The sequence below is a fragment of the Saimiri boliviensis genome, chromosome 14 (genome assembly GCF_048565385.1).
Source record: "Saimiri boliviensis isolate mSaiBol1 chromosome 14, mSaiBol1.pri, whole genome shotgun sequence".
NCBI classification, from domain to species: Eukaryota; Metazoa; Chordata; class Mammalia; order Primates; family Cebidae; genus Saimiri; species Saimiri boliviensis.
Genome location: NC_133462.1, coordinates 44863575 through 45000833, shown reverse-complemented (window position 1 = coordinate 45000833; position 137259 = coordinate 44863575). Strand labels below are relative to the sequence as shown.

The 137259-nt window shown below is 58.2% G+C and overlaps 5 protein-coding genes across 33 annotated transcripts; 1 reads left to right on the top strand and 4 right to left on the bottom strand.

The window, feature by feature from the left end:
• Positions 1 to 744: 744 nt before the first annotated feature.
• On the top strand, positions 745 to 12827 carry PLK5 (polo like kinase 5 (inactive)). 11 transcript variants are annotated; one of them, XM_074384860.1, is made up of 14 exons: positions 745 to 936; positions 2594 to 2707; positions 2866 to 2982; positions 3687 to 3816; positions 3905 to 3992; positions 4099 to 4194; positions 5089 to 5287; positions 5424 to 5550; positions 5946 to 6022; positions 6441 to 6525; positions 6736 to 6813; positions 9634 to 9751; positions 9813 to 9939; positions 11131 to 12827. In XM_074384860.1, the coding sequence occupies exons 1-14, from the start codon at positions 823 to 825 to the stop codon at positions 11314 to 11316; spliced, it is 1656 nt and encodes a 551-aa protein (XP_074240961.1). In that variant the 5' UTR covers positions 745 to 822; the 3' UTR covers positions 11317 to 12827. The 11 variants fall into 11 exon arrangements, with proteins under 11 accessions (XP_074240961.1, XP_039323042.2, XP_039323043.2 ...); XM_039467108.2 differs by having other exon boundaries at positions 6402 to 6525; XM_039467109.2 differs by having other exon boundaries at positions 6402 to 6525; positions 6720 to 6813; positions 9829 to 9939.
• An 18072-nt stretch (positions 12828 to 30899) lies between these two features.
• Positions 30900 to 43933, bottom strand: MEX3D (mex-3 RNA binding family member D). Its single transcript, XM_010332474.3, has 2 exons — positions 43512 to 43933; positions 30900 to 33104 (listed from the first exon to the last, which is right to left on the bottom strand). The coding sequence occupies exons 1-2, from the start codon at positions 43864 to 43866 to the stop codon at positions 31738 to 31740; spliced, it is 1722 nt and encodes a 573-aa protein (XP_010330776.2). The 5' UTR covers positions 43867 to 43933; the 3' UTR covers positions 30900 to 31737.
• A 13539-nt stretch (positions 43934 to 57472) lies between these two features.
• On the bottom strand, positions 57473 to 74151 carry MBD3 (methyl-CpG binding domain protein 3). 3 transcript variants are annotated; one of them, XM_039466354.2, is made up of 6 exons: positions 73802 to 74151; positions 65989 to 66148; positions 65450 to 65587; positions 63203 to 63293; positions 61914 to 62091; positions 57473 to 59112 (listed from the first exon to the last, which is right to left on the bottom strand). In XM_039466354.2, exons 1-6 carry the CDS (start codon positions 73909 to 73911, stop codon positions 58914 to 58916), a joined length of 876 nt encoding a protein of 291 aa, XP_039322288.1. In that variant the 5' UTR covers positions 73912 to 74151; the 3' UTR covers positions 57473 to 58913. The 3 variants fall into 3 exon arrangements, with proteins under 3 accessions (XP_039322288.1, XP_039322289.1, XP_010330757.1); XM_039466355.2 differs by having other exon boundaries at positions 73898 to 74148; XM_010332455.3 differs by lacking the exon at positions 73802 to 74151 and adding an exon at positions 66479 to 69567.
• A 3618-nt stretch (positions 74152 to 77769) lies between these two features.
• UQCR11 (ubiquinol-cytochrome c reductase, complex III subunit XI) lies at positions 77770 to 81950 on the bottom strand. Its single transcript, XM_003944487.4, has 3 exons — positions 81818 to 81950; positions 79289 to 79437; positions 77770 to 77931 (listed from the first exon to the last, which is right to left on the bottom strand). Exons 1-2 carry the CDS (start codon positions 81865 to 81867, stop codon positions 79317 to 79319), a joined length of 171 nt encoding a protein of 56 aa, XP_003944536.1. The 5' UTR covers positions 81868 to 81950; the 3' UTR covers positions 77770 to 77931; positions 79289 to 79316.
• Positions 81951 to 85917: 3967 nt separating this feature from the next.
• Positions 85918 to 130508, bottom strand: TCF3 (transcription factor 3). Of its 17 annotated transcripts, none has more exons than XM_074384849.1 (19): positions 130389 to 130508; positions 127913 to 128023; positions 123435 to 123507; positions 104238 to 104311; positions 103958 to 104036; positions 100218 to 100285; positions 98909 to 99050; positions 97806 to 97855; positions 96515 to 96617; positions 96265 to 96431; positions 96052 to 96184; positions 95524 to 95582; positions 95359 to 95437; positions 94244 to 94317; positions 93800 to 93958; positions 93596 to 93719; positions 90038 to 90176; positions 89637 to 89872; positions 85918 to 86404 (listed from the first exon to the last, which is right to left on the bottom strand). In XM_074384849.1, exons 2-19 carry the CDS (start codon positions 127982 to 127984, stop codon positions 86262 to 86264), a joined length of 1974 nt encoding a protein of 657 aa, XP_074240950.1. In that variant the 5' UTR covers positions 127985 to 128023; positions 130389 to 130508; the 3' UTR covers positions 85918 to 86261. The 17 variants fall into 17 exon arrangements, with proteins under 17 accessions (XP_074240950.1, XP_039322379.1, XP_039322381.1 ...); XM_039466445.2 differs by lacking the exon at positions 130389 to 130508 and adding an exon at positions 129957 to 130274; XM_039466447.2 differs by lacking the exons at positions 89637 to 89872; positions 130389 to 130508 and adding exons at positions 86759 to 86985; positions 129957 to 130274.
• Between the last annotated feature and the right edge of the window lie 6751 nt (positions 130509 to 137259).

Below are 137259 nucleotides of genomic sequence, written 5' to 3'. Positions count from 1 at the left end.
GGGGCAAGGCGGTCGGGGCGGTTCCAAGCCCCCGCTGTCTTCCCACCCAGCTGCCTCGGTCGCCATTTCAAGGACGTCCCCACCTGGCTGTCGGTGCAGGAGTCACAAACCCCACAACCCCACGGCCCACCTGTCGCTCCACGCAGCCCATCCCTTCTCCCGGCTGAAGCTCCTCATATAGACACCCACTACCCCTGTCGGACCCCAACCCGTGGGTCCCCAAGCCCCGGTCCTGCTTCCTGGGTCCCTGCCCCAGTCCTCACCGCCCTCCCCACCAGCGCCAGCACCACAGACGCTGGGCTTCTCTACCGCTCCGAATTCTGCTGTGGCTCCCCAGTGCCCAAGGCGATCAAGCCCCACGTTTTCACGTGGGCCCCAGGGACCCGCCAGCAGGGAGGCCCCGAAATGGCACACGTTCAGAACGACGAGGCTCGTATCTCCAGCGCGCTTTGGGAGAGAGGACCCCCGAAGCCCCCAACCTCCCACCCGCGACCGAGCCTCAGTTTCCCGCTCAGTAATGCGAGCGCATCAGCGGCTCCCGGCCAGGCCCGGAGGTGCAGGTTGGAGGAGCTCACGCGCTCGGCGCGGGCCCCGGCGCGCTCTGGGCCCTGGAACTTCCCCAGCCCGAGCGTCCCCGCAGCCCACGCGCCCCCCGCGCACCCGCCGGGCACCTGCCCCTCCCGCGGGCCGGCCCCGCGCCCGGGCTCCGCACCCTCCGCACCCCGTGGCCAATAAGACGCGCCCCGGCGACGCGCGCCCCCAGAGCGCCCCGGAGCGGCCCGGGAGCGGTGGGCCTGGCCCGGCTGCGCCAGAGCCCGCGCGATGGAGCCGGGGCCGCGGCGGCGGCGGCGGCGGAGGAGCCGGCCCCTGGTCGCCGCCTTCCTGCGAGACCCGGGCTCGGGCCGCGTGTACAGGCGCGGGAAGCTGATCGGCACGGTGGGGGCCCCGCGCCCCGAGTCCGCGGGAGGGCGGGGCCTGGCTGGGCTGGGCGGGGGTCCCGGGGGGCGGGAGTCCGGCATGGGCGCGCGTCCGGGGCCGCGGGGTTTCGCGTGGCGGGAACCGCGTTTGGCGCGTTGTGCGGCGCGCCCGTGGGCTGCGTGTCCGGGGTGCGGGTGTGAGTGCGGCGCGTCTGTGTCCCCCGCGTCCCAGCCTCTGGGTGCCGCGGGGCGTCTGTCTGTGTGGCCGGGTGTCTGGGTGTCTGGGTGCTGTGCTGCTGTTCACCTGTTGTGTTTGTGCGTCGTGTCTTTGTGTGTCCAGTCGTGGCCTTGCGTGTCTGGGTGTTGTGTGACCATCCATGGTGACTGTGTGTCTGGGTGTTGTGTTGCTCGTTCGCCTGTTGTGTTTCTGGGCCGTGCCTCTGTGTGTCCACTCGTTGTGTTGTGTGTCTGGGTGTTGTGCGTTCATGGGTTTGTATATTGGGTGTCCTGTGACCATCCATGGTGACTGTGTGTCTGGGTGTTGTGTTGTGTCCATGCATGGTGACAGTGGGTTTGGGTTTTATGTGTTTGTGTGTCACCTTCAGACATGACGTTACAGGTCCGACGCTGTCTTGTGGTCTGTGGCTTGTATGCACCAGGCGTGGATGTGTCTGTGTCTCTGTGTCTTCTTGTGTCATGTCTTGTGTGTCCAGGCGGGAGGGGGGAAGCTGTGTGTTTTGTCCAGTGTCTGTGTGTGTGTGTGGGTGTATATGTGTCTGTATGTCTGTGTGTGTGTCTGTGTCTGTATGTGTTGTCTGTGTATATGTCTGTGTGTGTCTGTGTGTGTATGTGTGTCTGTGTCTGTGTATGTCTGTGTGTCTGTGTGTGTATGTCTGTGTGTGTGTCTGTGTGTGTATGTCTGTGTGTGTGTGTGTATGTCTGTGTTTCTGTGTGTGTCTGTGTATGTGTGTCTGTGTGTGTATATCTGTGTCTGTGTATGTCTGTGTATGTATGTCTGTGTATGTCTGTGTGTCTGTGTCTATGTCTGTGTGTACGTCTGTGTCTGTATGTCTGTGTGTCTGTGTATGTCTGTATGTCTGTGTCTGTGTCTGTGTGTCTGTGTGTGTGTGTATGTCTGTGTGTCTGTGTGTGTCTGTGTATGTCTGTGTGTCTGTGTGTCTATGTCTGTTTGTGTGTCTGTGTGTGTCTGTGTGTGTCTGTGTGTCTGTGTATGTCTGTTTGTGTGTCTGTGTGTGTCTGTGTATGTCTGTGTGTCTGTGTGTGTGTGTGTCTATGTCTGTGTGTCTGTGTGTGTCTGTGTGTGTGTCTGTGTGTCTGTGTATGTCTGTGTATGTCTGTGTCTGTGTATGTGTGTCTGTGTTTGTGTCCGTGTATGTCTGTGTGTGTGTCTGTATGTCTGTGTCTGTGTGTATGTGTGTGTCTGTGTGTCTGTATGTCTGTGTGTATGTCTGTGTGTCTATGTCTGTGTGTCTGTGTGTCTGTGTATGTCTGTGTGTGTGTCTGTGTGTGTGTGTCTGTGTGTCTGTGTGCCTGTGCGTGTGTGAGAAAAGACCTGGCTACAGCTGCGTCCCCGGCTGCCTGTGCCTCCATACGCGCTGCCAGCTTGCACAGACGTGTGCACCCCTGCCCGCTGATCTGGCTGACCCTCCCCACAGGGCGCCTTCAGCCGCTGCTACAAGCTGACCGACATGTCCACCAGCGCCGTGTTCGCCCTCAAGGTGGTCCCGCGTGGCGGGGCTGGGGCTGGGTGGCTTCGTCCACGGGGAAAGGTGCGTGTCCCCATCGGAGCCAGGCCCACACCCCGCAGCGTGTCCCAACAAAGGCCCTGCCCTTTTGTCCCAGACCTGGGTGCGGGTACACGCGGCAAGGGAGCCTCCTGCAGCCGGTGACCCCCTGCAGCGGGTCCATGTCGGGGCCATGCCTGCAGGTGGAGCGTGAGATTGCCCTGCACAGCCGTCTGCGACACCGCAACATCGTGGCTTTCCACGGACACTTCGCTGACCACGACCACGTGTACATGGTGCTGGAGTACTGCAGCCGCCAGGTGCCCAGGGGCGGGGAGAGGGTGGCATTCATGTCAGCTGCGCCTGTCTGTGTCCACCCCGTGTCCATCTGCACCTCACTGCTACCCTCTGTACCATCCCATGTGCCCTCTGCTGGTGCCCAGTCACCAGCGCTTCCCATGCCCATGTAGGGCTATTTGTGCCCATCCTTTACTCACCTGTGACTGCCTGGGCCCATCAGAATGTATTTGCTTCTTCTTGCCCCCCTTGGACTCACCCATGCCCACTTGTATGCCCCAGCATGCCCCTGTGCCTACCTGTGGTCACCTGTGCCCCTCCTGCACTCAGCCGTACCCCCCTTGGCCTGGCTGAAACAAGTCATGCCTTCATACACCGCCTTGAACTCACTGTGCCCACTTCATTATACCTGAGCGCACCTGGGCCCACCTGGGCCAGAATGTGCCCCCTGTTTTCCCTGCTGATCGTGTGGCCCTTCCCAAACTCACCGGCACGTCGACCAGTGCCATGTTCACCCTCAAGGTGGTGCCACACGCGGGACCAGAGCCAGGCGGCTGTGCCCATGGGGAAAGGTGTGTGCCTCCCTCAGTGGCCACCTGGGCTCCTACTGGGGTTCATCTGAACTCACCTGTGCTCATGCCATAATCAGCCATGCCACCTCGGCCAGGTTGAGCTTACCTTTGCCTTCTAACCCGGGGCCACTGGGCACCGGGACTGCCACCTGCAGTCTTTGGCTCACGTGCTGAGGGCGCGGCAGACGCTGACGGAGCCGGAAGTGCGTTACTACCTGCGGGGGCTGGTCAGCGGCCTGCGCTACCTGCACCAGCGACGCATCGTGCACCGAGACCTGAAGCTCAGTGAGTGCCCGGAAGGGGGCCTGTGGGCAGGGGCGTCAGGAGGTGGGCACAGATCCGCCCCCATGCACGCTGCCCCTCCCCCTGGCAGGTAACTTCTTCCTTAACAAGAACATGGAGGTGAAGATCGGAGACCTGGGGCTGGCTGCCAAGGTGGGGCCAGAGGGCCGCTGCCACAGGTGAGAGCAGGGGTCTCTGAGCAGTCCGTCCGGGTGTGCACGGCTGGCCCTGAAGTCTGGCACGGGATCCCGGCCTTCCTGAGCACCCCCATGATGTCCCTCCTAGAGTGCTCTGTGGGACCCCTAATTTCCTGGCCCCAGAGGTTGTCTCCAGAAACGGGCACTCCTGCCAGTCGGACATCTGGGCTCTGGGCTGCGTCATGTGAGTGGGGTCCTGGCAAAGGCGGGCAGGGCCTCCAGGTGGGCAGGTTCGGCAGGTGGGAGCCCGCACGGAACAGATGGGGACAGGTGCACGGAGTGGGGTGGGCGGAACAGGCACGCGTCTCCACCAAGTGTGCAGAATGAACAGGACGTGTGGGGATGCGTGTGTGAGGGAGGACGGGGACAGGTGTGGACAGGTGGCCGTGCACAGGCAGGTCAGGGCGTGTGGACACAGGGATGGGGCGTGTGTGGGAGCAGAGCAGGTGGGAGCAGGCACGTGATGGCATCGGAAGGTGGAGGCTGGGCGCGGTGACTCACACCTGTAATCCTAGAGCTTTGGGAGGCTGAGGCAGGAGGATAGCTTGAGCCCAGGAGTTCAAGACCAGCTGGGCCAAGTTGACGAGACCCTGTCTCTACAAAAATTAGCCAGGAGTGGTGGTTGTGCACCTGTAGTCCCAGCTACTCAGGAGGATCACTCGAGCTCAGGAGGCAGAGGCTGCAGCAAGCTGTGATCACACTACTGCACTCCAGCCTGGGTGACAGACCACCACCCTGTCTTTAAAGAAAAAAATGAGAAGAACTGGAAAGGTGTATGCAGCTGAGTACAGAGCGAGCCAGGTGGAGGCAGGGGACAGACAGACGCAGGTGTCCACCAAGCAGGGTCCACCACATGCACAGGGTGCCAGGTGCAGGTGGATGTTGGGAGACGGGGAAGCAGATATGGTGTGAACAGGTAGGCTGGGGGATGGGAAAGCAGATGAGTGTGAACAGCCAGGCTGGGGGTGGGGAAGCGGATTCGGTGTGAACAGGCGGCCTGTGTGTCCTGTCTGGCCTGTGGAGCAGGGGTAGCTGTGAGCGATGCTGGACGCCAGGTTCTTGTCCCCGCCTGGCCCAGGTACACGGTGCTGACTGGCACCCCGCCCTTCACGGCCTCACCCCTGTCGGAGATGTACCAAAACATCCGCGAGGGCCGCTACCCCGAACCTGCTCACCTGTCCCCCAGTGCACGCCGCCTCATCGCCCGCCTCCTGGCACCCAACCCGGCCGAGCGGCCCAGCCTGGAGCACCTGCTACGGGACGACTTCTTCACGCAGGTGGGCGGCGGTTCCCGGCGTGGGGTGTGCCAGAGCCTGCCCTGCTGAGGCGAGGCCAGGCTTCCCCGCAGGCAACCCAGCTCCTCAGGGGCTGGGCGACCTAAGCTGGGGGTGACCCCAAATCCCCCATCCAAAGGGTTTCACTCCAGACCGGCTGCCAGCCCACTCCTGCCACAGTCCCCCCATCTTCACTGCACCCCCGCCTCTGGGCAGGATCTTCCGGAAGGTGGGCCAGCTGCTGCTCACCCAGTGCCGGCCACCCTGTAAGTGCCACCCTGCTCATGCCTGCCTACGCCAGCCCACCTGCATACACCTGCTACCTGTACACACCTGCCACCTGCACACACCTGCTACCTGTACACACCTGCCACCTGTACACACCTACCTGCACACACCTGCCACCTGCACACACCCGCACACACCTGCCACCTGCACACACCTGCCACCTGCACACACCCGCACACACCTGCCACCTGCACACACCTGCCACCTGCACATACCCACACACACCTGTACACACCTGCCACCTGCACACACCTACTTGCCCACACCTGCTACCTGTTCTGCTGTCTCTACATCAGGGGTGGGTGTGGGTAGCAGGCGCCTCCCTCCTGCTCGGGGCCCAGGCTCCCCCCGCCAAGGCCTGTGCCTCCCTCAGGCCCCTTCACGCCTAAAGAGGCCTCGGGTCCAGGAGAAGATGGGCCCAACCCTGACTCCATGGAGTGGGGCGGCAAGGTGAGACACGGGAGGGACGGGGAGGGAGGCTTAGCCCCTGCTGAACCCCCTTTTCCAGGCCCTCTTCTCTGACCGCTGGGCAGAGCTTCAACCCCTTCTGGGGACTACAAGCCCCCTCCCCTGTCCCATCCTGACCCATTGAACCTGGGATCCCTGTGTCCAACTGTGCCCACTGACCTGGCGTTTCCCAAGGGCCAGGTGCCAGGCCACGGGAAGGGTCCCATCCATGGCTTCAGTCCATGGCATTTATTGAGCGCCTCCTGTATGCCTCCAAGACACACCGAGGCTGCATCCCAGGGGGAAAGCAGTGCCTCTATGTGCAGACCACAGCAGGTGCAGGCAGGGGCTGAGCCCCCCACCCACCTCATGCCTCTCCCAGGGGCTGGGGCCACCCTTCACCCCCGCCACTTCGCCTCAGAGCTCCCTGACTGCGAAAGGGGTTCCCTGCCTGGAGGCCCCCGTCCACCTGATTGCACAAGGGACCCTGCAGAGTGACCTGGCCGGTGAGCAGATCCCGTTCCAGCCCGGGGCCGCAGGTGGGGAGTGAGGAATCACAAGCCTGAAGCTTGCCAGGGTCCCCCCGTCCCGTGGGAATGCGCCTCAGGGTTGAGGACGAGCTGGTCCTGCGGGCAGCCGCGGCAGTGGGGCTGGTTGGAGGAGCCCTGGTGGTGAGAACCCAGCCCTGTCTGCGCCACAGACACCTGTCCTCCCAGGGCCCGAGGGGAGCCGGCACCCGGAGGTGGAGGCGGCCCTCAGACACCTGCAGCTGTGTGTGGACACAGGCCCTCTGGGTAGGAGCCCGGCCCAGCCCCCAGGGCCATCCTTTCTCTTAGGAGCCAAGGAAACTTGCCTTCATTCCCATCCACGGCCCTCCTGGGTATTTGTGGGGGTGAGGGAGGCCCCAGGGTGTGGTAACATCAGGCAAGGGGTTAGCCCTCCTGTGTGCAGAGCCTGGCACAGAGGGTTCTAGGGGCAGCCTTATCCTTTCAGGGCCCGGGGTCTTTTAAATTCATGACGCGGTCTTGTTAGAAACCCAAAGAGAAAGCCCAGAGAGACCCAGTGAGTGAGACGCGACCTGGGACATCGCACGGAGCCCTGTGCTCACGGCCACCCTCCAAGGCGGGATCCCCCTTATCCCCACTGTCCCAGAACCCAAGCCCTCTTCCTCGCCCCTCCTCTCCCTGAGCCTCCACTGACCCACATGCGCTGCCACCCTGGGAGAGGGAGCCCCAAACCCCACGCCAGGTCTCCAGCTCAGGAGCCTTTTTGTTTTTTTCTTTGCTTGTTTTTGAGATGGAGTCTCCTCCTGTCGCCCAAGCTGGACTGCTGTGGCGGGATCTCGGCTCACTGCACCCTCCTCCTCCTGGGTTCAAGGGATTCCCCTGCCTCAGCCTCCTGAGTAGCTGGGACTACAGGTGCACCCCACCACCCCAGCTAATTTTTTGTATTTTTAGTAGAAACGGGGTTTCACTGTGTTAGCCAGGATGGTCTCCATCAGGACATGTGGCAAACCCTGTCTTTACTAAAAATACAAAAATTAGCCAGGCGTGGTGGTGGGAGCTTGTAGTCCCAGCCACTTGGGAGGCTGAGGCAGGAGAATCGCTTGAACCCGGGAGGTGGAGGTTGCAGTGAGCCGAGATCATACCACTGCACTCCAGCCTGGGCGACAGAGTGAGATTCTGTCTCAAAAACAAAAAAACCCAGAAACGTGTAGTAATTTCAGAGCATTGCAAGCATTTGAGAATTGCTCATTCCCAGGGGTGCGCTGGGATCCCAGAGTCTCCCTCTGCAAGCCAGAAATTAGTTACTATTCCTCGGCTTCTGTTGATGTCTCATCTGCTAGAATCCACCACTGAAGGCCCCCAAGCCCCCGCCCGGTCCTGCCACGGGAAGGGCCTCATCCATGGCTTCAGTCCATCGCATTTATTGATCGAGATCAGCCTGGACAACATAGCAAGACCCCATCTCTACAAAGAAATTTTTTTGTAGAGAAGCCTCCGCCTCCTGTGTTCAGTCAACTCCCCTGCCTCAGCCTCCTGAGTAGCTGGGACTAGAGGCGCCCAGATAATTTTTGGTATTTTTAGTAGAGACGGTTTCACCACGTTGGCCAGGCTGGTATCAATCTCCTGACCTCATGATCTGACCGCCTCAGCTTTCCAAAGTTCTGGGATTACAGGTGTGAGCCACCACGCCCGGCCTAAAAATTTTAAAGATTATCTGGGCATGGTGGTCCACGCCTGTAATCTTGGCAGTGTGAGAGACTGGGGTTCGAGGATCACTTGAGCCAGGAGTTTGACATCAGCTGGCCCGGCAGAGCACGGCGGCTCACACCTGTAATCCCAGCATTTTGAGAGGCCAAGGTGGGTGGATCATCTCAGATCAGGAGTTCAAGACCAGCCTGGCCATCATGGTGAAACCCCATCTTTAAAAAAAGAAAAGAAAAGAATAAAAAGGAGATCAGCTGGCCCACAGAGCAAGACCCCATCTCTACAAAAACATTTTTTTAAGTTAGGCAGCTGCAAGGGCATGCATCAGTAGTCTCAGCTACTTGGGTAGCTGAGGTGGGAGAATCGTCTGAGCCCAGGAAGTTGAGGCTGCAGTGAGCTATGATTGCACCACTGCACTCCAGCCTGCGTGGCAGAACGAGACCCTGTCTCTCTCTCTCTTTCTCTCTCCTCTCTCTCTCTCTCTCTCCCCCCCTTTTTTTTTTGAGATGGAGTTTCACTCTTGTTGCCCAGGCTGGAGTGCAATGGTGTGATCTTGGCTCACTGCAACCTCCACCTCCTGGATTCAAGTGATTGTTCTGCCTCAGCCTCTTGAGTAGCTGGGATTACAGGCATGCGCCACCACCCCCAAATAACTTTGTATGTTTAGTAGAGATGGAGTTTCTTCATGTTGGTCAGGCTGGTCTTGAACTCCAGACCTCAGGTGATCTGCCCACCCTGGCTCCTGAGAGTGCCAGGCGACCCTGTCTCTGTTGTTTTTGAGACAGTTTCGCTCTTGTCGCCCAGGCTAGAGTGCAGCCGATCTCTGCTCACTGCAGCCCCTGCATCCCGGGTTCAAGTAATTCTCCTGCCTCAGCCTCCCAAGCAGCTGGGATTACAGGCGCGCACCTCCACACCTGGCTAATTTTTGTATTTTTAGTAGAGATAGGGTTTCACCATGTTGGTCAGGCTGGAAATTTTTGTATTTTTAGTACAGAAGGGATTTCGCCATGTTGGCCAGGCTGGTCTTGAACTCCTGACCTCAGGTGATCTGTTCACCCTGGCCTTCCAAAGGGCTGGGATTACAGGTGTGAGCCACCTCACCCAGCCTTCACAGTCTTTGTAGTGGGAGTGACAGGGGGGCCAGCGGGGAGGGGCTGTGGCGGAGGCCTGGGCCGCGCAGGGCCAGATGTGGATGGAGTTCAGGGCGGAAGGATGGACCAGCTGACAGCCACAGTGGGGACGACAGAGGGCACATGGTGCCTTATTGGCACGCACCGAGCGTACAGATAAGGTGTGGCCAGGGCAGAGCTGGACCTTCAAGCTGCCGTTCCAGGGGGTGTATTGAGATAGACGGTGTCCAATGGCCTGGGATGCCCAGGGTGACGCCCTGCGTCCTGGCCCCAGCCAAGTGTGCTACATGCCGGCCCGAGGGAGGCTGGAAACCTTCACCCTGGGGGACGTGCCGGGGCTGCTGGGCATTCCGCAGCTCTTCACCAGGTGCCTGCAGCGGCGGCTGCGGGAGGTGAAAGCCTGGGGGGCCAGGGGGCTGGGGGTGGGGACACCCCTGCTGCCTGTGACCTCAGCCGAGTCCGTCCACAGGAGGGGCCCCTCCCCAGCCCCATACCGCCTGCTGGCCCCGGCCTCTGCCTCCTGCACTTCCTGGCCTCTGAGCAGGCATTGCTGTTGCTGCTTAGCAATGGGACGGTGCAGGTGAGCCCGGGTCTCCAACTCAGGGACCACCAGGGTGGGCGCCTGGCGCACTTGGGCTCTGATGGAGCAAGTTTTAGGGGAGCCCTAGGAGGAATCTGCCTCCTGGGGAGAAAAAAAAAGATTGGTTCCTAAGTACAAAAACCACAGGATGGAAAACACATGACATTTTTGGGCCAGGGGCCCTGGTGCACACCTGGCCTCCCAGCGCTTTGGGAGGCTGAGGGAGGAGGATCCTTTGAGCCTGGAAGTTCAAGGCTACAGTGAGCTATGACTGCACTTTGGCACTCCGGCCTGGGCCACAGAATCAGACCCTGTCTCTCTCTCTCTTTTTGTTTTTTAAGACCCCGTCTCTTAAACAAAAAACAAAAAACAAAAAGCCAGCGCAGGGGCTCACGCCTGTAATCCCAACACTTTGGGAGGCTGAGGTGGGCAGAGCATGAGGTCAGAAAGTCTAGACCATCCTGGCCAACATGCTGAAACCCTGGCTTATTTAAAAAAAAAAGACTGTCTCCAAGTGACCATTCTTGGAGGGGGTTATATTCCCAAGGTCATGGGATTAAGAGTCAGGGGTCTGGACAGACATGGTGACCCACACTTGTAATCCCAGCATTTTGGGAGGCTGAGGCAGGTGAATCACCTGAAGTCAGGAGTTTGAGACCAGCCTGGCCAGCGTGGGGAAACCCCATCTCTACTAAAAATACAAAAATTAGGCCAGGTGCCTGGCTCATGCCTGTAATCCCAGCACTTTGAGACGCAGAGGCAGGTGGATCATGAGGTCAGGAGTTTGAGACCAGCCTGATCAATATGGTGAAATTCCATCTCTACTAAAAATACGAAACATTAGCCAGGTGTGGTGGTGGGTGTCCGTAATCCCAGCTACTGTGGAGGCTGAGGCAAGAGAATTGCTTGAACCTGGGAGGCAGAGATTGCAGCAAGTCAGGACCGTACCATTGCACTCCAGCCTGGGTGACAGAGCGAGACTCTGTCTCAAAAAAGAAAAAAAAAAAAAAGAGGGGTCTTGCTGGAAAACTGTGGGCAGGGGAGCCTCAGTTTCCCCAGCTGTACAGTGGTGCACTCAGGCCCAGGTTGGGGGCTCCAGGTCTAGTGTCCACCTGTCCTCCTGGAGCGCCAGGGCTGGGGGCAGGTGCAGGGGGACCCTTCTCTCCTTGACTGGCATCCTGCCCTTTGCAGATGAGCTTCAATGGAGTCCCAGCCCAACTGTTGCTGAGTGGCGAGGGTGAGGGTTTGCAGCTCACCCTCTGGGAGCGGGGCCCCCCCGGCACCTCCTCCTCCCTGGACGTCCTTCGGAACCACGGCTGCGTCCCCGCCACCCGACAGCGCCTTCACCACGCCCTCCGCATGCTGCAGAGTATCTAGTACCCTGAGGCTCAGAGTGTGACCCCTGCATGGTGGTGCCAGGGACCCAGGCTCCAGTTCCATTTCTGTGGCTTCCCTCAGAGGGGCTGTCCTGGGGGGGAGCTGGGGTGCACACGGGAGGGGGGTCCTTGCCTTGTGGCATGACTGTTCAACCCAGACTTTGCTGGGTTCTCTCTTTTGCATTAAAGATGACTTGAAACGCTGCAGGCCATGGTCTGCCTCTGGGAGAAAGCATCTGAGGCGCTTTGGCAAAGGAACATTGAAACCCCAGGGGACCAAAATCCTCCCTGTTGCTCTTTTTTTTTTTTTTTTTTTTTTCTGAGACGCAGTTTCACTCTTGTTGCCCAGTCTGGAGTGCAATGGCACGATCTGATCTCGGCTCACTGCAACCTCCGCCTCCCAGGTTCAAGCGATTCTCCTGTCTCAGCCTCCTGAGTAGCTGGGATTACAGGCACGCGCCACCACACCAGGCTAATTTTGTATTTTTAGTAGATACAGGGTTTCTCCATGTTGGTCAGGCTGGTCTCGAACTCCCGACCTCAGGTGATCCACCCACCTCAGCCTCCCAAAGTGCTGGGACTACAGGCGTGAGCCACCACGCCCAGCCCCCTGTAGTTTTAGCGGCAGAGAGGGACTACATTTTCAGCAGTGCAGACGTTAGTACCAGAGGGCCGGGTGTCGTGGCTCATGCCTGGAATCCCAGCACGTTGGGAGGCTGAGGCAGGAGGATCGCTTGGGCCTGGGAGTTTGAGCCCAGCAACATGTGAGATCCCCATCTCTACAAGAAATTGGCTGGGTGTGGTGGTGGGTGCCTGTTGTCCCAGCTACCTGGGAGACGTAGGTGGGAGGATGGCTGGAGCATGGGAGGTTGAGGCTACCGTGAGCTGTGACTGCATCACTGAGCTCCAGCCTGGGAGACGAACAGAGCCCCTATTCTCAACAACAGCAAAATTAGTGCCCCAAGTGGGGTTCTGCCATAACTCCAAATCTAACGTGCAGGACACTTGCTTAACGGGTGGACGGGAAAGAAGTTGACACAGGCTGGAAAGGTGGCTGGCCACGCTGTGGGGCACATATGGCACAGGTGTCACCTGTGCTGCTCCGGGTAGATGGTGTACCCACCGCCCTGACCTCTGTGGGCGGATCCAGCATCGGATGTTAGGCAAAAACGCCATGCAAGGCCGGGCGCGGTGGCTCACGTCTGTAATCCCAGCACTTTGGGAAACCGAGGTGGGTGGATCACAAAGTCAGGAGATCAAGACCATCCTGGCCAACATGATGAAACTCCGTCTCTACTAAAAATACCGAAAAAAAAGACAAAAAAAGAGCTGGGTGTGGTGGTGGGCACCTATAGTCCCAGCTACTCCGGAGGCTGATGCAGGAGAATTGCTTGGACCCGGGAGGCAGAGGTCGCAGACAGCCGAGATTGTGCCACTGCACTCTAGCCTGGGTGACAGAGCGAGACTCTGTCTCAAAAAAAAAAAAAAAAAAAAAAAAAGGGGGCGGGGAGGCATCACTGACATTAAAGAATTACTGTAAATTTTTAAAAGCATGAAGCATTGTAATTTTGTTTCAAAATGCCCTTCGTTTTTATTTTTTATTTATTTTTGACACGGACTCTCACTGTTGCCCAGGCTGGAGTACAGTGGAACGGTCTCGGCTCACTGCAACCTCTGCCTCCCGGGTTCAAGCAATTCTCCTGCCTCAGCGCCCCCCCCCAGCCCCTGAGTAGTTGGGATTACAGGTACCTGACACCAAACCCGACTAATTTTTTGTATTTTTACAAAATATAAGAGACGGGGTTTCACTATGTTGGTCGGGCTAGTCTCAAACTCCTGACCTCAAGGAATCCACCGGCCTTGGCCTCCCAACGTGCTGAGATTACAGGTATGAGCCACCGCTCCTGGATCCCTTAGCCTCTAGAATAGTGGTGGTTCCCAATGGTGGGGGGGTGGGGGAGAGTGATTCTGTTCCCACGGGACACTGGGCGATGTCTGGGGACATCTGGGGTCCTCATGACTGGGAGAGCCCCTGGCATGGAGTGGGTGGAGGCCAGGGACACTGCTCAGCACCCTTGCAATGCCCGGGATGGCCCCAGCCAAGAGAATGGCTTGGCCCCAATGTCCATAGTGCCCCCAAGGAGAGACCCTTGTTTTGAAATAGGAACTGAGATATTTACAGGCCTCGTGTTTAATTCCTAAGCAGATTTCCTCTGCAATCAGGGAAAAAAAAAAAAAAAAAAAAAAAAAAGGCAATGAAATGAAGAAACGGTACTCCCGGCGCCTTCCCAAGCCCACGCCGCTCCTCCCACGCAGCAGGGAGCAGCGTCCCTGGGCTGGCCCTTCGCTGAGGTCACTGCTGCAGGGAGTGAGAGAGGGGTCGAGATGGGGACAGTCTCCTGCCAAGCTCAGTGCGTCCTGGGGCCACCCACCTGCAGGCCGGGCGTGGCGCCACTCAAAGGGGAACATCATGAGGCTGGGGCCACCCAGCAGGTCTGAGGCTCCCCCGGGGGCCCTCTCACAGCCCTTTTTGGAAATACATTCTATCAATTCTGAAAGTCAAATGCAGATGCTACTTCTTTTTTCTTTTTTTCTTTCTTTTTTTTTTTTTTTTGAGACGGAGTTTCGCTCGTTACCCAGGCTGGAGTGCAATGGCGCGATCTCGGCTCACCGCAACCTCCGCCTCCTGGGTTCAAGCAATTCTCCTGCCTCAGCCTCCCGAGTAGCCGAGACTACAGGTGCGTGCCACCACGTCTGGCTAATGTTTGCATTTTTTTTTTTTCAGACAGTCTCACTCTGTCACCAGGCTGGAGTACAGTGGCACAATCTCGGCTCACTGCAACCTCCTGGGTTCAAGCAATTCTCCTGCCTCAGCCTCCCGAGTAGCTGGGACTACAGATGCATGCACCACCCACGCCCGGCTAATTTTTTTATTTTTTAGTAGAGACGGGGTTTCACCATGTTGGCCAGGCTGGTCTCAAACTCCTGACCTCAGGTGATCCGCCCACCTCAGCTTCCCAAAGTGCCAGGATTACAGGCGTGAGCCACCGCGCCCAGTCTGGATGTCATTTCTTTTTTTTTTTTTTTTTTTTTGAGACGGAGTTTTGCTCTTGTTACCCAGGCTGGAGTGCAATGGCGCGATCTCGGCTCACCGCAACCTCCGCCTCCTGGGTTCAGGCAATTCTGCCTCAGCCTCCTGAGTAGCTGGGATTACAGGCACGCGCCACCATGACCAGCTAATTTTTTGTCTTTTTAGTAGAGACGGGGTTTCACCTTGTTGACCAGGATGGTCTCGATCTCTTAACCTCGTGATCCACCCGCCTCGGCCTCCCAAAGTGCTGGGATTACAGGCTTGAGCCACCGCGCCCGGCCTTCTGGATGTCATTTCTTTGTGACAAAATTGCAACCTTAACAAATCAAAGTCAGGTCCCAGGGGCCGCCACCTCCCGTCCCTGGGCCCCATCTGTTTCTGGGAAGTGATGGGGCTGCCTAGTTTTTCCCCATCCGTTTCCTAAACTCACTTTCCTGGAGACAATAACTGACACAGGGCGGCGTCCCCGAGTCCCCTCCCGGACGTGTGCCTGTGTGCGTGGCTTTGTCTGTGTAGACAGAGCCAGCTCCTGCTGTTTCTGGAACGAGGGATGAAGCAAAGCCGGCATTTGTGGATGGGAGGGGACACAACGGAAACAGACACCAGGGCCCGTGGCAGGCGTGGAGGCGGCTGCAGGCATGCTGAGGCAGGTGGAGGGCCATGGGATGGGCCTGGGCATGGCCGGTCCTGGGAGGAGAGATCAGTGGGGGGAATCTGGAGAGGCCCCAGGGATCCCAGAGGAAGGCAGTGTGGGAGACAGGACTGAAAACAGCAGAGAAAGGCCGGGCGCGGTGGCTCACACCTGTAATCCTAGCACTTTGGGAGGCTGAGATGGGCGGATCCCCTGAGGTCAGGAGTTCAAGACCAGCCTGGCCATCATGGTGAAACCCCATCTTAAAAAAAAAAAAAGAAGAAAAGAAAACAGCAGAGAAAACAGGGCAGGTGCATCACCCACATTTAAAAGCAAAATGAGCCGGCCGGGTGCGGTGACTCACACCTGTAATCCTAGCACTTTGGGAGGCTGAGATGGGCGGATCACCTGAGATGAGGGGTTCGAGACCAGCCTGGCCAGTGTGGAGAAACCTTGTCTCTACTAAAAATACAAAAATTAGCCGGGCATGATGGAGCATGCCTATAATCCCAGCTACTTGGGAGGCTGAAGCAGGAGAATCGCTTGAACCCGGGGGTAGAGGTTGCAGTGAGCCGAGATCAAGCCACTGCATTCCAGCCTGGGCAACAGAGCAAGACTCTGTCTCAAAAAAAAAAAAAAAAAAAAATTACATTAAAAAAAATTTTTAAGCCCTAAGCAAGCAGGGCATGGTGGCTCATGCCCGTAATCCCAGCACTTTGGGAGGGAGGCCAAGGCAGGCAGACCACTCGAGGTCAGAAGTTTGAGACCAGGCTGACCGAAATGGCGAAACCCCTGCCTCTACCAGGGTACGGAGGTTGCAGTGAGCCAAGATCGAGTCACTGCACTCCAGCCTAGGCAACAAGATTGAAACTCTGTCAAAAAAAAAAAAAAAAGAAAAAAGAAAAGAAAACAAAAAGCCCTAAAGAAGAAAAACCTTTGCTACAAGTGGAGACAGTTACTTCCTTTTCCATGTCAGCAGTCATGAGTTAGTAAGTCATGATTTAGGTGGGTATCTCTGTCTCCCATTCCATATCAGCAGTCATGGGTTATTACGTCACGGTTCAAGTGGGTACCTTTTTTTTTTTTTGAGACAGAGTCACAAGCTGTCCCCAGGCTGGAGTGCAGTGGCGCGATCTCAGCTCACCGCAACCTCCGCCTCCCGAGTTCAAGCAACTCTCCTGCCTCAGCCTCCCGAGTAGCTGGAACTGCAGGTGCACGCCACCACACCCAGCTAATTTTTCTATTTTAGTGGAGACGGGGTGTCACCATGTTGGCCAGGATGGTCTCGATCTCTTGACCTCATGATCCGCCCGCCTCAGCCTCCCAAGGTGCTGGGATTACAGGCGTGAGCCCCCGTGCCCAGCCTGAGTGGTCATCTTTCTGTCTTCCATTCCATATCAGCAGTCACTGGTTAGTAAGTCATGGTTTAAGTGGGTATCTTTATCACTACAGTGCTGTGGCGTCCTATGGAGAACTTCAATTCTTTGTTTTAAGTTCTGTCCCCGAGGCTGGAGTGCAGCCCACTGCAGTCTCAGCTTCCCGGGCTCAAGTGATCCTTCCACCTCAGCCTCCTCCATAACTGTGACTACAGGTGGAGCCACTGCCATGCCCAGCTAACTTTATTATTATTGTTATTACTGTTATTATTTTGTAGAGACAGTGTTTTGCAACGTTGCCCAGGCTGGTCTCAAACTCCTGGGCTCGAGTGATCCTCCTGCCTAGGCCTGCCAACATGCTGGGATTACAGGCATGAGCCAACACTCCCAGGTTCAATCTTTGCTCTTGGTGTTGAGGTCTTCTTGGTGTTCCAGCCCCTCCAGCACTCTTTGAAGTGACCCCTGGCTGACTTTTTTATTTATTTTTTTTTTTTGAGACAGGGTCATGCTCTGTCACCAGGCTGGAGTGCAGTGGTGTGATCTCATTCACCACAACCTACACCCTCCCCGGGTTCGAGTAATTCACCCACCTCAGCCGCCCTAGTAGTGCTGGACTAGAGGTGCGCCCCATCACACCTAATTTTGTTGCTGTTGTTACAGACAGGCTTTCCCCATGTTGGCCAGGCTTGTCTCGAACTCCTGACCTCAAGTGATCCGCCCGCCTCGGCTTCCCAAACTGCTGGGACTACAGGCATGAGCCATCCTGACAGGCCCCTGGCTGACATTTTGATGGCAAACTCATGAGCACTCTCGAGCCAGACCCACTCAGCCAAATCACTTCTGACTCCCTGATCCTCAGAAACTATGAGAAATAAGTGTTCATTGTTATTTTAAGACACCAGGTTTTTTTTTGTTGTTGTTGTTGTTTGTTTGTTTGTTTGTTTGTTTTTTCCCGAGACAGAGTTTCCCTCTGTCGCCCAAGCTGGAGAACAGTGGTACTATCTCGGCTCACTGCAACTTCTGCCTCCGGGTACAAGCGATTCTTCTGCCTCAGCCTCCCAAGTATCTGGGACTGCAGGCACGCACAACCGTACCCAGCCAATTTTTGCCGTTTTAGTAGAGACGGGGTTTCACCATGTTGGCCAGGCTGACCTCAAACTCCTCATGGCAGGTGATCTACCCGCTCTGTCACCTAGGCTGGACTCGAACTCCTGGCATCAAGCAGTTCCCCCATCTCAGCCTCCCAAAGCACTGAGATTACTGTGAGCCACCAAACCTGGCCCCAGACACCAAGTTTGAAGGTAACTTGTGACCCAGCAATAGCTAACTAATGCAGAACCCAAAACATTGAAGAAACAGCTTCATTTCTGCCCAGAACATTTGTTTCTAGGGAGAAAAAGACAAAACATCTTCAGAGTGTTTAACTGTGTGTCTTACAAAATGACCTACCTAGAGTATTTATTTCCATCTGCTTGTGGGCGTCAAGAACAGCAACAATCTGTACGATCTCCCACGCCCCGAGCCCACAGTGGTGGTTTATTAAAAATAAACCAACCGCGGAATATATTAATTTTCTAACCTCCCGGGCCAATTCTTATTTCTAGGTATAAGAACCTCCAGAGATGACAAAGCACCCACACCGCCCTCGCACTAAAGTTTCTGAAATCTTCTTTAGACAGGTGAACTGTGTGCTGCCAGAAATAAAATTAATAGCCTCCGTTTTTTTTGTGTGTGCTCACAAGGGTTGGAACTTCAAGAAACGGTCATGAATTCACTCCAGCCCTGGTTCCGACATTTTTTTCTTTTTTTCTTCTTCTTCCCTCTCCCCCAACTCCTTCTCCTCCTCTTTACCCTCCTCCTTCCTTCTCCTTCTTTTTCTTTTTGAAAATCACTGATTTAACCCTGAGAATGAGGGAAAACTTGTCCTGGCAAGAATTTCCAAAGCTCAATTCTGTTTTTTTTTTTTTTTTTAAAGAGAGATGGGGTTTCACCATGTTGACCAGGATGGTCTCGATCTCTTGACCTAGTGATCCGCCTCGGCCTCCCAAAGTGCTAGGATTATAGGCGTGACTCAATTCTATTTTTTAACACAGGCTCGCTTTTGTCACTCAGGCTGGAGTGCATTGGCCTGATCTCGGCTCACTGCAGCCTCCGTCTCCAGGGTTCAAGCGATTTTCTCCTACCTCAGGATCCCAAGTCGCTGGGACTACAGGCCTCACCACGCCTGGCTAATTTTTCTATTTTAGTAGAGACAGGGTTTCACTATTTTGGCCAGGCTGGTCTTGAACCCCTGACTTGAGGCGATCCGCTCTCCTCGGCCTCCCAAAGGGCTGGGATTACGGGCATGAGCCACCACGCCCCCAAAGCTCTATTTTACCGTTTTTCCCACGCTGAGGCTGCAGCTGAACCCGGCCTCCGGACCCCCTCGTCATTGGTCTGTGAGAGCACGTGACATCATGCCTCCTCCAATCACCAGCAAGAAAGGCCTCCTCCAATCACCAGGGCCGCTGCCTCTCGGGCCAGCATGATTGGCTGCTGCCCGTGGCAACTGCATGTGACCTCACAAAGCTTCCCTGCACCTTGGCAACGCCCCTGGGAGTGGGGACGTTTTCTGTCCCACTTTTCAGATAGGGATACTGAGGCACTGGTTCTCCTCAATCGAAGAATTGCTAGAAAAAAATCGAGTGCCGGTAGGTAGGTCAACTTGGGTCGCACGGGGAGTTTTCAAAATCCTGATGACTCCAGAGATTTCTGATGAGTGAAAAAAGCCAGTCCCAAAAAGTCCCATGCTATGACATAACGTTTGTATGGCTGGGCGCGGTGGCTCACGCCTGTGATCTTGACATTTGGGGAGGCTGAGTCAGGAGGATCACTTGAGACCAGGAGTTCAGACGAGCCTGGGGAACATAGCAAGAGCCCATCTCTACAAAATAAATAAGTATACACATGTACATATTTTTGTTTGTTTGTGTTTTGAGAGAGAGAATCTCGCTCCGTTCCCCAGGCTGGAGTGCAGTGGCATGATTTCGGCTCACTGCAACCTCCATCTCCAGGGTTCAAGCGATTCTACTGCCTTAGCCTTCTGAGTAGCTGGGATTACAGGCTCACACCACCAGCTCACCCCAGCTAGGGTATTTTAGTAGAGATGGGGTTTTGCCATGTTGTCCATGCTGGACTTGAACTCCTGAACTTAGGTGATCCTCCTGCCTTGGCCTCCCAAAGTATTGAGATTACTGGTGTGAGCCACCACACTCAGTTCAAAAATAAATTTAAAAATTAGCGGGGCATGGTGGGGTGTGCCTGTGGCCCCAGCTACTCAGCAGGCTGAGGTGGGAGGATCACTTGAGCCCAGGAGTTTCAGACCAGCCTGGGCAACATAGTAAGACCCCATCTCTACAAAAAAACAAAAAACTTAGCCAAGGATGATGGTGTGCACCTATAGTTCTAGCTACTTGGGAGGCTAAGGCAGGAGGATGCCTTGAGCCTGGGACATCACGTTGCAATGAGCTGTTATTGCACCACTGGACTCTAGCCTAGGCAAAAGAGCAAGACTCTGTCTAAAAAAAAGTTAACATAACACTTTAGAAACAGTAGTTGCCTATTATAGGTGGGAGCCACCACACCGGCCCAAAACATATTTTTTAATTGAAAATTTTATTGAAATAATTGTAAATTCACCTGCAGTTGCAAGAAGTAATACACCTGGGAGGCCGAGGTGGGAGGATCCCTTGAGCACAGGAGCACGGGAGTTCTAGGTTGCATTGAGCTGTGATCTTGCTACTGCACTCTAGCCTGGGCGACAGAGGGGCGGTGCCCTTTCAGTGTGCGGCTGCTCCCGGATGGCCAGGGATGCAGAGAACTCACTGTCTTTGGCTCTTTTAAAGATTGGCCAAAAGTTATGATGTGTGACCTGGAATGAGCTGACTCAGCCTCGTGACTGCGAGAGTCAGAAAAATGTGGCTGGGTGCGGTGCCTCATGTCTGGAATCTCAGCATTTGGGGAGGCAGGAGCAGGCAGATAGCTGAGGACAGGCGTTCAAAACCAGCCTAGCCAAAATGGAGAACCCGTCTCTACTTAAAATTAAAATATTAGTGCGGTGGCTCATGCCTGTAATCATAGCACTCAGAGAGACCAAGACAGATGGATCACCTGAGGTCAGGAGTTCGAGACCAGCCTGGCCAACATGGTGAAACCCCATCTCTACCAAAACATACAAAAATTAGCTGGGTGTGGTGGCGGGTGCCTGTAGTCCCAGCTACTCGGGAGGCTGAAGCAGGAGAATTGCTTGAACCCGGGAGGCAGAGGTTGCAGTGAGCTGACATCACGCCACTGCACTCCAGCCTGGGTGACAGAGCAAGCCTCCATCTCAAAAAAAAAAAGAGGACCGGGCACGATAGCTCAAGCCTGTAATCGCAGCACTTTGGGAGGCCAAGGTAGGTGGATCACAAGGTCAAGAGATGGAGACCATCCTGGCCAACATGGTGAAACCCCATCTCTACTAAAAATATAAAAATTAGCTGTAGTTCCAGCTGCTTGGGAAGCTGAGGCAGGAGAATTGCTTGAATCCAGGAGGCAGAGGTTGCAGCGAGCCGAGATGACGCCACTGCACCCCAGCCTGCTGACAGAGGGAGACTGTCTCAAAAATAAATAAATAAAAGAAGAAAAACTAGAGTCTTTTCTGCCCTAGAAAGAATAGTGGTAGAACTGTCTCGGGGTGACATGGAGTGTTCAAGTCACTCTGTCACCCTCTAACCTGGGCGAATGGATGGGATTTGGGTAGAGGAACAACACACTTCTTTGTTTCCTGCCATTCATTCATTCAATCAGCAATTTTTGTTATTGTTTTTGCTTTCTTTTCTTTTTGTGAGACGGAGCTTCCCTCTTGTCGCCCAGGCTGGAGCGCAGTGGTGCGACCTCAGCTCACTGCAACCTCCGACTCCCTGATTCAAGCTATTCTCCTGCCTCAGCCTCCCCAGTAGCTGGGATTACAGGAGCCCACCACCACTCCCAGCTTTTTTTAATTTTATTTTTTATTTTTAGTAGAGATTTTTAAAAATTACTTATTTATTGAGACGGAGTCTTGCTCTGTCAGCCAGCCTGGAGTGCAGTGGCGTGATCTGAGCTCACCGCAACCTCTGCCTCCCGGGCTCAAGCTATTCTCCTGCCTCAGCCTCCCGAGTAGCTGGGATTACAGGCATGTACCACCACGCCTGGCTTATTTAGTATTTTTAGTAGAGACGGGGTTTCTGCATGTTGCTCAGGATGGTCTCGAACTCCTGACCTCAGGTGATCCACCGGCCTGGGCCTCCCAAAGTGCTGGGATTACAGGTGTGAGCCAGGCCGTGCGGCCAATCAGCAAACATTTAACGAGCCCCCACTGCGTGCTGGCGCTAACTGCTTGTCGAGGGTCGGCCAGCCGCGGGGAAAACGGGGAGCAGGTGCGCCCGTTTGTTCGCGGGGGACCTCAGTCTCCGCTTTAGGCAAATCTCCCAAGGCAGGGTGTCATGTGCGAGGCTGGCCACACGGTGGCGACAGAGGACGTGCCGTTCTGGTCCAGGCGCGCTGGGGTGGGGTCGGGGTGGGGTCGGGATGGGGAAGGGGATGGGGTCGCGATGGAGCCGGGGAGGGATGGGGAGGAGAGAGCGCTCTTCTTTCTTTTTTCTTTTTCTTCCTTTTCCTCCCTTCCTTCCTTCCTTCCCTTTTTTTCTTTTTTTTTTTAATGAATGAGAGGTTCTTAGGTTGCCCGGGTTGGGTGGCCTCGAACGCATAGCCTCGGCTCCTCAAGTTCCAGGACAACTGGCATGAGCCACCGCGACCCCTCTTTTTTTCTTTCTTTCTTTCTTTCTTTCTTTCTTTCTTTCTTTCCTTTCCTTTTTTTTTTTTTTTTTTTTTTTTTTTGAGACGGAGTGTCGCTCTTGTCACCCAGGCTGGAGTGCAATGGCGTGATCTCGGCTCACCACAACCTCCGCCTCCTGGGTTCAGGCAATTCTCCTGCCTCAGCCTCCTGAGTAGCTGGGATTACAGGCACGCGCCACCACGCCCAGCTAATGTTTTGTATCTTTAGTAGAGACGGGGTTTCTCCATGTTGACCAGGATGGTCTCGATCTCTCGACCTCGTGATCCACCCGCCTCGGCCTCCCAAAGTGCTGGGATTACAGGCTTGAGCCACCGCGCCCGGCCCTCCTTTTTTTTTTTTTTTTTGAGACGAAGTCTCTCTCTGCGGTCCAGGCCTGAGTGCAGTGTCATGATCTCGGCTCACCTCAACCTCCACCTCCTGGGTTCAAGCCATTTTCCTGCCTCAGACTCCTGAGTAGCTGGGATCACAGGCAGGCCCCACCACACATGGCTTTTGTTTTGTCTTGTTTTTGTATTTTTAGTAGAGACAGGTTTTCACCATGTTGGTCAGGCTGGTCTCAAACTCCTGACCGCCTTACCCTCCCAAAGTCCTGGGATTACAGGCGTGAGCCACTGTGCCCAGCTTTTTTTTTTTTTTTTTTTTTTAAGACAAAGTTTCTCTCTTGCTGCCCAGGCTGGAGTGCAATGGCACAATCTCGGCTCACTGCAACCTCCACCTCCCGGGTTCAGGCGATTCTCTTGCCTCAGGCCTCCCGAGTAGCTGGCACTACAGGAATGCACCACCACGCGCAGTTAACATTTGTATTTTTAGTAGAGACCAGGGTTCGCCATGTTAGTCAGGCTGGTCTCAAACTCCTGACCTCAGGTGTTTGACCCACCTCAGCCTCCCAAAGTGCCAGGATTACAGGGGTGAGCCACCGTGCCCAGCCCAGAGAGTGCCTTTGCTGCAGTCTACCCACTTCGGGCTTTGGTAATAATTAAGGTGCTCAATCCATTCCAATAAACGCCTATGAAATTAATTCCCGTCTGTGTTCCCTAAATCCCCTGCTAATTCAGGACCGCAAGGATGTAAGTCTCACTGCAAAGCCGGCAGGAGCTCACACCTGTAATCCCGACACCTTAGTAGGCCAAGGCAGGAGGATACTAGCAAGCCTGGGTAATTTATTTACTTCTTTCTTTTTTTGAGACAGTCTTGCTCTGTCACCCGAGACTGGAGTGCAATGGCACGATCTCGGCTCACTGCAACCTCCGTCTCCCGGATTCAAGTGATTCTCCTGCCTCAGCCTCCCGAGTACCTGGGATTACAGGCACCCACCACCACGCCAGGCTAGTTTTTGTATTTTTAGTAGAAACCCTGTTTCTACTAAACCATGTTGCCCAGGCTGGTCTCGAACTCCCAACCTCAGGTGATCCGCCCACTTTGGCCTCCCAAAGTGCTGGGATTACAGGCGGGAGCCACCCTGCTTGGCCAAGCTTGGGTAATTTATAAACAAAGGAGGTTTCGTGGACTCACAGTTCCGCAGGGCTGGGGAGGCCTCAGGACACTTATAATCACCGTGAGGACAGAAGCAGACACACCTTTCTCGGTGTAGGCTGGATGGCGTGAACTGCCTTATAAAACCCTCAGATCTCGTGAGATCTCACTCACTATCAGGAGAACAGCATCGGGGGACCGCCCCCACGATTCCATCGCCTCCCACCTGGTCCCTCTCCCCACAGGTGGGAATTATGGGGATTCCTGTCGAAATGAGATTTGGATGGGGACATACAGCCAACCGGAATCAGGACCTCCATCCCCTCCTACTCTCTGGGCACACTGGCACCCCGCCACGTCTTTCCTGCCCGGTCCTTGGTGAGATGTGTGCCCAGTGGCCCCAGAATCTGGCTTTTAAAGAGAAGCTAAAAATGGCCAGGCACAGTGGCTCCCACCTGTGTGATGCCAGCGCTTCGGGAGGCCGAGGCATCCAGATCGCTTGAGGTCAGGAGTTTGAGACCGGCCTGTGCAACACAGTGAGACCCCTGTCTTTACAAAAATAAATAAATAGAAATATTAGCTGGGTGTGGTGGCAGGTGCCCGTGGTCCCAGCTACCCGGGAGGCTGAGGCAGGAGAATCCCTTGAGTCTGGAAGGTTGAGGCTGCAGTGAGCTGTGATGGAGCTATTTCCCTCCAGCCTGGGCGAGAGAGCAAGGCCCTGCTTCAAACATAAATAAAAATAAATAAAGCCAGGTGCAGTGGCTTACGTCTGTCATCCCAGCACTTTGGGAGGCCGAGGTGGGAGGATTAACTGAGGTCGGGAGTTCAAGACCAGCCTGACCGACATGGTGAAACCCCGTCTTTACTAAAAATACAGAATTAGCCGGGCATGGTGGCGCATGCCTGTAATCCCAGCTACTTGGCAGGCTGAGGCAGGAGAATTGCTTGAACTCGGCAGGCAGAGGGTGCAGTGAGCCCAGATCGCACCATTGCACTCCAGCCTGCTCAAGAAGAGTGAAACTCCATCTCAAAAAAAAAAACAAAACATAAATAAAAGTAAAGCTCAATATGATTGCAAGACTGCACTCCAGCGTGGACGACAACCAGAGCCCCTATCTCTTAAAAAATAAGGCCAGGCCAGGTGTCTGTCATCACAGCATTTTGGGAGGCCGAGGCAGGTGGATCTTTTGAGCTCAAGGGCTGGAGACTAGCCTGGGCAATGTGGTGAGACCCCGTCTCTACGGAAGGACAAAAAATAAACCGGCATGGTGACACACGCCTGTAGTCCCAGCTATTCGGGAGGCTGAGGCAGGAGAATCGTTTGAACCCAGGAGGCGGAGGTTGCGGTGAGCCGAGATCACGCCGCTGAACTCCAGCCTGGGTCACAGAGCGAGACCCTGTCTCAAATAAATAAATAAATAAAGTTCAAGCTCAGTGGAATAGAACGTTCAGCTTCCCAGCTGTCCTCGCCCCATTTCAGGTGACCAATGCCGAGTATGGCTGGTGGCTCTGGTGTCATGCTGTGCAGATTGAGACCATGCCCATCATCGTTGTCATGGTAAAAAAGTTCTATTGGACAAGGCTGGTTTGGAACATTCTAGAAGATTCTAGAAAGATCCAATACAGGCGCCACCGGCCACCTGTGGGTAATTACTTTTAAATTTAGACTTAAATTCTGTTGGCGGGTGAAGTCCAGCACAAGCTGGTGTGGTTTTCTTTAGGGTTGAGGTAGGTAGACCTCAGCAGAAACAGGGACTCCCATCAAAGTGCTGTGCAGCGGGTGAGACTGAAGAAGCCAAAGGCCACACCCAATTCACCTTCCTACATGGCCTCCTGCTATTTTCCCCTGCTCTCTGCTTACTCTCTGCTCCCCAAGTGTGCCCTGTGATCACCGCCACACGTTTGCCATACTGCCTCCCTCTGGCCCGAGACCCAGCCAGGCCCTGTGTAGCCTTCTGCAGCATCCCCGGGCAGAATTCACCTTTCCCTCCTCTGAGCTTCTGACTCACCCATCCATCCAACCATCCACTCACTCACCCATCGATCCACCCATCCACTCACTCACCCATCCATCCACCCACCCATCCATCCATCCATCCACCCACCCATCTACCCATCCATTCATACATTCACCCATCCATTTACCCACCCTCCCATCCATCCACCCACGCATCCACCTGTCCACCGATTCACCCATCCATCCACCCATCCATTCATTCACCCACCAACCCACCCATCCATCCACGCATCTATTCGCCCTCCCACCCATCCACCCTCTATTCATCCATCCATCCATCAACCCATCCACCCACCCATTCGTCAACCCATCCATCCACCCACCCATCCATTCACTCATCCACCCACCCACCCATTTATTAATCTACAGACCCTCTCATCCGCCATCCATCCTCCCAACCATCCATCCATTCACGTACTCACGCATCCATCCACCCACCCATCTACCCACCCACCTGATCATACGCCCATCCATCCACCCACTCATCCATTCATCCGGCCACCCACTCACCCATCCATCCATTCTCATCCCTAATTCATCCACCCACCCACCCATCCATCCATCCTCCCATCCATCCATCAATTCATCCACCCATCCCCTCATCCCCCACCTCCTTCATCCCCATCCCCCATCCATCCACCCACCCACCCACCCATCCATCAATCCACCCAACCATCCACGCACCCATCCACCCACCCGTCCAATCCCTCCCTCCATCCATCTACTTACCCATCATCCACCCATCACCCCTGCAGAATGTAAGGGTCTGAGGTCAGTGATTGTGAGGGCACTTGCCCTGTGCCAGGCTCTGTGCTCATCAGGTGGTGACAGCCCAGTCAAGCCCCCAATTTCCCATCCTGTGGATGCAGAAACCGAGGTTGAGAAGGGGAAGTGACGCACATGGGGTCAGCCCAGGAAGGTGGGGAGGCAGGTGGACTCAGGCATCGGACTCTAGAGCCCGCCATTATCCTCCTGCCTGGGGGACACGGGGCACGATCTCTGCCCTGGGAACATCTCAAGGGACACACAACATGTGAGTGGTATATCCTCCCCACGTGGGCCTACAGATGGGAGACCCGCAGCCCTGCCCCTCAGCGTCCCCGGTGTGTGATGATTAGACTGGGGTCACCCCACCGTGCCAAGTCCATGAGTCAAAGGAGGTGTCTTTGTGCCCCGGACCCAGGTCAGGCCTGAGCTGTGCCGAGACATGGAGAGGACAGTGCACAGGATCCTTGCTTTACCACTGCTGCCCCAGGCCTTCTAGAAAATTCTTCCAGATCCTTGGTCAGGAACGTGGTCCCTGCAGGTGGTTAGAGTTATTCGAACTCTTACTAGCTCTGAGGATGGAAAGGTTGGCGTGGAAAAGTTGGCCTTCAGGCACAGCTGGATCCTGGGCCTCAGGCAGCAACTTTAAGAATCCAGACTCGGCCAGACGCAGTGGCTCATGTCTGTAACCCCAGCACTGTGGGAGGCCGAGGCGGGGGGATCGCTTGAAGCCAGGAGTTTGAGACTAGCCTGGGCGACATGGAGAATCCCTGTCTCTGCAAAACATACAAAAAATTAACTGGGCATGATGGTATGTGCCTGTGGGCCCAGCTACTAGGGAGGCTGAGGTGGGAGGTTCATTTGAGCCCAGGAGGTCAAGGCTGCAGTGAGTTATGACTGTGCCACTGCACTCCAGACAGGGCAACAGAGCAAGACTCTGTCTCTTAAAAAAAACAAAAAGGCGGGCCGGGCACGGTGGCTCAAGCCTGTAATCCCAGCACTTTGGGAGGCCGAGGTGGGTGGATCACAAGGTCGAGAGATCGAGACCATCCTGGTCAACATGGTGAAACCCCGTCTCTACTAAAGATACAAAAAATTAGCTGGGCATGATGGCACGTGCCTGTAATTCCAGCTACTCAGGAGGCTGAGGCAGGAGAATTGCTTGAACCCAGGAGGCGGAGGTTGCGGTGAGCCGAGATCGCGTCATTGCACTCCAGCCTGGGTAACAAGAGCGAAACTCCGTCTCAAAAAAAAAAAAAAAAAAAAAAAAAAAAAAAAAAAAAAGGCCGGGCGCGGTGGCTCAAGCCTGTAATCCCAGCACTTTGGGAGGCCGAGGCGGATGGATCACGAGGTCGAGAGATCGAGACCATCCTGGTCAACATGGTGAAACCCCGTCTCTACTAAAAATACAAAAGATTAGCTGGGCATGGTGGCACGTGCCTATAATCCCAGCTACTCAGGAGGCTGAGGCAGGAGAATTGCCTGAACCCAGGAGGCGGAGGTTGCGGTGAGCCGAGATCGCGCCATTGCACTCCAGCCTGGGTAACAAGAGCAAAACTCCGTCTCAAAAAAAAAAAAAAAAAAAAAGACAAGAGTAGAATCCATCTCTGGCCATCTCTTGGGCTGGCCCGGAAGGCCGCAGACGCTTCAGACTCACGTCTCAGCTGAGCAAACCTGTGGTGGGAGTGAGCTCATCCCCCAGATGTCCCTGAAAGTCCTGGGACCAGCACGGTGGCATCCCCGTCCGCTGGCTGGGAGGCCTCACTCCTGTATCACTGCATCTCCTGAAGACACTAGAACAGCCCTGGCCACTCTAGACGCGGGCACCCAGCAGCCCCCTCACACCCTGTCATTCCCTTCCCCGGGGAATGCCCCACCCCACCTCCCGGGGAACTGACACCTAGCCCTGTCATCTCCTCTCTTCTCCCATTTTTTTCTTTTTCGAGACGGAGTCTGGCTCTGTGGCCCAGGCTGGAGTGCAGTGGCGCAATCTCAGCTCACTGCAATGGGCTTTCACCATGTTGGTCAGGCTGGTTTCGAACTCCCGACCTCAGTTGATCTGCCTGCCTCGGTCTCCCAAAGTGCTGGGATTACAGCCGCGAGTCACCGTGGCCAGGCTTTTTCTATTTTTGACGGAGTCTCTCTCTGTCACCCAGGCTGGAGTGCAGTGGCACCATCAATCTGGGCTCACTGCAGCCTCAAACTCCTGGGCTCAAGCGATTCTCCCCCATTCAGCCCCCGAGCAGCTGTGACGACACGTGTGTGCCACCACGTCCGGCTTCCTCCCAGTTGGGAGGTGCCTCTCCTCTCTCCAGCCAGCAGCTAGCTGACAAGCTGATCCCACTCGGGGCTCCCCAGAGGTAGTGCTCCCCAGAAGCAGTGCTCCCCAGAGGTAGTGCTCCCCAGAGGAGCACTCCTCAGGGCCTACTCCTTGCAGCACCAGACAAAATCTCCTTCCACCTAATCTGTCAGAACCCCTGGAGCTGCAGGAACCCCCATATCCTTCCAAAAGACTCTTCTCCACCCCCCTTGACATCTGTCCCATCTTTGACCCCTTCACCCCTTGGGGCTGTTCTCACTGTCTTCCTGGCCCAACTGCAGGGAGGGGAGGGGGCGTCCGTGCACCAGCACCTCCCCGTGGCCGTCTGCAGTCTGGCTGAGGCCCAGAGTCAGCCCAGGTCATAGGATATGCGGCCGGCAGGCGAGTCCAGCAGCTCTGTACAGCCGTGGCCAGATCCAGGTTAAGAGTCCCTCCCCTCCCGCAGTTCCCTGGGGCTGCCATGCCCAAGTGCCCGTAAGCTGGGGCCTAAACGTTGCAAAGGAATTCTCCCTGTCCTGGAGCCCGGCGGTCTGAGGTCAAGGCGTGGGAAGGACCACGCTCCCTCCGGAGGCGCCATGGGAAGATCTTTCTCCCCTCCTCCAGCTTCAGGGGTTCCAGGCGTCCTTGGCTTGTGGCCACGTGGCTGCAGCCTCTGCCTCTGTCTTCCCAGGACGTTCCGCCCCACATGTGCGTCTGAGTCTCACATCCTTCCCTCTCCCCGTCTCTTATAAAAACACTCACAATTGGATTTAAGGCCTGATGTAAATCAGGATGATTTCACCTTGAGATCCTTAATTATGTCTACAAAGACCCTTTTTCCAAATCAAATCACATTCTCACATTCTGGGGGACCTCTTATTTTGGTGGGGGGACACCATTCAGCCAGTGACATGCCCCTCAGTCTCCCCGAGCAGGAGTTTGGGCCTAGAAACACCCACGTTTCACAGAGGAGGGAGTTCCAGGCCAGGGACCTGGGCAGGGCTGGGCTTGAACTCAGGCGTCTGTGTCTGGTGGGTCCTCTCCAGCTCAGCCTCCTTACCTCCTCCTGGAAGCCCTCCAGGCTTCTCTTCCACACATGCTTTTTTTTTTTTTTCACTCTGTCGCCCAGGCTGGAGTGCAAAGACGCTATTTCGGCTCACTGCAACCTCCGCCTCCCAGGTTCAAGCAATTCTCTTACCTCAGCCTCCTGAGTAGCTGGGATTATAGGCATGCACCACCACATTCAGCTATTTTTTTCTGTAATTTTAGTAGAGACGGGGGTTTGCCATTTGTCCAGGCTGGTCTCGAACTCCTGACCTGCGACACACCCGCCTCAGCCTCCCAAAGTGATGGGATTATAGGCGTGAGCCATCGCGCCCAGCCTGAAATGTGTTTCTTTCCTAGTGGGTTCTAAGCCCCAGGCCCCTCCCCAAGCCCGCAGCCTGCGTGCCCGGCCTTGCCCCGTCCCCAGAGCGGCCCATCCTGCCACCCAGGGGCTTCCTCGCCGCTCTGGGACGGCGCTGGCTCCGCTCACCGCAAGTCCGGCCTCTGGTCTCGCGCACTTTCCTCCCGGACTCGACCCCAGCCCTGACGAGAGCCATCTGGTGGCCCCACGTGTCAAGGTTTCCAGAGTGGTTGTGGGGATGATCACAGCTCAATCGTCCTTCACAGACCAGGAGCTATGAGTCAAACCTGGGATGGGCATTTCCAGGCCTCAGTGTCCCCATCTGCACAGCTGCCGAACGGTCTGCTGGGATGGGTCCCACACACCCACAGAGCTGGGCAGAGATCCCCGAGGAGGGACAGTCCGAGTCCCCTTTCTCCGTGGAACCCATGGTTGGACACCCACTGGGACGTGGGGGGCCTGAGGTCTGCTCAGGGGGAGCCCGGCTAGACCCGCCCCCACAGACCCGATCCCTTTTTCTGGAACGAGACAGTGCCTGGCTGGGGGAGGGGGAAGAGCCTGGACCACGGAACCGGGGGTGGGCGGTGGGGGGCTGGATCCCAGTGTCCCTGCCCCGGGGCTGCCCCCCTGGCGCCCACCCCCCACACCACGCTGAGGCCGTGAGCTCACATGTAGAAAAGAGGCTTTATTAAGAAGGCTTTGAAGTCAAAAAATAAAACTCTTGATACAATTTTTTTAACCCTTAAATCAGCTCAGCAAATATATAATCAGTAATTTAGCTGTGTAAGATTAAAGGTCCATTACTTTATTTAAAATAAAATATATTTTAGTTCTTAAAATTTATTCCATAAAGTACATATTTCCCTATAAATTCCCTACATATACACAAGAGGTAAAAAGTAAAAAAAAAAAAAAAAAAAAAAAAAAAAAAAAAAATTAAAAATTTAAAAAATGACAACAGAAACGGCAGTAGAAAGGGGATTAATAATTAACAGAAAGTTAGAAATTTCTGATTGGAACGCCCCTCGCCCCCCACCCCCCTGCGCCCCTCCGGCTGCGCATGGTTCATGTACAAAAGCATAAATGGTTAGCCCCAAAACGGGAGTAAAAACGTCACCCTCCTCCTCTGGAAACCTCTGTGCAGGCTGAGACCAGCCGCCGAGAAAACAGTCAAATCAGAAAACGGTTTCGGACAGAAGGAAAACACCGAGCACTGTAAAAAAACTGTGTGTGTGTGTTTTTTTTTTAAAGACCACCCTGGAGGGGAGGGGTGCCTAAAAAATAAAAAAAAAAAAGGAAAAAAAAGTGCAAGCGGACCTTTTCTCTCTGGTTTATTGTAACCTGACCACTGAATACTGTCACGGAAAGGCGGGGGCGCCGCCGGGCTGCGGGGTCTCGGTCTCCACGCCTGGGACGGGAGTTAAAGCGCATCTGTGAACACGGCCCCGCCCCCGCCGCCCCCGCCCCTCCCCGCCGGCCCCGCAGGTGGCCACGTGCAGGCGCGCGCTCTAGGAAAAGATATGAATGGCCTGCGTGGCCGGCGTGCGGCAGGCGGGACACTCGGGCTCGCTCTTGCCGCAGATGCGGACGGCGCAGTCCATGCAGAAGAGGTTGTGGCCGCAGGGCACCAGCGCGGCCATCACCTCGCCCTCCGCGCACACCACGCACTCCCGTGCCAGGGCCGGCGCCGGCGCGGAGGACGCCGACTGGGGCTTGCGGCTGTTCTCGGAAGCGGTACCGGAGTCCAGCGGGGCGCAGGAGGTGGCGGCGGGGCTGCCGGGCAGCGAGGTGGCCGTGGAGAAGGCGGCGCCGCCAGGGAAGGTCAGGGGCCCCTGTGGGGGCCGCCAGGATAGCGCGCCCACCGGGTCCGGGGCGCTGCGGCGGGACAGCGGGAGCTCCAGGCGGAGGCCGCCGCCGGGCTCAGGCAGCGTGGGCGAGTGGCGGGGAGTCCCCGCCCCACTGCTGCGCCGGGCGCTGGCGGCGGGCGGTCCCGGGGCCCCGTTGACGGTGGAGCAGCCGCTGAAGGCGGGCAGGGGGGCCGCGCGCTCGAAGGGCGCCCAGATGGTGGCCGCGGCGGGCACGGTCAGGTCCAGCGCCAGGAAGTCGAAGCCGAAGTCGCAGTCCTCAGGGGCGGCGGTCCCCACCGCGGCGCCCGCATCCTCTGCGCCGAAGGCGAAGCCCGGGTTGCCAGAGCCGCTGTAGGGGCTGGCGGGACCCGGGTCCGGGACAGGGGGACCCCCGCGGCTGCCCGTGTAGAAGGCCTCGGGGGCACTGGGGGCGCCCAGGGCCGTGTCCCCGCGGAGGCCAGCCGTGGCCGTGGGGGGCCGTCGTCCGGGGTTGGGTGTCTTGGCCCAGAGGCTGGCGGCCGCCCCGAGCAGGTCCAGGCAGACGTCGGTGCCGTTGGCGTGGAAGTCGCTGTCGGGGCCCGCATCGGTGAAGGCGCCGGTGCGCAGCGTGATGTGAGCCTCGATCTCCTCGCGCGCGCGGTCCACGTTCTCAGGCATCCCGGTGACCGCGAACACCGGCTCCTTGTCGCGGCCGGGCGTCACGATGTAGGTGTGCGTCCGCTGCTGGATGCGCTTGATGGTGGCGCCCTTGGGCCCCACCACCAGCCCCACCACCCGGTAGGGCACGCGCACCTGGATGGTAGTCTGTCCCGGGAGGTTGGGCGGGCCCTGGGCAGTGCCGGGCAGACCCCCAGCCTTGCTGCGCGTGGCACGGATGATGGAGAAGTGTTCCGCCGCCGACAGGATCTCACGCTTGGCCATCTCCACGTCCTCCTTTCGGCCTGTCACGATGAAGACTGGCTCCTCACCCCGCACCGGGGTCTTGATGTAGGTGTTTGTCTTGGCCCGCAGGGCCTTGATCTTGCAACCTGCGGGGGAGGGGAGAGAGAGACAGGGTGACCCCAGCCCCCTGTGCAGCTGTGCCCCTCTGGGGATGCGGGGCCAGTGAGGGAGCCCCTACCTCCCAGCCTGTGCCCAACACCACGTCATCCTCAGACACCAGGTCCCTTCCTTCCCGAGCCTCAGTTTCCTCTCTGGGCTTCTGGGGTTTGGCATAAAAGCAGGCGGCAAGCGGACGGTTTTAGGCTGAAAGGTGTGCCCGGTCAGTTATGTACACCTGGAACTGCAGGGTGTCATGGATGGGGTGTGAATGTTCAAGTTCATAAGCTGGACCCTAATACCCAGTGTTGATGTATTAATAGGTGGCTCAGCTGGGCACGGTCCCAGCACTTTGAAGAGGAAGAGGCAGATCACCTGAGGTCAAAAGTTTGAGACAAGCCTGGCCAACGTGATGAAACCCCATCTCTACTAAAAATATTAAAAATTAGCCCAGCATGGGTAATCAGCGGGCACCAGTAGTCCCAGGTACTTGGGAGGCTGAGACAGGAGAATCTCTTGAACCCAGAAGACAAAAGTTGCAACGAACAGAGATCCCACCAAAGCAAGATTCCATCTCAAAAAAAAAAAAAAAAAAAGCGGGCGGGGGGGGGACTCTGCGGAGTGGTCAGGCCACCACCCTCATAATGAGATTCGTGCTCTTACCGCAGAGGCTCTAGCTAGCTTCCCTGCCCCTTCTGCCAGGCCAGGACACACAATCTCCGTGCCAGACACAGAATCTGGGGCGCCTGATCTTGGACTTCCCAGCCTCCAGAACCATGAGCGGCAAATGTCTGTGGTCTGTAAATTATGGCAGCAGGGACAGACTAAGTGACCCCATTTGTAAACAGGGTCTCTGCAGTGTAAGTAGCTGAGATGAGGTCACACTGGATTAGGGTGGGCTACAAATCCTTGTCAGAAGAGCCACAGGCCCATGTGGGGGCTCACGCCCGTAATCCCAGCACTTTGGGACTTCAGGAGGCCGAGGCGGGCAGATCACCTGAGGTCAGGAGTTTGAGATCAGCCTGGCCAACATGGTGAAACCCTGTCTCTAGCAAAAATACAAAAATTAGCCAGGCTTGGTGGTGGGTGCCTGTAGTCCCAGCTAGTCAGGAGGCAGAGGCAGGAGAATCATTTGAACCCGGGAGGTGGGGTTGCAGTGAGCTAAGACTGCACCACTGCACTCCTGCCTGGGCGACAGAGCAAGACTTCGTCTCAAAAAAAAAAAAAAAAAAAAAAAAAAAAAAAAAAAGCCTCAATTAGCCGGGCATAGTGGCACACACCTGTAATCACAGCCACTGGGGAGGCCGAGGCAGGGCAATGGCTTGAGCCTAAGAGGCAGAGGTTGCAGTGAGCCAACATCACGCCACTGCACTTCAGCCTGGGCAACACAGCGGGACCCTGTCTCTACTAAAAACAGCAACAAAAAATTAGCCAGTGTGGTGGTGCACACCTGTCGTCTTTACTTGGGAGGCTGAAGTGGGAGGATCATCGGAGCCTGGGGGTGGAGGCCGCAGTGAGCTACGATCTCACCACTGCGCTCCAGGCTGAGTGAGAGGGCAAGACCTTATCTCAGAAAAAAGAGAAGGGGACACAGACACACACAGAGGAGCTGGCCTTGTGGGGACAGACAGAAACAGACTGCAGTGGTATCTCTTCAAGTCAAGGGGCGCCAAGGACTGGCCACAGCCCCCAGAAACTGAAGGCACCCCACCGCCCACCATGAGGCCCTCCCTGCCCACACCTTGACTTAGAAGTTTCATCTTTCAGAAATGAGAGGAGAGTTTCCACTGTTTCAGGCCCCCGGTGTGTCAGCCCAGGGGACAAACACAGACCCACCTCCCGGTCTAGCAGCAGGGGAAGCCGGGACTCAGATGGCATAAAGTGCCCACAGTTTCCTTCCAGCCAAAAGACCCTCCCGAGACTACAAAGACCCCGGCCCGAGAGGAGGTCTCAGCTGGACTGCCGGCACTGCACCCAGACTCCAGACACCTCGGCAGGCCGCGGGTGGGTCCCTGAGGGGTCTGCTGTGGCTTCCTCCTTGGTGGGGGGCCTGATAGTCAGTGTGGGGGGCAGGGCTCTCCACCCATTCTCTAGGCAGCCACTGACCAGGTGTGGCCTTCCTGGGGTCCTAGACATCCCTACCCTCTCCTCTGGGGCCTCAAAGAGTTTTTTTCTTTTTCTTTTTTTGAGATAGTCTCACTCACTCTGTCACCAGGCTAGAGTGCAGTGGTGTGATCACAGGTCACTGCAGCCTTGAACTCCTGGGCTCAAGTGATCCTCCTGAGGTGGGCACCACCATGCCCAGCTTATTTATTAATTCTATCTTGAGACGGAGTTTCACTGCTGCCCAGGCTGGAGTGCAACGGTGCAACCTCGGCTCACTGCAACCTCTGCCTCCCCGTTCAAAAAATTCTCCTGCCTCAGCCTCCTGAGTAGCTGGGATTACAGGCGTCCACCACCACACCCAGCTAATATTTTGTATTTTTAGTAGAGACGGGGTTTCGCCACATTGGCCAGTCTCATCTCAAATTCCTGACCTCAGGTGATGCACCCGCCTTGGCCTCCCAGAGTGCCGGGATTCCAGGCGTGAGCCCCTGCGCCCGCCTATTTTTATTTTTTTGTAGAGATGGGTTCTATGTTGCCCAGGATGGTTTCAAACTCCTGGGCTCAAGCAATACTCCTGCCTTGGCCTCCCAAAGCGCTGGGATTCCAGGCGTGAGCCACCAAGAGATGCCACCCCCTATGCCCCCAGGGTCTGGGGAAACAGAGGGCCTTGGATATTGTTTGAAAACAGTCAGCAAGTGGGTCTTCGAGGAGAACAGTGTGGCTACATGTCCCAGAGTGAACGAGAAAAGGAGCAGCACCAGCACTCCTGACAAGGAAGGGTCAGAAAGTGCCTGCGCCAGGAGGGTGGAAGGTGCGGGGTCTGCAGGCTGGTGGTTCCAGGGGCTCAGTGGGGAGGACCCTGGGAGGAAGCAGCGGGGGCACACCCGCTCAGAGGGGGCCAGCAGTTCTCCCACCCCAGCTGCACCACCTCCACACCTGCCCTTCCCATCCAAAGCATTCTGTTCGCCTCCATCACACCCAGTCCCCTCCATTTCTCTATGCAGTCCAGTGTCACCCTCCTCCAGGAAGCCAACCCTGACTGCACTGGGTTGGGCCTGCACTTCTGAGTCTCTCCTCACATGCCTTTTTTTGGGGGTGGATGGAGTCTCCTCTGTCACCCAGGCTGGAGTGCAGTGGCACGATCTTGGCTCACTGCAACCTTCACCGCCCGGGTTCAAGCGATTCCCCTGCCTCAGCCTCCCAAGTAGTTGGGATTACAGGTGTGTGCCACCAAGCTTGGTTAATTTTTGTATTTTTGGTAGACACAGGATTTCGCCATGTTGGCCAGGGTGGTCTCGAACTCCTGACCTCAGGTGATCTGCCCGCCTCCGCCTCCCAGTGTTGGGATTACAGGTATGAGCCACCGCGCTCGGCCACATGCCTAACTTTCTGAGCTGCCTCCCTGAGGCCGGGGGTCCAGGCTGGGAAGCCCCTGGGCCCTAGGAGGACCCTGCTATGCCTGTTTCTTCACTGTGAAAGGGAAAAGGTCACTGGCCTGGCTTCACTGGCTGGGGGCGAGCCTCAGTCGGTCATGGCCATGCAGGTGGCCCCGGCAGCCACCCTGGCAGGTCTCACTACAGCCCAGTGTTTGCTTTAGGCAGATCCTCATTGAGGAGGGGAAACTGAGGCACAGAGCGAGGGGACCCAGCAAGGCTGGGGCAGGAGGTGCCACCCACAGATGGGGGCTCTGCTGGCCCTGCCCACAGGCAGGAAGTGAGCCTCTTCCTATTACACAGACCCGGCAGAGAGCAGAGCCCGCCAGTGAGGGCATGGTGCAGCACAGGGTGCTCCCTTGCTGATCTGTGACCCGGGTCCCCAGAGGAGGTCACACATGGGAGAGGCTGCCCCTGAGCTCACAGGCTGTGGTCACAATAAGTCTGGTCTGGATGAGATGACAAATTTGGGAGATGGGGCTGGCGGGAAGGAGGCTGGAAAGGGACCATGGGGAAGGGGGCATGTGACTGTGTGGGCAGAAACCAGGATGGTGCTGGGAGCCATGGGTGTGTCGGGGCAGGGGGTGGGGCAGCCTCCAGCTCCCCTTGCCCAGCCCTGTCCTATCCCCAGTGGTGGCTCAGGGTGGAGCCTCACAGCTACAAGGCCTCTAGGGTCCCAGAGACAGAACTGGAGCCCAGTTCACAGATGCTGCCTCTGCTTCAACACGTGCTGGCCCCCAGGCCCCACCCACATCAAGACCCAAAGAGGCCAAGGAATCAGGGCTCCAGGAGTGACCTCCGCCCCACCCTCGCCCCCGTGGAAATGACACAGCGAGGCCAGAGTGACAGGAAGCCCAAGGTGGGGGGCCTGGGGGACACCAAAGGTTGGCAGGCACGGAAATGCAGATTCCTGCACCATGCCCCCCAGGAATCCATCTCTGAGGGCTTGGGATGCCTGGGAATTGGGGTGACAGCCCCAGAGGCTGGCCCTGACCTGTCCCATACCCCCAACCCAGAGCAGCCAAGTCTTCCCATGCCCAGGCAGGGCCTCGGGGCCCCACGCAGAGCACACACCAGGGTGTGTCACTGATCTGACCTGGCCGGGGTCCCAGCTGCAGATGACCGTGCACTACGGGCTCACCCATGAAACCGCAAGTCCTGGCATGGGAGCAGAGGCCACCACCCCAGGCTGGACGGGTTTGCCACGGCACGAAGGGGGATGTGAATCCCAGGGAGTCGCTGAGGGAACAGCAAGAGAATAATTCTGGAAGCAGGACGGGGCGAGGACAAAGCTCCACAGCCAATACTCCGTTCAGCATGCGGCCGCCCCTACACAGGCATCGGGCCGCGCGGGCTGCCATGGGAGTGGAGCGGTCCCGGGGAAGGAAGGAAGCTGGCTCTGCTGTCAAACAGGGACAGCAAAACCCCACTTCCAGGCCGGGCACAGTGGCTCCCACGTGTACTTCCAGCACTTTGGGAGGCCAAGGCAGGAGGATCACTTGAGCCAAGGAGTTCAAGACCAGCCAGGCCTACGTAGCAAGACCCTGTCTCTATGAAGGTATCTCCCTCTGTAGCCCAGGCTGGAGTGCAGTGACGCTCTCACAGCTCACTGCAGCCTTGACCTCCCGGCTCAAGCGATCCTCCCACCTCAGTGTCCTATAGCTGGGACTACAGTTACGCACCACCATACCCGGCTTATTGTTTAAAGTGTTTCTGCTGAGACAGGGTCATATGATGCCCAGGCTGGTACTGAACTCTTGAGCTCAGGTGATCCTCCCATCTCAGCCTCCCAAAGTGCTAGAATTCCAGGTATGAGCCGCCACCTCCAGCCTCTACAAAACTTTTTTTAAAATTAGCTGGGCAGCCAAGCGCGGTGGCTCACGCCTGTAATCCAAGCACTTTGGAAGCCAAGGCGGGCGGATCACCTGAGGATGGGAGTTCAGGACCAGCCTGACCAACATGGTGAAACCCCGTCTTTACAAAATAAATAAATAAATACATAAATAAAATATGTATATAAGTAAATAATTCTTTTAAAAAATTAGCCAGGCATGGTCACACAACTGTGGTCCCTGCTAGTCGGGAGGTGGAGGTGGGAGGATGAGCTGAGCCACGGAGGTAGAGGCTGCAGTGAGCTGACCGCATACCACACTCCAGACAGAGCAGCAACAGAACCCGATCTGGACTCAAACACAAAACAAAACAGAACAAAACAAATCCCAGGCACGGTGGCTCACGCCTATGATCCCAGCATTTTGGGAGGCCGAGGCAGGCAGATCACTGAGGTCAGGAGTTTGAGACCAGATTGGCCAACATGGAGAAAACCTCTCTCTACTAAAAATACAAAAATGACCCGGGCGTGGTGGCGCGAGCCTGCAGTCCCAGCTACTTGGGAGGCTGAGGTGGGAAAATCGCTTGAACCCAGGAGGCAGAGGCTGCAGTGAGCCGAGCCTGAGCCACTGCCCTCCAGCCTGGGTGACAAGAGCAAGACCATGTCTCAAAAAGAAATGAACAAACCTCTCAGGGAACGAAGGGAACATCTACTCTTGCTAAGGTAAGGACTGTCTGGTCTGCGTGTGGAGGTGACCAGCCGACCCGATCTTTCTAGCCCGCTGCAGTGTAGGCACAGGAAAAGCCGGGCATGGTCCCACCAGCACCGGCACAGTCCCTGGCCGCCAGAGAAACGCCCGAGGCCTGCAGGGATGGAAGAAGGGGAGGAGCCTCTGGGGCCTGGGCCAGGAGAGGAGACAGTGATCGGGGGTGTCCCCCAGCTGCGGGGGACAGTCTAAAGCCACAATCCTTGGCCTGTGCCAACAGCAGGGAGAGGGAGCCCTGCGCAGCTTCCAGTCCAAGCCCTGCCTTCCATATCATTCATTCATTTGTTCATTACTGAACACCTACTGTGTGCAGGCCCCTGCAAACTACTGAAGATTCAACCATGACCAGTCACCTGCCTGGTTCCGGTCCCTGGGAACGTGTAGGGGGAACATCCACAGAGCACAGACCCACCCAGAGTCCCGGCAAGTGGGGAGTGGGGGGACGTCCACAGAGCACATACCCACTCAGGGTCCCGGCAAGTGGGGGGGGACGTCCACAGAGCACAGACCCACTCAGGGTCCCGGCAAGTGGGGGGGGACGTCCACAGAGCACAGACCCACCCAGGGTCCTGGCAAGTGGCGGGGGATGTCCACGAAGCACAGACCCACCCAGGGTCCCGGCAAGTTGGGGGGGACGTCCACAGAGCACAGACCCACCCAGGGTCCCGGCAAGTGTGGGGGGGGGGCGTCCACAGAGCACAGACCCACCCAGGGTCCCAGCAAGTGGGGAGGGGGGGGCGTCCACAGAGCACAGACCCACCCAGGGTCCCGGCAAGTGGGGGGACATCCATGGAACACAGACCCACCCAGGGTCCCGGCAAGTGGGGCGAGAAAGGAGGGTACATGTTGGGGTCTCAGCAGGAGCAGGGCCCGAGGTCCCCTAGAGGGCCTTTGCTGGCCGGCTGGAGGGAGACGCCTGTCCTCCGTCCTTGGGATCTCCACGCTGCCTGTCTCCAAAGCCGGGCTGCCCCGCCCCACCCCCAGCCCTTGAGCTTTGGAATCTGAAATGTTCTCCACTGACCCACCAGAGAAACGAGGGTTGGAATCCCAGCCTATGAGTTTGTTTGGTTGTGGAGACAGGGTCCTGCTCTGTGGCCCACGCTGGATGCAGTGATGTCATCATAGCTCACTGCGGCCTCAACCTCCCAGGCTCAAGTAATCCTCCTGCCTCAGCCTCCTCAGTAGCTGGGGCCACAGGAGCCTGCCACCAAGCCTGGTAAGTGTCATATATTTTTTTTATAGAGACGGGGTTTTGCCATGTTGGCCAGGCTGGTTTCAATGGCTGGGCTCAAGGAGACAGATGTCCAAGCTCCTGCCTCAGCCCCTCAGGTCTGACCTACCCGTCACCTCCCACAGCCTCTGCCCCCCCATCTGTGGCCTGGGAGCTGCAGGACCTCCCCGAAGGCACATGACGGGCCTCAGTGAGATGGGGCAGGTCCAGTCTGGTGCGGGCTCAGCACACAGCAGGCATCAACACAGATCCACCAAATGAGTGAACTGGAGCCTCCAGCAGGTGGATGGGTGTGAATGACCACGGTCTGCCCAGAAAGCACTTGGACCCACTCAAGGATCCAGAGAACTGAGGCTCAGAGAGCAGCACATGGCTACCGGGGACAGGGCTGGTGCCAGGCCTGTGACTCCGGTCTAGGTGGGGAGGCCGGGCAGATGCACCTTCCTGCCCTCCAGGGAAGGAGCAGCCTGTGAGCTTGGGTTTGACAGAGAATAATGAGAAGTTCAGAGACTCCCAGGGTGGAGAAGAAGGGCAATGAAGGGGCAGGCTTGGGACACAAAGGGCACTGAAAGGTATGCTTGAGAACGGGGTAGCTGAGAGAAGCTGGGAGTCACAGACGGTTCTAGAGTATGGGAGATGCAAGGACCACTGAAGCTGCCACCCTGCCCCGGCATTCACGGTCACATCCCTGGCACCCTGCACTCCACTTACGGGGTGGCTGCTGTGTGGGACCCAGAGCTGGGATTAAAACCAGCAACTTAAGTCCAGGCGCGGTGGCTCAAGCCTGTAATCCTAGCACTGTGGGAGGCCGAGGCGGGTGGATCACAAGGTCAAGAGATCGAGACCATCCTGGTCAACAAGGTGAAACCCCGTCTCTATTAAAAATACAAAAAATTAGCTGGGCATGGTGGCGCGTGCCTGTAATCCCAGCTACTCAGGAGGCTGAGGCAGGAGAATTGCCTGAGCCCAGGAGGCGGAGGTTGTGGTGAGCCGGGATCGCGCCATTGCACTCCAGCCTGGGTAATAAGAGCGAAACTCTGTCTCAAAAAAAAAAAAAAAAACAGCAACTTGGGTCCAAGCATGGTGGCCCACACCTGTAACCCCAGCACACAGGGAGGCTGAAGTGGAAGAATCGTTTGAGGCCGGGAGTTCAAGACCAGCCTGGGCAACAGAGTGAGATGTGTCTCTACAAGAAGTTTTAAAAATAAAAACGAATACAGAAATAAAACCAGCGTCTTGCCCCAGAATCCTCAACCCCAACAGAGGTGATGAACGCACACCAGAGAGGAGGTGTCACCTGGGCACGGCCAGCAGTCAGGGCCCATCTAAACCCACCCCCACATTGTTCAGTGCCCGCTGTGCTGACCACCACCAGCAAGAGCCCAGCAAGCAGGTGTGGAACTCTCATGCGGAGGTGGGGGCTCATCTCCCAGGGACCTGCCCCTAGAGAATTCCCACCCTGAGGCCACAGGTCCCACACGCCCTCAGCCTGAGTCCGGCCTCTCTCTGAGGTGCCAGGACAGGTGCGTTCACACAACACAGCCACACCCTCCACCACCTGGCGGCTCAGCCTGCTGCCTAGGGCACTCGGGCCCCAGGCCTGGGCTTGGACATCTGTCTCCACAGGCCCCTGGGCACTCCGTCCTGTTCCAGGGCTTGGAGCGGTTACGGGACATGGAGGCCGGGTGGAGGGCCTCAATGGGGAGGCAGAATCACAGTGGTAGGGAAGCCCTCCAGCCTGAGGTCCCACTGAGGGCAGCGGCAAGGCTGAGAGCGTCCCTCCCCATCCACCACTCCAGAGTGTGCTTCCCGGGTCTAGGACCATGCCCCGCCCTGTGTGCATCCCCACCTGAGCCGGACCCCCCGAGACGGACAAATGACCGACCAAAAGACAGGAGGCCGTGCTGCCCCACCCACCTGGGACAAGGGAAGGTGTGGAGAGGAGGGCACCCTGGTGGTCCTCGCCTGCATCCAGGGCTATAGGTGACCTTGCAATCCCAGCCCCCACACCTTTCTCTAGCCCGGGTTCCTGAGGGCCATGGTCGGGGGGAGGCGGGGACCACCAGCCCAAGTGTCCTGTGGCCCCACCTCCGGCCACGCCAAGGCCCCACCCCAAGTTCTAGAACCTGGCTGATTGCTGGCGGTCAGCAGGGATCCAGAAGCAGGGAGGGGTGGCGGCAAGGCAGGAGAAAGTTGAGGGGGGCAGGTGGGCGGCCAAAGGGGTGGTGGGTGTGTGCTGGGCCAGGCACTGCCCACCACCCACCCGCCTGCCCGCCCCGCAGCTCGGGGGCCAATGAGCAGCGGCCGGCCTGATGTCACCCTGCAAATCTCAGCCTAGCTCTCTAACAAAGAGAACAATGGGGCGGCCAGAGGGAAGCTCCGACGATGCCACCGCCGGACCCCACGCCCGGGGCCTGCCGCCCACCCGCCTGCCCAGGAGGGCCGCGGGGCTGCACCCCAGAAGTGGCTTTGACAGCTGGTCCTTCCACAGGCCCGCCCCCAGATCCCCGACTCGGGGATGGAGAGTGGGCAGGGACCCTCTCCCGCCCGGCCCGTCCCCACCCCGGTCAGGGCCCCAGGCTGGGGGCTGAGACCCGCGCGCTGTGTACCGTCAGCCTTCCCTCCCGGCCCCGCCGGCGGCCCCCCTTGGCCACCCCTAGACCTGCGAGTGCCCCGCCCCGCCCCGCGCCTGTGCTGGGTGTGGGGCGCCCACCGGCCCCTCTCTGGGGTGCCCCTGAGGGCGGCCGAAGGCCTGGGGTGCGGCGCGGCTCCCGGGAGCCTTTCCGGGCCGGAGGCGGCCCAAACAAAGGCGGCGGCGGGACTGGAGCGGGCAGGGGAGGAGCGCGGGCTGCGCCCAACTTTCTCCCGCGGCCGCTGCAGGACAAAGGCGCACAGCCAGCCGCCGAGGCCGGAGCCCACGCGGGGTGTGTCCGGTGCGGGGCGTCCGGCGCGGGCTGCGCTGGGCTCGGGCGACCCCCTCCCCGGCCGGGGACATCCCCCCGGACACGGCCCCGGGCCCGGGCCACTCACCCTGGCGACCCACGATCTCGGCGACGTGCTCGGAGCTGGGCACCGGGACGCACTCCGTCATGTTGACGCTCTTCTTGCGGCTGCCGATCACGCTCATCTGCTCGGCCAGCAGCGTCGGGGGGCCCAGGGCCGCGGGGTGGGGCGCGAAGCCCGCGAACACGTCGGGGGCCGACGGCCGGGGCGGCGGCGGCGGCGGCGGCGGCGGCGGGGGGGGACTCGAGCCCGGGTCCAGCAGCTGCAGCGGCGCGGGGGCCACCGACACGGCCGCAGCGGGGGCCGGGGGCGCGGGCGCGCCGGCCTCGGGCCCGTCGGGGGGCGCGGGCTCCGGGGCTGTCCCGCCGTCCGCGCCCCCCATGGCGGCCGCGCCGTCCCCGGCCGCCCCCTCTTCGTCCGTGTCGCCCGCGCCCCCCAGCCCGAGCGCCGACAGCTGGTCCAGGGACAGGCGCAGAGCGGCGGCCGCGTCGTCGGGCTCGGGCGGCGGCCGGGGCGCGGGCGCGGCCTCCTGGGCGCCCTCGGGCGGGGGCGCGGGCGCGGGGCCGGGGCCGGGGTCCTCCCCCGCCGCCCCCGCGCCCCCGCCGCCCGCGCCGCCGCCCCCGCCCCCGCCGCCGTCGGGCGAGCCGGGCATGGCGGGCGCTAGCGCTGGGGCCCGCGCTCCTGCCGCCCGCGCCGCCGCCGCCGCCCGCGCCGCCCTCCGCCTCTGAGAGCTGGGCCGCCGGCCGCCTGCATCCAGCGGCGGGGGCGGGCGCGGGAGGCCGGGCGGGCCGGGCGGCGGCGGCGCGGGGCTGCTCGGGGCCTGGCCGGGGCCGGGCCGGGCGGCGGCGACTCTGACTGAGGCTCGGCGGCGGCGGCGGCGGCGGTGGCGGCTCCTCGGCGGCCGAGGCGGCGGCGGCGGCGGCGGCGCGGGACGCTCCTTCCCTCCCGCCGCCTCCCGCGGCCCCGCCCCGACCCCGCCCCCGCGACGTCACGCCGCGGCCCAACAATGGGCGGCCCGCAGGGCGCAGGCGCGTGGGGCGGGGCCAGGGGCGGGCACGAGGGCCAGGCCCCGCCCCCTCTGGCGCTCGGGCGGGAACCCGGGCGCATCCGCACGTGCGGGCGCGGCGGCAGGTGTGTGCTTCCCGCCCCGAGCCTGAGAGTCCCTGCCTCGCGCACCCCCGGGCCCGAGGTTCTGCTCCCCAGTTCCCCTTCGCGATCGAGGTCACCCCGAAGCCAGGTGCGCTGCCCCACGCCCGCTTCCGTATGCCGGCGAACTCCACCTCCCTGCACCAAGGCGTGGGGTCCGTCTCGCCAAGTCCCCCTCGCGATCCCACTGGACTTCGAAGTCAGGCTCGCGCCCCACCCACCACCTTTGTGCGAGGGACCACCCCCCCCTCCGCCCCACGGTGCACGCCTCAGGCCTGGGGTTCCAGTACCCAAGTACCCCTTGCTATTAGGATGGGCTTTAGGATCAGGCCCCTGCCCCGGCTTCAGCCTCTGTGCCAGGACAACTCCGAAACCGTGCACACCTCAGGGCGTGGGGTCCCTCTCCCCTAGTCTTCCCTAGCTCCCCTCTGTCCGGTTCCTGGCTTTGGGGTCAGGCCACCTCCTCCGCCCTGCCCAAGGCCACATCCAGTCTCTGTATCCCCAGCCAGAGACCTCTGTACCTCAGTGGTGGTTCCCTGGCATGGGCAGTTTCACACCAGCCGGAACCCTCCATGTGCACCCCCACCCTCTCCTGGGGTGCCTGGCCCCGAAACCCGGCGCTGTCCACTTCTAAAGCCTCCCTTTCCCAGCGGCTCTTCCTCCAGCCGCCCTTCAGTGCCTTCCTTGCTCCTGTGGAATTTTTCTGTGATCAATCATCTACCTGCCCCAGTCTTCCAGACCTGTCCGTGGCTGGCTGTGCAAACTAGTCCCAAGGCGGGACTGTCTGGGCCCGAGGAGGACCGCCTGCCCCTTTGCCTAGCACGGCTTCTTCTCTGTCCCCTCCCCCAGCCTCACCCACCCTGGGTCCACCTCAGCTGTTCATCTAGTCCCCCAGCCACAGCCACCCACTATTGGGCCCTTCACTTCTGGTGGCTTCTCTGCCCACATCTTCCAGGCAGGCACATCAGGATCCCCCTGCCTGGAGCAAAATCTCTCCGGACCCCAGTCTGCGCCCAGCCCCACCTCCCCTCCTGGGGTCCTGGACTTCTCTTTTGTGCACCCATGCTGGGAATTTTTTCCATTTTTCTTTTTCATTATTTTCTCTTTCTGCCTCCCTCCCTCCTTCCCTCCCTTTCTTCTCTTTCCCTTTCCTTCCCTTCCCCTCCCTCCTCTTCCCCTCCCCTTTTCTTTTTCATTCTTTTTCTTTTTTTGAGACAAGAGTTTAGCTCTTGTCACCCAGGCTGGAATGCAATGGCGTGATCTCAGCTCACCGCAACCTCTGGCTCCTGGGTCGTAGCAATTCTTCTGCCTCAGCCTCCTGAGTAGCTGGGACTACAAGCATGCACCACCACGCTCGGCTAATTTTGTATTTTTAAAAGAGACAGGAGTTCTCCATGTTGGTCAGGCCAGTCTTGAACTCCCAATGTCAGGTAATCTGCCCTCCTTGGCCTCCCAAAGTGCTGGCATGGGCTGCCCCGCCCGACTGTCTTTTCTTCTTTCCTTTCTTCTTCTCTCTCTCTTTCTCTATCTCTTTTTAATTAATTTTTTTTTTTGAGACAGAGTCTTGCTGTATTGCCCAGGCTGGAGTGAGGTGGTGCAATCTCAGCTTACTGCAACCACCACCTCCTGGGTTCAAGCGATTCTCCTGCCTCAACCTCCCTAGTAGCTGGGATCAGAGATGTGTGCCACCACACCTGGCTAATTTTTTTTCTTTTTCTTTCTTTCTTTCTTTCTTTCTTTATTTTTTGAGACGGAGTTTCGCTCTTGTTACCCAGGCTGGAGTGCAATGGCATGATCTTGGCTCACCCCAGCTTCCGCCTCCTGGGTTCAGGCAATTCTCCTGCCTCAGCCTCCCGAGTAGCTGGGATTACAGGCACGCGCCACCATGCCCAACTAATTTTTTGTATTTTTAGTAGAGATGGGGTTTCACCTTGTTGACCAGGATGGTCTGGATCTCTTGACCTCATGATCCACCTGCCTCGGCCTCCCAAAGAGCTGGGATTACAGGCTTGAGCCACCGCGCCTGGCCTCGGCTAATTTTTGTATTTTTAGTAGAGATGGGGTTTCACCATGTTGGCCAGGCTGGTCTTGAACTCCTGACTCTGGTGATCCTCTTGCCTCGGCCTCCCAAAGTACTGGAATTACAGGCATGAGCTACTTCGCCCTGCCTCAATCTTTTTCTTTTAGCCACAGGGTCTCCCTGTGTTGCCCAGCTGGGTGCAGTGGCTATTCACAGGTGTGATCCCAGATGAGATCAGCTTAGGAGTTTTGCCCTGCTTTGTTTCTGATGTGGATGGGTTCATCCCTCCTTAGGCAACCTGCTGGTCCTGCCAGTCCAGGGAGGTCACTACATTGATGTGAACCCTGGATCAGCAAAGCTTACTACAGCCCAGAACTCACAGGCTCAAGCGGTCCTCCCGCCTCAGCCTCGAGAGTAGCTGAGACCACAGGTGAGCGCCACCACACCCAGCTAATTTTTATATCTGTAGAGATGGGATCTGGTTTTGTTGCCTCGGCTGGCCTTGAACTCCTGGCCTCAAGCAATCCTCCTGCCTCAGCCTCCAAAAGTGTTGGGTCTACAGGTGTGCAACACGGTGCCCAGCTGGCTGCAATTATTAGTGGCACCGTAGGCCGGACGCCGTGGCTCATGCCCGTAATCCCAACACTTTGGGAGGCTGAGGTGGGCAGATCGCCTGAGGTCAGGAGTTCGTGACCAGCCTGGCCACTATCGTGAAACCCTCATCTCTATTCAAAATACAAAATTAGCCAGGCGTGGTGGCGCATGCCTATAATCCCGGCTACTCAAGAGGCTGAGGCAGGAGAATCACTTGAACCTGGGAGGCGGAGGTTGCGGTGAGCCGAGATCACACCCCTGCACTCCAGCCTGAGCGACAGAGTGACAGAGCGAGACGCTGTCTCAAAACAAACAAACAAACAAAAACAAACACCTTATGTCTGACCCCCTGCCGGTGGAACGGAGCTTCAGGAGGAAGCACTCACTGTTGGACTGGCTGGCCCTCCCCGCCCTGGCTTCCAGTCACAGGCTCTGTCCCTGAGTCCCTGCAGTACAGACTCCTCCCCTGTGGCTGGTATTTGAGGCCTGAGGCCCGGCATGACCTGGTTGGCCTCTCATTCCGATATCGCCCTCTAGCAACGTACCTAGGAGCCCTGGGCTTTGCCGGAGAACCTCCCTGCCCTCTCTGAGTGCCAGGCCTTTCTGCTGCCTGGCACAGTGTTGCCATGCTGGGAGTTGGAGACAGACAGATGGGGTGGGGGCTGGACAGGGTGGCTCACTCCTGTGATCCCAGAACTTCAGGAGGCCGTGGCAGGAGGAGTGCGTGAGCCCAGCAGTTTTTTTTTTTGGAGACGGAATTACCCAGGCTGGAGTGCAATGGGGCGATCTTGGCTCACCGCAACCTCTGCCTCCCGGGTTCAGGCAATTCTCCTGCCTCAGCCTCCTGAGTAGGTGGGATTACAGGCACGCGCCACCATGCCCAGCTAATTTTTTGTATTTTTAGTAGAGACGGGGTTTCACCATGTTGACCAGGATGGTCTCGATCTCATGACCATGTGATCCGCCCGCCTCGGCCTCCCGACGTGCTGGGATTACAAGCGTGAGCCACCGCACCCGGCCCAAGCCCAGCAGTTTTGAGAAAAGCCTAAGCAACAAAGCAAGACCCTGTCTCAACAAACTTTTTTTTTTTTTTTTTTTTTTTGAGATGGAGTTTCATGCTTCTTGCCCTGGCTGGAGTGCAATGGAGTGATCTCTGCTCACTGCAACCTCCACCTCCCAGGTTCAAGCCATTCTCCTACCTCAGCCTCTGGAGCAGCTGGCATTATAGGTATGTGCCACCATACCCGGTTCATTTTTTGTATTTTTAGTAGAGACAGGGTTTCACCACGTTGGCCAGGCTGGTCTCAAACTTCTGACCTCAGGTGATCCACCTGCCTCAGCCTCTCAAAGTGCTGGGATTGCAGGCGTGAGCGAAACTGCACCCAGCTAAATAATTTTTTTAATTAGCTGGGCATGGTGGCACACACCTGTACTCCCAGCTACTCAGGAGGATCGCATGAGCCTGGGAGGTGGAGGCTGCAGTGAGCTTTGACTGCACCACTGCCCTCCAGCCTGGGTGACAGAGCAAGACCCTGTCTTTCGCCAGGCACGGTGGCTCACCCCTGTAATCCCAGCACTTTGGGAGGTCGAGGCCGGCGGATCACAAGATCAGGAGATCGAGAGCATCTGGCTAACACAGTGAAACCCCGTCTCCACTGAAAATGCAAAAAATTAGCTGGGCACGGCCAGCAGGGCAGCTGGGTTTGCTTTACTGTCTGTTTGCTTTTATTATATTTAATACAAGGAGCCCAGCGTGGCGCCTGTAATGCCAACACTTTGGGAGGCCGAGGTAGGAGGATCACCTGAGGCCAGGAGTTCAAGACAAGCCTGGCCAACACAGTTAGACCCCTGTCTCTACAAGAAATCTATTTATTTTGAATTTTATGATTATTTTTTTCTTTATTCTTTCTTTCTTTCTTTTTAAAAAAAAGATGGGGTTTCACCATCATGGCCAGGCTGGTCTGGAACTCCTGACCACAGGCTTGAGCCACCGTGCCCAGCCTCTATTATCATTTTTTTGAAGACAGAATCCCCTCGCTCTGGTGCCCAGGCTGGAGTGCAGTAGCACGATCTCGGCTCACTGCAACCTCTGCCTCCCTGTCCCAAGGGATTCTCCTGCCTCAGCCTCCTAAGTAGCTGGGATTATAGGCACTTACCAACTGCCCAAGTAATTTTTCTACTTTCTTTATTTTATTTTATTTTATTTTTTGTCTTTTTTTTTTTTTTTTTGAGATGGAGTTTCGCTCGTTACCCAGGCTGGAGTGCAATGGCGCGATCTCGGCTCACCGCAACCTCCGCCTCCTGGGTTCAAGCAATTCTCCTGCCTCAGCCTCCTGAGTAGCTGGGATTACAGGCACACGCCACCATGCCCAGCGAATTTTTTGTATTTTTAGTAGAGACGGGGTTTCACCATGTTGACCAGGATGGTCTCGATCTCTCGACCTCGTGATCCACCCGCCTCGGCCTCCCAAAGTGCTGGGATTACAGGCTTGAGCCACCGCGCCCGGCCGTCTTTTTGTTTTTTTTCCTTTTTGTGGAGAACGGGGTCTTGCTATATTGCCGAGGCAGGTCTCGAACTCCTGGGCTCAAGTTATCCTCCTGCCTCTGCCTCCCTAAGAACTGGGATTACAGGCGTGAGCCACAGCGCCCGGCTTTTTTTCTTTTTTTTTTCTTTTTTTTTTTTTTTTTTGAGATGGAGTTTCGCTCTTGTTACCCAGGCTGGAGTGCAATGGCGCGATCTCGGCTCACCGCAACCTCCGCCTCCTGGGTTCAGGCAATTCTCCTGCCTCAGCCTCCTGAGTAGCTGGGATTACAGGCACGTGCCACCATGCCCAGCTCATTTTTTGTATTTTTAGTAGAGACGGGGTTTCACCATGTTGACCAGGATGGTCTCGATCTCTTGACCTCGTGATCCACCCGCCTCGGCCTCCCAAAGTGCTGGGATTACAGGCTTGAGCCACCGCGCCCGGCCAATTTTTCTACTTTCTAGTACCTGTTGGCCATGCTGGTCTCAAACTCCTGGCCTCAAGTGATCTGCCTGCCTAGGCCCGCCAAAGTGCTAGGATTACAGGGGTGACCCACTTTGCCCAGCCTGTACAAAACATTTAAAAATTATCTGGGTCTGGTGGTACATGCCCATGGTCCCAGCTATGTGGGAGGCTAAGGTAGGAGGATTGCTTGAGCCCAGGAAGTTGCAGTGAGCTGAGATTACACCACTGTACTCCAGCCTGGACGACAGAGTGAGATCCTGCCTCAGGGGAAAAAAAAAAAAAAAAAAAAAGGCAGCTTGTAGGAAAAAGTGGGGTCCCCAAGCAGCTAGTAGGGGAAAGTGGCCCACAGATAATGCCCACAGAGTCCTGTGGGGGAGCCTGTGAGTGGGTGTGGGTGCACCACTGCCCAGCTGAGAATATTTTAAAAAGGCCAGTGTGGCCTGTGATCCCGGCACTTTGGGAAAGCTGAGTGGGAAGGATCGCTGGAGCCCAGGAGGTTAAGGCTGCAGTGAGCTGTGATTGAATCACTGCACTCCGTGTGCTGCAGCCTGGGGGACAGAGCAAGACCATGTCACCAACGAACAATAAAGAGCAAAAACAATTTTGGGCTGAGTGCAAAAAATTTGCCACAAGAGAGCAGAGATTGGCCAGGCGTGGTGGCTCCTGCCTGTAATCCCAGCCCTGTGGGCGGCCAAGGTGGGTGGATCACTTGAGGTCAGGAGTTCGAGACCGACATGGTGAACCCACCCCCCCCACGCCTCTACTAAAAATAAAAATACAAAAATTAGCCGTGTGTGGTCGGCACGCGCCTGTAATCCCAGCTACTCTGGAGGCTGAGGCAGGAGAATTGCTTGAACCCAGGAGGTGGAGGCTGTGGTGACCCGAGGTCACACCACTCCAGCCTGGGCGACAGAGGGAGACCCTGTCTTAAAAAAAAAAAGCATGGAGTGATTACGCTTGGGGCTGATTCTCTTGAGTCTTCCCTTGGCTGTGTCTGCCTGGCCGGGCACGGCCCAACAGAACAGGCAAAAGAATTTTGTTGAGGGCAAGTAACAGACCACAAAAGTGCCTTCCACGTGCGGTTTTCCTCTCCAGCCTTTTCTGGCTACCAAAACATTGCACGCTGCGTGTGGCCAGTCCTCTGAAGATGTTTCTGGTTAACTCGCGTGAATCGGGTTTGTTGAGACGTAACTTGCAAGCCTTTTTTTGTTTTGTTTTGTTTTTTTGAGACGGAGTTTCGCTCTTGTTACCCAGGCTGGAGTGCAATGGCGCGATCTCGGCTCACCGCAACCTCCGCCTCCTGGGTTCAGGCAATTCTCCTGCCTCAGCCTCCCTAGTAGCTGGTATTACAGGCACGCGCTACCACACCCAGCTAATATTTTGTATTTTTAGTAGAGACGGGGTTTCACCATGTTCACGAGGATGGTCTCGATCTCTCGACCTCGTGATCCGCCCGCCTCGGCCTCCCAAAGTGCTGGGATTACAGGCTTGAGCCACCGCGCCCGGCACTTGCAAGCCTTTCATAGGCTCCTGCTTTTACTGTCCTGCCTTCCTTTCTTCTCTATCGAAGTGGATCTCCCAGGACAATTCCCTCTTCCTTTCTGTTTTTTCTTCCGGTTTTTTTATCATTTTTTTGAGATGGAGTTTTGCTGCTTCTTGCCCAGGCTGGAGTGCAGTGGTGCAATCTCAACCCACTGCAACCTCCACCTCCCAGGTTCAAGCGATTCTCCTGCCTCAGCCTCCCGAGTAGCTGGGATTACAGGCATGCACCACCACACCCAGCTAATTTTTGTATTTTTTTTTTTTTTTTTTGAGATGGAGTTTTGCTCTTGTTACCCAGGCTGGAGTGCAGGGGTGTGATCTTGGCTCACTGCAAACTCCACTTCCCAGGTTCAAGTGGGACCTGCCTCAGCCTCTCGAGTAGCTGGGATTACGGGTGCACACCACCACACCTGGCTAATTTTTTGTATTTTTATTTAATTGGTTAATTAATTATTTTTTTTTGAGATGGAGTTTTGCTCTTGTTGCCCAGGCTGGAGTGTAGTGGCATGATCTCGGCTCACTGCAACCTCCACCTTCTGGGTTCAACCAGTTCTCCTGCCTCAGCCTCCCGAGTAGCTGGGATTACAGGCATGTGCCACTGTGCCTGAAATTTTGTATTTTTAGTAGAGACAGGGTTTTCTCCATGTTGGTCAAGTTGGTCCCAACCTCAGGTGATCCACCGCCTCGGCCTCCCAAAGTGCTGGGATTACAGGCATGAGCCAGCTCACCTGGCCTAATTTTTGTATTTTTAGTAGAGTTAGCCAGGATGGTCTCAATCTCCTGACCTCATGATCTACCTGCCTTAGCCTCCCAAAGGGCTGGGATTACAGGTGTGAGCCACCTCGCCTGGCCTAATTTTTTTATTTTTAATAGAGACGGAGTTTCGGCCGGGCGCGGTGGCTCAAGCCTGTAATCCCAGCACTTTGGGAGGCCGAGGCGGGTGGATCACGAGGTCGAGAGATCGAGACCATCCTGGTCAACATAGTGAAACCCCGTCTCTACTAAAAATACAAAAAAAAAAAACTAGCTGGGCGTGGTGGCGCGTGCCTGTAATCCCAGCTACTTAGGAGGCTGAGGCAGGAGAATTGCCTGAACCCAGGAGGCGGAGGTTGCGGTGAGCCAAGATCGTGCCATTGCACTCCAGCCTGGGCAACAAGAGCGAAACTCCGTCTCAAAAAAAAAAAAAAAAAATAGAGACGGAGTTTCGCCATGTTGGCCAGGCTGATCTCAAAGTCCTGACCTCAGGTGATCCGCTGATCCATCTGCCTTGGTCCCCCACCGCGCCCGGCTAACCAAATCTGTTTTTTAAAAAATTCAAATACAGGCCGGGCGCGGTGGCTCAAGCCTGTAATCCCAGCACTTTGGGAGGCCGAGGCGGGTGGATCACAAGGTCCAGAGATCGAGACCAACCTGGTCAACATGGTGAAACCCCGTCTCTACTAAAAATACAAAAAATCAGCTGGGCATGGTGGCGCGTGCCTGTAATCCCAGCTACTCAGGAGGCTGAGGCAGGAGAATTGCCTGAACCCAGGAGGCGGAGGTTGCGGTGGAGCCGAGATCGCGCCATTGCACTCCAGCCTGGGTAACAAGAGCGAAACTCCGTCTCAAAAAAAAAAAAAAAAAAAAATTCAAATACGAATCATCCAGGGTGGTGGCAAAGCCTATAGACCCAGCTACTTCAGAGGCTGAGGTGGGAGGATCACTTGAGCCCAGTAGTTTGAGGTTGCAGTGAGCAATGAGGAAGCCATTACGTTCTAGCCTGGATGATAAAGTGAGACTCTATTTGAAAAAATATATGTATATGTATATACATAGTTGACATACATCAAAGCTTACCCTTTAGAAGTCCTCAATTTTGGTGGGGCACAGTGGGGTCATGTCTGTAATCCCAGCACTTTGGGAGGCTGAGGCAGGTGGATCACCTGAAGTCAGGAGTTCGAGACCAGCCTGGCCAACAAGGCAAAACCCCGTCTTTACTGAAAATACAAAAAAAAAAAAAAAAAAAAGTTCCGCACTGGCTCAGATGAAAACAGAAAAATTAGCTGGGCATGATGGCAGCCACCTATAATCTTAGCTACTCGGGAGGCTGAGGTTGGAGAACCGCTTGAACCTGGGAGGCGGAGGCTGCGGTGAGCCGAGATTGCACCATTGACACCCAGGAATTTCAAACCAGTCTAGGCAACATAGAGAGACTCCATCACTACAAAAAATACGAAATCATAATAATAACGAAATTAGCCAGGCATGCTGGTGTGCACCTGTGGTCCCAGCTACTTGGAAGGCTGAGTCAAGAGGATCACCTGAGCCTGGGAGTTTGAGGCTGCAGTGAGCTATGATTTCAACATTGCGCTCCAGCCTGGGTGATCGAGTGAAACCCTACCTAAAAACAAAACAAAACAAAACAAAACAAAAAGCTGTGGCTGGTAAGGTGGTTCCCACCTGCAATCCCACCACTTTGCGAGGCTGAGGCAGGTGGATCACTTGGGGTCAGGAGTTCGAGACCAGCCTGGCCAACATGGTGACACCTCGTCTCTACTAAACGTACAGAAATCACAGGGGCCTGAGGCCTCTTCTCCTGTGCCCTCTGTGGGGCCTCGCTGGTGAGCTTGGTCTGAGGGGAGGCGGTGGACATGTGAGGCTGTGGGCATGGTGGTTGGTGAGCGTAATCCCAGCTACTCAGGAGGTTGAGGCAGGAGAATTACTTGAACCCTGGAGATGGAGGCAGCAGGGAGCCGAGATCATGCCACTGCACTCCAGCCTGGGTGACAGAGACCATGTGCAAACAAACAAACAAACAAACAAAAAACCCAAAAAACAAAACGAAAAGAAAAAACTGTGGCCAGGTGTGGTGGCTGACACCTCTAATCCCACCACTTTGGGAGGTTGAAGTGGGTGGATCACCTGAGGTCAGGAGTTCAAGACCAGCCTGGCTAACAAGGTGAGAAACCCTGTCTCTACTAAAAATACAAAAAAATTAACTCGGGTGGTGGCGGGCACCTGTAATTCCAGCTACTTGGGAGGCAGTGGTGGGCAAATCGCTGGAACCTGGGAGGAGGAGGTTGCAGTGAGCCAAGATGGAGCCACTGCACTGCAGCCTGGGCCACAGAGACCAGTGTGGAACGTTATTGTTAACTTTTGTGGGTACCTTTTATCCATTCCCCCCACGCCCTATAACACCCCTCCCTGGCACCCACGAACCCCTTCCTGTCCCTGTGCGTCCGCCTGTCCTAAACATTCACAGCACTGGGATCACACGCTGCGCTGGCATCCTCCCGGGGCATCCGCACCATGGCGGGAATCAGAGCCTGGTTCCTGTTCCTGGCGGAGTCCTCCTCCCTGGCATGGCCGGGGCCGGGCGCTTCCTTCATCCGTGGACAGGCACTGGACTTGCTTCCACGTTTTGGGCCCCTTGAATCTGGAACAAGTGTGACTGAGCTCACAGGCTGCATCCCGCTCTGGAATGGCCTGTCCAAAAGATCGTCCTGAAGCTGGGGACATTTTCCATGGGCACCTCCAGGCGCCTGGACAGCTGCTGTGGCAGCCACAGGGGGCGCACACAGGCGACCGGTATCCCTGGGGGTCTGTGTGGTGGTGAGGTGTGGGGTCCGAAGGGCCGTCAGGGGATGTGGGGAGGTGAGAAGGGCCGTAGGGGAGGTGTGGGGTGGTGGGAAGGGCCGTAAGGGGCGTCAGGCGGTGGGAAGGGCCATGGGGGAGGGGTGGGGGAGTGGGAAGGGCCTACAGGGATGCGGGAAGGGCTGTCGGGGTGGGGGCGGTGTGGGGGGTGGGAAGGGGCATAGGGGAGGTGTGGGGGGTGGGAAGGGCCGTCAGGGGTGCGGGAACGGGCGTCAGGGGTGGGGGTGGTATGGGGGGGTGGGAAGGGCCTACAGGGGTGCGGGAAGGGCCGTCAGGGGTGTGGGAAGAGCTTTCAGGGGTGGGGGAGGGGTGGCGGGTGGGAAGGGCCTACAGCAGCATAGGAAGGGCCGTCAGGGGTGTGGAAGGGTGGGAAGGGCCTTTGGAGGTGAGGGAGGGGTGGGGAGGTGGAAAAGGCTGTCCCTGCCTGCCTGGGTCTGGGGGTTGGGGGCTGCAGGGACAGCAAGGTGAAGGCCCTGGGCCTGGCAGAGGGGCATGATGCCCCCGAGTTGAAGTTGCTGAAGGAGACTCCGGAGCCCGGTGGGTCCATGTGGCTGAGCCCAGGGCTGGGAGGTGCAGCGTCTTCCCAGGGGCCTGAGGCCTCTCCTCCTGTGCCCTCTGTGGGGCCTCACTGGGGAAACTTGGTCTGAGGGGAGGCGCTGTACATGTGAGGCTCTTGCTGCTGCTGGAAAGTGCCACGAGGCCCGGACGCGGTGGCTCACGCCTGTGATCCCAGTACGGGGAAGCCGAGGTTGGCAAGATCACCTGAGGTCAGGAGTTTGAGACCAGCCTGACCAGCCTGGTGAATCCCCATCTCTACTAAAAATACAAAAATTAGCTGGGCGTGGTGGCTACTTGGAAGGCTGAGGCAGGAGACTCGTTGAACCCAGGAGGTGGAGGTTGCAGCGAACCAGGATCATGCCATTGCACTCCAGCCCAGGCAACAGAGAGAAACTGTCTCAAAAAACAAAAAAGTCCCAGAAAGTCTTGGGGCAGACGTGGGCGGCGAGGTGACCTCTGGATGGGACCTACACCGTATGGGGCTGGTCACGAGATCCCCACGAACGACCCCAGCGCTGAGGGCTCAGGTTACCCCACCCAGGACCAGGTCTGGGCTTCGGGGCTGGAGTGCAGGGCCTCAGTGCAGCAGGCAGGTCCAGCCGGAGACTCTGTGCTTCTCCAAGGCAGGAATTTGAAGGGGGCCCGAGCACTGGGGACCCACACCAACTCATTTCTTGGTGGGCATGGCCTCCAGCACTGGCTAGCATCGCCTAGGCCTATGGGGGACCCCAACGTTTCAGGGAGGGGAAAGGTCCCTCACGCTTCAGCAACAGCATCAGGGCCTGGACAGGCTTCTGGTGGGGAGAGCCCTGCAGCAGGGGTGGGGGCTCTCACATCTCCGACCGAGGCCAGCAGTCGCCAGAACCCCAGGCCCAGAGGGACCAATCAGGGCCTGCCAGTGACAGGAGGCTGGGCTGAGACGGAGGGAGAGAGAGCGAGAGAGCAGGAGAGACAGAGATGGAGACGGAGAGCAAGAGACGGAGGGGAGCAGACAGGGAAAAAGGGAGGAGAGCCGGAGGGTCCTGGTGTCCCGGGGCAGGCAGACCCTCAGGTGGCCAGGCAGTGAGGGGAGGGCGGCCTCCCAGCCTTCAGGTCCAGAAAGCAGCTTCCACTGGCCTTGGCTGCCAAGTGGAACCCCGGGCGCCCTGGGGCCAAGCCCCCTACACAGCTGCGGAACTGAGGAGCCTCTGTCCGGGCAGCCCCTCCTGCTTCACTGGAAGGAGCCATGCTGGGTCTGAGCCCTACCCACTGTCCTGACCCAGGCAGCAAGGCCAACACCCACAGTGCCCAGGCCAAGCCAGTGGCAGCTCGGGAGGAACAGCCCTCACCTACAGATGCCCAGGCCAGCCAGGCTTCTCTGAACACCTCAAGCCTGCTCTGCATAAGCATCTGGGGTCAGGAACATCAGTGAGGCTGCGGAACGGCCGGGCCGTCACCTCCCATCACTCAGCCAGCAACAGACGCTCCAATGTGGGCACCAAGGTTGAGGATGAACCACTCTAGGCTCCAAGCACATCCCACGGTGGCTTTATTCAGTCACGTGCCCATGCCCACAGCTCCCTCCACCAGGCACAGAGGGGAGGCCACCCCACCACAGCGCCTGGGGACCTCGGGCCGGCAAAGGGTCCTGGCCAGAGGGCACCGACCCCAGGAAGATGTGGCTCCCACCCAGAGGGTCCCTTGGGGCCCAGCCCTTGAGCCAACCCTGAAAATTTGTGCTTTGACTGTGACAGGGAGCAGCAAGAAGCCGCCAGCCCACTGCCCTGTGGCTGTCCTTGCAGGGCACCTGGCAGAGTGGCGAGCCTGGCTCCCGAGTGGCACTTCCTCGGCCCCCAGTCTGGCACCATCAGGGGTCACGGCCCAGCCACAGGGGTGACTCTGCCCATCAGTCTGCCCGAGGCAGCGACCAGATCCCAGATCCCGGATGGGGCAGAGCCAGGACAGGCCCTCTCGATGGGCCTAAGGTCAATGCAGGTGAGGAAGCCACCCGCAGGAGCCCAGGGTTCACTTGCGGCAGGCCCCTGCGGCCTAGAACCTGCCCTCACTGAGGCACTGGGGGTTCAGGAGCACATGGGATCCTTCAGACGGCCTCAGACCAGAAGCTCCCCAGAGACCCGAGCACCTCAAGAAGCATCTGGGAGACTTGTCCTGTCCAAGTGGCTCCTGACACCTCTGGGAGCGTCAGCACCACCCCAAAGCTCGGTGCCTATGTCCCCACTACACAGAAGGGAAACTGAGGCGGGGGGTTGGCTGACATCATTCTGGCAGCGGCTGCAGTACGGTTTTTGGAAGCAAAGGCTGGCATCCCTGCAGCAGCAGAGGCTGCCTGGTGATGTGCACGTCCAGCCTTGACGGTCACAGATTTACTGAAGGAGCGTGGCATCCCCGGCGTGCCATTTGGGCTGTGAGGGTCTGTGGTGCTGCCAGCCTCGTGGCAGGGCAGAGGGTGGCGCCATCCTGGATGTCCCTTACGGAGGACCAGAGTCCCGTCCTCCTGCCGCACAGTGGGCGATGTGCGTTTCAAAAACACGCCTTCAGACTGAGAGACCCTCCCAGGTGCCGCGCTCCTTGGTGCCAAGCTGCCGGGCACCTGCTGGCCGCTCTCCAGTCTCAAGGAGCTGGGGACAGCAGCCGTGGGAGGAGCTGGCCTCAAGCCCTGAGGTCATGGGGAGCCAGGCAGGACCCGGGCCCTTTAGAGGATGAGCAGGGAGGGTCTTTCTGGTGAGGCAGCCCCAGCTGTGCCCCAAGCCTGGTCCACGTGGGGCCGAGGGCCACAGCTGCAGGCGGCTCCAGTGGGCGGCACTCACAGCACGGGCTCTCGGCAGGGCTGCTGACAGGACAGGGAAGGCTGGCTTTAGCGACCACGGGACAGGGACGCCTGGGCTCCTCCGGGGAGACGGGCACTCCGTGCGTGGCAGGCAGCCCCCGCGGTCTGCAGCACCTGCCCTAGACGTGCTCCATCTCCGGGTCCGGGTCGGGCTCCTCCTCCTCCTCCTCCTCGTCCTCGTCGTCGTCATCCTCGGTGCAGGCCTTGTCCAGCGGTGCCTCGCCGTCACGCGCCAGCTCCTCCACGTGCGCCAGCATGTCGGCCATCAGTGCCTCCTCCAGCCGCTTCCGCACCTGCTGCACCAGCTCCTCCTGCTTCCTGGGGACACAGGGACATCACGTCACACCCAGGCCAGCAGCCAGGAGGTTGCAGACAGGGGATGGGCGCGGAAAGGGGCCCTCGGCTGGGAAGAGAAGCCGAGGAATCCACAGGTGCCCCTCCCTTCACAATCAACAGAATAACTGGCTGCCACTGGCCAGTGCTAGCCCCTGCCATCCTCCTGTACGGCCCGCCTGCTACCTCTCTCGGGGCCACCCCTCAGTCTCCAGACCAGGCCCTGAGCCTCTCCCGGGCTCAGCTGCGTAAACACTTGCTCCTGATTTCTTTTTTTTTTTTTGAGACAGAGTTTCGCTCTTGTTACCCAGGCTGGAGTGCAATGGCGCGATCTCGGCTCACCGCAACCTCCGCCTCCTGGGTTCAGGCAATTCTCCTGCCTCAGCCTCCTGAGTAGCTGGGATTACAGGCACGCGCCACCACGCCCAGCTCATTTTTTGTATTTTTTTTTTTAGTAGAGACGGGGTTTCACCATGTTGACCAGGATGGTCTGGATCTCTTGACCTCGTGATCCACCCGCCTCGGCCTCCCAAACTGCTGGGATTATAGGCTTGAGCCACCGCGCCCGGCTTGCTCCTGATTTCTAACAAGCACTGAGTGGGGCAGGCTGATTCTGTGTACGTCCCCAGTTGTGGCCAAGGCTCAGCCACGCCCTCCTGGCCGGGGTCTCCCTCCGGCGGCTCCTCGGTACCTGGGCTGCCCCCGCCACCCATATCACTCTGGCTCACTGACCCCACTGCAGCCAGCACCTGCTTGCTGTCCTTCCAGACAGGACTCCACCTTCTGCTCAACCCACCACCAAGTTCTGAAATTTCAGTGCCCTTTTCAATTTCTACAAGCTGTTTTTTTTTTTTTTTTTTTTTTTTTTGAGACAGACTCTCACTCTGTCACCCAGGCTGGAGTGCAGTGGCACGATTTCAGCTCATTGCAACCTCTGTATCCCAGGTTCAAGCAATTCTCCTATCTCAGCCTCCTGAGTAGCTGAGACTACAGACACACACCACCATGCCGGGCTAATTTTCTGTAGTTTTAGTAGAGACAGGGTTTCACCGTTTTGGCCAGGATAGTCTCGATGATCTGACCTCATAATCCACCCACCTCAGCCTCCCAAAGTGCTGGAATTACAGGCATGAGCCACCGCGCCAAGCTTTCTTCTTTTCCTTTTCCTTTTGAAGACAGGGCCTCTGTCACCCAGGCTGGAATGCAGTGGTGTGATCTCAACTCACTGCAACCTCTGCCTCCTGAGTTGCAGATATTCTCCTGCCTCAGCCTCCCAAGAGTTGGGATTGCAGGTATACACCAACAGACTGGAATAATTACTGGGTTTTTTTTTTTTTTTTAAGCAGAGACGGTTCACCATGTTGGCCAGGCTGGTCTCGAACTCCCGATCTCAGGTGATCCTCCCACCTTGGCCTCCCAAAGTGCCGGGATTACAGGCGTGAGCCACTGTGCTCGGCCTTATTTCTACACGTTCTGCAGGGGCTTTTAATTATCTGCCTGCTGTTCCTCACAGTCTTGTTGTTTTCTTGTCAGTTCTTCCTATTTCACCATCTTCATTTTGGGGAAGTTCCCTGAGTGTGTAGAGTGTAAATTGACCTCAAACCCAAATGAGGGGGCCCAAAGGTACCATGGCTGGAGGAGGCTGCCGCCAGCTGCTCAAGACGGAACCCTCAGCACCCACACTGTCTGCTTGCCGGGGTGGCGTCTTAGGTCTGTCTCTTTATCCTGCCTGGGGGCACAGGGTCTCTTCTCCCTGTGCCCATATGGCCTTTAACCCCTGGCTGCTGCCACAGGAAGACCCCATGCCCAAGCGCCTCCCTGGCCGCTCCGGGGCTTAGTTCCCCATTTCTGGAACCCTTCTCTGACCTCAGCCGTGTGCTAGGTTGACCGAGAAAAGCCCGTCTTCTCTTTAGCACTCCAGGGCTTCCTGCAGGTGCCTTCCGGCCACCCTGCATTCCAGACTCGAGTTTGGCCGTGAAGCCCCGCAGGAAGGGCTCACCCCGGGCGCCCACATCTCACAGCTCAGCTCACCCCCCCACCATCCTGCCTGCAGCGGCCCCACTCCCTGCTGTTCCAGGCTCCGCCCATGGGCCACTGCTACTCGGAACTGCCCCTCCTCGGGCACCCTGAGCCACCTCCCCAAAGGCAGAACCCCGGCCTGCCTTGTCCCTCCGTCCCCAGGGCCCAGCATGGAGGCCAGCACCCAGCACAGCCAGTCCCCACAGGCTCCCAAGACCACAATCTTTTCTTTATTCATTTTTTTTCTGAGCTGGGGACCACTCTGTCGCTCAGGCTGGAGTGCAGTGGCAGGATCTCAGCTCAATGCAACCTCCATCTCCCGGGTTCAAGCGATTCTGCTGCCTCAGCCTCCCAAGTAGCTGCGATTACAGGCGTGCACTATCACGCCGGGCTCCTTTTTGTATTTTAAGCAGACAGGGGGTTTCGCCATGTTGGTCAGGCTGGTCTCGAACCACTGACCAAGTGACCCACCTGCCTCAGCCTCTCAAAGTGCTGGGATGACAGGTGTGACACAGCCCCTGGCTTCACACCCCTTTCAAGAACGTGCCTTCAAGAGGTGCCTGGCTGGCCCTGACCCGAGGACACAAGTGGAGCCGTTCACACTGGCTCCAACGATGGGTCCCCTTGCCCCACTATTTGTGTTTCAAAAAACCCAGGCAGCGATCACAGAGACGGGAGAGTCGTGGGGAGACATGAAGCATGTGGGGACGCTCAGGGACCCCACGGCCCCGAGAGACAGGGCGGACACGCAGGGGACTGGGGGCTACCTGATGTCCTCGTCGGTGACCATGAAGGCTTTGCAGAGGGGCTGCGTGGTGTTGAGCCACACGCCAGGGTTCTTCTCCACGGCGGCCGACAGCTGCCCGGTGATGGGCATCGTGCTGGTGTGCAGGGCGCTGGCGATGGCCGACAGCAGCGTCTCGTCCGTGCAGCCGGGTCCCACCCCTGCCAGGCAGTGGAGAGGCAGCCCCGAGGGGAGAGGTCACAGCCATGACCCAGACAGGCCACAGAATGCCCCAAGAACGGAGCTGCTACCTTCTCCCTGACCGGATTTCACGTCTCCGTTTCCCCTGGAGTGGGTGTCATGACTTTCTTAACAGAAACAAACCAAGCTAGGTGGGCACGGCAGCTCACGCCCGCAGCCCCAGCATCTGGGAGGGCAAGTCGGGAGGCCGTTGAGCTGAGGAGCTAGAGGCGAGCCTGGACAACGTAGTGAGATCCGTCTCCACACAAGAACTAAAACGTCAGCCAGGTGTGGCGCCTCGCAGTCCCCGCTGCTCAGGAGGCTGAGCAGAGAACCCCCGATCCCGGGAGGCAGAGGCTTCTGTGAGCAGTGCGGCAGCACTGTGCTCCACCCGGGCAACAGAGAGCCCACCTTTTGTTTTTTGAGACAGGGTCTTGCTCTGTATTTTCTGCAGGGATGTAGAGATAAGGGTCTCACTATGCTGCCCAAGCTGGTCTTGAACTTCCGAGCTCGTGATACTCTTGCCTCAGCCTCCTAAAGTGCTGGATTACAGGCGTCAGCCGCTGCACCCAGCCGACTCGGTCTCTAAAAAACCGCCGAAACCACACCAACTCTGCATTCCTTGTTCTGTGCTAGAGCAAAACCAGGCCTCCTTGTTTTCTTAGGATCCAGGTTAAAACATGCACTGCACCTGGAGGCCGCAAAGCCCCACTGCAGTCTCCCAAGTACAAGAGCCCAGCCAGGCGCCCTGGGGCCCCTCCTCCCGCCCCACCCACAGGGTCTCCAAGTATGAAGAGCCCAGCCAGGTGCCCCGGGGCCCCTCTTCCTGCCCCACCCACAGGGTCTCCAAGAATGAAGAGCCCAGCCCAGGCGCCCCGGGGCCCCTCCTCCTGCCCCACCCACAGGGTCTCCAAGTATGGAGGGCCCAGCCAGGCACCCTGGGGCCCCTCCTCCTGCCCCACCGCAGGCAGATTAGCCCTCAGTGCCCGCATCATGAACAGCCCTCCACCCTGCTAGGAGATGAGGGCGCCCCCAGCACTCCACCCCACCCAGCTTGTCCCCTTCCGGCTGCCCCAAGGGGCGCCCGCTCACCCTGCAGGCCCTTGGGGAGGTCCATGGTCTTGACCAGCTCCTCGGCAATGTCGAAGGCATTCAGGCCGCTGAGCTTCTTCTCCCAGAAGAGCTGCCCCAGACACACATGTGAACCCCAAGAGCGGCCCTGCACCTCCCCCTTCCAGGGCCTCGAAGGGCTCCAGGGAAGCCCACTTGGCCTCCTTCCCCATGTGGGTCCCCATGGGCCTCTTGCCTCCTAGGGCCTTGGGCCTCTTGCTCCTGCTCAGGCTTTCCACAGTCTGGTATCCAGTGGATGTTTGCAAATAAGAATAAAAACTACACACGGGGTGGCTGACGCCTGTAATCCCAGTGCTCTGGGAGGCCAAGGCGGATGGATCGCCTGAAGTTGGGAGTTAGAGACCAGCCAGGCCAACATGATGAGACCCCATCTTTACAAAAAATGCAAAAAAAAGGACTGGCGTGGTGGTGCAAACCTGCAATCCCAGCTACTTGGGAGGCTGAGGCAGAATTGCTTGAACCAGGAGGCGGAGGTTACAGTGAGCCAAGATCACGCCACTGCACGTCAGCCTGAGCAACAGAGTGAGACTCCAACTCAAAAAAAAAAACAACACAAAATTAGCTGGCATAGTGATGGAGGCCTATAATCCCAGCTACTCGGGAGGCTGAGGTGGGAAGATCACTTCAACCTGGTTGAACCCAGGAGGCGGAGGCTGCAGTGAGTTAAGATCCTGGCCACTGCACTCTAGCCTGGGTGACAAAGCAAGACTGTCTCAAAACACACACACACACCGTACATGGTTCTCAGTTTTTAAGAAGTAGGAAACACACACACACACACACACACACACACACACACACACGGCCACATACGGGCAGTTAGCCCCCGGTATCTGTGGGTTCCACAACCATCCACCCAACCAGCTGCAGACTGAAAATATTTGGGGGAAAAACAAATAAAAATAATTCAACAGCTGGCCAAGTGAATTGGCTCATGCCTGTAATCCCCACAACTCAGGAGGCAGAGGTGAGAGGATCACTTGACTGACACCAGGGGCTTGAGACCAGCCTGGGCAACACAGAGAGACCTTGTCTCAAAAGCAAAAAACTAAAAAAACCAGTAACACAAACACACAAGACAAAGAGTGTCACAACCATCTACATCTTATGAAGCAGTATAAGGAATCTAGACGATATCTGTAGGTTACATGCCAATACCAGACCATTTTCATTAAAAAAATTTTTTTAAATTTTATTTCTGAGACAGTCTTGCTCTGTCGCCCAGGCTGGAGTGCAGTGGCAGGATGTGGGCTCACTGCAACCTCCTCCACCCAGGTTCAAGTGATCCTCCTCTCTCAGCTTCCTGAGTAACTGGAATTACAGGCACGCACCACCACGCCCGCCTGGCTAATTTTCGTATTTTTAGTAGAAACAGGGTTTCACCATGTCGGTCAGGCTGGTCTAGAACTCCGGACCCACCTGCCTCGGCCTCCCAAAGTGCTGGGACTACAGGAATGAACCACGACGAAGAAGCCTTACTAGACTGTTTGCTTTTTTTTTTTTTTGAGATGGAGTTTCTTCTTGTTGCCCAGGCTGGAGTGTAGTGGCGGGAAGTTTCAGCTCACTGCAACTCCTGTCTCCTGGGTTTAAGTGATTCTTGTCTCAACTTCCCGAGTAGCTGGGAGTAGAGGTGCCTGCCACCACGTTTAGCTAATTTTCGTACTTTTAGTAGAGACGGGGTGTTGCCATGTTGGCCAGGCTGGTCTCGAACTCCTGACCTCAGGTGATCCGCCTGCCTTGACCTTCCAGAGTGCTGGAATTACAGGCGTGAGCCACCGTGCCCAGCCTACTAAACCATTTTCTATGAGAGACCTGATCATCCCCAGAGTTGGGTACCTGGGGATACCAAAGAGGGTGGGGTATGTCCTGAACTAATTCCCTGCGCATCCCAAGGGGGCCCACAGGACCGGTTCTTGCTGTCGCCTGGGCCGGAGAGCGGTGGTGTGATCACAGCTCACCGCAACCTTAGGCTCCTAGGCTCAAGCAATCCTCCCCTCTCAGCCTTCTAAGGAGCAGGGACCACAGACCACAGGCGAGTGCCACCACGCCCAGCGAATTTTTCCATGTTTTTGCCTCCCATGTTGCCCAGGCTGGCTTGGAACTCCTGCGCTCCATTCGTCCGCTCCACGTCCGATCTTATTCCAAACGTCCACCCACCAAGGCGAACAAGCTGGCCGGGAAGGCTGGGGTCGCCGTGCGCTGGCTCACCTGGCGCGGCTGGTCCACCGCCTTCTGCGGGTCGCTCTTGACCTTGTTGCTTGGGTGGTTGGTAATCTTGGTCACCGGCTGCTTGAAGATGGACGCTGTCTGGCGCACGGGCAGCGCCGTGTTCAGGTCGGGCTTGCCCTGCGGGAGGAAGGCGCTACAGCACGGCCTGGGGTCTCCCCGACGGCTCAGAGCCTCCAGGGACGCGGGGCCCGGACGACCCCCCGCCTTGTGGGCGCCCCTCGTGCCCCCCACGCCCTCCAGGACCCCCAGGCTCCGGGGAGGCCGCTCTCGCAGGCTGGGCCCGGCCAGCTCCTCCAGAGCCCCCGTCACGGGTCGCGTCCTCGCCATGCGCGCAGCGATCTGTGCCCGGCGCCTCCGCTCTGCACCCTGCACCGCGCCGCGCCCTGCACCGTGTCCTCTGCCCGCTGTGACCTCTCGCGCTCTAGGAGCCGGGCTGCGTCGCCTGCGGCTCACGTCACGGCCGCGTCCCCGCCTAAAACGCCCTCCGCTGACGTCACCCGCGTGACGCCACCGCTCACCTTGACCTGGTTGGAGGAGTCGTAGCGCACGCGCTGGCGGCTCTTATTCATCTTGCTCATCAGCATCTTCCCGGTGCGGAAGTCGAAGGTGCTCAGGTCCATGGAGCCGCCCAGGTAGCGCGCCAGCTGCGGCTTGCTGCGGAACTTCTTCCCGCTTGGGCTGCGGAGAGGCAGGACGGTCGGCGCCCCGGCCGGACCCGGACCCCAACCCCAAACCCAGCCCCCGTCCCAGTCCCAGGTCCTAACTCCAGACCCAGACCCCAAACCCCGGGCCCTGGCCCCAGACCCACACCCCAGCCCTGACCTCCAGACTCCAAAATCGGCCCCCAAATCTGGGCGGCAGCCCCAGCCCCAGAGCCCTGGTCCTGGCCCTCAGACCCTGGCCCTAGCCCCAGACCCCCAATCCTGGTACCCTCCAATCATCTCCACCCCAGGCCCTGGCAGCATCAGACACAGCACACACTGTGAGTTCTGGAACAAACGCCATTACCTACAGGAGGATGGGCCCCGGCTCTGGGAGGATGCCTCACATTTCCAGAACATTCTAGAAACGGAATTTGGGTCACATTCTTGAGAAAAGACCCTACCGAGAACAGGTATGTGAGGGACAACTGTAAGAGCAATCTCCTTCCACTACCAGGGTCCAGCGGCAGGGCCAGGCCCTAACAGCTGCTTGGGCATAACCCTGGGTGGAGCTGGAAGCGAGGCAGCCGGGCACGCACAGACCTGGACACGGGGCTCTGCTCTCAGCCTGCCGCAGACAAGCGCTAGCAACTCATGCTCTCCAGGAAATAAGGGCACTCACCTACAGGTTGCCCTGCCACATGTAGTCATGCTACAAGACGACAGGCACCCAACCCAACACATCGCCATCATGGCTGGGTTGTAAAATGGAACGGCCATGTTGGGAAAGCCTGGCAGCTCCCCAGCAAATCTGCAGATGACCCAACCATGCTAGTCTTAGGTATCTGCCCGAGGGAAATGAGGGCACACATCCACACCATCAGCTCTCCACAAAGTCCCCAGGAGCCCTACCATGGCAGCCAGAAGGTGGAGGCAGCCCAGACGCTCTCAGCACATGAACGGACCAATGCAATGTGACCCATTCACACAGTGGAATATTACTCAGCCATGAAAAGGAGCAACACTCTGAGACAGGCCAGTGTGGATGAACTTTGACTTCTCGTTCAGTGAGAGACGCCAGACACAGAAGGCCACACAGTGTGTGATCCCATTTCTATGAAATGTCTAGAACAGGGCGAGGTGGCTCACACTTGTAATCCTAGCACTTTGGGAGTCCAAGACAGGTGGGTGACCTGAGGTCAAGAGTTCAAGACCAGCCTGACCAACATGGAGAAACTCCATCTCTACTAAAAATACAAAACCTTAGCCGGGTGTGGTGGTGCGCACCTGTGGTCCCAGCTACTTGGGAGGCTGAGGCAGGAGAATCACTTGAACCCGGGAGGCAAAGGTTGCAGTGAGCTGAGATCACGCCATTGCACTCCAGCCTAGGCAACAAGAGCAAAACTTTGTCTCAAAAAAAAAAAAAAAAAAAAAAGTCTACAACAGCATAATTCAGAGGCAGGAAAGGGGTGCGCAGTGCCCGGGGCTGGGATGAGGATATGCAGTGGCTCCTGGTGTGCACGGAGCTTCATTTCTTTCTTTCTGGAGATTGGTTTTCATTGCCGCCCAGGCTGGAATGCAGCGGCTCAATCACAGCTCACTGCAACCCTGAACTCCTGGGCGAGGGTGATCCTGCTACCTGAGCCTCCCAAGTAGCTGGAGACAGGCAGGAGCCACCATGCACAGCTTTTATACATACATACATATGTATTCTGAGATGGAGTCTTGCTCTGTTGCCCAGCCTGGAGTGAAGTGGTGTGATCTCGGCCCACTGCAACCTCCACCTTCAGGTTCAAGTGATTCTCCTGCCTCAGTCTCCTGAGTAGCTGGGATTACAGGTGCCCGCCACCATGCCTGGCTAATGTTCTGTATTTTTAGTAGAGACAGGGTTTCACCCCTGGCCAACATGGCCAGGCCGGTTGCCAACTCCTGACCTCAGGTGATCTGTCCACCTCGGCCTCCCAAAATGCTGGGATTACAAGTGTGAGTCACCACGTCCAGCCTAATTTATATATACATGTATTTTTATAGAGATGGGGTCTCACCATGCTGTCCAGGCTGGTCTGGAATTCCTGAGCTCAAGCAAGCCTCCCACCTTGCCTCCCAAAGCGTTGGGATTACAGGTATGAGCACCACGCCCTGCCCATTCATGTCTTTTTTTTTTTTCCCCCGTTTTTCTTTTAGAGACAGGGTATTCTTTTGCTGCCCAGGCTGGAGTGCAGTGGTGTGATCAGAGCATACTGCAGCCGTGACCTGCTGGGCTCAAGGAATAGTCCTGCCTCAGCCTCCTGAGTAGCTGGGACTACAAGGGTGGCACGATCTTGGCTCCCTACAACCTCCCAGGTTCAAGCAGTTCTCCTGCCTCAGCCTCCCAAGCAGCTGGGGATACAGGCACCTGCCACAATGCCTGGCTAATTTTTGTAGAGACAGAGTTTCACCATGTTGGCCAAGACTGGTCTCGAACACCCGACGTCAGGTGATCCACCTGCCTCGGCCTCCCAAGTATGAGGGTTACAGGCGTGAGCCATGGTGCCCAGCCATGTCTAGCTAATTTTTAAATTTTTTGCAGAGATGGAGGGGGGTCTCACTCTATTGCCCAGGTTGGTCTCCAACTTCCGATCTCGAGATCCTCCTGCCTCCCCTCCCAAAGGGATGACAGGTGTGAGCCACTATGCCTGGCTGGTTTATCTCAAGAAAACAATGCAGAAATAATAGCACTTGTACGGTGCTTAGTAGGCCAGGCACCTTGAGCACATTCTCAACTCGGTGAAAAGTCACTGAGCGATAACGCATCCGCCTGAGCCTGGTGGATGGCTCTGTTTTGCTGGCTTCCCAGAACCCTCCAGGGCAGGCCCCTCCTGTCCTCCTCTGCCCCTGCCCCAGGCATCTTGGCCCACGGTAGACGCCAGATGCCAGACAACTAAGACAGCTCAGAATCTCTTCCAGCCAGAAGGAAACTCAATTCTGCAGGCACCGCACAGAAGCACGTGGTCACATGCTTGGCTCCATAGCCTCTATCCAGGATCTATGTATAAGGCTAATACACAGATCTCAGGAAGTTGTATTTCTCTCCACCCTGCCCCCCACCCACCCCAGGCAAATTCCATGGTACACAAGGACACCTCCGGCTCTAGCACGTCCACTCGGACAGGACGCCACCGGGAGGGACAAGGACAAGTGCCTGGGGGTCCGAAACCACTGAGGGCTCCTTCTGGAGAGTTTCTTTTCTAGTTACCGTGCGGGCTGGCTGATGTTATTAAACCTGAGGTTTGCCCAGGGCAGTGGAAAGAGACCAAGAAGTCCCAGGCCCTGACTCAGGCCTCACGTAGCCACCAGGAAGAGACCCCACAAAACACTCCCAGCAGTTCTCTGCCTCCCGTCACCCCAAAGAGAGGCTGTTCTGCCTTTTAAGATGGAGACAACGCCGGGCACGGTGGCTCAAGCCTGTAATCCCAGCACTTTGGGAGGCCGAGGCGGGTGGATCACGAGGTCGAGAGATCGACACCATCCTGGTCAGCATGGTGAAACCCCGTCTCTACTAAAAATACAAAAAATTAGCTGGGCATGGTGGCACGTGCCTGTAATCCCAGCTACTCAGGAGGCTGAGGCAGGAGAATTGCCTGAACCCAGGAGGCGGAGGTTGCGGTGAGCCGAGATCGCGCCATTGCACTCCAGCCTGGGTAACAAGAGCGAAACTCCGTCTCAAAAAAAAAAAAAAAAATTTTTTTTAAAATGAGGGAGGGCACAATGGCTCTCGTCTGTAATCCCAGCACTTTGGGAGGCCAAGCCCAACAGCTCACCTGAGGTCAGGAGTTCGAGACCAGCCTGACCAACATAGTGAAACCCCGTTTCTACTAAAAATGCAAAAATTAGCTGGAGGTGGTAGCAGGGGCCTGTAATCCCAGATATTTGAGGCAAGAGAATCCCTTGAACCCAGGAGGCGGAGTTTGCAGTGAGCCAAGATCACGCCACTGCACTCCAGCTTGGGTGACAGTGAGAGACTCCTTCTCAAAATAAATAAAATAAAAATTAAGCAGGCATGGTGACACATGCCTGTGGTCCCATCTACTTTGGAGGCTGAGGAGGGAGGACTGCTTGAGCCCAGGAGGTCAAGTCTACAATGAGCTATGACTGTACCACTGCACTCTAGCCTGGGTGACAAAAACAAGATCCTGTCTCAAAAAAAAAAAAAGGGGGCCGGGTATGGTGGCACATGCCTGTAGTGTAGTCCCAGCTACTTGGAAGGCTGAAGCACGAGAATCCCTTAAACCCGGGAAGTGGAGGTTGCAGTGAGATTGCGCCACTGCACTCCAGCCTTGGCGACAGAGTGAGACTGTCTCAAAAAATAAATAAAATAAAATAAAAGTAAATGCAAGGTAGAAGAGATTAGTGATTACCAAGGGCTGGGGGAGGAAGTGGGGAGTGACTTGTAATGAGGACAGAGCTGCTTTTGGGAATGATGAGAATGTTCTAGAATTACTGGTGATGGTTGCACAGTTTTGTGAATGTACTAAAAACCACTGGTGGCCAGGTGTGGTAGCTCACGCCTGTAATCTCAGCACGTTGGGAGGCCGAGGTGAGCTGACCATCTGAGGTCAGGAGTTTGAGACCAGCCTGGTCAACATGGTGAAACCCGATCTCTACTAAAAATACAAAAATTAACCGGACGTAGTGGTGGACACCTGTAAGCCCAGCTACTCAACAGGCTGAGACAGGAGAATCTCTTGAACCGAGGAGGCAGAGGTTGTAGTCGGCTAAGAGAGCCCCATTCCGCTGCAGTCTGAACAAAAAGAGTCCAACTCCATCTCAAAACAAATTACCCACTGAATTGTACATTTTAAAAGAGTAGCTTTTGCCAGGCAGTGGCCCATGCCTGTAATCCCAGCACCTTGGGAGGCCAAACCAGGTAAATTGCTTTGAGTCCAGGAGTTCGAGACCAGTCTAGGCATCACAGTGAAACTCTGTCTCTATAAAAATAAGCCAGGCATGGTGGCACATGCCTGTAATTCCAGCTACTTGGGAGGCTGAGCCGCAAGGGTCACCTGAGCCTGGGAGATCCAGAATGCAGTAAGCCATGACCACACCACTGCACCCCAGCCTGGGTGAGACTCTGTCTCAAATAGCTTCTGTGGAATGTGAATTATATCTCAATTTTTAATAAAGATTAGGCAGATCTACTGACACGGAAAGATGTCCCTGACATTCAACAAAAAAAGAACAGCCTTGATAAAACCACACATAAAAAAAAAAAAAAGTAGGCACTACGGCCTCAACTCTTCAGGTCCCCGTACCATTCAACCTAGGAACCTGAAGCCTGTGATGAAAGCCTGGGTTGAGGCGGCCCCAGACCTGCAGAGGGCAGCTCTGGTCTGAGTCTGGGTTCACCCTTTTTAGAGAAACCTGAAATCTCTCCAGTCTGTTTAGAGGAGAGCTTTTCCCTGCTTTTCTCTACTGCTAACTAGACCCCCATGCTCAGGGACAGGCAGAGAATGAGAGAGGTGGGGCAATGACAGCCTCAGAACACTCCGCTCAGGCTGGCCTTGGTTCCAGCTCCCAAGCTGCAGCCACGTCTTAGTGCCTGGATGCCTCTCCCTGCTCCATTCAAAGTCACCTCCTCAGAGAGGCCCCCGCCCTAACCAGCCCAGTCTCACTCAGGCCCCTGTCACCTGCCCTCCCAGATTTCAGCATGTGTCACCGTAGATCTCAGCACGTGTACCCACGGCTGTAACAGGAGGTGGCTGGTGCCCTGGCTGTCATCTGCAAGCGGGAGGGCCCAGCCTCACTCCTGGCTGAACGGCTGGGATCCAGGCGGTACCTGGTGCTGTTTTTGACAGAGGACTGCAGAGGCCGACACAGACCTGCTGCGGACTCTACAGCAGCCTCTGGGAGAAGGCAGGCCCGGGCCTCCTCAACGACAGAGGACAGAACCGCAAGGCTTCAGGCTTTCTTTTTTTTTTTTTTTTTTTTTTTTTTTTGAGACAGAGTTTCGCTCTTATTACCCAGGCTGGAGTGCAATGGCGCGATCTCGGCTCACCGCAACCTCCGCCTCCTGGGTTCAGGCAATTCTCCTGCCTCAGCCTCCTGAGTAGCTGGGATTACAGGCACGTGCCACCATGCCCAGCTAATTTTTTGTATTTTTAGTAGAGACGGGGTTTCACCATGTTGACCAGGATGGTCTCGATCTCTCGACCTCGTGATCCACCCGCCTCGGCCTCCCAAAGTGCTGGGATTACAGGCTTGAGCCACTGCGCCCGGCCGGCTTCAGGCTTTCTAAGGAGCCAGAGAACCAGCGAAGGGCCTGGGGGCCAAAAGGGAATGCACCACTCTATCCCTAAGAGACACGGCTTGCAGTCCCACTATGCCACTGCCTGCAATTACAGGGTTCCAGCTCATCAGGATACATATTTGGGGACCAAGTTCCGCCTCTCTCTTGCTGTCCTCCCACTTTCCAGGAACCAGCCCGAGCTCCTCCCGCAGGAGGAGGCCCCACATATTGCTTTGATCAAACCTATCCTTTCCCTGCTCTTTCCTCATTTTATCTCCCAAAACCAGGACAGTCGAGAACCACAGGGGACCAATGCGCACAGCGGACAGAGCGATGGTTCTGCCCACTGCGGTTTCTTGGCTCGTGAAAACCACTCACCCTCACCTGGGCGGTCTCCGGCCCCTGACCCCGAGCTATGGGAAAAATGGAGACCGGCTGCACACCCCGTTTCACCCAGATACTGGGCACAGAGCAGGCATCCGCTTTCCCCTCAGGGAGGGACCTGAAGGCGCCGCGGGACACTGAACCAAGGCGAGGGCGCAATGAAAGCTGGCTCAGAATCAAAAGCATCCTTCCCCAGCCAGCAGAAAAAAAAAAAAAAAAAAAGGGAAGACAAACAGCAGGTGGCCGAGTGTCTGGGGCCTGGCTGCAGAGGCCACTAAATCTTTGTTCCACGGGGTGTGGTGGGGTTCCGTGTGACCTTTCTGAGCAGCACCTTTTTCAATTTGGGGAGGGGATTTCTGAAAGCCTCGGAACCCCAGTAACATCCATGCAAAGACTACCGTCAGGTGGGTAGGAAAGTCGGGAGCCTCAAGTCTCCACCCTGAAAGAGCCACGACCCACGCGGGGCAGAAGCCTCAGAAGTCGGGGGGACATCCCTCTTAAAACAAAACAAAAAAAAACAACGCTGCTCGGGGACCCAGTCACTCTGAGGCGCTTATTCCCAGGACTGCGGTGAGCCTAGGAACGCGCATTTTCACGCACGCCCTCCCCGATCCCGCCCTGAGCCCTGCTCCCCGAAACCCCGGCTGGCCACCCCCTCGGGCTCCACACCACCCCAGGAGCACCCCAAGGAGGCCCCCCCCCGGCGTCTCTCGGGACCCAAGGGACAGCCCAGCCCCCACCCCTGCCTCTCAGCGGTGTCTCGCGGCCGCCAGGCGCCCCTGGCCCAGTGCGCACGAACAAAGGCGGCCGCCGCTGCCCGGCAGCCAGTCCCCAGCCTGCCGAACGCCATGCGGCCCCAGCAAGCGGCGCACGCGCACTGGGCCTCCGCGAGAGGGACGGACACGCACGCAGGACGCACGCACAGACGCACGACGCACGCGCGGGGCCCAGGCCGCGGCCCAGGGCAGGGGCGCCGAGGCCGCCGCAGAGGCCGCTGGGAGGCGCCCGTTGGGGCCCTGCGCGGCCGGCGCGCTCATTCACCTATAGTAAAAGACATCCCTGTGGCCGGCCGACAGCCCCGACCTTCTGGGCACTTCTTCCCTCTCCCAGCCCTGCGGGAGCGCCGGGCACTCCCACCTCTTCCGCTCCATCGCGCCCGGCTCCTCGGCCCGCCGCCGGGCCCGCCGCCGCCGCCCGAACCCCCGCTTGCCGCCGCCGCCTCAGCTGCCTCCGCTGCCGCTGCCGCCGCCGCCACTTGCCGCGGCTGTTCCGGCCCGCGGGCCCCCACCCTCCGCCCCCAGCCGGGCGCGCGCGCCGGCTTTGCCGCCCTCTCGGCCCCCTCCCCGCGCTCGCCAGCCCCCGCTCGGGGGGCCCGCTCCGCCCACCCGCCCGCGCGGGGCCCCGTTCTGCGCAGCTGCGGCGCCAGGCCCCGCCCCTCTCTGGCCGCGCCAATCATCGCGTGGGCAGGAGGCTCGTCCTCCGGCGGCGTGTGCGCCTGCGCCCTGAACCCCGCGAGCGCATGTCGGGCAGTGGTTGGTACCCGGAGCCCAGCCAGTCACTTCCGCTGTGCCCGGTCGCCTTCGTCCTCCTGGGGCACCTGCGCGGGGAGATGCTTTCGGACTAGTGGGGGAGGTCTTTCCCCTCGGCCTTTCTCCGGCCCAGGTCTTGGGGACCCTAGCCCATTGCCTGGACCTCGACTTCCCCGTCGTCCTGGTCTCCCAGCTTCCGAGCTTTTTACGGGCGTCCAAATCTGAAGGGCTTCCTCTGTGACCACCCCCCGACCCTCCGTAGCTTTTTTGGTTTTTTGAGACAGAATCTCACTCTGTCGTCCAGGCTGGAGTGCAGTGGCGCGATCTCGGCTCAGCCTCCCGAGTAGCTGGGGTTACAGGTGTGCACCACCACGCCCAGTTAATTTTTGTGTTTTTAGTACAGACGGGGTTTCACCACGTTGTTGGCCAGGCTGCACTGGAACTCCTCCTGACTTCAGGCAATCCGCCCGCCTCAGCCTCCCAATGTGCTGGGACCACAGGCGTGAGCCAACGCGCCCCACCCAGTAGCTTTCTGACCCCCAAAATCCAGTAATCTGAGCCCCCTGCTCCCCCCAGCATGCACTAGTCTAGTCACCATCTCTGGCCAGGAGAGTTCCAAGACCTTCCTGTGGAATCGCCCCCTCCCTGTTCACAGGGTCAGCCAGAGGGATCCTGAAATGGAAGCGGGTGGGCCACCCCCTGCAGTCCCTTCACTGACAGCATCGCTCCCAGGGGTAGGACTTGGCCGGCCAGGGACACGTGTTCAAGGACTGAGTCTAGCTGCTGTGTCCCCATGCCTCCAGCTGGAGAAGCTCCCCTGCTTCTAAGGACCCCTTTGTTGACACTGTGTCTACCTAAACAATCTGGCGTTTGACGCTGCCTGAAGAGCTCATCCCATTTTCAGTCCCTTTAGCTGCAGGTTCCAGGGAATAGGACAGGCACTTTTATTATTCTTATTCTTTATTTTTTGAGACAGAGTCTCACTGTGTCACCCAGGCTGGAGTGCAGTGGGTGAGGCTGTGGTGAGCCGCGATTGCACCATTGCACTCTAGCCTGCGCAACAAGAGCAAAACTCTATCTCAAAAGCCAATTCCAGTGCAGAGGCAGGGTAAGTCCCTCCACCCTAAAGTGAACTGGGAATCTTGTTTCCAAAAGTATGGTGGTGGTGGTGGGGGGGTGGCAAAGAAAAATAAGTGTTGAGGAGGAGGTGGAGAAATTGTTTTTGTTTTTGTTTTTTTTTGTTTTGAGACAGAGTTTCACTCTTGTTACCCAGGCTGGAGTGCAATGGCGCGATCTCGGCTCACCGCAACCTCCGCCTCCTGGGTTCAAGCAATTCTCCTCCCTCAGCCTCCTGAGTAGCTGGGATTACAGGCACGTGCCACCATGCCCAGCTAATTTTTTGTATTTTTAGTAGAGACGGGGTTTCACCATGTTGACCAGGATGGTCTCGATCTCTCGACCTTGTGATCCACCCGCCTTGGCCTCCCAAAGTGCTGGGATTACAGGCTTGAGCCACCATGCCCGGCCCAATTTTGTTTTTTCTTTTTTTGAGATGGAGTCTCACTCTGTCACCAGGCTGGAGTGCAACCGCACAATCTCAGCTCATGGAAACCTCCGCCTCCCAGGTTCAAGCAATTCTCCTGCCTCCGCCTTCCGAGTAGCTGGGATTACAGGCGTGTGTCACCATGCCCAGCTAATATTTGTGTTTTTAGTAGAGACGTGATGGCGAGGATGGTCTCGATCTCTTGACCTCATGATCCGCCCGCCTCGGCATCCCAAACTCCTGGGATTATAGGTGTGAGGCACTGCACCCAGGCCACAGTTTCTTTTTTGAGACAGGGTCTCACTTTGCCGGAGGCCGAAGCAGGCAGATCACCTGAGGTCAATTCAAGACCAGTCTGACCAACATGGCAAAACCCCATCTCTACTAAAAATACAAAAGTTAGCCAGGTGTGGTGGTGCGTGCCTGTAGTCCCAGCTACTCGGGAGGCTGAAGCAGAATGGCTTGAACCCTAGAGGTAGAGGTTGTAGTGAGCCGAGATCGCACCCCTGCACTCCAGCCTGGGCGATAGAGTGAGACCCCGTCTCCAAAAATAAATAAATGAATTTCTGTTGTTTGAGCCATGCAAAATCTGTGGTATTTTGCTACAGGAACCGTAGGAAACTAATACGATAGCTATTTCCATAAACACACATATGTATGCAGAGTGTGTGTCTAGTAGGATTTTTAAGAGATTGGCAAGAGCTGGAAAGAACTGGCAGCGGCAGGGGTACTGTGAGTTTGCCCATATACTCTTTTTGTACCTGTTCATTTTTATTTTCCTTTTTTTTTTTTTTTTTTTTTTAAAAGGCAGGGTTTCAGCATGTTGGCCAGGAGGGTCTCGATCTCTTGACCTCATGATCCACCTGCCTCGGCCTCCCAAAGTGTTGGGATTACAGGCGTGAGCCACCGCGCCTGGCCTGTTCATTTTTGTACCCCAATGTGATAGTTTGAAATGTCTGACTCCAATATTCTCCCCTTCAAAGCGCAAAGCCTAATTCCCCTCCCTTCGCACGTGGGCTGGACCTAGGGAGCCCGCTTCTGATGCACAGTGTGACGGAAATGATGACGTGAGACGTCTGAGGGTGGGTTGTAAGAGCGCTGTGGCTTGCTCCTTGCTCTCCGTGGGCTCACTCGCTCTGGGGAAGGCAGAGGCCATGTTGTGAGGATGCTCAATCAGCACTGTGTAAGGCTCCCCACAACAAGGAACTGCCCTGTCACCGACAGCCCTGTGAGGGCACTAGCCTGGAGGTGGCTCCTCCAGCCCCGGCTGAGCCTTCCTCAGATGAGGCAGCCCTGTCTGATGTCTTAGCTGCAACCTCACAAGACTCTGGGCCACGACCACCCAGACACATCACTCCCAAATCCTTGACTGACACAAACTGTGAGACAGCGAATGTTCATTGCTTTTTTTTTTTTTTTTTTTTGAGATGGAGTCTCGCTCTTGTCGCCCAGGGTGGAGTGCAGCCGCACGATCTTTGCTCACCCCAACCTCCGCCTCCCAGGTTCAAGCGATTCTCCAGCCTTAGCCTCCTAAGTAGCTGGGATTACAGGCGCCAACCACCATGCCCGGCTACTTTGTTGTATTTTAGGAGAGACAGGGTTTCACTATGTTGGTCAGGCTGGTCTGGAACTCCCGACCTCAGGGGATCCACCTGCCGTGGCCTCCCACAGTGCTGGAATGACCGATGAGCCGCTGCGCCCAGCCGTTTAAGCCGCTGCACTGTAGCAGGTAACTCGTTAATGCAATGGAGAAACACACTGCAGATACTACTCATGAAACATCTGAAATAATTCAGTGGGTTCTGCCAGCCCTTGGAAAACTCTCCTAGATCCGCAACATTTTGGAGCTGAAAGGACCGCTGGGTCACCTGAGCCACCCCAGCTATAGCCACAGTAACCAAGCCACCAGCACGATCAACATCTGGGCAGGCACGGAGCAGGTTTCAGTGAGGTTTAATACAACGTGCACTGAAACATCCAAGCTGTTTTCAGAAACAGAAGTCCGAAGTGGAGCTGCGGATCTCCTGTCCATCCTGAGGACGTGCACAGCTCCAGACACAGCAGGCGCTGAGGTGGGATGAGCTGGCGCCACCAGGCACCTGAGAGAGAGGGGACAAGGCAGCGTGAGTAGAAATGTCATTTCCAGGGGCCGGGCGCGGTGGCTCACGCCTATAATCCCAGCACTTTGGGAGGCCGAGGCGGGTGGATCACAAGGTCAAGAGATCCAGACCATCCTGGTCAACATGGTGAAACCCCGTCTCTACTAAAAATACAAAAATTAGCCGGGCATGGTGGCGCGTGCCTGTAATCCCAGCTACTCAGGAGGCTGAGGCAGGAGAATTGCTTGAACCCAGGAGGCGGAGGTTGCGGTGAGCCGAGATCGCGCCATTGCACTCCAGCCTGGGTAACAAGAGCGAAACTCCGTCTCAAAAAAAATAATAATAATAAAAATGAAAGAAATGTCCTTTCCAGGCTAGGCGTGGTGGCTCACGCCTATAATCTCAGCACTTTGGGAGGCTGAGGAGGGCGGATCACAAGGTCAGGAGTTTGAGACCATCCTGGCCAACATGTTGAAACCCTGTTTCTACTAAAAATACAGAAATTAGCCAGGCATGGTGGTGCGCACCTATAGTCCCAGCTGCTCAGGAGGCTGAGGCAGGAGAATGGCTTGAACCTGGGAGGCGGAGGTTGCGGTGAGTCGAGATCACACCACTGCACTCCAGCCTTGGTGACAGAGCAAGACTCAGTCTCAAAATAAAAAAAACAAAATCAATAAAAAAGAAATGCCTCTTGCCTATGAAGCTGGCCCAGGATGGCAGCCTGGCAGGGACACTGACGCCGCCCAGGCCCCAGGCTCCACACAGTCGGGAGAGAGACGGACTCGTACTAGAGCAGGGGTCTGATGCCCAGGTGGCATGGCCTCAGGCCTCAGGCCGGCATCTGGAAAATGGGGTGTAAGAGCAGGGCCATGCAGGACTGTCACGTGGGTACTGGGCAGACACCTCAAGCACGGTGGTTCGGAGGGCAGTTGGCATGCCAGAGAAACACGTGGATGCCTCCAGGGCCTCACAGGTGCTGGTGAGAGCTCAAGTGGGGCCAGCCTCCCCCGCTCTGCCCGTACATGGGGCCCCTCACCCAGTTCAGGCTGGGGTGCAGGCCGAGATGGGAGCATGGGTCCGCTTGGAAGACAAGCAGGGGGTGTCCAGACAGAGGGCGGGGCCCATGCCCCAACCACACAACCAGGGCTGCGGGCGGCCAGCTCTATGCCCGTGGTGGGAGGTACTGGAACGGGCACCTAGGGCGCCGCTCTCAGGCAGGCCTCTCCAGGGTGAACAGGCCTCTCCTCGCCCTGGCTCTGGGAGCCTGGAGAGCCAGTGTTCCACCCCCATCCCGAAGTCCTGCAGTCCACCCCTGCCCCGCGGCCAGGGAGGATGGCCGGAGCCCGCTGAGACTTACCGGACGGGTCTGCGCGGGGTCGGTGTAATCAATCATCCTGTTTAAACTTGCCATTGATGTAAGGAACCCAGTCCAGGATCAGCCGCCAGTCGGTGGCCCACACCAGCCCCACAGTGCCAACAGCGCCCCACGTGTAGGCCGTGGGCCACCTGCGAGAGGAGAGGTGACGGTCAGGCCTGCTCAGATGCTGTCTCCAAGAGCGGCTCCTGCCCCACACCTCAGTACGAAGCGGGGCGCCGGCCTGGTGTCCGTGCTGCAGCACAGGCCCCGTCCACACTGCCGGCCCTCAGGAAGCCAGGCTCCTGCCAGCCCAGGAATTGCTCAAGGGGCTGTGGGAGGGAGCGCTGTTGTGGGGAGGCCGGCCCTGGGGAATGTGTAGGTATTTGTCAGTTTGCAGCCACCACGATGGCGGGTCCAGTCCCAGTGTCATCGCCGTCTGCTGCAGTCTGCGGGAACTCACCCTTCCCTGCCCCAGCTGCAGGACTCTGGGACGTGCCAGGATCAGAGTCCCTGTTTCCCAGGTGAGGACTCCAAACAACAGAGGGGGTGAGCTCAAGGCCTCGGGTTCCAAGCCCACGCCCTTGCCCACCATGGCAGGCACCATGAGCGTTCCCCGAGGTGCCAGGGCCCAGCAATCCCGCCCTCAGGCGTTCGCACCCTCCTACGGACTCAGGACCAGGTTTCCTTCGCGCACAACGCGGCACAAGCCATGGGGCCGCACTTCCGAAGTCAGGTGAGAAAAGACTCCAGGCACTCGGGCTCCCGACGGGAATCCCAGCACTTTGGGAGGCTGAGGCAGGAGGCTCACTTGAGGCCAGGAGTTTGAGACCAGCCTGGACAACAGAGTGAGACCCCATCTCTACATAAAATTTTCAAAAATTTAGGCGAGTGTGGCGGCACATGCCAGGTCGCAGGTACCAGGAAGGCTGAGGCAGGACCGCTTGAGCCCAGGAATCAGAGGCTGCAGTGAACTGTGACTGCACCACTGCATTCCAGCCTGGGTGAATGAGATCATTATCTCAAAAGAAATTGTAATTTAAATTAAATTAAACCCCGTGGTTGGGCGCGGTGGCTCACGCCTGTAATCCCAGCATTTTGGGAGGCTGAGGTGGGCAGATGGCCTGAGGTGAGGAGTTCAAGACCAGCCTGACCAACAGGGCAAAACCCCATCTCTACTAAAAATAGAAGAATTAGCCTGGTGTGGTGAATCCCAGCTACTCGGGAGGCTGAGGCGGGAGAGTCACTTAACTTGGAGGCGGAGGTTGCAGTGAGCCAAGGTCGCCTGCTGGTGGCACACACAGCTGCTTCTGGAAGCTGGCTTGGAGGCAGCTGCCACCAACACAGCAGAAATCTTTGCACCTGTGTCTTGATGGCATTCTGGGTAATTTTTTTTTTTTTTGAGACAGACTTTCGCTCTTGTTACCCAGGCTGGAGTGCAATGGCGCCATCTCGGCTTACCGCAACCTCCGCCTCCTGGGTTCAGGCAATTCTCCTGCCTCAGCCTCCTGAGTGGCTGGGATTACAGGCACGCGCCACCATGCCCAGCTAATTTTTTGTATTTTTAGTAGAGACAGTGTTTCACCATGTTGACCAGGTTGGTGTTGACCAGGTTGGTCTCGACCTCTTGACCTCATGATCCACCCGCCTCGGCCTCCCAAAGCGCTGGGATTACAGGAGTGAGCCACCGCGCCCGGCTTTTTTTTTTTTTTTTTTTTTTTTTTTGAGATGGAGTCTTGCTCTGTTGCCCAGGCTGGAGTGCAGCAGTGCGATCTCAGCTCATTGCAACCTCCGCCGCCTGGATTCCAGTGATTCTCCTGCCTCAGCTTCCGGAGTAGCTGGGATTACAGGCATCCGCCAGCATGCCTGGCTAACTTTTGCAATTTTAATAAAGACCCATGTTGGCCAGGCTGGTCTTGAACTCCTGATCTCAGGTGATCTGCCCGTCTTAGCCTCCCCAAGCGCTGGGATAAAAGGTGGGAGCCACCGCACCTGGCCAGGCCTTGCTTCTTAGCACCCCACGTGGAAGCACCAGACAACCCTACAGAGGCCACCCCCGGCCTGGGGGGTCGGCTCCCATGGGGGTCACCCCCATGCGGTCCCGCCACCCAGGTGGGATCAGGCGCTGCTGCAGCTTTCACTACTTGTTGAAAATCGTAATAACCAAAATAATGGCAAAGGTCGAAAATGTCGTGGGTGCCGGGCTGGGGTTCGGGCCTCAGCGCCTTCTGAGCTCCTGGGGGTCGCGGTCCAGGGGTCACCACTCGGATCCCCCGGTAGGGATGGGGAAACTGAGGCTCAGAGCTGCCTAGTCGCGGAGCCGAGCATGCTGGGGTTTTGCCTTGGGTCCGCCACGTCCCGTTCGCACCCGGACGCTAGGCTCCTCCTCTCGGTCTCAGTTTCCCCCTCTGTCACCGGGCACAATAAGGGACCTAGGTCCGGCCCACACGAACGGGCACAAACGCGGAACGCAGCGGCGCGAGGCTGGGCCGGGGTGGGAACGCGGGTGGGGCGGTAGGGCTGCGTCCTCACCAGTTCTTGAGCAGCTCCCTGTAGCGCGGGCCCAGGAACCGAGTCAACATCGCGGCGGAGCAGCACCCTCAGGGTGACCCTGTCCGGCCGACCCGGCACAGTGCGCAGGCGCGGCCGCGGTGCGCAGGCGCGCTGGGACAAAAAAAAAAAACAAAAAACAAAACAAAAACCAGCCCTGCACGCGCAGACCCGGAAGCCACTTACAGTAACTTCCGGCGAGGGTTGCCTGACCGCGGAGCGGTGGCCCCTCCCCAAGTGGGCGGGGCTAGAGCGGGCGTTTTCACCACGTGCTCTAGCGGCCGAATGTGTTTAGGGGCTCCCGCGGTCAGGGCGGTCCCCCAGCCGCGGGGCTGCCGGCCAGTGACTTTGTGCCCCTAGTATGTGCTAGAACGTTATTTACAATGAAGGAAACTGAGGTCCAACGGGGATGGGTGTTGCCCAGAGTCACACAGAGGGGAAGGGCTGGGATTGGAGCCCACTTTCGGAGGCGTCAGTCGTCCCTGCCTCGCTGTAGGACTTTGGCCGAGCGACGGTGCTTCCCTGAGCCCCAGTGTGGGCATCCTGGGTTGCCCGCTGCTTGGAAGCCGAGTCGGAAATCTCTTTGCAGGGTGATTCCTCATTCTGGCAGCAGAGGGAGGCCTGGCTCCTCGCACGGTGATCGTCTCTGGATGCTCTTAGCTGATGGCAGGCAAGTCCTGGTTCCTGCTTTCCACAGCATCAGGCTTGCTTGGGCTCGTTTTCTCCAGTCGGGACCTCCCCTGCTGTCCCACAGCCCGGCGCAGCATCAGAAATGCTCACTCAGCTCCCAGCCTCCCGCCTGCACTCCAGGCCAGCGTGGGCAGAAGGAAGAGGGGCACATTCCCAGATACTGCCATTGCACCTTTGCACCTTTTCCACCATTTTCAAGAGCTGCCTCCCTCAGGAAGCCCTCCTGGACTGCCTGACCCCCAGGCACCTTGACAGCATGAACGGAAAGGCCAGTAGCCTAGAGAGGGGAGTGGGCGTGATTTGTCTTTCGGGCTCCAGCGTGCCCTGCAGGCCTGGGGGTAAGGAATGGACACCGTGAGTTCGTGTGCTCAGACTGCCCTGTCCTCTTGGGGCCAGCCCACCTCAGCGTCCCAAAGTGCTGGGATTACAGACGTGAGCCACCCGGCTTGGCCTGAATGCGTATTTCGAAAGTTGATTTCCGGCACGAATATAGAGAAATTTAGAGGTGATCCGGATGCTGAGTGGTGGACAGGGGTCCCTCAGCACCTTCCATCAACTCCTGGCCACTCCTCTTAAAAAAAAAAAAAAAAAAAGACATGGGTCTCACTATGCTGCCCAGGCTGGACTGGAACTCCTGGCCTCAGGCCATCCTGCCACCCCACCCCCCTGAACTGCTGGGATGACAGGTGTGAGCCCCTGCGCCTTCTCCTCCCAAAGCACTCTCTCCTGGGCCCACCCGCCTCCAGGGGCCAGGAAGGCCTCCTTCCCCCCGACCCTGTAGAGGAGCGGGGCAGTCCAGCTGTGTCCTCGCACACAGACGGAGCAGGGAAGCCCCTGGCACATGCCAGCGTGCACTTTAGGGTGAGCAGCACGCCTGCAGCTTCTGCCACACCTCTTCCCCCAAGAGAGCTTTGTCCATGGGTTCTGCGGGTGTCCGGTGTGGAGGAAGTCACAGACGCCCCGCTTGGGAGTTTGGAGTTGATGCTGCCGGCAACAGGGAGTCATGGAAGGTTCCAGAGAAGCACTGATGGGCTCAGACTTCTGCCGACTAGAGAGCATTAAGGGGCAGTGAAGTCGGTTCCAAGAGGCTGGGGCATCGTGGGGAGATCAGGAGCCCCGGGGCTGGGAGGACCGCAGGTCCTGGACCGTTCCCATGCTCCCCACTGCAGCCCCCAGGAAGCCACTTTTCCCCAGGAGCCAAGCCTGCTTCCCGGTGGCCTGGCGGCCTGGGTACAGGTGCAGGTTAGCAGCTGCCCTGGGGGCTGCGTGCCGGGGTTCTGAGCCAGCAGTCCCTGTGAGGAAGCCCCATGCACGGGGTACACCACACTCCTGGCTGCACTCACTGAGGGTGTCAGGGGCCATGAATTTGGGGCAAGACCTCTGACCTGCCCCCACTTTCCCTCCTAAGCATGCGACACCAGAAAGGATCGGGGTGGCCCAGTGTCATTATAAAACATCACGTTTATTGCTACAGTGCTGTTATGTACAGGACAGGTCTCTGGATCCACTTCAAAGGGGATCGTTTAAAAGTCCCAATAATCCAGCCAGCTGTGTAGACACGTATAAAATTATTTTCTTTAAAAAAACATTATTTTTTGAAAATCATCTTGAGGCACTCAGAGCACACCCCCCCACCCCCCCACCCCCCGCCTCCCACCCTGTAACTCTGGTTTCCCCCACGAACGGCTGCGTTTCTCCCCCCTCGTGCTGGGTGAATCTCGTTTAAATTCTATGCAGAACACACAGTTCCGGGGCCACTGCCCACCCAGGCCTAGGGGCAGGAACCAGAGGCAAAACAAGAGGCAGGTTCCCTAAGAGACCCGGGCCCCAGGCCTGGGGACGCCACGGAGGACGGAGACGCTGCTGCACAGCCCCTCCCCTCCACCCAGCCTGGGCTGGGGCAGATCCTGGGCCTTGCAGCTCCCCTTGAATCTGCCATGGGGCCCAGGCTCCCCAGCCACTCTGGGGAGGGGAGTCAGGCAGCCCAGGGTTTCTCGGGAGTGGCGGTGGGAGTCTCGGGGTGGCACTGGGGGAGACGCCCGAGCTGCTGCTGGGGTGAGTAGTCAGCCCGGGCTCCACAAGGCCTCAATGTGGGGAGGGGGAAGGGTGCAGGTCAGGCCCACGCGTGGTGTCACAGGGACCGTCGCTGTGGTCTGTGTGGAGCTGGAAGGGATCCCGGGGCAGCCTGCTGGGAAAAGCTGGTTACTCATGGCAAGGGGCCAGCAAAGGGGACTGGAGAGAGGCCTGGGTGCTGGGACATGGGGCCCAGGACACAGATGGGCCGCCCTGCTGGTTCTATGCCAGTTGGACACACAGCCCAGGGCCTTTGTGGGGCTCAGGGACCAGCACTGTCTCTTGCTCCAGCCGCTCCTGCCCTTGGGCCCCACAGTGGGAGGGCAGCAGGGGCGGCCCCGGCCCAGGGATGCTTCCCAGCATTGGGGAATGCCTCCAGGACGCATCCTGTCCGTGCCACAACGGCCCTCCGCTGTGACAGGGACATGCTGGGGTGGGGGTGTCCTGTGCTGGCCCCAAACCTGCATCCCCTCAGCCAGAGTCCCGAGCATGGGCTTGAGTCCCTGGGGCGAAGGAGTGAAGGACACGGTGGTCTGGGAGGTCCCAGCAGCAGGCTCCAGGGTGTGGCCCTGTGCCAGGGGTCGCTGGTCCCAACAAAATGCCCCATTTCAGAGAGGTGTGCAGGTTCCAAGGGAGAGCAGCTGATGGGGGCCTGGGGAGGGCGTTGTGTGGGGCAGCCCCGGGGGCCGGAGCTGCTTGGCAGTCACCTGGGAGGGTCAGAGCCACCTTGCCGACGTCCCTTCCCCCATGCCCAGATCTGCCCCTTCCTGAGGGGAGAGGGTGGGGCTGGGCAGCCCCAAGGAGCCTTCACCAGGTAATGCCCAGGCGGCCCAGAGGGGAACCTCCAGCATGAAGCAGGCAGAAGCCCGGCCGCCTGCCCCGCGCTGTCCCCTCCAGGCAGGGGGTGGGGGGCTCAGGGTTACACCGGGTCTTCTTAATACGTTTAATCATCGCGTTGACCAGGAAATGCAATGCTCAGTCTAGAAACAGCAGCAGAAGTAGCGAGACATGGAACTTTTATACAAAAAAAGTGTTGCTTACAAAACATATGCAAAAAAAGCTTAAAAAAAAAACAACCCAGAGACCAAAGGCAGTATCCTTGCTCATTTTCATCTCTATTAAGAAAAAAAAAATCTTGTAACTAATGTTTTTATTTTCCTTAAAAAAAAAAAAGTACGCGTAGGCACAATTTGCTGGTGGCTTCTGAAGCGTAAGCCAGGTTTCCACAGCATCTCCCTCGAGTGATATGTCTCCATTTCTCCACATTTCATAGTTAAGGCATTTTTTTCTTTTCTGACAAAGTATGTTTTGTTGCTTACTTTCGGGTTTTTACAGCCAAAAAAAAAAAATGTTCCTGTCAGCCCAGGCAACGGGCCAAGACGCAGTTTCAGGATCCCTGGGGCAGATGATGGGGTGACATGGTGGCTGAGATTTGGGGGCAGGGGGATCGAAGCCAGTGAGGGGTGAGCTGGGGTCCCAGGAACTCCCGGACCTGGCCTTTGTCACCCCCTTCACTCCGACACGCGTCAGGCCGGCGCCGGCTCCATGCGGACAGAAGGCATGTGAGGTGTGGGTGTGGATGAGGCCCGCAGCTGCGGGTGGCTGTTCTGGGCCCAGCGCACGGGACTGAGGGTGGGTGGCTTGTCCCATGGAGGCGTACCTTTCACATGTGCCCGCTGGGGTTGTGGGTCTCGCTCAGGCCTGGATGGGCCGCGGAAAGCACCATCTGGGGGTCTCCAACCACACCCGACACCTTCTCCTCTTCTCGCCGTTTCAAACAGGCGGCTTTGGGGTTCAGGTTCCGCTCTGGGGGGAGGGGGAGAGCTCTGTGGGAGAGGGTTCCTGGGAGGAGGAGTGGTGAGGAGAGAGTGGGGGAGAGAGTGGGGTACGGGATGTGGGGGCGGGAGGTGCTGGGCCCCATCACGTGCCGCCGCCTGTAGCTCCAGCTCTCACCTCCTTCCTTGAGAAGGCTGTGGGGGGGGGTGGTTGTAAAGAAGAGACTGGGTATCAGAGGGTGTCCGGGGAAGGTCACAGGGTCCGAGGCCAGCCACGGAGAGAGAGATGTGGAGTGCGGGGCCGGCGAGCCCAGGAGGACCCTGGCGTCTGCACCGGGGTGAGGGATGGGGAGGGTGCCGGGGCCGCCCTGGCCGGGGAGCCTACCTCGCACCTGCTGCTCCAGCCCCAGGATGACCTGCACGGCCTGCTGCAGGATCAGCAGCTTGGTCTGCGCTTTGTCCGACTTGAGGTGCATCTGGCACATGCGCCCCAGCTCCCGGAAGGCCTCGTTAATATCCCGCACGCGCACCCGCTCCCGCGCGTTATTGGCCATACGCCTCTCCCGGTCCCTCAGGTCTTTCTCCTCCAGGGACAGCACCTCCTCCGTACTGCTGGGTCACAGCACCGAGGCCTCCGTTAGTCATGCGCCAGGGCTGGGCGGGAGGGCGGGGCTGGGCGGCAGGGAGGGTATCCAGCTACTTGTGTTTGTGTGGTGTTGGGTGCAGCAGTGTGGGTACCTGGCTGGTGCTGGTATGGGCAGCAGTGTGGGTACATGGACGGTGCTGGTGTGGGTAGTAATCTGGGTACACGGACGGTGCTGGTGTGGGCAGCAGTGTGGGCACACACGGTGCTGGTGTGGGTAGTAATCTGGGTACACGGACGGTGCTGGTGTGGGCAGCAGTGTGGGCACACAGACGGTGCTGGTGTGGGTAGTAATTTGGGTGCACGGCTGGTGCTGGTGTGGGCAGCAGTGTGGGCACACGGTGCTGGTCTGGGCAGCAGTGTGGGTGCATGGATGGTGCTGGTGTGGGCACACAGACGGTGCTGGTGTGGGTAGTAATTTGGGTACATGGATGGTGCTGGTGTGGGCAGCAGTGTGGGCACACGGACAGTGCTAGTGTGGGCACACAGACGGTGCTGGTGTGGGCACACGGACAGTGCTGGTATGGGTAGTAATTTGGGTACACAAGACGGTGCTGGTGTGGGCAGCAGTGCGGGTGCACATGCTGACGCGCCTGCTGTCACATCTGTGAAAATGTGCTCCTCTGTGTGCAGGGGATGTGCTCCCTGAAAGCAGCAGAACCTGTGTGTATGCATGTGAGTGGCTGGCCAGGTGCACGTGCCCTCAGCTCTAGCGGAGGCTATGGATGTGGTCACAGCCAAGGACCAAGGTCTGACTGTTCCCAGAACGTTTGTGTGGAGGGAGGCGGGGCCCTGCTTCTGCATCTGAGGACCCGGCAGGTTAACTGGTTCTCCCTTGACGCTGTTCACTCTGTGGGCCCCGGGCAGGGCTGGGGTGCGGCGGAGGGGGGGCCCAGTGTCTGCTCCTCTCTATTCATCCCTCTCAAGGTAATCACCTTCCCGCTCTGAGCAGCAGCTTGCGGGATGATGGACAGCTAGGCCTGGCCAGGCCCACTGTGGACAGAGGGGTCCTTGAAGACACAGGCTGACCAGGCAAAGGCCTGGGCCGTCCCCAAAACCCGGGCCTGGGGAGTCCAGGACTCAAAAGTCAGGACTCACATGGAGCAAACCAGCTCCCATCCTCTGAGACCCCCACACCCCGAGGGGAAGCTACAGAAATGCACACCCCCCACAGTGAACTCTGGCTGCCCCAAAGTGAGCCCCACCTGCGGCACCTGCCCTGGCTGGGAACGCTGGCTCCCTAGGGCCCCGGGACCCGTCGTCCCCGCCACCGGGGATGGTCACAGTGGCAGCTCTCAGCTTCCCAGTGCCTCCTCTGTGCCAGGCCCAGGGCCGAGCCTCCTGCCCCGAGCCGCATGGAGCCGGCGAGCGGTCACTGCTGCTTTGGGGACAGGTCTCAGGCCAGGCCTACATGCCGCGTGGCCCTGCACAGGTGACCTCGCTCTGTTCCCCAGCGCCTATTCGGTAGAATGGACGCTGGTCCCCATCAGGGCACCCACTGCTCTGGGCTGTGGTGATGAAATGGGCGAAGGCCTGTCCCGGTGCCCGGCATGCCTGGCGCCCTGCCCTTCCCTGGGGGGCTGCCTCACCCACCTGCCTGCCCAGCCTGCCTTTGCGGCCTGAGGGGATCCCTCCAGGTGGCGGGGACGGCCCCTGGAGCCCAGGACAAGCGCACAGACCAAACTGACAGTGAGGGCCGGGGGCTGCGTGCGTCCCGGGTCAGTTTCTTCCCGCAAGCCCTGATGGGGGCTCTGAGGGAGGAAAGGCCCTGAGGCTGCAGCGCGGCCGCTCCTGTGCTCGGGCAGCAAGTGCGAGGTGAGGAGGGGCTGCCACAGGAAGCAGAGGGACAGGCGGGCGGGATGGAGGGGAGAGCGGAGGGCAGACAGCAGAGGCGGGCCACACACACGGCTGGAGACTCGGAAACCTTAGAGCGGAGGGGACAGCGGGTCGCCGGGCCAGGGCTCTGGCTCCGGTCCCAGCAACAGTGCTGCAGGAGAGAAAGGGTTAACGGGGTACAGGCGAAGAGAGGAAGGAGTTAAGGAAGCAGCCGCCAGCAGGGGGGGGAGTCAGCTCACATCTGGGGGCGGGGCAGGTCTGTCTCCATCCTTCATCCCCCTGGCCCTCGAAATGGGGGTGATGAACACCCACCCGCAGACTGGGAAAGGGAGTCGGAGGGAGGGGACAGGCTCATGTGGCCCTGCGGGACATCTGCGTGAGGGGAAGGAGCCAGGGTGATTTGCACACCAGCTCCAGTCTCTGGGCTGTGGGGACACCGGCCCCTGTGAGCCAGGCTCTGGGCTTCCCAGGAAGGAGGACAGGGCGGGTGGGAGCCCCTGGGGTAGGGGTGCAGTTCCGAGCGACGGAGCCCGGGCCTGCGGGCTTAGAGGTCCAGAAACAGTCCAGTCCTCCCGCTGCGGAGGGGATGCTGAGGCTGGCGAACAGGAGGGCGGGCAGTCAGGAGGGGGCGGTCGCTGCAGTGAGGTCAGGGGGTGAGTGAGGGGCACAGTCATTGCGAGGGGCCGCTGCTGCAGAGGGAAGGCGGGTGGGGAAGGAGAGCGAGGGCAGGAACACGAGGGAGGGTGGCACTGCGGGGACGCTGGTGGCCCGCGCCCCCACTGACCTCGCACTTGCTGCTCCAAGTTCAGGATGACCGAGACGGCCTGGTGCAGGATGAGCAGTTTGGTCTGGGGCTTCTCGCTGTTGAGGTGCAGTTGGCACATGCGCCCCAGCTCCTTAAAGGCCTCGTTGATGTCACGGACCCGCAGCCGCTCCCGGGCGTTATTGGCCACCCGGCGCTCCTTCTCCCGCTCGGCCTTCTGCTCTGGGGGGAGAAGGTCGTCCTCGTCCTCGTCTGGGCTACGGGGGGGGCGCCAGGAGGGGGCCAGAGGGAGACAGTGAGGTTGGGGGACGGGCGTGGGGCCCGCCGATGGCCTCCCGGTGTGGGTGCAGTGTGCGTGTGGCCTGTGTGCATGTGTGTCCTGACGGGCTGGGGGTGGGAAGGGTCGAGGTGGGGGCTGGCACCTGGTCCGGGCACGCGGGGCCTTCAGCTCCTTCTTCTCCTCCTCCGAGTGGTCGGCTGCCGAGGTATTCTCCTCGTCCTCCTTCTCCTCCCGCTTGATTTCGCCGGCGGCAGCTGCTGTGGTACCTGCTCGCCCTAGCCCTGCAACAGGCCAGGGGTCAGGGGCTGATATCGGTCTCCAAGGCCACCTGACACATCTCTTTGTCCTCCTGTGGTAAGGGGCTAGGGCCCTCCTGGAAAAACCAGGTCTTTGCCAAAAACAGAAACAAAAAAACCACCAGAACTGGATCCCTACCTCACACCACATGTCCTTACCAATGCCAGACAAACTAAGGATCAGAAGGTGAAAGGAAAAGAGCTTTACCATCTTTGGAAGAAAGTGCAGAAATTCTGTGGCAACTCAGGCAGGAACCTATTAAAATACTAAAAGAGCTCTCTTCTTTTTTTGGGGAAGAAAACTGTTTAAATCATTGACTTAAAAATATGGAACACGGCCAGGTGCAGTGGCTCATGCCTGTAATCCCAGCACTTTGGGAGGCCAAGGCAGGCAGATCACAAGGTCAGGAGATCAAGACCGTCCTGGCCAACACGGTGAAACCCTGTCTTCACTAAAAATACAAAAAAGTTAGCTGGGCGTGGTGGTGCATGCCTGTAATCCTGGATGCTCGGTAGGCTGAGGCAGGAGAATTGCTTGAACCCAGGAGGTGAAGATTGCAGTGAGCCGATATTGCGCCACTGCGCTCTAGCCTGGGCAACAGAGTGAGACTCTGTCTCCAAAAAAAAAAAAAAAGGAACACTTCAGGAATTTTCATGTCACCTTTGTGCAGATGCTAATCGGTCATCTCATTTTAGTCCACATGCTGTCCAAGCATATACCCAAACAACTGTTTTTCAGAGAACACAGGCCAGGCACAGTGACTGACTCAGGCCTGTAATCCCAGCACTTTGGGAGGCTGAGGTGGGAGGATCATTTGAGGCCATGGATCCAGGCTATGGTGAGCTGTGATCACGCCCCTGCACTCTGTGTAAGAGGGTGAGACCCCATCTCAGAAAAACCCTAAGTAAAATAAGTAAAAAAAAGAAAAAACCCAAAATCAACAAGCTCAACTACATGAAAACAGAGTTCTGCTCTGCCACAGACGGAGCCAGCGAGGGGGCGATCTCCCACATATACAAAGAACTCTGACACATCAATGAAAAAGGACAAAAATAAAGTACCTCAGTAGAAAAATAAGCAAGGTATCCAAACAGGCATCTCATCAACAGGGAAACCATGTGGCCAGAAACACGTGGAAGTCTGCTTCAGTCAGTGCATCGGGAAATTAAGGAAATGCAAGTGAGGGCGGCAATGCGCTGCCCTTTTTTGTGCTGGGATTACAGGCGTGAGCCACCGCCCCGGCCTGCGCTACCCTTTCATACTCACTCAGCTGGCAAAGTGGAGAGGCCTGAACATTCAAAACCTTGCCTGTGGGAGGGGAAGCTGCTATAGCTGCTTTGGAAAAGTATTCATGAGCCTTTCCTCCGAGCTGACAGCGCGTGTATCACGCCCTTGATCAGCAGGTCAGCAGGAGCGTAACGTTGGCGTGTTCTAGTGCCCCACGCCGAGGTCGGGGACAACAGTGTGCTCACAATGGGAACCCCTTCCTCACACCACACACGTGCCCCACACACAACGTGAGCCAGCAAACCAAGGTGTGCAAATCAGGCCAGTCGGACGCTGCATTCGTGAACTTCAATAACAGGAAAAGCTTTAAAACGTGTGGCTTCAAGGCACACAGCTGCCCCAAAAGAAAGCAGCCACTCTGCGTTCGGCAGGCAAAAGCCTGGGCCATTCCCAACACCAGGGTTTGGGAGATCCAGGATTTACGTGGAGCAAACCAGCTCCCATGCCCTGAGACCCCCACAACCTGAGGGGGAGCCTCAGAAATGCGCCTGCTCCCCACAGTGAACTCTGGGGCAATCGGCCAACATCAGCCACCAGGACCAGCTCAGGCCTCAGCACATGAAGGACAGGAAGGAAATGAGAACCTGTGGGTATAAGACTAAGCTCAGGGCCGTCCTGGGCACTGCCGACCCGTGAGCCCGGACCCTTCTCTGGGGTGGGGCCGTCCCGGGCACTGCCGACCCGTGAGCCCGGACCCTTCTCTAGGGTGGGGCCGTCCCGGGCACTGCCGACCCGTGAGCCCGGACCCTTCTCTGGGGTGGGGCCGTCCCGGGCACTGCCGACCCGTGAGCCCGGACCCTTCTCTGGGGTGGGGCCGCCCCGGGCACTGCCGACCCGTGAGCCCGGACCCTTCTCTGGGGTGGGGCCGTCATGGGCACTGCAGGGTGCTGAGCAGCATTGCCGGCCCCCACCCACTCCGTGCTGGAAGCACCCCCAGGCCTGACAACCGCAGATGTCCCCAGGCATCACCTGGTGTCCCCTGGGGCAGAGCTGCTGCGGTGATAAAAATCAAGGTCCCTGGAAACAGGCGGGATTCCCAGCGTGGTGGAGGGACGGGGCTGGGAAAGGGCCCACAGCGACCCCCTCCTCCTGGGCCTCTCACGGTTGTCACATGCTGACAGCCCCAGGTCCAGGCAGATCTGCCCCAAACCCGTCCCTCTGACCCCTTCCTTACGGGGTTCCCAGCCCCTGAGCTACCCACAGCTCGGGGAGACATGCCAGAGCCGCCCTGCCTCTTCTCACCCTCGAGTCACAAACCCTGCGGGCCAAGCCTTCAGGAGACGCACAGCCCCCACTGCCCACCCTCCAGGAACCCTGGACCAGCCTCTGGCCTCTGCCCTGGACCCGCAGGGCCGCTCAGGGTCTGTCCTCCAAGCAGCCACCAGAGGGGGTCTGTGAACACCTGGGGCAGGTCCCATCCCTCCTGGCCACAGCCTCCATGACTCCTGCCTCCTTCGCCATCAAAGCCCGAGTCCTCCCTGCAGCCCACACGGCCCTGCATGACGTCCCCTTCCACTTTGTACATGTGGGAGATCCCTCTCGCCCCCGCTCCTCCCTCTCACTCCCCCTCCTCCCTCTCACTCCTCCTCCTTCTCCCCCTCCCCACTCTGCTCCAACCCCAAGGCTCTCCTGGCTGCTCCTCCCAGGCACGGTCTGTCCCCAGGGCCTTTGCCTGGGCTGCGCCCTCAGCCCAGAACCCTCCTCTTCCAGGTACCTGCCTACTCCTGCCTCCTTCCAGGTGCTGCTCAAACTTCAGCTTCTTGCCTCCAGGGCCATCTTTAAAACCATACAAACCCCAGCCCCCGCCAGCCACTCGTTCATTCTCTCTAGCACCTGCGCTGGGGGTCCGTCTCCCCTGAGGCAGGGGCATCCTGCTGCACACCCCACCCCGCCCCGCCTCCAGGGCTGCGCGCTACCAGGTACGTGGCATTCAGGAGCCGGCTGATCAAGAGGTAGCCCGGAGCCCGCCCTCCTGAAGGTGCTGACGGGGCACCTAAGTCACCAGGTGCCCCACGGTGACCACTCCTGCCCCAGGTTCCCCCAACTCCCCCCACTGGAGTGCCTCAGTCTTCTCAACTGGAACCAGGGCTGAGACGAGCTGAGCTCGAGGACTTACCGCTGTACGTGTCCGGAGGCCGGGAGAGGTCGGGGAGGGCGCCTGGCTGGCTGGGGAGGGCTGCGGGGTTGGGCATGAGGCTGGCGCTGCCTGCAAGGCCATCCTCGGGGTGTCCGGCTCCGGCCTGCGGGTGGGGAGAGGGGCCGGTCAGCAGGAGCTGGGGTCCCTGCCCGAGGCCCGGCCCCGGCCTCGCCCAGAGCTCACCAGGCCTGCGTGCCGGCCGCCCAGCGGCATGGGACCGACGAAGCCCGAGGCCAGCGCCCCGTGGCCAGGCAGCAGTGCGTGCACGTCGCCAGCCGTGCCCACGGCGTGGCTGCGGAGCACATGGATGGCCTCGTCCAGGTGGTCTTCTATCTTACTCTGCTGCAGGGCGGAGGGGTGGGTGGTGAGGGGCCGGGGCCACGGGACCCCACAGGACCCGGTCCGCGTCCCCTTTTGCATGCAAGTGGCAGGCGGTCCTGTTTTCCCCGTCCCCAGGAGGCTGCATTTTCGACCAGCTCAAAACGCGTGTGCCTTGGCAGCCACGGGGCCCCAGTCACCGCTTAGAGATTACATAGGAGAAATTAACAAAAACGTTTCTCCTCAAGGGGCAACTGCCCTGTAAATTCTGCAGAAGAGTGGGTGAGGTGGGGTGGGGCGGGTGCTCACCAGGCCATGGAGGCCCCCGTCGTAGCTGGGCGATAAGGCACCGGGGGCTCCTGCTCGGGGCCACTGCGACGTCCCTGGAAGGGGGGTTGGGGCTCATAAATGGGGTGCAAGGAGCAGGGTGGGAGCGCAGCGTGACCCCCACGGGGAGGGATTCATGAAGCGCCCGGCCAGCCTCCGCCTGCCCACGATGGCCACTCCAGGGCACCCCGCATCGACTGGAAAAGCTGTCCGCCAGGCAGGGATGCTGGGTGCCCAGTGGGCACTGCCATTCCAATCTCTGAGCCTCAGTTTCCCCCTCTACAAAATGCAACCACGCCTACACCAGGGGTAAAGCGGCTCAGGGCACATGGCACGGGGCTCCTCCCTACACTGCCCCACCCTGGCCGACCCACGCTGGGCTCCAGCAGCAGGCAGGGAGGTCGTTGGCTCCAGGCGGGACCAGACAGGCCAAGGTGAAGTGAGGGTCCCTGACGCTCTCCATGGGGATGAAGTGGAAACTCACAGGTATCGTAACCACCCAGACCTTCTGGAAACCTCCAGCTCTCACTCCTCCTCCTCCTCCTGTGGCCCCCTCCAATCCCCTTGCTGTAACCAGGCGTATCCTCACAGGGCTAGAGAGACTGCCCCCACGGGCCAGAGCCTCACACCAGGTAAACAGGTGGTACCTAATAAATACCCCGTGGGTGAGCAAATAGCAACACATCCATGTTCTAGAGCCTGGACCACAGCCCCAGCACTGCTGCCCTATGGGATCCGGGAGCTGCTGGGCACGCCTGCGTCCCCTCGTGTTCACGCAGCATGAACCGCCAGGTCCTGCCTCCCGGTTCTGCCTGTGCTGGGACCTCACCAGGACGCCACCTCCCAGCACTCCCTCACTGTCTGGTTATGTGTCATAGCCTTGGAGGACTGACTTGGAGACTGCTTCCACCAGGCAGCCTTCCGAGATTGCCCAGTGAAAGACAAGCTCACAGTGGACTCTGTTCCACTGTCTGGTTCCTGACCAGAGATGCCACGGGCCCCCCAAGATGAGCTGCTCCCTTCCCACCTGCTGCCCATCCCAGCAAGGTGCAGGCACCAGAAGCAACCGCCCCCGGCCCCCCAAAACCCTTACAGACCTGCCAGGCCCTGCGGGGAGCCCACGGGGGTAGAGGGGCTGGACGAGAAGTTATTGCTTGAGTGATCTGGGGAGTAGATCTGTGAGTGGGACCAGGAGAGACAGGTGGTCAGGGGTCAGCCTCTCGGGTCACTCGCCTGGCCACCCCCCATGCCCCATGCCTCACCGAGGCCAGTGCCTTCCCGAGGGCATCCCCAGAGCTGCCGGCTGTGGTCCCTCGGGAGCCTGTGGGTGGAGAGAGGTGAGACCCAGCCTGGGGGAGCCTCCGGCCCACGTGGCCCAGCCTGGGTGCTACAGCTGACAGGGAGCTCCCTGCGCTCCACCGTCCTGCATGGACGCCACAGCAGTGATGAGAGCAGCATGATGCCCCAAAACCAGAGTCCCCAGGGGCTCTGGGAACAGGGAGCCTCAAGGGACCCTGGGCGAGCGAGTCCCCTCTGAGCCTCAGTTTCCCCAGCTGTAAAGCGGAAACAACCCACTTCTCAAAGAGCTGTTTCCAGATATCCCCATCCCAACCCACGTGGCATGCCCTGCAGACAGCGGCCGACGTGAACTCACGCCAACCCAGCTCTGGGCCAGCGACCGCGCCTGCGCCCGCCGTGGAGTCCCCACCAGGTCCCCTGCTGAGCCCTCCGAGGCCCTGCCTGCAGCTCAGTGTCCCCCCGGAGGGGCTGGACCCGGGCACGGGCCATACCCAGGAGGCCGTCGGCCCCAGTGACAGGCGGCGTGTGGCTGGAGACGCCACCGTATGCGGCTCCGGGGGCTGAGGAGAAGGTGGGTGCAGCCGGGAGCCCGCCGTTCACCTCTGCTCCGTGCAGCTGGTAGCCCTGGGGGCATCAGGCAGGACGGGGTTAGATGGGGCACTGCCATCGTCGGCCCGCCCACCGGCCCCCGGCCGCGGTCCTACCATGCGTTCGTGCTGGTGCAGGCCACCAAATGTGCTGCTGGCTCCACCGCTGGCCACAGCGCTGCTGCCGGGGAGGGACAGGGGCGATGAGCCCCCGCCCAGCATGGGCCCAAAGCCCGCCTGGCCCGGGGGACTCCAGAGCTCGGCTGAGGGGTGCAGGCTGCCATCTGCGGGGGTGGGGGACTGGTAAGACAGGGTCCAGGTGGGGCACCCCAGCCCACCCCACCTTCTCAGGCAAGCCCCCACGTACCTGCCATGTAGAAGGGGGCGGGATAGGCGCTGCTGGGGGTCTTGGCGGACGGGTAGGTGGCGGCGTCCCTGCCGTAGTCCTCACCTGAGCTGGGCGGGTACACCTGCGGGAGGGCGGGGGTGGGTGCACGGTCAGGACAGGGGCCTTGGGGTTCATCAGCGCATGCTCCTTGCTGCCCTCCCCAAGCCCCACCTCCTGGCCCTCTGCCAGTAGCTCACACCCCGTTTCCCCTGCCTGTGAAGCCACCCCCGCTTTGGATAAACCCCAGCTCCTTGGCCCAGATTCAGGTTCTGACGGTCTCTCTCCTGCCCCTTTACCAGCCCCCACCTCCCGCCTCCCTGAACTACTGACCATTGTACCTGAGGCCTTAGATCTGGCTCTGTCTACAAAGCCTTTTTCCACCTTAATCCAGAAAACTCCTACTGATCCATCAAAACCCCAGCTCCAACACCCCCATCCCGTCCGTCTCCTTTCTTCCCCAGCTGGCATCAATCCCCCAGTGCCGAGATTTCCTTGGCCCCAGAGCAACGCTGGTCCTTGGCCGAATCAAAAGAGGGGCCTGCAATTAGTGCCAGCTCCAAGTGGTGGGCACTACCCGGACTGTGGGGCTGGGGCCAGCTGATAAGGTCTGCCCTGTGCTGAAGCGGGGAGCGTGCTGGGTGGGCCTGATGGTGTAAGAAACTGGGGGGCGGGTCCAGGTGAGAGAAAGTGGCCCTGGAGGAGGAGGGGAGCAGGAACGCTGGGAGCAGAGCCTGACCATGCCTTTGGCCTGAAGTCAGTAAGACTCTAACCCTGAACCCGGGCGGTGAGGGGACGTATGCCCGGGGCTCTTGCCGCCAGCACGGGTGCCGGGCAGAGGGTGGTCGGTGGCTACAGAGCTGGGAAATCGGCCCAGTGCCTCTCCCTCCACTGAGACGAGATCGCAGGAGTGCGGCACACAGCCTGGACCATCTGGAGGGCCTGGCACCCCACCCGCCCCAGGCAGCCCGAACCCGCGAGGACGGAACGGGGAGCCCCCTTGGTGCCCTTTCTCAGAAGGGGGCCTCAGGCACCAGAACCGCCTTTCTCTCAAAGCAAGAGAGACAGAGGCCGGACCTAGGGAAGAACTTCTCTGCCTTCCTTCAGGCGGCCTCCGGTTGGAGCCAGGGCCTCGGGGCAGTTTTGGGTTCCGAAACCTCGGGGGTCCTGTCCCCCCAGCACCAACCGCCCCACATGTGTTCCCAAGCTTCCCGGGGACACGGCCTGGCGCTGGCACTGAGGAGCTGTGGGCTCCCTTCCTCGAGCAACTCACCGAGGATGGAAGACCCGGCGGGACCTTCCGGACCTTCTTGGGCTGTGTGTCTGTACGGAGCAAAAGGGGTGAGAGGCGGCCACCGCCACGAGCACACGCCTGTCCTGCGCCTGGACAGGGGACCCTTACAGTTCCCGTTTCATCAATCAAAAACCTGGGGTCTACATGCGTCCAAAGACGAAAAAGAACCACGAGGGTTGTCGCCTGTGACGCGGAGTGCGGAAAACGAGGAGCTGACGGGTCCTGAGCGGGGGCTCTGCTGGGAAGCCCTGGGCTGCCCTTGCTTCCGGGATCGCATGCAATCAGTCCTCACTACTCACGGCCGCTGTTTGCAAACTCGCTTACTGGATAAAATCTGTAACCTGGAAATCAGCGCTCGGGCGCCTTCCTGATCGCTCAGGGACGGGGGTGGAATTTGAGTGGCCGGGGTGCACGGCCCAGCTGAGGCGGAGGAGGGCCTCCTCCGACATCATGGTGGGGACTCCTGTCCCTGGTCTATTCCGAGCCACCATCTGTTACATTTTTGTGCTTCTTGTGATTTCACTAACTGGGTCTCACTCTACTGCTCAGGCTGGAGCGCAGTGATGCGACTGTAGCTCACTGCAGCCTCAAACTCCCAGGGCCAAGCCATCCTCCTGCCTCCCAAGGAGCTGGGACCCCGGGTGTGTGCCACCATGCCTGGGACAGGCCCGGCTAGTTTTGAGGTGCTGCCCAGCGCTCCTGAGCCCCGGAGGCATCTTAAACAGAAACCACGTGCACGAAGCCTACGCCCATCAGCCGCAGGAACGTCATGACCAGAGGCTGGCAGGACCCTCTCCTGGCTTCTCACAGCAACAATCTATCAGGTGGTGCAAAAGGAACTGTGGGTTTGGCTGCAATAGTCTGCGGCGGCTTTGTGGGCCGGGGCCACCAGGAGCGTGAGTACGGACTGCACTGGGCCACCCCGTCACCATCCATCCCTCCCAACACCCAAGCGCCGCCCGCTGTCCAGCCAGGACCTGGAAGGTACAGGGTCCATCGCCTCCCATGCCCTCAGCTAACAGGAGACCACCCACCTCCCTCTGCAGGCTCCCTCTCGGATGCCCCCGCTGCCCCTGGCAGACCTCGCTCACCCAGGCCACCGTCCGCCGCTCTCCGCCGGGAGCTGCTGGAGTAGGAGGGGTAGTACTGGGAGGTCCCCTTCATGCCGGATGGGGACAGGGGCCCAGGGCTGCTGAGGGCCAGCTCGCCCGGCAGGAAGCCAGCCTGGTGGGGAGCAGGGCGTCAGGAGGAATGGGGCTGGCATCCAAACCCCAGGCCGCTGCATTCAAGAAAAAACTGCCAAGGCTGAAGCCGCTTGGACTTGCCCCTTGGCGGGTGATGCCCCTTCCGCCTGCTCACGGCGATTCTTCCGCCACCTGCCATGCTCCTCCAACTCAAGACTGACCCTGACAGCCATACTGTTGTTTCCATGAAGAACCACAGACTAAGAAAGAGGCACCAGTGCTGCTGACCCTAGGAGCTGCTCCCCGGATTCTGCGCACCCCGCTCCTCGGATTCTGTGTGGCCCGGCGTCTGTGCACACTGCTCCCCGGATTCTGTGTGGCCGGGTGTCTGTGCACCCCGCTCCCTGGATTCTGCATGGCCGGGTATCTGTGCACACTGCTCCCCGGATTCCGTGTGGCCGGGTGTCTGTGCACACTGCTCCCTGGATTCTGTGTGGCTGGGTGTCTGTGCACACTGCTCCCCAGATTCTGTGTGGCCGGGTGTCTGTGCACCCCGCTCCCCGGATTCTGTGTAGCTGGTTGTCTGCGCACACTGCTCCCCAGATTCTGTGTGGCCGGGTGTCTGCGCACCCTGCTCCCCAGATTCTGTGTGGCCGGGTGTCTGCGCACACTGCTTCCCAGATTCTGTGTAGCTGGGTGTCTGCGCACCCTGCTGCTTCCTGTCTTTTTGATTTTGTTGTATAAAGCCCTCAGTTTGATTCTGAACGTTAGTGGGTAAACGGGCTTTCTTCTTGGGGAACCAGGGCCGCCCAGAGCCGGGTCCTGGCACTGTCTCCTGTGTTTCATCTGATCCATCATCTGGTAGCCCCACAGGGTGGCCCAGCACCCAGCCCTGCTGAGCCTGCACCCTGTGTGGCTACTGCAGGCTTGCAGGGCGGCCAGGGGGCGCCAGAGAGCAGTCTTCCTGCCGGCCACTGGGGTGTGTGGGCATCTGAGCCCTGGAGCTGGGCATGGCAGCCTCCCTGTCCTACCTGCCTCCCCCGCCACCTGGTCCACACCCAACCAGCCCACTCTGGCCCAGGTCGGGCCTGCTGTCGCCGCTAACAGGAGGCAAAATGAACCCGGCTGAGCCTGCACAGCTTCTGCAGATCAGAGTGATAGATTTGATTAGAATTAAAACACGCCCAGCCCAGCCCAAACCCCTCACCTGAGTCAGGCCGCCCACGCCTGTATCTCTCCCGAAAGAGGCATAGGCACCCCGCTCGCCACTCTTGCCTGCAAGGGAGAAGGAAGGTCAGTAGGAGGCCACCCAAGAACCATCCTGAGGTCCCCCGCCCCGTGCCTGGCACGTGCCTACACACAACAGGCGCTCCGTAAGTGCACGCGGCTGAGAGAGAACACACATACAACAGGTACTCAGTAACTGCACACGGCTGACATAGCGCCCACATACAACAGGCGCTGCATAAGTGCACACGGCTGAGACAGCGCCCACACATAACAGGCACTGCATAAGTGCACACAGCTGAGAGAGAACACACATACAACAGGTACTCAGTAACTGCACACGGCCGAGACAGCGCCCACACACAACAGGCGCTCAGTGAGTGCACACGGCCGAGACAGCGCCCACACGCAACAGGCGCTCAGTGAGTGCACACGGCCGAGACAGCGCCCACACGCAACAGGCGCTCAGTGCACATGGCCGAGACAGCGCCCACACACAAGAGGCGCTCAGTGAGTGCACACGGCCAAGACAGCGTCCACACGCAACAGGCGCTCTGTAACTGCACACGGCTGAGACAGCGCCCACACGCAACAGGCGCTCTGTAACTGCACACGGCCGAGACAGCGCCCACACACAACAGGCGCTGCCTAAGTGCACGTGGCTAAGAGGGCTCTCACATCTACCAGCAACGGGCTTGGGGACAAGAAGGGATCCCTGATGATTTTGGGGCTGATTTGAAGCCTCTGCAGCCCACACGAGCCCTGCCCTGCGTGGGGGACAGGGAAGGAACAGCAGAGCTCGAAGGAGACCTGCATCCTGCCGGCCAGTCCCTGCCCTTCCTGAGCCTCGGTTTCCTCCGTTCCAGGCATAGACAGGCCGATGCCCTGGGGAGCTGGGATCAGAGGCATTTGTCTGTCCCAAGGGACAGGCCTAGGGGACCTGGGGGGGAGCCCAGGTGCAAACAGACTCCGGTTCAGCGCCCAGGCCCCGGGTTCCCTGGCACAGGCTTCCCCTAAGAGCCCAGCTTGCAGCCAGGGTTTGTTCGTGAATGAACATGTGACCTGCCCTCCACCAATGACCGGCACCTCCCTGGGGGTGCTCAGTGACAAAGGGCAGGTGAGGCTGGGCTATGGAGGGGGACAGCTGGCTGGGGTGAGCCCCCCAGAGTGGAGGGCCTGGGTCTGATGCAGAGACACCTGGATCCAGCCTTGCCTCAAGCAGGTCCCCGACTACTCAAGACCTGAGCCACTTGAATCCCCTTCTGGCTTACACTGGGCGAGGCACGTGACTGGGGAGGCACAGCCCCCAGCCCTGCTGGGAGGGGATGAAACGCACAACTAATGTACATTATTCTCAAACTGTGAAAAAAATTTTCCGATTTCTGAATTTTAAAAGTTCAACAGCCGGGTGCAGTGATGCACGCCTGCAATCCCAGCACTCTGGGAGGCCGAGGCGGGCGGATTAGGAGGTGAGGAGTTCGAGACCAGCCTGACCAGCGGAGGCTACAGTGATCCAAGATTGGGCCACTGCACTCCAGCCTGGGCAGCAGAGCGAGACTCCATCTCAAAAAAAAAAAACCAAGTTCAACAATTTCCCGACTCCTAGAACAGATGCTGCTGGTTTTTGCCCCCCGTTTCCTCATCTTGGTGACCCTGGGGACATGGGGAAGACGACAGCCACAACCCCCCCACAGGCCACCCCAGGCCACAGCAGCCGCGTGCCCCGCTTCTCAGGTGAGAAACTGAGGCCGGGGGAGGCTGAGGTTATGCCAACGCCCCCAGTGCCTCCCGGGACCCCCGCTGCCCTCTCCAAGCTGCCTGGCTGGGACCCAGGCCCCACGGGTGGCAGGTGGGACACGAATGGGCTCTGGACACTGCTGGCCAGTCCACGGGAACTGCCTGTGTCAGCCCTGCCCACCCTGGGGCCATCAGGGGTAAGAGGAAGAGGCTGGGAGGATAAACAGCCAGCAGGAAACCAGCCCTCCAGGTGCACAGACCACCCCAGGTGGGGGTGGGGCCAGGCCTCACCTTCCTGGTCTGGGAAATGGGCAGAAATCACCCCTGGCTCGTGGTGGTGGGTCTCAGGCACACCCTCCCCTACCTTCACGCCATTCCCTTCCTACCCAGGACACCAACCCACTGCATGCCAGGTCCTAGGCCGGGCAAAGCGAGGCAGGACAAGCCGGCTCGCTGTGGGGTCCAACCAGGGGCTGCCACTCAGGGTCCAGGGAAAAGGCCGGGTCCCCAAAGTCCTCCAGGCCTCAGCTTCCCCCTAGCCCACAGTGCTGAGGGGTACACGGTACGCATGAGCCCAGCAGCAGGTCCCGCGTCCCACAGCTGACGGCTTCTGAGCAGCGCCCCGCTCCACTGCACCCTGAAACCCACGCACAAACACTGCCGCGAACCGCCGGGTTCCAGAGACGGGGAAGGATCCCACGGCTCAGGATGACTGAGGGATGGAACCACAAATTCCACAGCTGAGGCACCACGGCAGCGGGACCCCCGAGCCCCCTGCTAGTCCCCCAAGACCCCTACCCAAGCTCCCGGAACCCCAGGGCACTGGACTTGACAGCCTCACAGGAGGGGGGCTGTGAAGCCTGGGGGTTTCCGGGTCACCCGCAGGAGAAACGGCACACCAGACACCGTCCCAGCCGCAGCCCCAGGTCCCTGGAGGAGGATGTGCCCCGGTCAGCCCCACTCAGCCATGGACCTCGCACCAGGGTGTCCCTTCCCAAGCACAGGTGGGCCAGCAGCGGGGCTGGGATAGTCACAAGAGTGGGTGGGCCGGCAGTGACCAGTCACCAACCCCCATCCTGAGATCAGCAGGGCCTGCAGAGCTGAGCCTCTTCTCACTGTCTCCCTCCAGGAGGGTTCTGGGAGGGTCCCTTTCCCACAGTGGGGAAACTGAGGCTCAGAAGAGGATGGTTCTTGCCCGGGGTACACAGCGGCGTGGGATAACACGCCAGGTCTGAGTCGTCATTCTTTTTATTTGTTTGAGCCTGAGTTTCGCTCTGTCACCCAGGCTGGAGTGCAATGGTTGGATCTCAGCTCACTGGAACCTCCATGTCCTGGGTTCAAGCAATTCTCCTGCCTCAGCCTCCCGAGTAGCTGGGACTACAAACACCCAGCACCACGCCTGGCTAATTTTTGTATTCTTAGTAGAGACGAGGTTTCACTGTGTTGGCCAGGCTGGTCTCGAACTCCCGACCTCAGGTGATCCACTCACCTCGGCCTCCTGAAGTGTCGGGATGAGAGGCGCAAGCCCCCTGCCCCGGCCTGAGTCGCCATCCTCTCGGTTAACAAGAGGCTCCCAGGGAGAGAGGGCGGCGGCCTACGCAGCAGCGCGGGCTCTGACCACCACACGCGCAGGCCGCCTCCTCCAGTCTCCAGGACTCCTACACCTCCTTTCCAGCGGGCGACGGCCGGCCCTGCTGACCCGTCCCCGGGAAGCAGGAGGAGACCTGCACAAGTCGCAGGGAGGACGGGGGGTTGGATTGGCCTCCCTGCCTCTGCACCCAGGCGGGGACGCCGAGTCGCAGGGCGCCGTGGCGGGGAGGCCGGGCTGTGACCTCCTGCACCCGCTCCCAGGACGGGCGGAGGCTTCGGCTGCCCACACCCTCTGCGTGAACGCTGCGGATGCCTACTGCCGTGTGTGCCCTGGCCACGCCGATGTCTGCACATCCGTGCGCGGCAGAAGGACCCCGCCAGGCGGGCACTCACCTCCGAGTCCCGGTCCTAGGAATGTGGACGAAGAGAGGCCGCTGTGCGGCTCAGTGAAGTGGGCGCCCTCGCTGAAGGTCTGCGGGAGAAGGTGGGGGTGAGACGTGCTGGGCCCCACAGGCCCCCCACCCCGCGATACGGCTGGATGGGAGGACTCGAACCTATGTCTCCCAGTCCAAACCCCTGGAAGGCTGGCCCCTTCTCTCAGCCTCCGTTCCCCACACATCCCCCACTCTGGGGATAGGAAACTCAGGATCTGAGGTCTTATGGGGGCTCCTACCCGGCTGGGGTCAAAGGAGGAGCTGTTCTGGTCACCGCTGCCCCAGGAGCCTGAGCTGGGCCGGTCCTCAAGACCTGCAGGCAGGACAGAGAGAGTTACAGTCACCCTCACACCTGGCCCCACTCCAAAGCCAGGCTGGGGTCCTGGCATCTCTGGGGCAAGTCTCAGTGGATCCAGGGGGTATGTGGAACCTTTCCTAGCCCAGCCTCACCCAGCCTGACTCACAGGGACACCAGTCAGCAGGTGACACCCAGACACCCTGGGACCTCCAGGTTCACACACTTAAGTAATTCTTCCATCAGCTCTCTGCTGGCAAACTCCTACCCACCCACTGAAGCCCCAGCCATCATGGCCTCCTTGGGTAGAGCCCTCGCTCTCGTGCCGAGCCTCCACCCCCAGGGCTCCCTCTGGCCCAGCCCAGACCATGTGGGCCCGGGGTTCTGTGTCAGGTGGACTCTTCTTGAGTGCCTGAGGGTGTGGGAGTGAACAATGAGCTGGGGGGGGTGGTCTCCCTGTCCCCACCTGCCAGCGTGGGAGGCGGGGCCGCCTTTGCTGAAGCTGCAGCAGAGGCGGACCCACTGCGCAGGAGGCTGGCAGCCCCAGAGGGTGGAGCCGAATCTCGTCACCCAGGAACAAGCCCCATGCAGAGACCAGAGGCCTGTACTGGGGCAGGAGCTCCCAGCCCGCAGCTCGCTGGGACGAGGACCTTGGTCCCGGGGCGGGGCGGGGCGGGGCGGGGCGGGGCGGGGCCCTTATCGCTCAGAACACTCACAGGCAACCGCCCGGGACTCCGGAATCTTCTGCCCTGGGCAGGGCAGGGCAGGCCTGTTCAGACCCTTCCCCCATCCATGCAGGGCCACAAAGCACAGAAGCAGGATTGCAGCCCTGGGGCGCCTCAGCTTGGCCACAAGGTCGCGGCCCTGCCTCAGTTTCCCTCTATGATAAGCGGAATTACAAACAAGCCACACTTCTGAAGGCTGGAGGTGCCCATGTCCAACTCTGAAGTCCAGAGGCCTCCCGAGAGCCAGGCTAGGGGACCCAGCCCAGCACAAAGTCTGTGACAGACAGAAGCTCAGGCTGTCCTCCCCCACGCTGACCCCTCCGCCCACCCAGCTCGCCTGCACCAGAAACTTCTTTCAAATTGCATCTTTCTATTTCGGTGCCTTTGTGTTACTCATTCCCCTCGGGAAGTATTGGTGTTTAATTGCTATCTAATTTACATAATTATGCATATTAATCTCCCCACCTAATGAATATTCATATACTGCATTTAGATTTTGTTTTCTCATCAAAAATTTCCAATGTGATTATGAGTGGGGGGCTGGGATGTGGCCTTGGCTGGCTGGGGGGCCAGGCAGGGGGCTCCCGTGGTCTCCAGGAATCCATGCCCCAGGATCCTGGTCCCATACGTGTGTCCCGGTGAACAGGGTACCTGCCGAGGCCAGGGCGGGCTGGCTGAGGATGGGCAAAGCACCAGCACCTCTGGGCCTCAGTTTCCCCTTCACACACCTGCCTGTTGTCCGGTCCCCTCCAGCCACAGCCCCACCGGAGACAAGCTTGCCCATGCTCAAGGCGCCCCACGAGGTGCGGAGACCCCTGACCGAGCTAACAGAACGCTCCTGGCACCCCAGCCCTCAACCCCTGGAAGGCCTGGCATGTGGGGGGCCGCCTGAGACCCCACACCCAGGGACCACCCCTGGGGCTCACTCCAACAAGCTCCTACAGAGGCAATTCGGCCTCAATCTGCCCTTTTGGGGAACCCTCCCTCACCCAGCCCTCGGCCTCTTCCTTCTAGAAATGACAAAAATAGGGACAGCCCCCACATTAAAACAGTTATTAGAGTCCCCCCGCTGATCAATTATGCATTTTAATAACCCGACATGAATATTCATAATGCATCCCCTGCTCGTTCTAATTAAAATGTTCTAACGGAACAAGGCGCTGCCGTCAGAGTGCTTTTCTGTGATTTCCTGGGTGCGGCACCGCAGAGAGGGCCCCTGTGGGAAGGACGCCTCGGGAGCGGGCCCAGGAGCTGCCCACCCCCGGGCTTCGGATCCAACTCCAGCGACGGGGGTGTGGAAGCTGCCCACCTGGCCGGGTTGCCGTGAGGATAACGAGGGAAGACGCTGTCTCAGAGACGCCGTCAGCGGCCAAGGAACGCTCAGCGCTGGTGGCTTCCCAGTCCCGGTCTCCACTGGGTCGCCTACCAAGAGGGGGCTCCAAAAGGCGTTCGGTAAATACTGGGCGGGACTGACGGGATCAGCAAACAGCACACACGAACCAAGTCTGGCCCCCAGCCTGCTTCTCAAACCACGTTTTCCGGGCATGAGCTGGGCCCGTGTGTCCATGTACTACCCGCGGCTGCTTTCGCTACAGCAGCAGAGTCAAAAAACTGTGAGAGCGCCCACCCGTCCTGCGCAGCCAGAAATACTGACTCCCTGCTCCTTCCTGGAGAAGCTGGCTGACCCTGAGATGGAAGAATACCGTCCGAGTGGCGTCAGCTACCCCTGCGCAAGAAACCCAATCGACCAACTTCGGCACCAGGAATGGGGTCGCCACGCTGGGCAGGCAAAACCCACGGCGGACATGGGCCCTGAGCACGGCCCTGTGTGCTGCCCCTGCCCCAAACCCTCAGGCCCACCAGGTGGCCTGGCTTCGGACGGTCCTGGGGACCTCATGCTGCAGCCCCAGCTCTGCAATGCACGCCCCACTCGGTCAGGCTACAGTTCTGGGAGCCTCCTCCCAAAGGCACAGCAGCGCAGCCACAGCCCAAGTCTCCCTCCCAAGTCTGCCGACATCCTCAGGCAGCCCCGACGGAGCCTTGAGAAGCAAACTCGGCTCTTCTGCCTCCTTCTAGCCTCTCCCATGGCTCCCCATCGCCCTCAGCGTCTAGACCCAACTCTTCCCTGACCTCACCACTCTCCTCTTCGCCCACACACGAGGTGACCCCCCACCCTCGCCACCTGCCTGAGCCCCTTCCCAGCATGGGGCCCCCCAAACGTCCATCTTCAACATCTTCACTTTACTCATCAAGCACTGTGCTCCCAAGAAAACCTGGGAGGATAAAAGTGCTCTCCACCTCTGCTGTCCAACACGGGAGCACACTACAAACTGCTGGAAACATGGCCAGCATTTGCAAAAGCACGTTAAAAATTCCATGAAAAATGCATACATGCGCCTGCTGTCCTCAACAACCCAGTCCTCAACAGCAAATAAAGTAACAGCAACCACCACCAACCACCCCGATCCCATCTAAGCACCAACTAACATCTCTACAGCCACCACAGGTGCCGCCCATGCAGGCTCCGTTCACTGGGGCGCGGAAGGCGGCCGCCAGATATGGGGCCACTATGACCCCCAGGCCTGTGGCTCACCCTGTCTCTCTCCCCTTTCTTACCATTAAAGTCTTGAAGGACACTGACCTGAGCCTGTCCCTACCCTGCCTGGGGTCTGGCCCCTGTGGCTTGTGATGCTCCTCAGACCCATTCCCAGTCCCCTGGGGGTTGCAAGGGGTGGGGGGGGGGGTGAGATCAGACAGAGGTTTGAATTTGGGGGTGGCTTTTCCTTGGGTGTTGTGATCTCCGCTCACGGGAGCACACGCCTCCTGGGTTCAGTCATTTTCCCACCTGAGCCTCCCAAGTAGCTTCGACTGCAGGCGTGTGCCACCACACCCAGCTAATTTTTGTATTTTTAGCAGAGAGGGAGTTTCATACGTGTTGGCCAGGCTAGTCTCGAACGCCAGACCTCAGGTGATCCGTCCGCCTCTGACTCCCCAGGTGCTGAGATTACAGGCATGAGCCACCGTGCCTGGTGAATGTTTTGAATTTTTTTGTAGCGGTGGGGTCTCCCTACGTTGCCTAGGCTGGCCTCAAACTCTTGGCCTCCAGCGATCCTCCCACCCTGCCCTCCCTGCAAGTGTGGGATCACAGGCATGTGCCACCAGCAGGGCACCCACTTCACCTGAGTTCAAGCTGTGGGAGAAGGTGAGCAGCCAGCCCTGCCCCGCGGCCGCTCGGGGGCCATCCTCTTGCTTCGTTTTCTTGCTCGGGGGCCGCAGGCCGTGGACACGCACCCGGCATTCTGAGAGGGCCAGGAGTGGGGAGAAAACAGGTCTGGGGCAGCGCAGAGCCCTCCTCCAGCTGCCCCTAATGTCTGGGGGTGGCCTACCACTGAGCAGACACCCCCGAGGCTGAAGAGGAAGTGACTGGAACCACACACCACCCAACAGTGGGGGTCCCGAGCCCCGAAAGTGGCCAGACATGTCCTCGGGCAGGCAACGAGGTTGGGCGGGGAACACAGGCAACTCCCTCCCCCAGAACCAGGGACCCCTCGCAACCTGCTCCCCCGGGGCCTTGGGGTTTCCCTGGAGGGCAGAGCTCACCCCGAGTGGGCGTGACACATAGATGTAAGTAACACAGCCGAGAGAACTGACACCCCCATCCCATGCCTGCCTCCGGGTGTGGGGACCAGAGAGCCCGCCCCTCAAAACAAGCTCAGAAACCAAGCCGGGGCTGGGCACAGAGGCTCATGCCTACAATCCCAGCACTCTGGGAGGCCGAGGTGGCAGCGATCCTGCCACTTACTCCAGCCTGGGTGACAGAGAGATCCCACCTCAAAACCAAAGGGGAACCAACCTGCGATCTCTGTACAACCAGACAACCCAACACACAGCAGCAAGGACAGAGAAGTGCAACTGTTTACCCTCAAGAAACAGAAGACTGTCTGAAGACTGCAAGCTTCACAGATCCTTAAGGAAATGTCACAGAGGGCTGGGTGCGGTGGCTCATGCCTGTAATCCAAGCACTCTGGAGGCCAAGGCAGGTGGATCACCTGAGGTCGGGAGTTCAAGGCCAGCCTCACCAACATGGTAAAACCCTGTATTTATTTAAAAAAAAAAAAAAAAAGAAGAAAAGAAAAGAAAGAAAAGAAAAAAAAGAAAGAGGGAGGGAGGGAAGGAAGGAAGGAAGGAAGGAAGGAAGGAAGGAAGGAAGGAAAGACGGGACGGACGGACACAGCCTGGGGTTTAACGGAATGAAGTGGGGGCAGTGAGCATACTTAACCACTAGCTAGAGACTCCCAGAACCTGTGACAGACAGGCATACCAGTACAAGCCCTGAGGGGGCATTCTGTGAGTTTTCTCTCATTTCACCAAAACCTTGCAATGGCTTCCATCATCCCCACTGTACAGATGAGGAAACTCATGCTAAAGATAGACGTCATCTGCTCAGGCCCTCACGGTAAGCAGAAGTCACTACATCGTGGTACAAATGCTCCCTAGTAAGACGCAAAGACGCAATTATGAACGGATGCAATGGTTTTTTTTTTTTTTTTTTTTTTTTTTGAGATGGAGTTTCGCTCTTGTTACCCAGGCTGGAGTGCAATGGCGCGATCTCGGCTCACTGCAACCTCCGCCTCCTGGGTTCAAGTGATTCTCCTGTCTCAGCCTCCCGAGTAGCTGGGATTTCAGGCACCCACTACGACATCCAGCTAATTTTTTGTATTTTAGTAGAGACGGAGTTTCACTCTGTTGGCCAGGCTGGTATTGAACTACTGACCTCAGATGATCTGCACACCTCGACCTCCCAAAGTGCTGGGATTCTGGGTGCGAGCCACTGTGGCTGGCCGAGGGAATTTTCTTTTGTTGCTGACAATAGCTCAGTCCACAGTGAAATCCCACTGTCCTGACCCCGCGTGTGCCCACAAACCTGGCATCCAAATACTTCAACATATACAAGAAACTGACAAACGGCAGGGTGGGGAAGGGCAGCACTCTGGGCCTGACATTAAACAGATTAAAAATTTAAATACGGGCCGGGTGTGGTGGCTCACGCCTGTAATCCCAGCGCTTTGGGAGGCCGAGGCGGGTGGATCACGAGGTCAAGAGATCGAGACCATCCTGGTCAACATGGTGAAACCCCGTCTCTACTAAAAATACAAAAAATTAGCTGGGCATGGTGGCACCTGCCTGTAATCCCAGCTACTCAGGAGGCTGAGGCAGGAGAATTGCCTGAACCCAGGAGGCGGAGGTTGCGGTGAGCCCAGATCGCGCCATTGCACTCAAGCCTGGGCAACAAGAGCGAAACTCCGTCTCAAAAAAACAAACAAACAAACAAACAAACAAAAAACCTGCCTTGAAGAGGACGTTAGGAAAAAAAAACAAGTATGAAACGTCAGTAATACTAGAAAAATATGCATTATGGAAACCAATGAGAGGGCTCCCCGGGGTGCAGTCTTCAGTAACCCCGTGATGAAACACAAGAGGGCGGACGTCAGCAAAGGGGCCTGCGATTTCAAAGTCACCAAAAAAGCTTTAGAAGGAGAAGAAACGCCGATAGAAAAGCAGTCAACTGATCAATGTCGATTCGCCAACGAAGCAGATTCTTCGGAAGCAAAGTCAATGAAATGGAGGATGCGTGGGGCAGCCCAGCGAAGGAGAGAAAGCAGCCGTGAGCGCACGGAGGACAGGGGGCCCGGCCTCCCCGCGCGGCCCCAACGACAGGTGCTTCGGAACGCTAAGAGCCCAACGGCAGCACAGCTTAAGATGTGGCTGAAATGATTTAAAATATATGCATATCTATTTACTCTGTTGCCCAGGCTGGAGTGCAATGGTGTGATCCCGGCTCGCTGCAAACGCCGCCTCCTGGGTTCAAGATATTCTCCTGCCTCAGTCTCCCAAGTAGCTGGAATTACAGGGACCCATCACCATGCCCAGTTAATTTTTGTATTTTTAGTACAGACAGGTTTTACTGTGTTCACCAGGCTGGTCTCAAACTCCTGACCTTGGGATCTACCCAGCTCGGCCTCCCAAAGTGTTGGGATTACAAGAATGAGCCACTGTGCCCGGCCTTCTTTTTTCTTTTTCTCTTTTTTGAGACACGGCCTAGCTCTGTAGCCCAGGACGGAGTGCAGTGGCACAATCTTAGCTCACTGCAACCTCCAGGTTCAAGTGAATCTCCTGCCTCAGCCTCCCAAGTAGCTGGGATTACAGGTGCCCTCCACCATGCCCAGCTAATTTTTGTATTATTATTATTATTATTTTTTTTTTTTGAGAAAGAGTCTTGCTCTGTTGTCTTGCTCTGTTGCCAGGCTGGAATGCAGTTGCGAATTCTTGGCTCACCGCAACCTCCGCCTCCCAGGTTCAAGCAATTCTCCTGCCTCAGCCTCCCGAGTAGCTGGGACTAGAGGCACATGCCACCATGCCCAACTAATTTTTCTATTTTTAGTAGAGACGGGGTTTCACCATGTTAGCCAGGATGGTCTCGAACTCTTGACCGTGATCTGCCCGCCTCGGACTCCCAAAGTAATTTTTGTATTTTGAGTAGAGACGGGGTTGCAGTGTGTTGGCCAGGCTGGTCTCGAACTCCTGACTTCGTGATCCACCCACCTTGGCCTCCCAAAGTGCTGAGAGTATAAGCCATCGTGGCCGGCCCTAATTTTTATATTTTTAGTAAAGACAAAGTTTTGCCATGGTGGCCAGGCTGCTCTCAAACTCCTGATGAAGTTATCCGCCCTCCTCAGCCTCCCAAAGTGCTGGGATTACAGGCGTGAGGCAGCGCACCTTGCTGATCAAAGGGTGAGTGGGACGCCAGGGACCTTCCAAGACCCACGTGCACAAGGTGCTACTGACTGCCCACCATGTATCTTCAGATGGGACAGGGGGACACACCTGAACGTGGCAAAAGCAGGCAGACACACGGCCCACCTCGAAGCCACAGCCAGTACCAGGCTTGCCAAGGAGGGCTGAGCCAGCCCTCCTGCCCAGAGTGGGGACCCCACCATCGCCCCCACCATTTGGTTCTAGAAAAACCACATAATGTAAAAAGCACAGAGGCAACGCTGGGGTCGCGGGGAGGCTGTGGGTCTGGGGATGAAAACGGTGATGGCTCACCTGGAAAAATGCACCAAGTAAAAAACACAAATAACTGGCCAGGCGCGGTGGCTCACGCCTGTCATCTTGACGCTTCAGGAGGCCGAGGCAGGTGCGTCACCTGAAGTCAGGAGTTCCAAGACCAGCCTGGCCAACATGGAGACACCCCATCTCTACAAAACATATAGAATTAGCTGGGCGTGGTGGCGCACACCTGTAATGCAAGCTACTTGGGAGGCTGAGGCAGGAGAATCGCTTGAACCCGGGAGGTGGAGGTTGTGGTGAGCCGAGATCCCAGCTTTCACTGCCCTCCAGCCTGGGCAACAAGAGCAAAACTCTGTGTGAAAACCAACAAAAAAACCTAATGGATGCCTCAGGAGTGAACAAAGACAGAAAATGAGTATGGCCGAGCATGGTGGCTCACGCCGAAAACACCGTTCTTCGGGGACCAAGGCAGGAGGACTGCGTCAGCTCAGAAGTTTGAGACCAACCTGGGCAACACAGTCAGACCCTATCTCTACAAATCCGCTGGGCACGGTGGGGCGCATTCACAGTCTCAGCTACGCGCAGTCCAGGTCGAAGCTGCGGTGCCCCACGAATGGGCGACTGCACTCCACCACGGGTGACAGGGTGAGACCCGGACGCAGAAAAAAAACAACAAAAAAACCCCAAAACCCAAACAAACGAGGGAAAGAACAGTACACTGCTATACAAAAAATCCTCAAACACCTACACGCCACCCTGTCTGAAGTGTGTGCGACCACATGACACCCCAAACCAGCAACACGATTACGTGTCTGACGCTGCAATTCTCAAAGCTGATTTTCAAACTACGCCCTACAAAGGAGAGCTTAAACAAGCAGGGCCCAATGCCGGGTTCTCACGACGGGAAGACTCGGCACTAGAAAGGCAAACGCTTCTTGCCGAATTTGTCTATGAATTTAACATAAATAAAAAGCTCAAGTTTCTTGTGGGGGAGCGGCGGGACACGTGACTTCATTGTTGTAAAGATCATGAACAAGAGTCAGGTCGGGGGTGGTGGCTCACGCCTGTAATCCCGACATGCTAGGCGGCTGAGGCAGGTGGCATCTGAGGTCAGGATCAGGGTCAGCCTGGCCATGAAACCCCGTCTCTACTAAAAATACAAAATTAGCTGCGCGTGGCGATGAGCACATGTAGCACCAGCTGCTCAGGAGGCTGAGGCTGGAGAATCGCTTGAACCCAGGGAGTGGAGGTTGCAGTGACCCAAGATCGCACCACTGCACTCCAGCCTGGGTGACAGAGCAAAACTGTCTCAAAAAAAAAAAAAAAAAAAAAAAAAAAAAGGCCGGGCGCGGTGGCTCAAGCCTGTAATCCCAGCACTTTGGGAGGCCGAGGCGGGTGGATCACGAGGTCAAGAGATCGAGACCATCCTGGTCAACATGGTGAAACCCCGTCTCTACTAAAAATACAAAAAATGAGCTGGGCATGGTGGCGCGTGCCTGTAATCCCAGCTACTCAGGAGGCTGAGGCAGGAGAATTGCCTGAACCCAGGAGGCGGAGGTTGCGGTGAGCCGAGATCGCGCCATTGCACTCCAGCCTGGGTAACAAGAGCGAGACTCCGTCTCAAAAAAAAAAAAAAAAAAAAAGAATCAGCAGAATCGGCATGTTGGAAAATACACGGGAAAGGACATCTAAAAAAGAATGACAGAAGCGGAACAGCAACTAAAACTGAGCAGCTGGCTGGGCGCCGAGGCTTACGCCTGTGATTCCAACACTCTGGGAGGCCGAAGCGAGAGGCTCCCTTGAGCCCAAGAGTTCAAGACCAGCCTGGGCAACACGGCAAGACCCCTGCCTCTAGAAAACAATTCAGAAATTAGCCACGTGTGGTAGTGTGCGCCTGTGGTCTCAGCTAATCAGGAGGGTGAGGTGGGAGGATGCCTGAGCCCAGGAGGTCGAGGTACGGTTGCACCAGTGTCCTCCAGCCTCGGCAACAGAGCAAAACCCTGTCTCCAAAGAAAAAAAAAAATCAACAAAAAACAAGCAGCAACATAGGAAACGCCAAGAGGCAGGTCAAATCATCAAGGAAAGATTTCACTCAGTTTTTTCTGTTGTTGGATAACTTCTTGATTTAACTACTTAATCGGTTGGTTTGTTCCATTTGTGCTAATAACAAGAATGCAGAGGACTATGATTCCTCCCCCAAGTGCAGCTTTGGCCACACCTCATAGTTTCTATGAGTTTACATTACTGCCAATTCCTGTCTATTCTGTCACAGCTGTTTTAATTTCCTCTTTAACCCAATAGATGGATAAAAAAGCAATCTGGATACTTCCCAGTAGCAAGGCTCTTTTTTGCTTTTTGGTCCATTTTTTTTTTTTTTAATTGAGAAAAGGTTTCTCCATGTTGGTCAGCTGGTCTCAAACTCCCAACCTCAAATGATCTGCATGCCTTGGCCTCCCAAAGTGCTGGGATTACAGGCGTGAGCCACCGCGCCCGGCCTGGCTCTTTGGTCTTTTAGTTCTGGTTTTACTACATCCTTCTCAGAGGATGTGGCTTATCCTCATTTTCTTTCATACTACAAGTTTTCTTTGTACCAAATACGCATACCAAGTTTTTTTTTTTTTTTTTTTAGATGGATTCTTGCTCTGTTGCCAGGCTTGAGTGCAGTGGTACAATCTTGGCTCACTGCAACCTCTGCCGCCCAGGTTCAAGTGATTCTCCTGCCTCACCCTCCCGAGTAGCTGGGATTACAGGTGCCTGCCACCATGCCCAGCTAATTTTTGTGTTTTTAGTAGAGACGTGGTTTCAACATGTTGGCCAGGAGGGTCTCGATCTCTTCACTTCATGATCTGCCTGTCTCGGCCTCCCAAAGTGCTGGGATTATAGGTGCGAACCACAGCCCAGCCACATACCCACTTTGTATTAAAAAGATGTGGTCCACGGCCGGGCGCGGTGGCTCAAGCCTGTAATCCCAGCACTTTGGGAGGCCGAGGCGGGTGGATCACGAGGTCGAGAGATCGAGACCATCCCGGTCAACATAGTGAAACCCCGTCTCTACTAAAAATACAAAAAAGTAGCTGGGCATGGTGGCGCGTGCCTGTAATCCCAGATACTCAGGAGGCTGAGGCGGGAGAATTGCCCGAACCCAGGAGGCGGAGGTTGCGGTGAGCCGAGATCGCGCCATTGCACTCCAGCCTGGGTAACAAGAGCGAAACTCCGTCTCAAAAAAAAAAAAAAAAAAAAAAAAAGGTGTGGTTCTTATTTAAAGGCATACCCTTTAAAACAAAGCAGACAAGTGCTTCTCCCAGAATCACCAGGGATGCTCTCGCAGGCCCACCCAGCCTTCCTTCCCTGCAGTGGGCGCTGGGGCGGAAGCCAAGGTGTGCTCTGAGCAGCCCCATGGGGGAGACAATGTTGACCTGCCTCGGCTCCACCCTGACCCTTTCGCTCTTTGGGGCCCCCTCCTCTCACTCCCTTCCTCTGCCCAGGACTGCCCAGGCACGCCTTTCTCCCCTCTAGTATCTTCTGCCGCCTCCTCCTGATGCTGAGGTGGTAGGAACAGGCCCGTGAGAAGGGATCACACCTTCCCATCCGGAAGTGAGAAGAGTTTCAGGAAGGGCACCCAGGCCAGAAAACCGCACATCTGAGATTAAGACTTCACAGAGGCCCAGCATGATGGTTCAAGCCTGTAGCCCCAGCACCTCAGAAGCCTGAGGCAGGAAGATCACTTGAGCCCAGGAGTTCGAGACCAGCCTGGGCAACAGAAAGAGACCCCATCCCTGCTAAAAAATAAAATATGGCCGGGCACAGTGGCTCACGCCTGTAATCCCAGCACTTTGGGAGGCTGAGGTGGCAGATCACTTGAGGTCAGGAGTTCAAGACCAGCCTGGTCAACACGGTGAAACCCCACCTCTACTAAAAATACAAAAATTAGCCAGGCGTGCTGGCGGGCGCCTGGAATCCCAGCTACTTGGGAGGCTGAGGCAAAAGAATCGCTTGAATCCAGGAGGTGGTGGTTGTGGTGAGCCGAGATGGTGCCACTGCACTCCAGCCTGGGCAATCAGAGCGAAACGTGGCTGGGCACAGTGGTTCACACCTATAATCCTAACACTTTGGGAGGCTGAGGTGGGTGAATCACAAGGTCAGGAGATCGAGATCATCCCGGCCAACATAGTGAAACCTCATCGCCACTAAAACACAAAAATTAGCTGGGTGTGGTGGCGCGCGCCTGTAGTCCCAGCTACTCAGGAGGCTGAGGCAGGAGAATTGCTTGAACCCAGGAGGCGGAGGTTGCGGTGAGCCGTGATCACACCACTGCACTCCAGCCCGGCGACAGAGCGAGACTTTGTCTCAAAAAAAAAAAAAGCAACACTCCGTCTCTAACTAAATATTAATAAAATGAAATTCATTAGCTGGGTGCAGCTGCTCACACCTGTAGTCCCAGCTACTCAGAAGGCTGAGGCAAGAACACTGCTTCAGAGCAGGGGGTCAAGACTAGCCTAGGCAATATGGTGAGACCCTCTCTCTTAAAAAAAAAAAAAAAAAAAAAAAAATTAAACCTGTAAGCCACCAAGACAAACTGAAAACCTCCATCATGAGTAACATTTACAAACGAAAAGTCAGCAGAAAGGCGGCAACATAAATGAAACACTAAGTTTCAGCTTCTTTGCCACTAATGTGGGGTCATAACCCCACCTGTTTTGCCGACCTGTTAGGACTGATGACGGCCGGTGAACAGGCCAAGCTCCGTGTCCGACACACAGTGCCGAGGAAACGGTGAGCTCAGCGGTGGCTCACACCTGTATCCCGGCACCCTGGGAGGCCTCAGCAGGCGACTGCCTGAGTCCAGGTCAGTTGAGAACCTGTCTCCGATGTGAAAATTCTGTAATAAAGAGGAGCAGCTGGCCGGGCGCGGTGGCTCAAGCCTGTAATCCCAGCACTTTGGGAGGCCGAGGCGGGTGGATCACGAGGTCGAGAGATCGAGACCAACCTGGTCAACATGGTGAAACCCCGTCTCTACTAAAAATACAAAAAATTAGCTGGGCATGGTGGCGTGTGCCTGTAATCCCAGCTACTCAGGAGGCTGAGGCAGGAGAATTGCCTGAACCCAGGAGGCGGAGGTTGCGGTGAGCCGAGATCGTGCCATTGCACTCCAGCCTGGGTAACAAGAGCGAAACTCCGTCTCAAAAAAAAAAAATAAATAAAATAAAAAATAAAAAAAAAATAAAGAGGAGCAGCAGTGGCTCAGGCCAGCTGCCTACGCATCACAGGCTAACCTGGGCAAGAAAAAAAAAATTTTTTTTTTTTTTAAAAGACGGGGTTTCACCGTGTTGGTCAGGCTGGTCTTGAATTCCTGACCGCAGGTGATCCACCCGCCTTGGCCTCCAAAGTGCTTGGATTACAGGCGTGAGCCACCACCACGCCCAGCTTTTTTTTTTTTTTTTTTTTTAAAGTAGAGACATAGAGACAGGGTTTTACTATATTGGCCAGGCTGGTCTCGAACTCCTGACCTCAGGTGATCCGCCTGCCTCAGCCTCCCAAAGTGCTGGGATTACAGGCATGAGCCGCCGTGCCCAGCCAAAAATTTGTCTAAAAAAAAAAGTGGCTGGGCACGGTGGCTCAAGCCTATAATCCCAGCACTTTGGGAGGCTGAGGCGGGCGGATCACAAGGTCAAGAGAACGAGACCATCCTGGTCAACAAGGTGAAACCCCATCTCTACTAAAAATGTAAAACATTAGCTGGGCATGGTGGCACATGCCTGTAATCCCAGCTACTCGGGAGGCTGAGGCAGGAGAATTGCCTGAACCCAGGAGGCAGAGGTTGCGGTGAGCCCAGATCGCGCCATTGCACTCCAGCCTGGGCAACAAGAGCGAAACTGTCTTAAAAAAAAAAAAAAAAAGTTATTGAGGTGGGCGGGCATGGTGGCTCATGCCTGTGATCCTAGCACTTTGGGACGCTGAGGAGGGCGGATCACCTGAGGTCAGGAGTTCAAGACCAGCCTGGCCGACACAGTGAAACCCCGTCTCTACCAAAAATACAAAAAATTATCCACATGTGGTGGCAGGTGCCTGTAATCCCAGCTACTCAGGAGATGTGGCAGGACAATCACTTGGACCTGGGAGGCAGAGGATGCAGTGAGCTCAAATTGCACAATGGCACTCTGGCCTGGGCAACAAGAGCAAAACTCAGTGTCAAAAAATACATTAATGAGGCAACAATAAAAAGAAAAAAAAATGATACAGCCAACAGCGTGGGTGATCTCTAGGGAATTATGCTAACATAATAGAAAAAAAGGCAACCTCAGAAGGCTGCAACTATAGGATTTCATTTACATAAAATATTCAAAGTGAAAACTTGGGCTGGGCACAGTGGCTGAGATGCGAAATCCCAGCACTTTGGGAGGCTGAGGCAGGCGGATCACTTGAGCTCATGAGTTCAAGACCAGCCTGGGGAACACGGCAACACGCCATTTATACATTCTTTCCCTTCTGCAGACGGGGTCTCCCTCCGTCCCCCAGGCCAAAGTGCAGCGGCTCCATCTCAGCTCACCGCCACCTCCCCCACCCACCCGTTTCAAGTGATTTTCATACCTCAGCCTCCCGAGTAGCTGGGATTACAGGCATGCGCCACCACACCCAGCTAATTTCTGTATTTTTAGTAGAGACAGGGTTTCATCATGATGGCCAGGCTGGTCTTGAACTCCTGGCCTCATGTGATCCACCCACCCTGGCCTCCCAAAGTGCTGGCATTATAGGTGTGAGCCACTATACCCAGACGAAATTTTTTAGAGACAGGGTCTCACCATGTTGCCCAGGCTGGTGTTGAACTCCCAGGCTCCAGCAATCCTCCCACCTCAACCTCCCAAAGTGCTGGGATTACTGGTGTGAGTTGCTGACCCAGACCTCTTACAAATGAGATACTTTAGCAATTAGCTAGGTGGTACGGGCCTGTGGTCCCAGCTGCTCACGAGGCTGCGGTGGGAGGATCACTTGAGCCCAGAAGTTCCAGGATACGGCAAGTTATGATTGCACCGCTGCACTCCAGCCTGGACAACAAAGTGAGACCCAGGGATGAAAAGGAAATGTAGAGATGAAGAACCGATTACTGATGCCTGGGGTTAAGAAACGTGCATGTCTCGAAAGTGCAGAGAAGTCTCCACGCACACATACATGCACACACACGCACTCACACGCACACACGCACGCACAAACGCATACATATGCACATTCAGATGTTCACACAAGCACACGTGCACACATGAAGACACACACCAACAGACACACAAGCATTCAGATGCTCAGACATCCGCACACATACTCGCACACGCACATACCGACACACATGCATGCACACGTGTGCGTGTGAAGCTGCGGAATCTGACCAGGCTCTATGGGTGGTACCGATGCCAGCTTCCCAGGTCTGACACGGCACCACGGGCGGTGGGTGAGCAGGACAGTACCCTGGGGTGGCTGCGTGAGAAGCGCACTCTCTGGCACTTCCCACGAATCTTGAACGACTTCAGAATTTAAAAAACGGATCCACTCCAAGAACAAAGGCTCTAAAGAGAAACAGAAAATTCACCAAAAAGCCACGCACAGGCTCTGCTTCTGAAAAGATGACCCTCTATTCATCAAACGAATGACAGAAAGGACATCAGCTCTGTCACCAATCACACGAGAGACCATGCTGTCACCACGTTGGCCAGGCGAACTCCTAGCCCCAGGTGACCCTTTTGCCTCAACCTCCCAAAGTGTTGGTATTACTGGCGTGAGCCGCTGTGACCGGCCACAAGGGACGTTTTTAAGTAAAAAAACATCCACGGAGGTCAGGCACAGCGGCTCACACCTGTAATCCCAGCACTCTGGGAGGCCAAGGTGGGCGGATTGCCTGAGGACAGGAGTTTGAGACCAGCCTGGCCCAGATGGTTAAACCCCATCTCTACTAGAAATACAAAAATTAGCTGGGCATGATGGCATGCACTTGTGGTCCCAGCTACTTGGGAGGCTGAGGCAGGAGAATCACTTGAACCTGGGAGGCGGAGGTTGGGGTGAGCTGAGATCGTGCCACTGCCCTTCAGCCTGGGTGAAAATACCGACACTTCATTTCAAAACAAACAAATCCACGGACCTAGCAATTCCACTCCCTGACACTTACCCAGAGGAAATCCCCTGCGCCAGGTTACTCCAGGGTTTTCTCTAAAAACAGAGGTGTCTGCTCTGACTCGTCATTCCGAGCATGTGTTACACTTACAGTCGCACAGAGAAAGCTACGGGGAAATTAAAAATAGGAAGGACTTTCCTTTTCTCTGTCAGCGAGCATTTCCTGGTGTCTCTCGTGGCCTAGGATCCTGTCTTTTTTGGCAGAAGACGAGGTGTCACTCAGAGATCTGTGCCTCAAGGTTTCCAAAAATGGGACGTGGTGTGCAGAAGGCATACAAAAATTACTCCCGTTTTAAATGTTTTCCAGTCCAGACAACCAGGAAATCCTGGTTTTCACTAAGTCCATCCCTAATGCCTTTTTTGTTTCGCTTTTGTTTTGAGACAGGGTCTGGCTGTGTCGCCCAGGCTGCAGTGCAGAGGTGCGATCTTGGCTCACTGGAGCCTCCGCCTCCCAGGCTCCAGCAATCCTCCTGCCTCAGCCTCCCAAGTAGCTGGAACCACAAGTGTGCGCCACCACACCCAGCTAAGCTTTGCATTTTTACTAGAGATGGGGTTTCGCTGTGCTGCCCAGGGTGGTTTCAAGTTCGAGCTCAAGTGATCCTTTCGCCTTGGTACCCTGAAGTGCCGAGATCACAGGCATGAACCCCTGTGTCCCGCCCCTTTCTGCTTGTTTGAATTCAGGTCTTGCCATCACCCAGGCTGGAGTGCAATGGCTCAGTGCAGCCTTGACCTCCTGGCATCAAGCGATCCTCCTGCCTCAGCCTCCTGAAGTGCTGGGATTACAGGCATGAGCCACCTCACCCAGTACCTAACTCCTCTCTTTACATCGATTTCTAAGTATTAATAAATGTCGAAGAACAGGCAGACTCTTCACAAGACAAGAGCTCACGCCGAGTTAATTTTCAGGCACACCTTTCCTGCCTGCCTGCGCTTCTGACTCTCAGATCTGAAGTTCCCTTTCAAACGAGTTCAAGAGAAACAAGGTGACTTAAACGGGTACTAGAGTAACGTGCATGAGGAAGGCGCCCAGGTGGAGAACGCAGCCGGAGGACCCCATAAGCACTGGGGACTACTGGCGAAGGGCGGGGTCCCTGAAGCCCACCGGGCCCTGCCTGGAAGGAGGCCGCACCCACCGTTCCAGGGAAGCGGCGGAGGTTTGGAAGGGTTCGCACAGCTCTGAGGCTCCATCCTGCTAATGAACCCCAAACTCCCCTCTTGCCGGGGTCCCTGGAGAACAGGTGGAGAAGGAGGAGAATGACTGCAGCTCCCCGGCGCTGCCAGGACCCCTCCACCCCTCCCACCCACCAACTCACTGAACCCAAAGATGGAACCGGGGGGCCTGCAGGGGCCGGGAGAGTGGCGGCAGTGAGGGGGGTGCCACCGACTCCAGCCTTGGGGCTCTGCGTCCAGAACCACCCCAGGCTCAGGCTGCTGTTAACCACATGAACTGAACGGGGGTGTCAGGGGTTGCCCCGCTGTGTCCAGGAGCCGGGGGGGGGGGTCCCAGGCTGGAGCAGCCAAAACACGTCCCTCAAGAGCAAGAGAAGCAACACGCTGGGCCACCCTGGGCCGCCAAAGTCTCTGCCCCGATGCTGTGGCAGGGACGAGGCAAGACCCTCCCCGCCTACAGCGTTGGGACAGGGCCAGAGCTCCTGGGGCAGCTGTGAGGAACCACGGAAAACCAATCTGCAAACACTCGAAGGGTTGCTGCGGGGACCAGGCTGGGCGTCCAGGCAGAGGCACCCCAAAGGGAGCATTCTCATGGCCAGGCAGCCTGCACATCACGGCTCTGGCTACCCGGGCACCAGCCTCGAAGCTGGGGGTCCGCACCAGAGCCGAGGGGATGACAGAGAACAGTGGACGAGGGAAGACGCCTCCCACCCCTCCTCCACACCAGGCCCTGCTGTAAGCCTGCACAGAGGCCCAGGGGGATGAGGACAGACGACCTTGGGAGCTGCGCCTCCTCCTCCAGGAAGCCCCCGGGGCTTGACCCTCTGCCTCACTCAGGGAAGCTCAGCCTGTCCAGTTCCTGAGGCTGTTTCCGGGGGGCTGGCGGGGTGGTGTTCGGGGATTTCCACGCCTTAGGGAGCATTCCGGCCAGCCCTGGAGCCACTTCCTCAGGCAGAGGGGAAGGCCATCGAAGGGCAGTGATGGTAGCAAACCGATGACCCTCCACATGGGGGTGGGGGTGCCCAAGTACAGACCCCCCTCACCCACTACTGAGAACCCCAAGACAGAACTGAGAACCTCCAGCCAGAGCCCACCCCGGGGGTATCCTAGAGACAACTTCAAGACGGAACTTTCTCCCCAGGTCCTGGAGGTGGGAAGGACACAGCCTCGAGGGCTGGTCCCAAGGGCCCCCCGACAAGAAAGATGCTGATGTCCTCGAAGACACCCAGAGGCTCTCAAGCAGCATCGGGCACCCACCCCGGCCTTCCCCCCACCTCCTGCCGACAGCCAGCCAGCCAGCGTGGGCCTCCCACGATGCACATCAGACCCCGCCCTCTCTCCACAGCCATCCAGGGCTCCCTGCTGGCCCCGACAGTGACAGCGCCCCCCACCCCACCGGTGCTGCCTCAGGGCTTCTGGAGGAGCTGTTCCCCGGCCTCTTGCTATCACCCTCAGGGCTCTGCCCGACACCCCCTCTGCAGACACCTTCCCCAGAGTCCCCGCTTTGGGGCAGCCTGGCCCTGGCTGGAGGTGCCGTGAAGTCCTGGCCATGATTTGGCTTTGATTTTCAGGACTTTCAGACGTCTCCCCCGTCTGTCCCACCCACCGTCGGGTCAGGGGGGAGGGTGACCAGCTCTTCCACGTCCACCTGGGATATTTCTGGTTTGAAAGATTCCAGGTACCAGGAATCGCCCCTCAATCCTGGGCAAACCAGGATGGCCAGTCACCCTGGTGCTGGACCCTGCATACAGCAAGCGCCTAATCCATGCTTAAAGGAAAGCGGTACAGGCTTACCAGGTGGGTGCGATTCTGCGCCACAACCCTCCAGGGCCTCAGTTTCCCCCTTGTGGATGGCTGGAGATCTTCACCCAGACAGAGGCCCAAACCCAACCCCATCCTAACAGCAAGGCCCCCCTCCCCTGCCCCCGCCCCGGGCTCCCGGGGGTCCTCAGGCTCGCCGGCCCTCCCCCAGCCTCCATCTGTAGCCCACCGGCACCGGCAGGAAGGCGGGGTCCTACCTGAAGCTCCGAACTGCGAGCCGGCCAGGGAGGCGGGCCGGCCCTTCCCGTTGGTGACAGGCAGCGGGAACATCTGCAGGGAGGGAGGGGTGAGGTGAGCGGGGCAGGCGGCAAACCAGACCCCGATCCCGGCTAGAACCCAGGCAGGGAGCAGAGCGGGGGACCCCCAGGGACGTGGAACCAGCCTCCAACTAGGCCCATCCTGTCCTGCTCCGTCCCACCAGAGACCAGAAGACTCCGAGGCCCCGCCGGCCCTCAGCCACGCTGTACCTTGACACCCAGGCCCAGGGCGAGGCAACTCCCAACGACGACCACCCCGCTGCACCCCAGGCACAGCATCCCCGGGAAGGAAAATGTGCCGTTTCCCGGCATTCGCTTTGCGGGGCGCAGCGTCCTGTTTAGACTAAAGATACAACTTAACAGCTCTCACAGTGACACAAGGTTATGTTTACGAGTGACATAAACTTGTCCTCACTTGCCAGCTCTGAAAAGTGAGAGGTTCACCCTGGACAGGTGGACACGAGTCCCCGGACGCCTGAGGCCTGGCTGGCTCCCTGTTTCGGGTGTGTGCACTGGCCCCGGGCGGCAGGGCCTGCAGCAGGGGGTGGGGTGCAGTGTCCCTTACCAGGGCTGGGTATGGGTTTGCCTGGCAAGCGGGGAAACTGAGACGCAGACAGGCAGCAGGTGGAAGACATGGGACAGAGCCCGGGCCCACAGGAAGCCAGAGGGCACAGCTGATCCGGGGTCTGGGCGTGAGGGGTTTAGGACTGCCCCCCCCCACCGCCCGGGTCACCAGTACCCAGGGTACTAAGTCCCCCAAGATTAAACAGCTTAGCAGCATTAACCGGAAAAGCCAACATCAACAAAACCTTTTGCCACAGAAACAAACAAAACCCTCTCTGCCCTGCCCTTCCCCAGGGGGCTGGTTTTAAAGCTCCCATTTGGGGCTCGAGGGATCAAAGTGGCTGGAATCGGGGCCAGGGGCTTTTTGAGGCACGGCCAACCCGACCATCCCTGAAACCTTCCCGAGCCAGCCAGGAGGCGAAGGCATGGCGCCTGTGCCACGATCCTGGGACTGGTGTCACCATACCAAAGAGGACCCAGGAAATGGGGTTCCATCCCCGACTCCCTGGTTCCACGGAAGGGGAAATGGAGGCCACACTCTCACCTGGCCCCTGAGAGGAAGAACAGCCACGCAGGCAGGGCTGGCACCCAGGCTGGAGGCAGAGTTCACCCAGGACCGCACCCCGCCCACCGGCTCAGGTGTGCCCGTCTCCCTGAGGGCCCTGGTATCCGAGACCCACTCTCCCATTTGGGAAACAGGCCAGCCGTGGGGGACAGGCAGGCCTGAGGCAGCCCACATAAGGAGCTGCAGGCGACTGCGTTTCTATTTGCTTTGCCCCCAAGGACAGCAGGGCTGCGCTGGCGTGGCAGGGGCCACAGGGTCGCGGACTGTGTCCTGTGGGTTCTGAAGGCCTCGTGAGCAGCCCAGAAAAGCCCCCGTGCCACTTGGAGCCTCGGCTTCCTCTTCTGTGAAACGGACTCAGGCTCCGGCTGCATGGGATGCCGTGAAACCCAAACGCCCACGGACACCTGTCCTGGGCAGGCGTGGCTGCCATCCTGGGCTTGGGACTGAGCCCCGGACTCCCGCCAGGGACCGCCTGGGACCCACGCACGTCAGGTCAGCGCAGGCCAGCAGCCCCCGGCCCTTCCTGCCCCTGACAGAGCCAGCCCCGTCTGGGCAGCACGGTCCGCTTCCTCCCTCACGTTTATTCGGAGTGGCCTCTTCTCCCACAGGGCCACTCCGGGGCTGTGGGCAGCAATCAGGACTGCCTCTGCCCCCGCAACCCGGCCAGCAGGGGAAGCGCCCGCTCTGGATAAAGCCGGAGAGGGAGACGCTGCAGAGGATGAACGCCTCACTGCGCCCAGCCTCAGTTTTCTGGCCTGGGAAAGGGGCCGCTGGCTCCAACCTGGGACGGGGAGACGGACTGAGATGCGAGGTGAGGAGCAGGTCCTGGGGCTGAACCTGCGCCCCCTCCCCCCAAACCCCGATCCGTTCCAGCCCAGTGGTCTGTGACTTGTCAGTTTAACAAAAACAACCCAACTGCACCTTGGGTTACTCAGCCAGGGAGGCAGAAATAAACCGGGCTCAAAGACACCAGCGCGGCCCTTCCTGAGCCCCGGCCCCTCCCGCCCCTCCCGCCCCTCCGGCCCAGGGCTGTTTTTTTCCGCAGCGGGGGCTGGTGTTGTTTCAGTTTGGGGACTTTTGTTTTTGACAGAGCTCGGTGGCCTGCGCCTAACGGGGGAGGGTTAAATTCAGACTGAAAGTGCGTCCCCAACCTGTTTCAACCCCAAAGGCTGCTGCGGGGCATGGGGGTGGGGGCAGGACTTAAGCACATCTGCAGACAGGCCAGAAGAAACAGACCCAGGTCCCTGGCTTCTCCAGGCACGCACGGCACGTGGCCCCGAAGCCCAGGGTCTCCATGACGCCCAGTAGCGGCCAGTGCCTGACGACGGGGCTCTGGGGCTCCAGCCTCACTGTGCCTGCCTGAGCTGACTTCCAACGGCTGGCACCCTCTGAGCCTCCATCCGTCCAGCTGGATAATGGGTTGTTCAGGGACAGGTCCAAGCGCCTGGGACTCCCAGGGAGCTGCCCTGCCCTCCCCACTGGCCTGCCTGCTCCCCAGTGATGACCTGATGACCGTGACTGTCACAACGGTGGCGCTGCTGTCTGCCCTGCAGAATGTGTCAAGCCCGGCTCCTGGCATCGTCTTCAGCACCCACGTGTGACTAACCGCACAGTCAGCTTCACACCTGTGTCCTCTTGCCCACCAGGGGAGTCCCGTACGGGCCAGGTGGTGCCTACCCCATTCACAGAGGGTGGGCCGCTCAGCACGGGGCACTCCCTTTTTTTTTCTTTGAAACAGAGTCTTACTCTAATGCCCAAGACGGAGTGCACTGGCACAATCACAGATCACTGCAGCCTCAACCCTCAGGGATCAAGAGATCCTCCTTGCCTCAGCCTCCGGAGTAGCTGGGACCACAGGCACACGCCACCATGCCTGGCTAATTTTTTTTTTTTTTTTAAAGAAATGGGGATGGCCAGGTCCGGTGGCTGACGCCTGTAATCCTAGCACTTTGGGAGGCCCAGGTGGGTGGATCACCTGAGGTCAGGAGTTCAAGACCAGCCTGGCCATGCTGGTGAAACCCTATCCTTAAAATAAATAAATAAAAATTAGAAAATAAAAAAAAAAGAAATGGGGTTTTGGGCCAGGCACGGTGGCTCATTCCTGCAATCCCAGCATTCTGGGAGGCAGAAGTGGCTGGATCACCTGAGTTCAGGAGTTCAAGACTTGCCTGGCCAACATGGTGAAACCCCATCACTACTAAAAAAAAAAATAGACGGCCGGGTGCGGTGGCTCAAGCCTGTAATCCCAGCACTTTGGGACGCCGAGGCGGGTGGATCGCGAGGTCAAGAGATCCAGACCATCCTGGTCAACGTGGTGAAACCCCGTCTCTACTAAAATTACAAAAAATGAGCTAGGCATGGTGGCGCGTGCCTGTAATCCCAGCTACTCAGGAGGCTGAAGCAGGAGAATTGCCTGAACCCAGGAGGCGGAGGTTGCGGTGAGCCGAGATCGTGCCATTGCACTCCAGCCTGGGTAACGAGAGCGAAACTCCATCTCAAAAAAAAAAAAAAAAAAAGACAATTACCTGGGTGTGGTGGTGCATGCCTATAATCTCAACTACTGGGGAGGCTGAGGCTGAAGAATCACTTGACCCAGCAGGCAGAGGCTGCAGTGAGCCCATATCGTGCCACTCCACACCAACCTGGGCAGCGGGAGTGAAACCCCATCCCCACCCCCACCAAAAAAATGGGGTGCCACTATGTTGCCTGGACTGGACTTGAACTGCTGGCCTCAAGCGATCCTCTCGCCTCAGCCTCCCAAAGTGCTGGGACAGCACGTGTGAACCACTGTGCCCAGCCCTGCTTCCATTTATTGAAACGGGGTCTCACTGTCATCCAGGATGGAGCCCTATGGTCTTCTACCTTTAATTTTTGTATCTACAATCGAGTAAACAATCCTGATCAGACCCATTTTACAGATCAGAAAACCAAGGCCGCAGTTTGCTTAGCCAGCCAAACTGGGGTCCCAGGACCAAGCTGCTGAGGCCAAGTCCTCCCCACAGAGAAGCTGAAGACCCTGGGTAGTCCTGCCTGCCTCAGTTTCCCCATCTGTAAAGCAGTGGGCTGTACCATGCTGTGTCCGGGAGAAATCCCCACGGGACAGGCCTTGCCATGGGCTGTCAGCGTCCCCGCCAGAGAGCAGCCCACTCCCCCAGCCCCATCCCGGACCTCCCGTCCGAACAGCTGAGGCCCCATCGCTGCAAGTATTCAGCAGACACTCGCCCCGAAAACCTCCCCATGAACTCTGGGGGCAAGGGGTGTCGGCGGCTGGGGGAGGGTCCTGGCTCACCATGCTGAAGTCCAGAAGGTCACTGAGCTCCTTGTCCGTGCCCACGGGCGCCATTCTCTGCGGCTGGTTCATTCTCCTGGGGCCAGGGTGGGCACCTCAGGACTGGAATCCCTGCGTGGTGGACATGGGAGAGACGGACGGGGAGAAACAAGGAGGGAAGAAGAGCTGAACGTCAAAAGCGCAGAGCAAGGAAGTCGCTTAAAAAGCTCCTCACCTGCCCTGGGAAGCTGGAATTCCAGAGTCTGGGTCCCTGAGACCCCTCCCCAGAGGCCACAGGGAGTCTGAAAAATGGGGGGAGGGTGTGCACATATAAACTCCCTACCTCCCCAAGGGAACACCGGGGAATCAAGTTGCCAATTTTAAACTGCAGACAGGGCGGCCAGAACCTCTCCTTTCTCCAGCACGTCTCTCATTTCCAACCGCCCCCCTGGGCTTCCTCCCAGGCCCCCCTCCGGGAAGGGGAGGAACAGCCCGACCCTACCCCACCCCGAGGAAAATTTGGTGACATCCCCCCCCCCACCAGCAGATGTCACAGCACGTTGAAGACCAGGTTGCCCCTAAATTCGACATGAAGGAAACCCACAAGTCAGAAAACCACGAAGCCCTCTTACAAACTTCACGACTTAAGTGGGGGGAGGTGAGCCCTATGCAGAGACCGGCAAAGCTTCCCTCAACCCCAGAAAACCCCAGTAGTATTAGAGGGGAAAAAAAAACACAACCCTAGGTTGCTTTACTGCCACCATGTACCCGGGAATTATTTTTAAGCAAAACTTTGACATCTTCTCTCTCCTGTCCTACACGGGGGGCATGGGAGGGGGGGCCCAAGACCAGAGTGCCCCCGCGTGGTCCCAGGGGGCTCTCTACCAGAATGGGGGATGAGGGATCCACCTGCCAATTCCCATTCCACCCCTGGAAAAAGCAGAGAAAAATCTCCGTCCCAGAGAAATCTACTCCAGGCCCCTCCAGTTTCGACTTTCCCCAAGAGGTCCCCAGGTGGGGGTGGGGGCGGGGGCAGCCCGGGATACACCTCCCAGGCTGGGGGTGGAGAGGGGCCTCCGAGGTGGAGGGAGACCCAACTTCAGAAGTGGAGAAATCCCCTCTTTGTCTGCCAACTGGAGGCCGGGTGTGAAACGGGCGCCCCAGCGCAGCCCCTCCCCCGCTAAGTTTTTTTCTTTTTTGGAGGGCGTGTGAAACTGACTTTGAGAGCTACGAAACCGCACTGTTTTGTGGGGTAGTTGAAACCGATTTTAAGACAGACTTAGTTGGGGTGGGGGGGGTGGCAAGGTGAAACGGGCATTTCTACGGGAGCTGGGAGACTCCTGGGGCGTCCCAAGGACTTTTGGAGACTTGGAGGATGTTTGAAGCCACTTTGCAAAGCGCGGAAAAGGGACCCTGAAACGCCTTTTTCCCAGGGGGAGGCGGCCCAGGAAGCCGGACCCCCTCCCCCCGCAGCCGGTGCAGGCGGCGCGGCCCGGGAGCCTTTGAAGCTCGCAGCGTGGCCGCCGCCTCGCCCGCATTAACGCGGAGCAGATGTTCCCCGCGCGCCCCCCCGGCCCGCTCGGCCCCGACCAGCGCCTGCAGCGCGCGGCACCTTCCCCGCGCAGACAAAAGGACGCCCCTCCTGCGCGCTCCCCCCGAAACTCCGCCGCCCGGGCCAGGCCCCCCCCAACACCCGGGGAAGGGGGAGTCGCGGGGTCCCCGCGCGCCCGGGTAGCGGGGCCAGTCCTCGCGCCCAAGTTGCTCGGCCCGTCCGGCGCCCCCCGCGCCCCCGCCCGGGGCTGCGCAAAGTTTCCCGAAGTACCCGGCCCGACGGTGGGGGGACGCGGGCCTGGCGAGCTCCGGGCCCCTCCACGTCGCCGCCCCCAAGGCGCCGCACGAAGTTGGAGAACAATAACTCCCCGGCCCCGGGGGGCCCCCCGACGCCGCCCCCGCCCCGACTTCCTCCGCGCACCCCCCCTCCCCAGCGTGAGCGGGGCAGGCTGGGGTCCCCTGGGCACAAAGCACCGGGGTCCCGGGCGCGGCCCTCGCCCCCCACCGGGCTCACCTGCTGGGCGCGGCCGGGCACGCGGCGCTCAGGGGGCGGCGGCATGAAGCGGGGGCCCCCCCCGGACAAAGGGGCGTCGCGGCCGGGCCCCCGAGGGTCGCGCGTGGGCGGCGGCGGCGGCGCGCGTGTCCCGGGCCCCACCCACCCCCGCGTGTCCCGTCCCGCGGGGCCCGTGCGTGCGGCCGGCCAGGGAGTCCCCGGGGCAGCGGCGTGCGCGGTGCCCGCGGTGCCCGCCGCCGCGTCGGCTCCGGCCCGCTACGCCCGCAGCCGCCGCCGCTGCCTCATCTTCCTGCGGCGGGAGACATGTTCCGCCCCCTGCCCGCGCCGCCCCGCCCCGCCCCGCGCTGGCCCCGCCCTCGCCCCGCCCCCACGAGCCCCGCCCGGCGGCCCACGCGGATCCCTCCGCCACGTTCGGGCGGCTCGGTCTCGAACCTCGCAGCCCGGCCCCCCGAGCATGCTCGTGAGGTCCCCAGATGCCTGAGAGGCCCGGAGCTCGGAAGCGCGGACGCGCAGTGGGGGCGGTCGGGCTACAGCACGAGGAGAAAACACGGACTATCCCCGCCCGCGGAGGCACACGGAGCGGTGCGCTTAATCTGACGTAAGCGGATAAGGACCGTGAGATTGAAAGATAATGCAGAACGCCCTGGCCAATCGGAAGACGTAAAAGCCTGATGGGCGGCGATGCCAGCCATTCGCAATGAGGCCCCGCCTTGTCCCTTCTCGGCCCCGCCCCGCAGGAGAGGCGGGACTCTGCGAGAGAGGCCGCGAGAAGCGGTGGGGGTTGGTCCTGGAGTTTTGTTCTCAAGTTGCTGTTGCCGCCCGCGCGGCCCCTTCGGCTTGGTTGTATTTGCGTTCCTCGGTCCGCCTCTTCGTGCTGAGTGGTTGGAGCGGGCATCCTGGCCCGTAGGGGGCCACGTCAGACCCATTTTCCTGGCTGGGAAACCGAGGCTCACTCCAGCTCGGGGTCAGAGAGCTCCGCGGAGAGCCAGAGCGGTGCCTTTGCCTCTCTGAGCCTCCGTCTCGGCATATGTGAGTTTGGACCTGAGTTTGGACAGAACTCAGGCCAGATCCGGCTTCCTGATCTTAGTATACCAAGTCTGCATCTTAATAAAAAGTGACCCCACCTAAGGCCGGGCAAGATGGCTCCCACCTGTGATCCCAGCGCTTTGGGAGGCCACAGCCAGCGGATCGCTTGAGGCCAGAAGTTCGAGACCAGCCTGGACAACACAGTGAGACTCCCATCTCTAAAAATTTTAAAATAATTTGAAATAATAATTTAAAAAGTTGACCAGATGCGGTGGCTCACGCCTGTAATCCCATCACTTTGGGAGGGCAAGGCAAGTGGATCACTTGAGGTCAGGAGTTCAAGACCAGCCTCGCCAACATGGTGAAACCCCACCGCTACAAAAATACAAAAATTAACCTGGTGTGGTGGCGTGCACCTGTAATCCCAGCTACTCGGGAGGCTGAGGCAGGGGAATCGCTTGAACCCAGGAGGCAGAGGTTGCAGTGAGCGGAGATTGCGCCACTGCCCTCCAGCCTGGACAACAAGAATGAAACTCCATGTCAAATAAATAAATAAATAAAACGAAATAAAAATACAAAAATTAGCCGGGCGTGGTGGGGAGCGCCTGGAGGCCCAGCTTCTCGGGAGGCTGAGGCAGAAGAATCGCTTGAACCCGGGAGGCGGAGGTTGCAGTGAGCCGAGATCGTGGCACTGCCCTCCAGCCTGGGTGACAAGAGTGAAACTCCGTCTCAATGAATAAATAAATAAAATGCAATCTCCCAGGGCTCCAAAGAGAAATCTACACTCCACTCCCAGCCTGGGAAGACGCCACCATCCCGCTGGCCTGCTTGGCTCCAGCCACCCTGCCTCCATTGGTCAGAACCTGCTAAACTCATGCCCACCCCGGGCCTCCACATCGGCTGTGCCCTCTGCCTGGGCTGCTTTTCCCACCCCCATCTGGAGCCCCTGGGTCATCACAGTTCAATGCTTCGCCCAGTCCAGGCTAGCAGGGAGGCGGGGCCACAGGGCCCCCCCACCTCCACCAAAACCAGCAGCCCCTCCTGCCATGTACCCAAAGTGAGCCGTGCACACTCTGACCCTCCGTGCCCAGAGACTCCCGCACCTGCTGCAGATCTAGGGAGAGGGCTGAAGGTCCTGGGGTGTGTGCTGTAACCCCTCATCCCTCTCCACCTCACCGTGACCTCGGGCATGTTCCTGCTACTCTCTAGACCTCAGTTTCCCCATCTAGAAAGTGGAAGGGCGGGCGTTGGGCACAGAGTAGGTGCTCACAGCTAATTCCTGCCTCCCTGCACCGCCCCCTGCTTCGAGGCCTCTCCGGAGCTAGGGTCTCGAAGCAGCTCCCATCCCACCCCAGCGTCCTCAGCGTCCGGCCCCTCCTTGTGACCCCTTGGGTGTGGGGGTGTCTGTGGCCGGGTCTGGCTCTCCCCATTCCAGCTTAGGGGTCTCTTGAAGGCTGGGCTGGAGCCTCACTCACTGTGGGCCACTCCCCACTCACACTCAGGGTCCGAGCCACCGGGTGGAGGCCAGGGGCCCCCCGAGTAGCCCTTCAGTTTCACCCACGGAAGGGAAGCAACCATCCATTCACAGACCACTTATTATTATTGTTATTTTTTTTCTTTTCTTTTCTTTCTTTCTTTTTTTTTTTTTTTTTTGAGACGGAGTTTCGCTCTCGTTACCCAGGCTGGAGTGCAATGGTGCGATCCCGGCTCACCGCAACCTCCGCCTCCTGGGTTCAGGCAATTCTCCTGCCTCAGCCTCCCGGGTAGCTGGGATTACAGGCACGTGCCACCATGCCCAGCTGATTTTTTGTATTTACAGTAGAGATGGGGTTTCACCATGTTGAGCAGGATGGTCTCGATCTCTTGACCTCGTGATCCACCCGACTCGGCCTCCCAAAGTGCTGGGATTACAGGCGTGAGCCACCGCGCCCGGCCTATTACTGTTATTTTGAGAAAGTGTCTCACTCTTGTCACCCAGGCTGCAGTGAGGTGGTGTAGTCACAGCTCACTGCTTGACCGCCTGGGCTCAAGTGATCCTCCCGCCTCAGTCTCCTGAGTAGCTGGGACCACAGACACGGGCCACCACACCTGGCCAATTTTTTTTTTCCTTTCTTTCTAAAGAAGAATTTTTTTTTTTTTTGAGACAGAGTTTAGCTCCATCGCCAGGCACCAGGCTGGAGTGCAGTGGCACCATCTCGGCTCACTGCAACCTCCGCTTCCTGGGTTCAAGCGATTCTCCTGCCTCAGCCTCCCGAGTAGCTAGGACTACAGGCGCCCACCACCATGCCCAGGTAATTTTTGTATTTTTAGTAGAGACGAGGTTTCAGCACGTTGGCCAGGCTGGTCTCGATCTCTTGACCTCATGATCCACCCGCCTTGGCCTCCCAAAGTGCTGGGATTACAGGCGTGAGCCACCGCGCCCGGCCTAATTTTGTGTCTTTGTAGAGACCAGGTTTCTCCCTGTTTGCCAGGCTGGTCTTGAACTCCTAGTCACGAGTGATCCTCCCGCCTCAGCCTTTCAGAGTACTGGGGTTACAGGCGTGCGCCCCTGCTCGGGGCAGGACTATTCAATTATTGGGCGCTGACGGTGTACGGAGCCTTGCACCCGGCATGGAAGCCCTGCGGATGGTGACACTCTCGGTCCCTCCTCTCCCTGGCAAGATGGCCCATCAGGGGTCCCTTGTCTAGTCCTGAATGTGGTTCTTTCCAGACCTGTGTTTACCGTGAGGTCCTGTGTGGTTGCAACCTGTTGTACAGATGAGGAAACTGAGGCTCAAAGATCTCTCTGCCGGCAACCACAGGCCTCCATTGTTTCCCCGAGGAGGTCCGTCCTGGGCTGAGTCACTGGGTGAGGCAGCCCGTGGGGGGCCCCCACTCGGCCACCACCTCTGCCCAGCCCCGAGGCCTGGGTGCTGCCTCCAAGGCCCTGGCGCGGGGACAAGCAGCCAGCCAGCCTCCTGACTGGGGCCTTTATTCTGCTGTGGGGTGGAGGAGGAGGGGGGCCTCTCCACCTGCGCCTGTTTCCGCCACACCTACTGTGTGCGCCCCCACCAACCGGAACCACCTCTGTCAGCAAAACTCAGGCCCAGGAGTTCCCACCAGGGAGCGGTCCGCACCGGAGCCGGGGGCGACAGTGAGGCCTCAGTTGTCCACGCAGAGCGTGGACTCGGCCAGGACCTCGGCGCCAGCCTCCGGACTCCTGTTCCATTTGTCCCCAAAGTGGGCACCTTTGACTTCTCCGGGATGTGAACACGCTCAGGCACCAGCCTGGCGCCCCCCAGCAAGGGCGGAGGAGGGAGTGGCGGGGCGGCACTTATCACCGGGTACAAGAGTGGGTGTTGCCTCCCGGCAGTGGGTGGGGGGTGGGGGTCCTCCCGCTCAGGCTCAGACCGGCAGCAAAGGGCCTGATCCCAGCGCCACCAGCTCAGGACCACCCCACAGAGCCCTGGGCTGGGATAGGGCCCATTGCCTTATCGTCCCTGCTGTCATTTTTATTTAGTTATTTTTATCTTTTTAAAACGAAGTCTCTGTCGCCCAGGCGGGAGTGCAGTGGGACATTCTCGGCTCACCGCAACCTCCACCTCCCGGGACCTGCTTCAAGCGATTCTCCTGCCTCAGCCTCCCCAGTAGCTGGGATTACAGACATGCGCCACCATGGCCAGCTGATTTTTGTATTTTAAGTAGAGACAGGGTTTCACCACGTTGGCCAGGCTGGTCTCCATCTCCTGACCTTGTGATCGCCTGCCTTGGCCTCCCAAAGTGCTGGGATGACAAGTGTGAGCCACCGTGCCTGGCCTCATTTTATTTATTTATTTTTAGCAGAGACGAGGTCTCACTATGTTGCCTAGGCTGGTCTCGAACTCGTGGCCTCAAGCGATCCTCCTTCCTTGGCCTCCCAAAGTGCTGACTTTAGCAGCATGAGCCCCCACACCCAGCCCCAGTCTTCCTGCCTTCTGGGAGGAGGTGTCTCCAGGCTTGCAGGCTGGACCTGGGCCAGGAAACCTCCTGAGATTTGGGGTGGTGGGGGTCTTCTGATCGTTCCCCCCTCAGGGAGGGAGGAGACTGTGCTGTGAAATGGGGCAGTGGGGGCACCCTACAGTCTCTGGGGCCTGATCACAAGGCGTCCTGACTGCTCAGGGACTTCCAGCTGTGAGGACGCCAAGGAAGGGAAGGAGCTCCAGACTTGTCCCCGGGAGCCAGGGGGCCAGGAACGCTGGGTGGGAGGCTCACACCTCCAGCTGTCCGGCCTTCAGGGAAAGAAGGACCACATGCCACAGTGATGGGTCCCCTGGGGCAGTGAACCTTGGGCTGTGACCTCAAGATGCATGAGGTCACGAGGCAGAGAGCGGACAGCACGCCTGGCTGGGGACTGCGGGACAAAGGGGCTGAGGCAGGAAGGGGTGCCGGGTGTTCAAGGAACGGGGCTTGTGAGGCCGGAGCCCAGAAAAGTCCAGGGGAGAGGAGCCAAGGTCAGAGAGCAGGCAGGGCCTCAGGCCACAGGGAGGAGCGGGGTTCTCACAGTGGGAGGACTAGAGAGCCGTGGTGGGATTTGAGCAGGAGAGGGGCGTGATCACAGGATCACAGGGGCCGTGAGCTGGGTGGCTCGGGGGTACATGTGGGGATAACTGCAGGGTGTGAGGGGTTAACAGCCCACCTGCCGGACGTGCGGTTAGCGTGTAAACGGGGGAACCCTTCTCTGAGTGGGGCCAATGTGGGGCAAGGGAGAGGCCTGAAGGGGACACAGGAGGCTCATGTCCAGGGTGGTGTCCAGGCCCCATGAGACAAGGTGGGGAGTGGCCAGGAAGGCCTGCATGGGAGGGGTGAAGAAGGCACAGTCAGTCCCCAGCCAGAGTGAGCCCAGCTGTGGATGGAGCCTGGCCCCACCGAGCCACCTTCCACCCGCGCCCCCCTCCACCCGCGCCCCCCTCCACCCGCGCCCCTCCACCCGCGCCCCCCTCCACCCGCGCCCCCCTTCACCCGCGCCCCCCTCCACCCGCGCCCCTCCACCCGCGCCCCCCTTCACCCGCGCCCCCCTCCACCCGCGCCCCTCCACCCGCGCCCCCCTTCACCCGCGCCCCTCCACCCGTGCCCCCCTCCACCCGCGCCCCCCTCCACCCGCTCCCCTCCACCCGCGCCCCCCTTCACCCGCGCCCCCCTCCACCCGCGCCCCTCCACCCGCGCCCCCCTTCACCTGCGCCCCCCTCCACCCGCGCCCCCCTTCACCCGCGCCCCCCTCCACCCGCGCCCCCTCCACCCTCGCCCCCTCCACCCGCGCCCCCCTTCCATCTTCGTCCCCCAGGCAGCCCCTCTGCACCTGCCAGGTGCCTGTCCACCCCCAGGGCCAGGGCCAACTGCGGAGGATGGCCCGCCCCCTCCTGACCAGGTGCCCACATCTCCTGACTCAGGGGCCCCCGGGTGCCTGTCCTGCCACATTCCGGGGCGGCCTGTGCAAACACGGGGCACCTCCCCATCACCCCCCATGGGGCATTGTTTGGCTCAGTTACCCCGAGGTGGGGGCGGGCCAGGGACCAGGGAGCCCAGCCCGATTCTCAGTTCGCGCCACCCACGCACCTGCCCAAAGGCAGCCCTGCTGACCTGTGCCCGCCTCGATATGGGGTTGGTGGCGCCTCTGTAGTGCACCCTGGGCATGGTAAGGGCACCTCCAGCCTGGCAACAGAGTGAGACTCCATCTCAAAAAAAAAGTCTAGGCCGGGTGCAGTGGCTCACGCCTCTAATCCCAGCACTTTGGGAGGCCGAGGCGGGTGGATCACGAGGTCGAGAGATCGAGACCATCCTGGTCAACATGGTGAAACCCCGTCTCTACTAAAAATACAAATATCAACCGGGCGTAGTAATGGGTGCCCGTAGTCCCAGCTACTCGGGAGGCTGAGGCAGGAGAATTGCCTGAACCCAGGAGGCGGAGGTTGCGGTGAGCCGAGATTGCGCCATTGCACTCCAGCCTGGGTAACAAGAGCGAAACTCCATCTCAAAAAAAAAAAAAAAAAGTTTGCCGGGCGCGGTGGCTCAAGCCTGTAATCCCAGCACTTTGGGAGGCTGAGGCGGGTGGATCACGAGGTCAAGAGATCGAGACCATCCTGGTCAACGTGGTGAAACCCCGTCTCTACTAAAAATACAAAAAATTAGCTGGGCATGGTGGCGCGTGCCTGTAATCCCAGCTACTCAGGAGGCTGAGGCAGGAGAATTGCTTGAACCCAGGAGGCGGAGGTTGCGGTGAGCCGAGATCGCGCCATTGCACTCCAGCCTGGGTAACAAGAGC

Excerpts from the sequence above, each read along its gene's own strand:
- PLK5 (XM_039467108.2), top strand. The coding sequence starts at position 823 with ATGGAGCCGGGGCCGCGGCGGCGGCGGCGGCGGAGGAGCCGGCCCCTG. Across the intron at positions 2,983-3,686 it reads TGGAGTACTGCAGCCGCCAG|TCTTTGGCTCACGTGCTGAG; the intron begins GTGCCCAGGGGC and ends TGCCACCTGCAG. Across the intron at positions 6,526-6,735 it reads CCTGCAGAGTGACCTGGCCG|GGCCCGAGGGGAGCCGGCAC; the intron begins GTGAGCAGATCC and ends CTGTCCTCCCAG.
- MEX3D (XM_010332474.3), bottom strand. The coding sequence starts at position 43,866 with ATGGGGGGCGCGGACGGCGGGACAGCCCCGGAGCCCGCGCCCCCCGAC. Across the intron at positions 33,105-43,511 it reads CGAGATCGTGGGTCGCCAGG|GTTGCAAGATCAAGGCCCTG; the intron begins GTGAGTGGCCCG and ends CCTCCCCCGCAG.
- MBD3 (XM_039466354.2), bottom strand. The coding sequence starts at position 73,911 with ATGGAGCGGAAGAGGTGGGAGTGCCCGGCGCTCCCGCAGGGCTGGGAG. Across the intron at positions 65,588-65,988 it reads ACTCCTCCAACCAGGTCAAG|GGCAAGCCCGACCTGAACAC; the intron begins GTGAGCGGTGGC and ends TTCCTCCCGCAG. Across the intron at positions 63,294-65,449 it reads CGGTGGACCAGCCGCGCCAG|CTCTTCTGGGAGAAGAAGCT; the intron begins GTGAGCCAGCGC and ends TGTCTGGGGCAG.
- UQCR11 (XM_003944487.4), bottom strand. The coding sequence starts at position 81,867 with ATGTTGACTCGGTTCCTGGGCCCGCGCTACAGGGAGCTGCTCAAGAAC. Across the intron at positions 79,438-81,817 it reads AGGGAGCTGCTCAAGAACTG|GTGGCCCACGGCCTACACGT; the intron begins GTGAGGACGCAG and ends CTCCTCTCGCAG.
- TCF3 (XM_074384849.1), bottom strand. The coding sequence starts at position 127,984 with ATGAACCAGCCGCAGAGAATGGCGCCCGTGGGCACGGACAAGGAGCTC. Across the intron at positions 93,959-94,243 it reads ACGGGGGCCTCCATGGCCTG|CAGAGTAAGATAGAAGACCA; the intron begins GTGAGCACCCGC and ends TCCGCCCTGCAG. Across the intron at positions 86,405-89,636 it reads CTTGGAGCAGCAAGTGCGAG|AGCGGAACCTGAACCCCAAA; the intron begins GTCAGTGGGGGC and ends CCCTCCCCCCAG.